We start from the raw sequence: 107251 nt of genomic DNA, 5'->3' as shown, positions 1-107251 counted from the left end.
AGAACGCGCCACTCCTTCACACAAGACGCCCCAGAGTCAGACGGTTTCCTTGCAAACGATGATTAGAAAATGGTGATTGTTCTTCCAAATATACCAAACTGAACGCCAGCACTCCAGAAAACACAGATACTAACATATGTTCAAAGAAATTTCAGTCTGACTGAAATTAGATTTCTCTTAAAAAATATTCTGAAAATGCATGGATTTAATTCTTTATAGTTACGATATATATAAACTGCTGAACAAAAGAAAGTTTATACCCATGTTGATTGCGGCTACAAATGAAACAAGAAAGAAATGGTTTTTTTATGGTGAATGTATTTGATACGGGTATCATAGTTGTTTTTTACATTAAGTGTTTCGGCGAATGTTTTTTTAACATTTTGATAATGTTTGTATTTTGTTAAATCCAAATTTCAAGTGAATATCTTCTTTTGCCAGTCAGTTTACTGATAATCAATATTAATATTATATAAGAAGATTAAATTAGCATTTTAATCTATATAAATATCATAAAAAAGGATTAACAAGCCATACAAGTTCACAAGAATTTCACACATTGCTGAAATACAGCATAAAGTGCTCTTTGTCAGTTTTATTTAAAGGAAATCGTGAAAAAGTCGCATATCCTTGACATTTTGCCACACGGTAACATTACAATGTTTTGAACTCAACACAAGGCTGATGTTTTCAATACCATCCATTTCCCCGGCATTGGAGCCAGCAAATACACCGTCGTAAGCTGCTCTCATGGGGTAGCGCAACCTGACGAGTCGGCCAGTTGTTGGTGATAGCCCTGATGTAGGTGCCGATGAGAGAGCCCTCCTCCCGGTAGACACGCATGTAGCTAGGTGATGGGGATGGGGCTCATTTAATGCTGTATTGTGAAAGATTAATCGACTCGAGTGATGTTTTTTACCAACGCAGAGAAAGTGGGTTTAATTTGCCCTACCATTTTTATGTATCGTTGCTGACAAAAACTGATTTTGAATCTATTTTATACACCACCCTCTCAAGCTTGTCCCCTGTGTACATACACCGTTTGTTCCGGTAAGTAATTTGTATTTTTGTGTACATATAATATAATACTTTTACAGATTAACTCTATGCTTTTATAACTGTATTTTCTATACATTATTAAAGAAACAGTATCTCATAACTCAGTAAAGAGTGGTTCTTTACGATTCTAAAATCTAGATATAATCGTTTTAAACAAACTCAATGTCTGTCTGTTTTCAGCTTAGTAACGTGTTGATAACGTTCACAATGTGGGGGTCAAATCCAATTTTGAAGTGTGTACTTTTTTTTGTCCGACAGTGTATATCATGTTCATGACATTAAATTGAATCATCTTCAGAAACAATGATATTATTCTTGCTGTTGATGACAGGTCTTCGGGAACATATTTGTGAATTGAAAACATGTGTAAATGTTGTTTCACGCCGCAGCCGCGTTATTCCTGCCTATTAATCATATCAGGCATGTATAGCGGGCTAAATCTAATGAGTTTTATGTTCTATCATTGCTATGGAAACCGACAATCCTGGCTTGTTCTGTTTACAGAAACGGTCTGGTATCTAGGAACACAATTTAAATAGTATAATGATCGCATGTAAGTCATCATCGCGTTCATCTCTTCACACAGCTATTAAACACATAAAACAACCTGACACAATCTAACGAAAACAATTCTAGAAAAATGTCAACAAATATGTAAATGTCTTTTAATAAAGTACACAAGATTCTGAACGAAAGGCCTATATATGTTGACTTTATTTTAAGAATTGTTTTTGTTAGATTGTGTCAGGTTGTTGTTTATATATATATATATATATATATATATATATATATATATATATATATATATATATATATATATATATATATATATATATATATATATATATATATGTATAAAAATGAGGTAAATGTTCACTCGGTGTACATGTAATATATAATAAAATAATAAAGTCCACGTAAGTCCATTATCTTCTTTATATCAGTTTCAATCATAATACTTTCGCTGTCTCATGACAGCTCTTCAGTGTAACTTTGGAACAATGTGTAAACTCTCAACGAGACTTTGTCATGAGGAGACGTCTAATGTTAAAGATTAATTGTATTTGAAAACACTTAATCTAAAACAACTCTTGTGTTTTTGCAGACTTCAAGAGAAAGTTGTGTTTAAATTGGTTACGGGTCGACACAATAAGGTTTCTTTAGTTTCTGAATTGTTCAAAATATAAAATAACAAATCTAAAATTTAAAATTAAATTTTGCCTTAGGATCTCTTTGTTATACACAAGTCTACCCTTATATATCTTGACCGGTATGTCGTTACACAGCAGAATACTGGTCAATCTGTAATAATTATTAAGTGTTATAGTTAAACATAATTAAAAACGGAACAAGTGTGGAAGTTAAGATTTATCGTCTCCTCGACAATATTTCAGATTTATCAAAGACGGCACATAAATAAATGCATACACTATAGTAGTGCGTAAGCTTTCAGTTCAACGTTTAGTGTACTTAAAATTAATGAAATATAAGTAATAATTATTTTTTACCGCTTAGAATATATGGCCTTCGGGTCTGGATAAACGAATTCCACTGTCTCGAAGCGAATTATTTTAGTTCAAACAAGTTATATGAATGGTTATGCAAATTGGCATCGGTTTCAACAATTATCAGTTCGAAAAATCCTAAATGAAGATATTTGGAAGGCTACAACATGAGAACTAATTCTAACTTGCATCACCGAGCAACCACTCGTCACGTCACGTCACGCCATACACGACTTAAGGTAAGTCCACGATGTCAGCAGACATGAGTTTTGTACAACTTTGACAATGGCCCCATTTAGTTACCCGTGTCTGTATTTTCAAGAGCAGTCTAGCGATATCACGCTGTGAGTACAAGAAGAAAAAACTAAGATCTGAGAAAACCACAAGGATAGTCACAATAATGGGGCTTTGGGGCATGTGAAGATGGCAAATATCTTTTCGTGTTCTTGCAAAACGCCCCATTCATCTCAAATCCTCTGTATCGTTGGCGACTGAGAACGCCGACAGCTTGGGGGACATTACACCTAGCGGCTCGAGGTTGTACAGACGCTAAACTTATGAACATGGGAGGTCCGCCATTCATGATCGCCACAATATGAAAATATTTTGGCTGTTGACAAAGAGCAGCGGCAGTTACATTCATGCTCAATGGAATTCATTACAAAAGAGTAGCATATTTTCGGTTCATTTTCAACACGCTGAAGGCTTTGCAAACATTTAACGAGAAACCTGGTAAAGACCTTGGGTTGTGACTTAAGTGTTGTTATTACTCCGAATAAAGTGTTTTCCTAATAAAACACCATATTCGTGGTTTGACTGCCTGAAAAGCTCGTCGTGAAAAAAAGGTGTTTTCGAGATTTGCCCGCATCTGTTACCGGATATCGTCTGGTGTCGAGATGTTCGTCTGCTTAGAGTCAGCTCGTGCAAGGCACGTGTGCACGTGGGAGGTCGCAGACATGTTGTAAATCAACAGGTTTCTATGAGGCGTGGATAGCAGTCGCGGGTTGTAAATAGAGTGTGCGGGAGAAGAATAAGGTTGAATGGAAATAGCGTAGTCGGTACAGACAAGGAGCTGCCGTATAGCACCTCACACCAACACCTTGGTACAAGGAGGTTGTACTTGGTGTATAGAACCACACACCGACATACGTCCTCACCTTGGTACAAGGAGGTTGTACTTGGTGTATAGAACCACACACCGACATACGTCCTCACCTGGGTACAAGGAGGTTGTACTTGGTGTATAGAACCACACACCGACATACGTCCTCACCTAGGTACAAGGAGGTTGTACTTGCTGTAAAGAACCAGACACCGACATACGTCCTCACCTAGGTACAAGGAGGTTAGTGTATAGAAGCACACACTGACATACGTCCTCACCTAGGTACAAGGAGGTTAGTGTATAGAAGCACACACCGACATACGTCCTCACCTAGGTACAAGGAGGTTGTACTTGCTGTATAGAACCCCACACCGACATACGTCCTCACCTAGGTACAAGGAGGTTAGTGTATAGAAGCACACACCGACATACGTCCTCACCTAGGTACAAGGAGGTTAGTGTATAGAACTCACACCGACATACGTCCTCACCTGGGTACAAGGAGGTTAGTGTATAGAAGCACACACTGACATACGTCCTCACCTAGGCACAAGGAGGTTAGTGTATAGAAGCACACACTGACATACGTCCTCACCTAGGCACAAGGAGGTTAGTGTATAGAAGCACACACTGACATACGTCCTCACCTAGGTACAAGGAGGTTGTACTTGCTGTATAGAACCCCACACCGACATACGTCCTCACCTAGGCACAAGGAGGTTAGTGTATAGAAGCACACACTGACATACGTCCTGACCTAGGTACAAGGAGGTTAGTGTATAGAAGCACACACTGACATACGTCCTCACCTGGGTACAAGGAGGTTAGTGTATAGAACCACACACCGACATACGTCCTCACCTAGGCACAAGGAGGTTAGTGTATAGAACCACACACCGACATACGTCCTGACCTAGGCACAAGGAGGTTAGTGTATAGAAGCACACACTGACATACGTCCTCACCTGGGTACAAGGAGGTTAGTGTATAGAAGCACACACTGACATACGTCCTCACCTAGGTACAAGGAGGTTAGTGTATAGAAGCACACACTGACATACGTCCTCACCTGGGTACAAGGAGGTTAGTGTATAGAACCACACACCGACATACGTCCTCACCTAGGCACAAGGAGGTTAGTGTATAGAACCACACACCGACATACGTCCTGACCTAGGCACAAGGAGGTTAGTGTATAGAAGCACACACTGACATACGTCCTCACCTGGGTACAAGGAGGTTAGTGTATAGAAGCACACACTGACATACGTCCTCACCTAGGTACAAGGAGGTTAGTGTATAGAACCACACACTGACATACGTCCTCATCTGGGTACAAGGAGGTTAGTGTATAGAACCACACACTGACATACGTCCTCACCTGGGTACAAGGAGGTTAGTGTATAGAACCACACACTGACATACGTCCTCACCTAGGTACAAGGAAGTTAGTGTATAGAAGCACACACTGACATACGTCCTCACCTGGGTACAAGGAGGTTAGTGTATAGAACCACACACCGACATACGTCCTGACCTAGGTACAAGGAGGTTAGTGTATAGAAGCACACACTGACATACGTCCTCACCTAGGTACAAGGAGGTTAGTGTATAGAACCACACACCGACATACGTCCTCACCTGGGTACAAGGAGGTTAGTGTATAGAACCACACACCGACATACGTCCTCATCTGGGTACAAGGAGGTTAGTGTATAGAACCACACACTGACATACGTCCTCACCTGGGTACAAGGAGGTTAGTGTATAGAACCACACACTGACATACGTCCTCACCTAGGTACAAGGAAGTTAGTGTATAGAAGCACACACTGACATACGTCCTCACCTGGGTACAAGGAGGTTAGTGTATAGAACCACACACCGACATACGTCCTCACCTGGGTACAAGGAGGTTAGTGTATAGAAGCACACACCGACATACGTCCTCACCTGGGTACAAGGAGGTTAGTGTATAGAACAACACATCAACATACATCCTCACCTAGGTACAAGGAGGTCAGTGTATAGAACCACACATCAACATACATCCTCACCTAGGTACAAGGAGGTCAGTGTATAGAACAACACATCAACATACATCCTCACCTAGGTACAAGGAGGTCAGTGTATAGAACCACACATCAACATACATCCTCACCTAGGTACAAGTAGGTTAGTGTATAGAACCACACATCACCATACGTCCTGACCTAGGTACAAGGAGGTCAGTGTATAGAACCACACATCAACATGCATCCTCACCTAGGTACAGGAGGTCAGTGTATAGAACCACACACCAACATACGTCCTCACCTTGGTACAAGGAGGTTAGTGTATAGAACCACACACTGACATACGTCCTCACCTTGGTACAAGGAGGTTAATTTTATAGAACCACACATCAACATACATCCTCACCTAGGTACAAGGAGGTTAGTGTATAGGACCACACATCGACATACGACCTCACCTAGGTACAAGGAGGTTAGTCTAGTCCAGACTCGATTATTTTACAGACCGCCGTCAAATAGCTGGAATTTTCCTGAGTGCGGCGTTAAACAACAAACAAACAACTAAAAACAAAAAAACATTGAAGAACATTGTCAGCTGTGTTTATACCCGTGTTTTCATGATGCACGTGCATTTAGAAAATGTCGTCATTTTACACGGAATTCAGCCAACTAAACTTTACAGTTGCAATTGTGTCTGCATTTCTACGATTGTTTTTACATGACTTGGGAACATTAATTCGTGTTCGAATCCAATCCTCGTAAATATATTTTTGTGGGTTCCTGAAGATCAATTCTAACCCGGATGACCTCGGGGTTGACAAATCTGTAGTCTTGAAGGTTCACCGTGTATCATAAACTGGCTAAGAATGTCTTCCGTATGCGACTTTTTGGTGCGCAAAGAAAACTTTAAAACATATTTTTTGGAGAATCATACATATATTTTTCGCACTGTTCGTGACGAGCTCATGATATTTTCCAGACAATATATTTTCCTTAGCGCCAACGATAATGTGAAACTTCCAATTTGAAAGCTCGACATTAAAACTTGCCTTTTGATCTTTAAGAAACATTATTCTGAACATAAAAACATCGGACACTTTGGTTTTTTGAGATTGTGTAAAAACACAATCAGAGGTTAATAAATATGAATGTTAGACGACTTAAACCGCTGACTTCGTGATACTCACGTTTCAAACGAGGGTAGTAAGAGTGCGTCGGTGTGTCCAATGTTGAGATGTTAACACTATAACTGACACCACCAGATCTATTCAATTGGGACAAGATGACACACAATCATTCAGGTCAGACACTGAAACCACCAGATCAAACTCCGTTTGGACAAGATGACACACAATCAGTCAGGTCAGACACTGAAACCACCAGATCCACCTCTTTGGGACAAGATGACACACAATCAGTCAGGTCATACACTAAAACCACACGATCCATCTCACTGGGACAAGATGACACACAATCAGCCATGTCATACACTGAAACCACTAGATCCACCCCGTTGGGACAAAATGACACACAATCAGTCAGGTCAGACACTGAAACAACTAGATCCACTCCGTTGGGACAAGATGACACACAGTCAGTCAGGTCAGACACTGAAACCACCAGATCCACTCCGTTGGGACAAGATGACACACAATCATCCATGTCATACACTGAAACCACCAGATCCACCTCGTTGGGACAAGATGACACAAAATCATCCATGTCATACACTGAAACCACCAGATCCACCCAACTGAGACAAGATGACACATAATCATCCAGGTCATACACTCAAATCGACTAATCCACTCACTGGGACAAAATGACACATAATCAGTCAGGTCAGACACTCAAATCGACTAATCCACCCCGTTGGGACAAGATGACACACAATCAGTCAGGTCACACACTGAAACCACCAGATCCACCCCGTTGGGACATGATGACACACAATCATCCAGGTCATACACTCAAACCGACTAATCCACTCCGTTGGGACAGGATGACACACAATCAGTCAGGTCACACACTGAAACCACCAGATCCACCCCGTTGGGACATGATGACACACAATCATCCAGGTCATACACTCAAACTGACTAATCCACTCCGTTTGGACAAGATGACACACAATCAGTCAGGTCAGACACTGAAACCACTAGATCCACCCCATTGGGACAAGATGACACACAATCAGTCTGATCGCACACTGAAACCGACTAATCCGCTCCGTTGGGACAGGATGACACACAACCAGCCAGGTCATACACTGAAACAACCAGATCCACCCTGTTGGGACATGATGACACACAATCATCCAGGTCATACACTGAAACCACCAGATCCACCTCGTTGGGACAAGATGACACACAATCAGTCAGGTCATACACTCAAACCATACGATCCATCTCACTGGGACAAGATGACACACAATCAGTCAGGTCATACACTCAAACCACCAGATCCACCCAACTGAGACAAGATGACACATAATCATCCAGGTCATACACTCAAACCACCAGATCCACCCAACTGAGACAAGATGACACACAATCAGTCTGATTGCACACTAAAACCGCCAGATCCACTCCGTTAGGACAGGATGACACACAATCAACCAGATCATACACTGAAACCGACTAATCCACTCTGTTTGGACAAGATGACACACAATCAGTCAGTTCAGACACTGAAACCATCAGATTCACTCCGTTGGGACAAGATGACACACAATCATCCATGTCATACACTGAAACGACCAGATCCACCTCGTTGGGACAAGATGACACACAATCATCCATGTCATACACTGAAACCACCAGATCCACCCCACTGAGACAAGATCACACACAATCATCCAGGTCATACACTCAAACCGACTAATCCACTCCGTTGGGACAAGATGACACACAATCAGTCAGGTCAGACACTGAAACAACCAGATCCACTCCGTTGGGACAAGATGACACACAATCAACCAGGTCATACACTCAAACCGACTAATCCACTCTGTTGGGACAAGATGACACACAATCAGTCAGGTCAGACACTGAAACCACCAGATCCACTCCGTTGGGACAAGATGACACACAATGATCTATGTAATACTCTGAAACTACCAGATCCACCTCGTTTGGACAAGATGACACACAATCATCCATGTCATACACTGAAACCACCAGATCCACCCCACTGAGACAAGATGACACATAATCATCCAGGTCATACACTCAAATCGACTAATCAACTCCGTTGGGGCAAAATGACACATAATCAGCCGCGGGTCATACACTCAAACCGACTAATCCACTCCGTTGGGACAGGATGACACACAATCAGTCAGGTCACACACTGAAACCACCAGATCCACCCTGTTGGGACATGATGACACACAATCATCCAGGTCATACACTCAAACCGACTAATCCACTCCATTGGGACAAGATGACACACAATCAGTCAGGTCACACACTGAAATCACCAGATCCACCCCGTTGGGACATGATGACACACAATCATCCAGGTCATACACTGAAACCACCAGATGCACCCAATTGGGACAAGATGACACACAATCAGTCTGATCGCACACTGATACCGCCAGATCCACTCCGTTGGGACAAGATGACACACAACCAGCCAGGTCATACACTGAAACCACCAGATCCACCCCGTTGGGACACGATGACACAGAATCATCCAGGTCATACACTCAAACCGACTAATCCATTCCGTTGGGACAAGATGACACACAATCAGTCAGGTCAGACACTGAAACAACCAGATCCACTCCGTTTGGGACATGATGACACACAATCATCCAGGTCATACACTCAAACCGACTAATCCACTCCGTTGGGACAAGATGACACACAATCAGTCAGGTCAGACACTGATACCACCAGATCCACCCCATTTGGACAAGATGACACACAATCAGTCTGATCGCACACTAAAACCGCCAGATCCACTCCGTTGGGACAAGATGACACACAATCAGCCTGATCGTACACTAAAACCACCAGATCCACCCCGTTTGGACAAGATGACACACAATCAGTCAGGTCATACACTCAAACCACCAGATCCACCCCGTTTGGACAAGATGACACACAATCAGTCAGGTCAGACACTGAAACCACCAGATCCACCCCAGTGGGACAAGATGACACACAATCAGTCAGGTCATACACTGAAACCACCAGATCCACCCCAGTGGGACAAGATGACACACAATCAGCCTGATCACACATTCAAACCACCAGATCCACACCGTCGGGACAAAATGCGCACAATCAACCATGTCATACACTGAAACCTTCAAATACACCCTGCAACCATCTTCCCAAGGCAATGCCCTGCAACCCATGCTTGCCGTAAGAGGCGGGATTGGGTCGTCAGGCTCGCTGTCTTGGTTGGTGCATGTCTTATAAACATTATTACGTCTACGAGTTTATTTTAATAAAATTCCATTAAGAGTTCAAATGGTAGTTACTGTCTTAATCGAACTCCGACTGTGTCATACCAAAAGACGTTGAAAGATGGCACTTGTTATTACCCTGTCTGGCGCTCGGCATTAAGGGGCTAAAACAAGGACTTGTCGGCGCGGAGTCAGAATACTGTGTCTGAGTGGGGTATCCATGTTAAACTGCGGCATGGTATCTCAGTGGGCTAGCACTATGAAAGCAGCATTAGTCCGGACTTGTACAAGCAGCCACACACACACACACACACACACACACACACACACACACACACGTGCATACACACGTCTCTATATGAGTTCAATAATCTTGAAAGCGACGTGAAGATCAGCGGTAGGATTCGTCTTCAGCAACCCATGCTTGCCGTAAAAAGTGACTTTGCTTGTCGTAAGAGGCGACTTACGGGATTGCTGTCTTGGTTGACGCGTGTCATCTTATCCCAATGTGTCATAATGTCAATCGCTGGATTGTCTGGTCCAGACTCCATTATTTACAGACCACCGTCATATAGCTGGAATATTGATGAGTGCGGCGTCATACAACAAACAAAACATTATCTTCCCTCACAACAAATAGTTCGCGTTCAGTGTTGCCAGGGAAGAATGGAGATAATCATAACGTTTTTTTAGTGTTGAGCTCTCCTATCTGTAAATTTGACGGCGCTGAATTCGACATTTGATACATCACGCTGATTTTTAGTTCCATTTTTTTAAATAATTTATCGTCAACTCTACAGCAGAGTTCAAGACTGGAAACACAGTATGTTTATCTTCAAATAGTATCCTTTGTCAATAGACCAGTATGCACGATTCTTATTACCTGTCATTACATAATTGGATACATCCATCACACCACGGTAAACTGATTAGGTCACTTTTGAGGGCGGTGCTCTCATGTGTGGCCACTGGTCAAAGGTTACTGACCCAAGGTCATGCCTAAAGGTCAGTCAGTATTGCAAAGGGGACATAGTCACGTCATGACATTGAGACCCATTGACGTGGGCTACAGACACATAACACTTGGTATAAGGCCATTACTGACCTGTTTTGTTATTCCTTCATGATTTATTCACTACCATCTATGTTACTGACACACTGCGTGTAAACAAGCGCATGGTTAGCTATTCGGAAGTATCGATCGTATGTCTAACATCGTAATTCGTTAGATTTCTTAATCCTTAAATATAATTCCAGTACTTAATAAATACATTCGTTTTCAGTGTGGGCGCGTCAAATGGTTTTCACGATTATTTCTTTTATTGTCCATGTCTGAATTGTTTTATCGCGTATGTGAACACTGAAGGAATTGAATTCAGTATTGAATGCATATGTCCGCTAAAATGGAAGGTTACTGGTCATGTCTCATGTCAGCACCTCCAAGACGGAACAGACACATCATGCCCTTAACAGACCGCTTGACGTTGGCTTAAAGCACTTGAGAGTTGACTGACCTGTTTATCCCTGTTAAGTTCATCATCTGTTGATGCCCTTCTGGCAGTTACTCTCAGTCACAAGTGTTCTAACAAGTATGGCGCGTTGTAATTGGTTTTTTAAATGTATACTACTCAAAAGAAGTTCAAGAACACCCACAATTGGAAGCCTGTGTGCGGCCATGACAGATTTTTTAGCCTCTTTTGAGTAGTATATTATATACTATTCTAGCGCGTTATTAACAAATTCATCTGGTTTGGTTTATGAAATAACTTTCCCTTTTCCCTTTCTGTTTACATCTTCCCGAGGCAAGGGAGTTAACTGACTGTTAAAGTCCAGTTTCCACCCTTGCCGAACTAGGCTGGTATTATGGAGTTACATTTTGACTGGACTGACGAGTCTCTGCATAATGCAATCAAATTCGCGCAATGAAATCGAAATCCGGTTCGTAACTGTGATGCAGATTTCCGTCACTTGGAGGTTTTGCAAAGCATGTGCACCGCTAACTCGTTGTCAACAGATATTTTCTAAATCTCTCCATGTTTCTAATCAAGGTTTTATCACAATATAGATCTTGATTATCGATCAGATCGTGTTGACTGGGCGCCGCCATTTTGTTTGAAGCAAATGTAAGTGGTACGAGAGATGGAATTTGATTGGTCCATAGGAGGGGCACAAAAGGGACATAAGTCGTAATAGGCACTTGTGGCGCTACGATCGAGCCCAGGAATTCCAGCCTAGTTCGGCAAGGGTGGAAACTGGACTTTAAAAGTCAGTTAACTCGGGAAGATGTCCTGTTTAATGTTTAAGTTAGAACTAGTTCCAATCTCATGTGCGTACCCTGCCTGGTGAAAATGGTTTGAGAGTATCTGACAGTTGTTGTATTCCTCATCTCGATATTATCGCTGGGGGCTGGGTTATGGCATCTGGCAGGGTGTTTCTTGGCAGGTCAGCACCATGTTTGTGTCCGTGAGTGTCCACGTTGTCGTACACGTATGCAGCCTGCGCTACTTCGGACTCTCTTCCTTTGTCATACTGTCAAAGTGGCGTTGAACTACAATCATCATAACATATACTACTCAAAACAAGTTAAAGAACAGCCATAATTAGAAGGCTATGTGTTAAAATATCACCAGCCTTGACAGATTAACTATAGTCATATAAAAAAAAATTGTGTGTTCTTTAACTTCTTTTGAGTAGTATATATACTACTGGACAAAAGAAAGTTCACACATACAAATTGGATTTGACAAGAAACATTGCAAACGTTTTCAAAACGTTACAGTCCCCGAACCACTGCCAACATAAGGTCCACAATACAACTGTTATAACCGTATTAAATGCATCACCATCGAATAACCATTTCTTGCAGGGTTTTTCATTTTCACCATAAAGGGTGATGCATACTTTCTTTTGTCCGGTAGTTTAGTTAGACATTGTAATTAGTGTTCTGTGTGAAATCTAAATTTTACTGAGATCTTCCTCGATTGTCAAGGGTTTTATATCTCCAGTCCATTATGATAAATACCCTTGACCCACTCACTGCTTCGTTTCTGATATAACGTTTCCATTCATCGTCGTACTATTTGAATGGGGCTTATGACGAAGCGAAAGGACCAGGAATGCTTGTTATAATGGACAGGAGAGTTACTGCCCTGGGTAATCGAGGATGAACTATGACTTACGCTGTGAAATAACCCTGTCTACATTTCACACTCCTTATACCAAACTGTTGTTAAGTACCTCTAAACAAGGTGGTGAGGTGAAATAACGTTGCGTTCAAGATTATCGCACGTACACTTACTTACACATGTGTGTGTGCGTGCCTGCGTGCGTGTTTGAACAACTCCGAGCCGACCAGTCTTTGCTTTATATCCTTAATACTTAACGCCAGGTAGGGTTATAGCGTTACCATCTATTAACGTTTTTTGGGGCATTACAGTCTGCCTACCCCTGGACAAACGTTGCAAATATTCTCATCCGTACATGTATGACCAGTAACATAGCTGATGCATGTCACGGTAACACAATTGCGTGGATCGATGCTCATGATGTCAATCACTAGACTGTCTGGGCCAGATTCGACTTTTGAAGACCGCCGTCATGTAGCTGGAGCAATGCTGAGTGCGGCGTTAACCAATAATCAAACAAGCAACCAAACATCCATTCTCATCTTTTCTTAATGAACCAATAATACCTGACATGAAATTGTTTTTCAAAACTATCAAAACAAATCCCGTTTGATTCTGAAAGCGAATTTCTCGAAGGGAATCTAACACCTTCTCACACCGTACTTATGATCAATTGGCAGTCAGCTCGTCTAGTCGTCAAGTACATCAGTGTTTGATAATATTCCCAGGCCAAAACACGTGATCACCTGGACTGGGTCTAGACGAGCTCTACGCTACTCCACGTCTGGGTCTAAAAGACATGGCTGAATCTCACACCTGCACTAGTTCGGTTCAACATGGCCTTTAACCGAAAAAGCCCCTGACATCTCAAACAAGTACATTAACAATTGAAACCATAAAATGGCGTGAATACAGACTCGCTTTGGCGATGTGGGTGGTATCCTGAACTATGTTGTGGCTATGTGTCTGGATTGCGGGTGTTACATTCATCTCTAGGCTCCGCCCCTCGCGGAGGAATACATCAATCATTATCGTGTACTATGACGTCACGTCATTCATGGCGGTGTCCTGCCTCGCTCGCGGGGGCCAATGAACAGGGAGGAGAATACGCGGTAGCTCATCAGGAATATCGTACGATCTGATATCCGATGTCGTACGTTACTCTTGTTTTGGTGTGCGAATGACGACTTACTGACCCGTGTCGCCAGGGGATGAAAGGGGGGACAGGTAGCTATGGCTGATGCTACTAACGATGAGACGCGGAGTGATGTCTACCTGAAGTTGCATTCATTTTGCAAAGGCTCAACTTCCCCGTGTCGTTCTTGCATCAACATCGAAATATGTACATGTACGCTTATGAACGTATTGTTCATTAACATTGCAACATCAAATATTTTTCAGTCGACCACAGATAGTTTGTGTTTTTACCACATATACATAATTTAACTTTAACCAATGTAAAAAATATGGGTGAAATAGTGCTCTAGCACTGTAGCTCACCTGGACATGAATTCAAAACCTGCAGAAGTATCCTGATATATTCTGCTCATTCTGCCACGTGCACCTGATATGGCAGGACATATATATTGAGATATATGTAAATAAGGAAATCAAAATCTTAACTTTTCATTTAAAATCCCATGACCTTGAACTTTGTTCGCCTCATGATATGTGCCAATCTTCAACATTGTTGTGTGGCAGACATATTATGATGCGTTGTAACACATTTGGTTCAACAGATTCTCAGAAAAGGTAGAAAAAAAATGTTTTCGAACATCGTCTACCACAGCCAAAGCTCGACGCCAATGAAACATTACGTCGAATTAATGCCATTACTCTCATAAGATTGTATAAAGCTTTAGGGTTTCAAATAGAGATGTTTAATCTCTTGATATAATTAGATTTTGGGCAAAAGAAAGTATACACCCATGTTTGATGGTGACTAAAAATGAAACAAACAAGAAATGAAATGAGCTCTCTTGACATAAAAATGCAATTTGGTCAAGTCATATCATTATGGCAGCTTATGCATTCTGCCCAAACCCTAACACCCAAGAGATGTCTACACCCGAAAAATAAGACAGAACATGGCACGACTCTTAGAAATGACACCGTGTGGATGTCAAAAGGGAGTGAGTGAGTTGGGTTTTACGACGCTTTTAACAGTATTCCAGTTATATCGCGGCGTGTCAGCTTAATGTGGGAGGAAAGCCCGAAGTGATGCAGTGCCATCTAATCGTCATAGTGGACCATTCAAGGGCGACAACTCTTGATTTGATGAAACGAAATGAGGGAGAACCTTGTAGTGAGTGAGTGAGTGAGTGAGTTGGGTTTAACGCCGCTTTTAACAGTATTCCAGTTATATCGCGGCGCGTCAGCTTAATGTGGGAGGAAAGCCCGAAGCGATGCAGGTCTCAGGCGTTTACCACTTCGGTGAAACCCATGAGCACGGGTCTGGTGCTGACAAATCTAGAAACATAATCGGGGCGAACCGGGATTCGAACCCACAAACATAGATTTCTGGCGTGCCCAAGGGACGCAACTCTGCACAGCGAATCGTGGCACCTTAGACGACTGGGCCACCCGTGCCCCCCGGATGTCAAAAGCGTTCATTCAGAAATCTACGTTGGTAATCGACATCCCTGTGGGATAGAGAAGGAATACGTGATAAATACAATATGACACTTCGCACAAGAATTTGGCTCCTGGTCCAGCAAGCCAGACAAATTACCCTCACTGAACCACATTCACTGGAATACTGGTAATTAGACGATGACGTCATTGCAAGTCATTAGCCCCATTCACGGGGTCGTTTGATCAGCCTTATGTCGCTTCTCGCCATTGGATAGCCAACCTTAGGGTGTACGTACACTGAAGATCAACCTCTAACACACAGAAATGTGTAGCCAGTATTGCGGGATCGGGAATGAATAGGACCCGATGGCACTGACCCATAACGGTCGTGGATGCTAGGATGTTGTTTTCGTGCCGCTGTAAATGATACAATTGGTACACTTTCATGTTGCTTTGTGCGTAGTTGTGCTGTGGTTCACTCCCACTTCGAATAGATTGCTGCGTTATGAGGCGATCGCACTGAAGTCGCCGGGACATTAGCTTCGTGACGTCATCTGTTTCCGGTCGTGAAGCCTTTGCGTGGGATCTCGATCACGTCACATTTTGCTAAAAGTTTATATGAATCACATGTTTGCTTCTTATAATGTCGTTTTTCATCAGCGGACTAATTTAACTAATTTGTTTCTAAACAATCACAGACGTTCAGTTCAGTTTTTTTATCAGTTGGCCCAGTCGTCTAAGGCGCCGCAATTCGCTGTACAGAGTTGCGTCCCTTGGGCGCGCCAGAAACCTATGATCGTTTGTTCGAGTCCCGGTTCGCCTCATAATATTCCTAGGTCGTTCAGCACTATACCCGTACTCGCAGGTTTCACCAAAGTGAGAAACGTCTAAAACCTGTTTCACTTGGGGCTTTCCTCCCACATTAAGCTGACACGCCGCGATAAAACTGGAAAACTGTTCAAAGCAGCGTCCGACCCAACTCACTAACTTTTTCCCCATTTAGAAGTGTACTTTTTTTAGTGTTTTCACCTCCGCCCTGCGACCACCATCACCAGTCAGCGGGCAGGCTGCTCATTAGGTTTCACATGTTTCAGGGACATGGCAGTGAAGTTCATTGCATTGTCTGTGGCTGGTCCATCTAACGCAGTAACCTGTTTACCCAGCAGTGAGTGGGTACCCGGTAGGATGAGATGGTAATGTGGCTGTTAACCTTCTAGCGCCTCACAGGCAGCTTGGGTTGTATACTCCCCAGGGAGCTGAGAATGAAAATCGAGTGCTCACTGATCCATTGACCGGGGTAATACTAGTGTAGCACTATGAGCATCCACTCGGTGAATGGAATCTGGCACATTATAAATGCACTTATTATTATTATTGTTTAGGGTTACATGACATTATAACGCCTCATCTCAGCCTAAACACATACAAAACAAATCATCATGTATACACTGTAGATTCCGGGTAGAATTGGTTGTAGAATTAGTTGTATCCATGGGGATCCGGGGCAAGAACTATCTTTAACATACTTCATCCATCGTAACTTCTAAACTTTATAAAAGCTTAAGGCCGGATTGCGACTTTCGAAACTCTTCGTTATGTAACGAACACTCACTCACTCCATATATATTAGCAAAAAAAAACAAAGACAAATAATATACGAGTATTTAGGTGATTATTTATTCATAAATTAATGAGACATCGTATTACGAAGTATTGATCTACGCTATGTTCTAGTTATAGTGTTATAGTGATAGTTCTACGTATAGCATACTTTTTGACAGAAGATTTAAGAATCTACAACAGAAACATGGTTACTCTACTGGTACGACAATCCTTACAACATATTATCATGAACAAACTCTCAAAAATATCCATCAAAAATATTATGCTGAGCAAAACATACATTTTTACAATTGCCTCTTTACGTATAGGGTGGTATTTTTCAAGACGTTCTATATAAAAGTAAACATTTCAATTCATAAACAATATCACATAAACGTTATCACATTTCATATATTAATCCACGTGACCGGAAGTTCGTCCATCTTAGTTGGTCTTCTTCCGCTTTGATTCATCCTTGTCGCGCTCTTTGTGGATGAAGTCCTGGACGTTTGGAAGACCCTTAACTACGCATGCGCTAAGTGCGCTTCGATACAGGTTCATGTCTGTGGCGTCATACCTGTAGCAAAGGTAAAGTCATTTATTAATTTCATATCTTGAGATGAGGATAAGCGTGCTTACGTATTGTTGTTGTTTTCTTTGTAGGACATGGTATACAGTTTCGCTGAATGTATGGCTGGCACATTTTGTGTAAGTTTCAACTGATAGGCGTGTCTTCTTCTTAACGTATATATTTATAAACTGCCGGGCAAAAGTAAGTATAAACCCCATGTTTGATGGTGGCTAAGAATTATTCGATGGTGATGTGTTTTATACGGGTATAATACTTGTGTTTTGGACCTTTCGTTTGCAGTGTTTCGGCGACTGTTTTCATCCCAGTGAAGTTTTGATAACGTTTGTAAATCTCCGATCAAATCCAATATTTAAGTGTATACTTTTTTTGGCGTAGCAGTTATATTGATATTATGTTTACGAGTTTATATTAACAAAAGTCCATTAAGCATTCAAATGGGAGTCCCTGTCTAAATCGATCTCTGACTGCGTCAAACCAAAAGACGTTAAAAGATGGTACTTGTTGTTACCCTGCCTGGCGCTCGGCTTTAAGGAAATAAAACAAGGACTGATCGGCTCGGAGTCTGTATACTGTCTGAGTGGGGTATTAATGTTAAACTGCAGCATAAGACCTGAGTGGGCTAGCACAGTAAAAGCAGCATCAGTCCGGACTAGTACAAGCAGCCAAACACACACACGTGTATGCTCGTCGCTACATAAGTGCAATAATCTTGAACGCGACGTTGAAGCCATTTCACCTCACCTCAATTATTTGATTAATACGTAAACGCGTATATCTCCGGCTATTATGAAAGGAACAAGCATGACAGTTTAGGTGTCCGTTTTCATTCAATCCTGATAAACCTGACCGACAGCAAGTTTAATCGCTGATAAATATCTAAAAAAGGACACTGTTACGTGCTAAAAGGCGCAGATACAAGATTACTGTTCACACGATCCGCGCACCTAATCCTCTGAAAACATGCTGTGTTTTGTTTAAAAATGTATCGAGTGTTTCAGTAACGCGATTTGTATGTATACAATATGCCTGCGTACTTAAGAAAGAAAAAAATTAAAAAGAAACAATCTTCCCAGACAGTAAACAAGCTGTTATTCCCCGGTCTATGGTGCAATACGCACGACACGACCCCTCTCCAAAGAATGTCCCTTTAATCGGACACCTATTTACAACGTCATTCAAACACGATTTTGAATGAAACATGATGAAATCTTATGTGGTATCACGTGATCCTGAGCAATCCACAAATGATGTCCCATCTCAAGGCTTGTCATTTATTGAGAAGAATCGCCACCAAAGGGCGTTCGAGTCACCATCATTCAATAAATCACCCTAATGACAATTTCCGGGGGACAAAAGGCGACCCGTTGCATTGTCCGTGGCCAAACTGACGTGAAGGGGCGGGCAGCTGGGTCACTGGTTTCCACTCTACTGTACCGACGGGAACAGATACCCTTCAGTACAGCGGCGGTGCGTAGCGAAATCGGCAACACCGGAAGCGCTCGTTAAATCTACAACATCACTATCATCATCATCATCATCAGTGGTTAAAGCGTAAGCTCGTGACGTCAAATATCCTAAATTTTGGGGCCGAGTTATACATCTTGCATTCCTGAAACGTTTGTTGTTTAACGCCGCACACAGCAATAGTCCTGCTATATGATGGCGGTCTATAAATAATCGAATTTGGACCAGACAATCCAGTGATTGACATCATGAGCATCGATCTAGGCAACAGGGATGCGATGACATGCATCAACCAAGTCAGCGAGTCCGTATTGTATTGTCCTGTCCTGCCGATTTACATTTCGTAACCATGTGATTAAAACGTTCGCTAGTCACGACGAGAGCCTGGTGTCGAGGGGGTGGATTGTTTCTTGGGTGGAATGATGGTAGGTTGGTGGGTGAAGGCCCCCCCCCCCCCCCCCCCCCCATCCTGCTCTCCAACCCGAATTAGATTTGTTTGTTTGCTATATGACGGCGGTATGTAAATAATCGAGTCTGGATAAGATAATCCAGTGATTGATATCATGAGCATCGATCCACGCAATTGCGAAACGATGACATGCATCACCCGATTCCGTTAGTCGCATCTTACGACAGGCATGGGTTGCTGAAGACCCATTCTAACTCGGATCTCCACTGGTCTCAATCCGAATTATAATAGGTCACAAACAACCTATGCTCGTCCTAAAGTGGATCGGGCGATTATTGACTGGGTGACTTGTGTGTCATCCTACCCCGGCGGCGTGGGACGTTACTCATAATATCAGCCACTGGTTTGTCTGTTCCAGGCTGAAATTACATTCATTTACTTACCACTCATCGGTACTGGCATCGTAGCACTCGACGTTGAAGATGGTGGTGACGCCGTTGAAGCCTCCAATGGAGAAGATCATATCATCAATAACCTGAAACAGAGACACGTTAAGTTAACGTTAATTCGCCCAGCTTTAGATTCCGTTTATAGTCAGGTTTGAGTTCTACAAGGTTCTCCGGGGGCACGGGTGGCCCAGTCGTCTAAGGTACCGCGATTTGCTGTGCAGAGTTGCGTCCCTTGGGCACGCCAGAAACCTATGATTGTGGGTTCGAATCCCGGTTCGCCCCGATTATGTTTCTAGGGTTTCGTCAGCACCATACCCGTGTTCGTGGGTTTCACCGAAATGGTAAACATCTGAGACCTGCATCACTTCGGGCTTTCCTCCCACATTAAGCTGACACGCCACGATATAACTGGAATACTGTTAAAAGCGGCGTTAAAGCCAACTCACTCACTCACTCACTCACTCACTCACTACAAGGTTCTCCCTCATTTCGTTCCATCAAATCAAGAGTTGTCGCCCTTGAATGGTCCACTATGACGATTAGATTGCACTGTCTCATTGACACAGCCAGTTTGCCATTGGACGGAAAATTACATATTTTGACCTATCCTGGAAACAAGTTAAGTAATTTTCAACTTTCATCTGTACATACACACTTTGCTCCCTATCGCAAAGCGGCTGTCGGGTAGCCTCGTCACGCCGGAGGCCCGTGTTCGAATCCCCATATGGCTACAACGTGTGAAGCCAATTTCTGGTGTCCCCCGGTGATATTGCTGGAATATTTCTAAAAGCGGCGTAAAACCATACTCTCCCACTCACTCTCCATCGCTCAAAAACTTTCAAATAGCATTATGGGGGTCTACAAATTGTCCCCGAAAAACTATGAAGTCACTGTGCTCATCATACACGTGTTGGAGTGGAGTGAGTGGAGATGGTTTCACACATTACTCGTTTGGAGAATCGAACCCAAGACTTAGGTGTGGCGAGCGATCGCTCTACCCACTAGGCCACGCCCCCGCCCCGTATAAAGGTACCCTAGGCATCCTTAACAGGAAAACGCCGATAAAGCAGCTAAACTATCCCTCAAAATCCCAGAAATAAGCTTAAACTTACCCATCTCAAAATCAGAAATTAAAAGTGTAAACAAGCAAAAAATCACCAAAAAATGGCATAACCTATATCTAAACTCAAATAGCCAAATCAAAAAAGTGCTCAGCAAACCACTAACCAAACCAAAAATTCTCCATCCATCCAAAAAAATCGACAGAGTAATCACTAAACTCCAAACAGGACACACCAACCTAAATAACCACCTAAAAAAAAATTAAAAAACACACTACAGGTAACTGCCCACACTGCAAACAACCAGAAACCCCAGAACACGCACTCATCCACTGCACACACTACCTAACACATCGAACCGCATTACAAACCACCCTCAATCTAAACAAGGCTCTAACTCTAGAAGCAATACTAAACCCACAAAATAAACTAGAAAACTTCAAGGCCTTAGGCGTATTCTTAATCAAAACGGAACTAATAAAACGCATCTAAAAACACAATAACTCACCAAATCAAAATCACATAAACAAACAAACATCCACCATACCCAGCTCCCTTAGTTCTCCTCCCCAATCCCATCGGCATCTATTCCAAATCTCAAAATTCCCAAATTCTATATAAGCAACCCCTAAAACCCCCCTCTTGGGTTGCACAGACCACCTTCGCCCCTTTCGGAAACACATTAAATGGCCTGGCCGGGCCCGTGTGCGAAATACGCATCAGTCGGAAAGCGCACGTTAAATCTCCAAAGTAAGTAAGTAAGTAAGTACTTAACAGGGGACCGCCTCTGTGGTCCAGTGGTAGAGCGTCCGCCCGGAGAGGGGAAAGTCCGGGGTTTTATCCCCGGCCGCGTCATACCAAAATACGTTAAAAGATGGCACTTGTTGTTACCCTGTCTGGCGCTCGGCATTAAGGGTCAAAAACAAGGAAAGGTCGGCTGGGAGTCAGTATACTGTGTCTGAGTGGGGTATTCATGCTAAACTGCGGCATGGTATCTCAGTGAGCTAGCACTATAATTCGGCATCAGTCCGGACTAGTACAAGCAGGCACACACACGTGCATGCACGTCGCTATATAAGTGCAATCTTGGACGCGACGTGAAACCCAATTTCACCTCACCTCACCCATTAGAGAGCCTAACAGGTTGAAGGTCATCCCTCCTGTCGGTACACGCGTTACCTTGAAACAGCTATCGATCTATTTCCAGTCAAGTCTGTACATTTTAATATGATCAACTGTTTCTTCAGCACACACACACACACACACACACACACACACACACACACACACACACACACATATATATATATGTATATTGTAGAAAAGTCATAATCTTCATACAATATTATCTTTTGTCAAAAACATCAACAAAACATTAATTTCATACTGGACAATTTGATCACAAATCAACCCGTATGAACAGAACAGCAAACTATTCTCAACAGAATTATATTCTCAAACATGGACTGCCGCTTGTTTTTTCGCCAAGTTTCATAACGTTCTTGCCAACAAACACATGTGATGATGCAACCCTCTGGTATTACCCTAAACACAATAGCGTCCCTTTGAAACAACCCGACGAAAACACTTGAAAGTCGAGTTTCAGACACGAGCCACGTGGCACCCATCATCAACCCCGCCCACCAGTGCCGGGTCACGTGGTACGTCTGTCTCTCTTCCCAGGTGCAACCGCTTGGCATGATCAAAACCACAATGGCTCTTTTTATAACAATAGATTGAGAATTTTTGTGGTTGGGTCACACTGACACAAATAGTCGGCGTAATTGTAATGGCTTTCAGGTCCCAGGAATGATGTGATGTTTCTTTATAGATCCAAAAGTACTCCAGACGCTCAAGCTTATTCCATATGGAGTTGATTTGAAAACGCATTCGTCGCACTTAAACACACCTTCTTTAGGTTATCGTATATTTAGCAAAATATAGCAAAATATCAGTTTTTGCCTCCTTGTGTATACTTCAAAGACTCAACTTAAATGCTCGTAACTTAGCACTTTAGTTTTGTTTGCTTTTTAAAGTATACTATACGATTGATTATTTTTTATTACAATTGATCGTAGTCGTAAAGAGCGTCCGCAGCGGAATGTCGTGGTTTCGATCCCCGGCTGCGTCAAAACATCCATGAGACGTTAAAAGATGGTACTTGTTGTTACCCTGCCTTGCGCTGATTATTAATGGGCTAAAAAGGACCGGTCGGCTCGGAGTCAGTATACTGTGTCTGAGTGGGGTATTCATGTTAAACTGTGGCATGTTATCTCAGTGGGCTAGCACTATAAAACTGGCATTAGACCGAACTAGTACAAGCAGAAACACACAATCACACACACACACACACACACACAATCACACACACACACACACACACACACACAATCACACACACACACACACACACACACACACACACACACACACACACACACACACACACACACACGTGCATGCACGTTGCTAGATAAGTGCACTAAACATGGACGCGACGTTAAACCCCATTTCAACATTTTTTAGATTTGGTTTGTGAAGAAACATTCCTCGGCAGTACATTCACAAGGTGGTGTTTTGTTATAATACAAAATATATTCTCTCTTGGTTTGTTGGTTTGTTTTTTAACGCCGCACTTAGCAATATTCCAGCAATATGACGGTGGTCTGTAAATAATCGAGTCTGGACCAAACAATCCACTGATTGACATCATGAGCATCGATCCACGCAATTGGATTGGGATATGATGACATGTATCAACCAAGTCAGCGAGCCTGACTCCCGGTAAGGCAAGCATGGTTTGCTGAAGACCTATTCTACCCCTGATATCTTCACGGGTCATATTCTTTCTAAGTGCACATGAACCCATTGTTCCTGCTAGAATAGGACCGCCTCCGTGGTCTAGTGGTAGAGCGTCCGCCCGGAGAGGGGAAGGTCCGGGGTTCGATCCCCCGCGTCATACCCCAAAACGTTAAAAGATGGTACTTGTTACCCTGTCTGGCGCTCGGCATTAAGGGTCAAAAACAAGGACTGGTCGGGTCGGAGTCAGTATACTGTGTCTGAGTAGGGTATTCATGGTATCTCAGTGCGGCATGGTATTTCAGTGGGCTAGCACTATAAATCGGCATCAGTCCGGACTAGTACAAGCAGCCACACACACACACACGTGTATGCACGTCGCTATGTAAGTGCAATAATCTCGGACGCGACGTTAAAACCAATTTCACCTCACCTCCTGCTAGAATATTTCCTTTATGCATTTAAGGTCTCGAAAGTATATACAGTTGTATCACCATAAACTAAATTCAAAACATAAACTTGAAAGGTAACAGTATATTTTAACAGACTACGAATTAATTTAGAGCTTAAATAATGTCTGGTGCTGTGGATTGACTTGGTTACGTCATAAAAAGAGGACACTTTGACCTGGCTATATTCCAGACTTTTCACAATGGCTTTTTCTGTTCCACGAGTCTAGACAAAATATGTGAAAGAAATTTACCACATAAACATCACGTGTACCGTATATGCATGCTGTCCCAGACTTTGTACAAACAAGATGTTAGTGCAGTTGAATGTATGTCTTACGTTTGTAAATACGGCAATTTCTTTCCATTCAGCCGTTAACCAAGTTCACCTTTCAAGTGCATAACACAGGCGGTGAATTAACCATGCGCGTACAAATATTGAAACGTTACTGATTTTTTGGTAAATTTGAAATGAATTCGCAGCCTATTTTAACAACAAGCAGTCAGATACTACTGCCGATTAACTCGGAGGGTTAATCTTCACACTGCTGTGTCGTAGCGCGTCGCACCTTCACAATACCTTGTTACTTGATTTTACTCCATAATAGTAGTTTATGTACATAGATAAACCTCGTTTAAATACACAGTAGAGCCTCATGTATATATACAGAACCTCGTTAATATGGACAGTGGAACCTCGTTAATATACACAGTGGAACCTCATGTATGTATACAGTAGAACCTCGTTAATATGGACAGTGGAACCTCGTTAATATACACAGTGGAACCTTATGTATATATACAGTAGAACCTCGTTAATATGGACAGTGGAACCTCGTTAATATACGCAGTGGAACCTCGTGTATATATACAGTAGAACCTCGTTAATACGGACAGTGGAAGCTCGTTAATGTACACAGTGAAACCTCGTTAATATACACAGTGGAACCACGTTAATACACACAGTGGAACCTCGTTAATATACACAGTGGAACCTCGTTAATATACACAGTGAAACCTCGTTAATATACACAGAGGAACCTCATTTATGTATACAGTAGAACCTCGTTAATATACGCAGTGGAACCCCGTTAATATACACAGAGGAACCTCATTTATGTATACTGTTGATCCCCATTAATATACACAGTGGAACCTCGTTAATATACACAGTGAAACCTCGTTAATATACACAGTGGAACCTCGTTAATATACACAGTCGAACCTCGTTAATATACACAGTGGAACCTCGTTAATATACACAGTGGAACCTCGGTAATATACACAGTGGAGCCTAATTTATGTATACAGTTGATCCCCATTAATATACACAGTGGAACCCCGTTAATATACACAGAGGAACCTCATTTATGTATACTGTTGATCCCCATTAATATACACAGTGGAACCTCGTTAATATACACAGTGGAACCTCGTTAATATACACAGTGAAACCTCGTTAATATACACAGAGGAACCTCATTTATGTATACAGTAGAACCTCGTTAATATACACAGTGGAACCTCGTTAATATACACAGTGGAACCTCGTTAATATACACAGTGGAACCCCGTTAATATACACAGAGGAACCTCATTTATGTATACAGTTGATCCCCATTAATATACACAGTGGAACCTCGTTAATATACACAGTGGAGCCTCGTGAAAACAAACAGTGGAACCTTATTCATACGTGCTGTACAACCTTGTTAATATACAAAGTGGAATCAAGTTTACATACACAATGAAACCTCGTGGAACAGTGGAACTTCGTTAATATAAACAGTGGAACATCATTTATAAATACTGTGGAACATCGTTAATTTACACAGTGGAAATAGTGGAACTACCATACTGTACAGAACTACCATACTGTATAGAGATTCCATACTGTACAGAGCTACCATACTGTACATAGCTACAGAGCAGCCATACTGTACAGAACTACCATACTGTACAGAGCTGCCATACTGTACAGAGCTGCCATACCGCACAGAGCTACCATACTGTACAGAGCTACCATACTGTACAGAGCTACCATACTGTACAGAATACCATACTGTACAGAGCTGCCATACTGTACAGAGCTACCATACTGTACAGAGCTGCCATACTGTACAGAACTACCATACCATACAGAGCTGCCATACTGTACAGAGCTGCCATACTGTACAGAGCTACCATACTGTACAGAGCTGCCATACTGTACAGAGCTACCATACTGTACAGAGCTGCCATACTGTACAGAGCTGCCATACTGTACAGAACTACCATATCATACAGAGCTACCATACTGTACAGAGCTGCCATACTGTACAGAGCTACCATACTGTACAGAGCTGCCATACTGTACAGAACTACCATACTGTACAGAGCTGCCATACTGAACAGAGCTGCCATACCGCACAGAGCTACCATACTGTACAGAGCTGCCATACTGTACAGAACTACCATACCATACAGAATTACCATTCTGTACAGAGCTGCCATACTGTACAGAGCTGCCATACTGTACAGAACTACCATACCATACAGAATTACCATTCTGTACAGAGCTACCATACTGTACAGAGCTGCCATACTGTACAGAGCTGCCATACTGTTCAGAGCTGCCATACCGCACAGAGCTACATTACTGTACAGAGCCACCATACTGTACAGAGCTACCATACTGTACAGAGCTGCAATACTGTACAGAGCCACCATACTGTACAGAGCTACCATACTGTACAGAGCTACCATACTGTACAGAGCTACCATACTGTACAGAACTACCATACTGTACAGAGCTACCATACTGTACAGAACTACCATACTGTACAGAGCTGCCATACTGTCCAGAGCTGCCATACTGTACAGAGCCACCATACTGTACAGAGCTGCCATACTGTACAGAGCCACCATACCGTACAGAGCTGCCATACTGTACAGAGCCACCATACTGTACAGAGCTGCCATACTGTCCAGAGCTGCCATACTGTACAGAGCCACCATACTGTACAGAGCTGCCATACTGTACAGAGCCACCATACCGTACAGAGCTACCATACTGTACAGAGCCACCATACTGTACAGAGCCACCATACTGTACAGAGCTGCCATACTGTCCAGAGCTGCCATACTGTACAGAGCCACCATACTGTACAGAGCTGCCATACTGTACAGAGCCACCATACCGTACAGAGCTGCCATACTGTACAGAGCCACCATACTGTACAGAGCTGCCATACTGTACAGAGCCAACATACTGTACAGAGCTGCCATACTGTACATAGCTGCCATACTGTACAGAGCTGCCATACTGTACAGAGCCACCATACTGTACAGAGCCACCATACTGTACAGAGCTGCCATACTGTACAGAGCTGCCATACTGTACAGAGCCACCATACTGTACAGAGCTGCCATACTGTACAGAGCCACCATACTGTACAGAGCCACCATACTGTACAGAGCTGCCATACTGTACATAGCTGCCATACTGTACAGAGCTGCCATACTGTACAGAGCCACCATACTGTACAGAGCCACCATACTGTACAGAGCTGCCATACCATACAGAGCCACCATACTGTACATAGCTGCCATACTGTACAGAGCCACCATACTGTACAGAGCTGCTATACTGTACAGAGCCACCATACTGTACAGAGCTGCTTTACCATACAGAGCCACCATACTGTACATAGCTGCTATACTGTACAGAGCCACCATACTGTACAGAGCTGCTATACTGTACAGAGCCACCATACTGTACAGAGCTGCTATACCATACAGAGCCACCATACTGTACATAGCTGCTATACTGTACAGAGCCACCATACTGTACATAGCTGCTTTACTGTACAGAGCCACCATACTGTACATAGCTGCTATACTGTACAGAGCCACCATACTGTACAGAGCTGCTATACTGTACAGAGCCACCATACTGTACAGAGCTGCTATACCATACAGAGCCACCATACTGTACATAGCTGCTATACTGTACAGAGCCACCATACTGTACATAGCTGCTTTACTGTATAGAGCCACCATACTGTACATAGCTGCTATACTGTACAGAGCCACCATACTGTACAGAGCTGCTATACCATACAGAGCCACCATACTGTACATAGCTGCTATACTGTACAGAGCCACCATACTGTACATAGCTGCTTTACTGTACAGAGCCACCATACTGTACAGAGCTGCTATACCATACAGAGCCACCATACTGTACATAGCTGCTATACTGTACAGAGCCACCATACTGTACATAGCTGCTATACTGTACAGAGCCACCATACTGTACAGAGCTGCTATACTGTACAGAGCCACCATACTGTACAGAGCTGCTATACTGTACAGAGCCACCATACTGTACAGAGCTGCCATACCATACAGAGCCACCATACTGTACAGAGCTGCTATACTGTACAGAGCTGCCATACTGTACAGAGCTACCATACTGTACAGAGCTGCCATACTGTACAGAGCTACCATACTGTACAGAGCTGCCATTCTGTACAGAGCCACCATACTGTACAGAGCTGCCATACTGTACAGAGCTACCATACTGTGCAGAGCTGCCATACTGTACAGAGCTGCCATACTGTACAGAACTACCATACTGTACAGAGCTGCCATACTGTACAGAGCCACCATACTGTACAGAGCTACCATACTGTACAGAGCTGCCATACTGTACAGAGCTGCCATACTGTACAGTGCTACCATACTGTACAGAGCTGCCATACTGAACAGAGCAACAGAGCTACCATACTGTACAGAGCTGCCATACTGTACAGAGCCACTATACTGTACAAAGCTGCCATACTGTCCAGAGCTACAGAGCTACCAATCCTCCCAGAGCTACAGAGCTACAAAAGTGTACAGAGCTACCATACTGTACAGAGCTGCCATACCATACAGAGCCACCATACTGTACAGAGCTGCTATACTGTACAGAGCTACGATACTGTACAGAGCTGCCATACTGTACAGAGCTACGATACTGTACAGATACCATACTGTACAGAGATAACATACTGTACAGTTACCATACTGTACAGAGCTACCATACTGTACAGAGCTGCCATACTGTACAGATATACCATACTGTACAGAGATACCATACTGTACAGTTACCATACTGTACAGAGCTACCATACTGTACAGATATACCATACTGTACAGAGCTACCATACTGTACAGAGTTACCATACTGTACAGAGCTACCATACCGCACAGAGTTACCATACCGCACAGAGCTACCATACTGTACAGAGTTTCCATACTGTACAGAGCTACCATACTGTACAGAGCTACCATACTGTACAGAGCTACATAGCTACCATACTGTACAGAGCTACCATACCGCACAGAGTTTCCATACCGCACAGAGCTACCATACTGTACAGAGCTACCATACTGTACAGTGTTACCATACTGTACAGAGCTACCATACCGCACAGAGCTACCATACTGTACAGAGTTTCCATACTGTAGAGAGCTACCATACTGTACAGAGTTACCATACTGTAAAGAGCTACCATACTGTACAGAGCTACATAGCTACCATACTGGACAGAGCTACCATACTGTACAGAGTTTCCATACTGTAGAGAGCTACCATACTGTACAGAGCGACAGAATCCGTATACAGTCTCAGCAGGCATAAAGATGAAATGTCAAAGTGCTTCGGGACTCGAGGGCTAGTGTCAGACTGGATGTTATTCATGAAATGTTTTCATACACTGGTAGCACAATGATCAAAATATATTAATCTGTTTCGTCAATAACGACAATACTCTTCATTGTCGTGAATGCCCTAAGTTACGCGTGTAAAAGTGTGGCTGGTCCCTGACTCGATCCGTTGCTTGTATCTAGTTGTTTGTTGATTTCTTTTGGTTTAACGCTGCAATCAGCAACATTCCAACTATATGACGATAGCCTGATACATAGACATGCATCAACCTTGTCAGCGAGCCTGACCACCCGATCCCGTTCGGCGCCTCTTACGACAAGTATGGGTTGCCGAAGACCACTTCCAGCCCTGATCTTCACAGGGGACTTGTGCCTAGAGTTGTATTGGACTGAGATATTGCATATCACATAATTTAAGCGCATACCTGCGCCAAGAATGTTTCAAACTTGACAAAAACATTATTTAAGTAAAAATAACCCTAACGATATGACACAACTTCCAATATGCAGTGTTTCGTTTCTTTTCACATTTTACTGTCGCTTCTTTATATTCAGATCTCGTATTGCGTTGGGTTTTACGGCGCTTTCAGTAACTGTCCAGCAATATCACTGCGCGGAACAACAGAAATGGACTTCACACATTGTACTCATGTGGGAAATCGAACCCGGGCCATCGGCGTGAAGAGCGAACACTTTAACCACTGGGCTCCCCGACCGCCCTTGTTTGACAAGAAAACAAAACGTGAAGGGTTACATCAAACTGGAAAACGGGAACGACTTAAAAGTACCCTCAGGACCAGTCCATGTTTTGTTTGTTTGTTTGTTTGTTTGCTTGTTTATTTGCTTGTGTGTGTGTGTTTGTGTGTTTGTTGTTTAACGCCGCACTCAGCAGTATTCCAGCTATGACAGCGGTCGGTAAATAATCGAGTATAGACCAGACAGTCCTGTGATTGACATCATCAGCATCGATCTACGTAATTGAAATACGATGATATGCATCAACAAAGTCAGCGAGCCTGACCACCCGATCCCGTTAGTCGCCTCTTTCGACAAGCATAGTCGCCTGTTACGGCAATCTTCGGTTGCTGAAGACCAATTCTACCCCGGATCTTCACGGGTCATGTCGAGTATAATTGTACTAATATGGTTTAACATGCTTGTTCGGATAGAATGTTGTCTGTTCGACAACATAATGTTCGTTATAGATTAAAACAGGGAGGGCGGTGAGGTAGCCCAGTGGTTACACCCTTGACTCATCACGCCGAAAACCGGGTTCTATTCTCCTGTTTGTACTATGTGTGGTGGCTATTTATGATGCCCCCGTTGTGAGATGGCTACGTTATTGCTTGAGGTGGCGTAAGACCCAAACCAATCATTATTCTATTATGAATTTGGAAATTATTAGTTTCTTATTGGTCAATCAGAGGCTATTAAATCACAATAAACCCCCTCTGATTGAAACAGCTGGTTTGACGGCCGCATCACCGCGGAAGCTAATATTCACAAAATAGTACTTGTTTCAGTCATTGTCGGCAGGTGTATTTAAGTAATTATACCTACAATTATAGGTTACAAAATGCAAAGTTGTGATTACTACAATATTCAAATAATGTGTGGCAATACATTTCGTGCAGAAAACAGGATAGAAATCTTCAAACCGCGCTATATTCAACATTTGAAACCTCACGCTGTGCGTTCGGTTCCAAATTATATTTAGCACGGTTAAATCTGCAGGTAACCTACACTACGTTGAAAACACAGTATGTTTATCTCCTAATCAACGGAAAAATGAAATTACGAATCTTAAAACACCGAAACATAAGTCCTTTGATTGTTGGTTCCCTACCTCGATAGCAAAGTTGCTCCTAGGGTTGTACATCTCAGGGATCGTCTGCCAGGTGTTGGTCTGCGGGTTGAACCTCTCGCCTGTATTCATCCGCGTGATGCCGTTGAAACCCCCAAGGGCGTACACGCAGCCCCTGTAGGCGATCACCCCGACGCCGCTCCGTCTGTTGCGCATGGGGGTGATGAGAGTCCACTGATTCGTGATGGGGTCGAAACACTCCGCCGTGTTCAGGCACTCCTGTCCGTTAAACCCTCCGCAGATGTAAATTTTACCTGCACAGATGAAAATAGTGCGTGATATTTCCATTCATTGGAAACGGTTAAGTCTTTGATTGGCATTAAGAAGTTGGCAAAACCTGAAGTTGCTATGGATAATAACTTCTGTATGGCTTGTAATGCATGACGTCACAGAGCTAGTTCTTGCCCATTCACTAGGTGTTTAGATTCTTTGATTGCAGGTAGCTAAACCAACACATTTAGTTTACACGACCTTTATCGTTTACATGTAAATCAAACATACTGACACTGTCCATGTAATATCTCATAATATCTTCTTCATGAGACGCAATATTATTAGACTGCCACTTAATCGGAGCCTACCATCCGGAACACTGGGCTGTCCGCAGGTACCGGTGGCCCAGACGACAGGGGGCCGCAAATCGCTATCCGAGGTGCGTCCGCACGCTAGGCCCCTCTGGGGGGTTCGAAACCTAGGTTCACTTTCATTACAATGCTCGGTCTGACAGCACCAAATCCGTATCCGTGGCTTTTCCCAAAATGGCAAAATATTTTAGACCTCATCTCTTTAAACTTTCCTCACACAAATGGCTGATCCGCCATAACTAAAATACTGTTCAGTGCGGCTCACTCACTCACTCACCCACCCATTCGCTCACTCACTCACTCATCCATTCGCTCGCTCACTCACTCACCTTCCAAAGTGGTGGCGCTGGCGTCGCTCCTCTGGTGGTTCATGGGCTGCACCAGACTCCACTGGTTGTTTTTCTTCAAGTACCTCTCGGCTGTGTTCTGTCGCACGTGACCATCAAATCCCCCCATGGCGTAGATAAACTTGTCAAGAACAGCCACGCTGACATAGCATCTGAGAAAACATGTTGAAGATTACAAAACGCGGGACTCATTCCATTGATCCAACAAAGAACATATTCATGTATGTATAGCCGATAACACAACGACTTCCGCGTCTAGTTCAACAAGTGTCCATGTTATTGCAATCTGATTCATAACTATTGCGTACCCGTGAAGGTCCGGGTTAGAATAGGTCTTCAGCAACCCATGCTTGCCGTAAAACGTGATTATGCTTGTCGCAAAAGGCGACTAAAGGGATCGGGTGGTCAGGCTCGCTGACTTGGTTGAAGCATGTCATCGATCCCAATTGCGTGGATCGATGCTCATGATATTAATCACTGGATTGTCTGGTCCAGACTCGATTATTTACAGACCGCCGTCATATAGCTGGAATATTGCTGAGTGCGGCGTTAAACAACAAACCAACAACAACAACATAACTATTGCGTCAATCCAGCGATGTTGCTGACATAGTCGGGGTTTTTCGTGTGTGCTTTGAGTATTTGGTGGCAGTCGAGCAGAACCAAGATTTTCCCTATGAGTTCCGTCCTTTTGTAGGATAAAGGGATCCGCTGCGTTCTCGGATCAAAATATTCGATATGTTTAGTGTTTGGCGGAGGACGAGCAGGGCCATGTACGGGATATAAGCTGAAGCACCTCGCTATGCACAGGTCCGTACCTTAACAACTGTAGGATCCACTAGACGTTGATTCAAAATCCCGGATCAAAATATTGGACTGAATTATCACTGTCTGTTATGCTCATGGTATTTTGTTTTACCGACCCGGCAAAGTTCTATGACCTGTGCGTCACTATATATTAGGCCGGCTTTCCTCCCACATTAAACTGACACGCCGTGAAATTAAAAATTACTAAATACCAGATCCATTCAAGAGAATGCCAACCCCCTTTTGAAATGCCGGATGCCGGGCCCTGTTAGTGGCAATCTGGAAGCTGCAGTTCTGTATGCTGGATGCCGTGAAATGTTTACTGGTATCTGGTACGCGGATGTCCAGATCTCAAGCATAGTCGTGCATTCTATGTGGAAATCCCAGTCTAATATCTACCTATATCGACCATCTAGTGTACAGTGAAATGATTCAAGAGTAGCTAAATTTTGATAGAAATATGTAACTCCGTTTAAATTCAAAAGGAGCCCCAGTGATATGGGAGTGTCTGAACCTGGAGGAAATCTACCTTGCTTTATTTAGGGTCATATAGCATTACAATAAAACCAAGCTAGGCCGGTTGCATGGAGTGAGTGAGTGAGTGAGTATGGTTTTACGCCGCTTTTAGCAATATTTCAGCAATATCACGGCGGGGGACACCAGAAATGGGCTTCACACATTGTACCCATGTCGGGAATCGAACCCGGGTCTTCGGCGTGACGAGCGAACGCTTTAACCACTAGGCTACCCGACCGCCCCCGGTTGCATGGAAAACAAACGCTTCAAATGAATCCTTAGAATGAAACAATTTTTTATTTTTAAAACTTCCTGTGAAGTGACATTCCTTGTTTTGGAGGTGCGTAAGGGTGTAAGGAAATATAAGTAAACGATGATTGATAGTACATGTTTATAGTACACATTTAGGAACAACCCGTTTATCATCCCCTGATCTGCTATATGCAATGAAAATTGACACCATAAAGTTGGTTGGTTGGTTTGTTGTTTAACGCCGCACTCAGCAATATTTCAGCTAGGCCTATATGACAGCGGGCTGGACCAGACAATCCAGTGATTAATATCATGAGCATCGATCCACGCAATTGGGATCGATGACATGCATAAACCAAGTCAGCGAGCCTGACCACCCGATCCCCGGTTAGTCGCCTTTTACGACAAGCATAGTCACCTTTTACGGCAAGCATAGGTTGCTGAAGACCTATTCTACCCCGGATCTTCACGGGTCCACACCATAAAGACATATGCATGATGATCATTTAAAAAAACTGTCGAAGCATGTGTCTTTTTTGTCTTCAGATTATTTCCGCAATTAGATTATTGTTTTCAGTGGTTGAGTGCAACTGCTCTAACTTGTTTATCCAGAATTTGTTAAGCAATGTGATCTTACTTAAGATTATGCATAGATCCATATTAATCAAATGCAGCTCATGCACATGGATTTCAAACATGCTATATAAGAACGGTAGGTGACGATGTGTAGAAACTCACAGACATTTTCTTAACCGTTCATGTATAGATGTTACAACTGATCACATAAATCGGTCTTTAACATTGGCACTCAGAAATTGTTAGACTCAGGCAAAGAAATCCTAAACTGTTGTTTTAACAGCATATCGAGCAGTGATTGTGGCAAGCGATGTAATATATCTCCTATCGCAACCTTATCGCTAAGCTTTAAAAATACTCTATATCGGTTTATATACACATTTAGGCTGGCAACAGCTAATATACATACGAAGGATATTAATTATCTGCAAACGTTTCCAAAGTAACGCAAACAACCATTTTGTTTTCTCTCTCAAAGGGACACTACTCTATCGGTCTCTTTTATTAGAGATCTTTCGGCCGATAACAAAGTTCGGATAAGTTCGATCCCAAATCAGTCATTATTTTACATTATCTGATATTTAAATCGACAATTTTTATGAAAATTATCTTAACAAGACAGAATATCTATGTCCACCTTGATATGTTTCTATCAAGACAAGTGTGAAGAAACTAGCACGGACTGTTCTCAGTCATAAATGATGCTGTTTTGGTGATACAAACGTGAACAAAACTCTTCGCATGATGACACATATATAACTTCAACAATAGACAAAGGATGATTTGCTTGTGGTTTAACATAGTAGTCAGCAATTATCAAGCTAATATTACACCTGTAAATAAACGGGCTCGTAAACCAGTGATTGATATTATGAGCAACGTCCACGCCGTCGTGGAACGATTACACGCAATCATTTAAGTCACACAGCTTACAATCAAATCCATTTAGTCGCCATGCGTACATGTAGGTTTCTGGGGACCAAACTCGGAATCCCACGTAGGGACAACATAATTTTAGCATCCAAGTATAACAGTATCTAACCTCTTTGCATTCATGGGTGCTGCCTCCGTCCACTGACTGTTGATGGGGTTGAAAACCCTGACGCTGTTGAAGTATTCCATGCCGTCAAAGCCGCCTATGACGTAGATGTGTTGGTCGAGGGCTACGGTGCCGTGGTAGGCGCGAGGACCTGGTCGTATCGGAACATGTATGTATTCAAGTATAAACTACCTCTCATACGATGCTCGGTCAATTCGACACAGGGATTTCCCTGAACTGGACAGAATGTCCGATGCACAGGAACAGTATTATTTAAACATCGGTTCAAACATGCAATATCTGCTAACCAGAATCCACATGTATGTACACAAAAGTAGTCCTCGTCAGTGTGTGTGTGTGTGTGTGCGTGCGTGCGTGCGTGCGTGCGTCTCTGTGTGTGTCTGTCTGTGTCTGTTGTTGAGTGTGTGTGTGTGTGTGTGTGTGTGTGTGTGTGTGTGTGTGTGTGTGTGTGTGTGTGTGTGTGTGTGTGTGTGTGTGTGTGTGTGTTCAAAGTATCTACAAATGTATCCTCAACATACATAGTGTTATGTAGGCACGCAAATTTGTTCCTTTTAAATCTAATAAAGCTCGCATTGTGTGGCGAAAAAGACTTCTAAACCGTACTGAACTCTTTCGAATTCAAGGTCGAAACAAATGAGATATGTATCTTACCGGTGTCAACGTTGTTTGAGACAATCCACCTGTCTGCCCGCGTGTCATACGTTTCCACCATGTTAGTGGGAGACCCCCCACTCCACCCACCAATTACAAACAAGATCTCGTGAGGCACGCGAGGTTTGGCGAGAGGGTTGTTGAGGTCGACCTCCTTGTCTTCATCCATGTCCAGGTCATACAGGAACTTCAGGGTCTCAATGATGATTGGTTTACATGCATCTATTTCCTTGACATAGGGGTGGGACTTCACCTGAAGATGGGCGGGGCAAAGATAAACAGAATACCCTTAGGTACATCCCGGCGAACTCAATTGTTATCGGTCCTTAAGGTGTACAAGGTACAAACTTAAAGGCAAACTGTTAAGGATGACTTAATAAGAACCGTTACCATAATGGTTTAGTTCGTGTTATATTGTCTTCTTTAGAAAGTGTATCACCAGGTTCAGAACGATGTTCGGTAGCATCATCACCGAAACGACATACGCTCTATTGAACTCAACACCACAGTACTACAAAGGCTACAGATGGTTTAACCCTATACCCAACGAAACAGGATATTATGTTATAACCCCCGAGGAAACCATTTGTTCGTCACTCTGTTGAACTCAACACTAAAGACCACAGTACTACAAACGCTACAGATGGTCTAACCCTATACCTAACGAAACAGGATAATTATTATGTTATAACCCCCGAGAAAATCATTTATTCTTCCCAGCAATCGCCCAATCTAATTGATGACATAAAGGAAAAATATCACACATAAGACTCCACTCGCTTAAAACGTATACCTTTAATACTGAAGTATACTTTGAGCAGATTTCTTTCACCGAGCGACAAATATTGTCCTCGTCTTGTAATCTTACTACTCCAAACAGTTAACGACCGCCCAATTCTTGCATATTACTATAGTTAATCTGACACGGCATGTATTTTAGTAGTAGGGTTGGGACGGGTAACTCGGGTACTCGGGTCGGGTGGGTCCTGAGTAAGACTCGGGTACTCACAGGACTACCCGGACCCGAGGTTAGTCACGTGATATATTGTTTAATGACAAAAACTCATTATTGCTCAGTGGTTACACTACAAGTCGCTAATAAGGGTACCCGGGTAGTAAATTTGGACTCGTCCTAGCCCTATGTAGTAGTAATAAGAAAGAATCGTGTGGTTCTCAACTTTTTTAGGAGTACATTTAGTTTGCGACAGACATGACACGTCGTTAATTCTTTGGACATCACCTACAGGATATATCTCTATATGTGTCACCCGATGTTGATGACAGAGGGTCTGACGAGCATGGAATAGTCCCGAGATTACCAAGTCATCATATGAAGGCTGTACTAATCATACTCTTTTTGAGTGTGTTTCTGCTAGAATTGTTACCTAGATGACGATTTACATAAGGAAAATATTTTTGTCTAAATACTAAATAACATTGTACTAAGTATGACTAACTGAACACAGCGCAAACCGGAATACAACTGTTTCGGTAGGCGGTATATCGGGATAGGCGTGGAACACCCTTATTTTCCTGGTCACTATACCATAATAACTCAACCGATCCAAGTCCTGCTTTCTCTATCTGTCGATGAGGTGGAAACACACCCATAGCAACTTCCCATGTTCACGTTAACGATGTGCTACCTACCTTCTCCACGAAGTACTGTGTTGTGAGGAGTCCAAGACGGATTGTTTTCAGTAGCCGTGCAATCTGACATTTGCGTTTTTCGGGATCAAAATCTATCCAGCGAAGGACAGCATCAAAAACGATCTCCTCATTTTTTACATTGAGGTCATCGGATCCCAAAATCTCGCAGACCTCCTCGACGTCCAGCTGAAGGAACTCGTTGCTGTTGGCGTAGACCACGCCGATGTGTTGCAGGAGGTAGCGTAATGCATGCCGTTCTAAGCTGTGACAGAAATACGCCCGGGCAAATGCTCGGATTCCAATAACATTTTCTGCACACATCTCCCTCAGAAGGAAGTCGCAGCAGAGTCTGATGAGGCCGGTGACGTGGAACTGGTCAGCCGCCGGGAGAAGTTGTTCAACGTTGTCTCTGTCAATCTTGATGTCCCTCGTGTAGGCGTACTCGATGATGATGTGCATAATGTCAGAGGACACTCCGGGGATTGTGACTTCCCTCTTGTTTGTGTCAAACATCTGGTTGGTGAAGAGGGCCCGGAAGTAGGGGCTGCAGGCGGACATGATGGCCCTGTGGATGTTGTACGTCGTGTTCTCCACTCTGATCACAGCATCACACAGCTCCCCCTTCTTCCTCAGCTCCGATAACACATTGCAGGCTTGCATACTGAACTTCTTCTGCATCACTGTGCCGTTTGTTGTCTCATCTTCCATGTCCATCTCGCTCATGTTAATCACTGGCGTACAATACGGATTTTTGATCAAGTACGACTGGTGCGGTTTGTCTCTGGAGAACGAATGAAGACCTAGATACGGGGACAATGACGTCGAAGGGCCAATCGTAGCGCGATAAAGCTATGACGTCATAGAACTATCAATGAGAGGAGTCACTGTCGACGATTCGGGTCCATGACGTCATGACATTGTTTTGGGAATGTGTAGTTTTCACAACGCGCCTAATGTTTTGGATAATTCTTTGATGGGATAACTTATCAATAATGTTAATCATTTATGCCTTTATTTGTTCCGAATTTTCATAAAAATGCACACCTATACTCTTATTTGGAAGACATCTTCAGACATTGGGGAGGTCACCGTAAAACCTGCTTTCGCCGTTTTCATTACTTAACCCTAAAAACGATGGTGACAATGATAGGATTCTAGCTTTTGCCTCTGATGACATGCTTAACATGCTTCACCAGGCTCACACAAGATACATGGATGGAGCTGAAATGTGTGCCCATCCTTATACAACCAACTTTACGTTATGTTATATGGTGGCTATAATTACGAAAACATGTTCAAGCAATGTGAAACGCTGATGTCAATATGGTCAATAAGACACCTAACACTTTTTGGAAGGAAATGCTATTCTTAAATCGCTAGTTCTGCCCAAACTTAACCACCTATTCTCATCTATTCCAAATCTACCCCAAACAACAATTGATAAATTTCAAACAAAATGTTCAAATTCTTGTGGGGAAATAAATCGGACAAAAGAAAGATGGTGGAATTGAATGCCCTAGAATAAGACAAGTCATACAACCTCAAAAGATTCCGATGACCCTTTACAACCCATTCTAAATTGTGTTTTGTATTCTTTTTAAATACCCACATAATAAACGGTCAACATGAGAACGAGATCAAAAGCAGGACGCATAAGCCATATATATTATCTACAGTAAACATGTTCTATGAAAATTCACTGATGTCTTGGTGGGTTTTCGTGGACGGTCTAGAAAATAATAATATTCCAGCTGTTGGCATTCTTTCACCAAATGTCTGTTGAACTGATAATATACACGTGGGGAGGGAGTGAGTATGGTTTTACGCCGCTTTTAGCAATATTCCAGCAATATCACGGCGGGGGGGGACACCAGAAATGGGCTTCACACATTGTACCCATGTCGGGAATCGAACCCGAGCGAACGCTTTAACCACTAGGCTACCCGACCGCCCCTACACATGGGGAAGGAAACGGTTGTCTACCTATCATGGTCTACAAAAGGCATTAGATCTATTAATGATTTTATTGATGAAAAGGGAAACTTTCTCTCATTTGTACAACGGAGAAATACAAGCAACTTAATTATCTTACAGTCAGATCCAGTTTATTAGGCAATTCTTTTTTTCAGAAGCTGAAGAAACTTTGTTACCCATATTTACCATTATTTTATACCATTTGTTAAAAACCAGGAAAGGTTATCATACTTCATATTTATATAAAATACTTATGGCCAAACAAATTTCCAAGAATCAACACTTTCAAAAATGGGAATTCCTGTTTTAGAAGTGAAATCTTACACCGTTATCAGTCCGTTTTGCTCCAAGTTAGTACGATGAATTGCATAATAATTCATAATCGGGTATAGTCTATCAAATGTCAATATGATACACGGCAATGAATACCCTGTACCCAACAATATCTGCTGTTTGTTATTTTTATTCCCATAACTTTGATTTGTTTGTTTCTTGTTTAACGCCGCACTCAGCAATATTCCAGCTATCTGACGGCGGTATGTAAATAATCGAGTATAGACCAGATTGAGTGATTGTCATTATAAGCATCGACCCACGCAATTGGGATACGATGACATGCATCAACCACGTCAGCGAGCCTGACCATTTCCACTTTGGCTGGGGAAAAAAGTTTGAAAAGAAACTATCATGTGTAGATCTACAATTTCGTAGAGGAACAGCGCAAACCCGAACTGCCTGTGTTACATAGCATACGTCGCTGTTGCTTGACAAGATATGCGCTACTCAGCTGATGTGAGCAGTTCATTTTTAAGGTATATGATTTCTTTCAATGCGAAGCAGAAAGAGGAATTAAAGCATTTATGAAATTCATAACTACTTGAAACGAGCTTCTAAAGCTCTTTGAATGTCTCCTAACCAGCTGAAAAATGTTGTCCGTCGACGGGGTAAGTATATTTGTTTGCAAATATAACGATCTGTCGATTGCGAGTCACTTGGCGGGACATAGAAGGGAAATAACTCGTAATAGCCACATATGGCGGTCTGGCACTGCGATCGTTAACTCCCTTGCCTGAGACGGTGCGAGGAGCTTTGACTGGTGGCAGCGATAGTATAGAGAGCTCAGTGAACGGGCTATCGCTGTGAGGAGCTTGCTGTCCTCCCCAGTGGGTCAGAGACAGCGTTTCACAAAGCGAACGTGCTCATTCTATTAATCACAAGTTTGTCTTCACGAAATTGTGGTCAGTCTAAAAACAACATTCGCTTACATCCTCGAAATGAGAACATACAATGGAATCCATTTTCGAAGTGGTTGTTGATATTCTGTTATGTTCAAATTCAGATAATCACAAGACTTTGTTGCTGGACATCAATAACTTTCCCACCTGCTGTCATCCATTGGAGCATGTGTGGCATGTTTATGTGAGTTCATTTCACAGAGTGAGTGAGTGAGTTTGGTTTAACGCCTCTTTAAACAGTATTCCAGTTATATCACTGTGTCACCTTTGTAGGAGGAAAGTCCGAGGTCTCACATTTTTATCACTTAGGCAAAACCCATGGTATGGCACGGTGCCAACAAACCTAGAAACATCAGGGGTTATTCTAGTGTGGGCCTTGTGCTTTTAGCCCCTAAATTTGAAAAATTGAAAATTGAAAATTCAATAGGGTATTTTAACATTGTGCTGTATGGGCAAGAGTGGGTTTACCTCTGGAATACTGTGTCAGAAAATACAAAGAGTGAACCCTGAAACATAATTGGGTTAACTGGGATTCGAACCCACAATCGAGTCCAAGGGATGCAACACTGCACAGTGAAATGACGCACCTTAGACCCGTGCCCTCTCATATCACAGTGTGATATAACTGAAATGCTAGTCGAAGCACACTCACTCATACACTGTTACGGGATTACACTGAAAGTCTATAGCCAGTAACTTATAAATATATTCCATGTCTGAACAACTGAAACAAATGTCCCCTTTAGAAAACAATAGATAATTTTATTCACATAAAAACTAGATAACATTTCAGTGATTTTGCATCATATTTGGTTCAAATCACTCATTAACATATTAGAGTTTATTAAATTTATAAAAATTCAACTATAAACATTGTGAAACATAAAAGAAATGTATATCACAAAATATAAAAGATACAGCAACAGATTGTTCATCTGAAATATTATCCCGTCAGTTCGATGAACCAACAATTAACACATACAGGCACATCAACAAACACAAACAAACATTGCAACACATTCATCTTGACCTTGACCTTGATCTGATCAGTTTTGTTGAAATTGACCTATAACAATTTAATAAAATATTGAGAACATAGCAGGATATTTTGGCATTTGATTATTGCTCATTGGTATGAATTAATGATCTGAATACAAGTAGACTCCCATCTAACTGTTGATTCGTTTGTCCATTTCATGTCAATATCTCACCAAGGGTACAGAGACAGGACACAAACACAGGCAACAGGTGACATCCACTCATTGAATGAAGGATAAGAAACATTTGGTAAAATTATGTTACATGTATTAGCTGCTGCCACACAATCATTATAACGACGAAACAAAACAAGTATTATGTTTCTGGTCAAGTATTTTGTGCCATTTTCAACCCCAAATCATCAGGCCTTTTTCCAGATTTTTAACCAAGGGCAGGTAACTCTAACCTGCTTTCCCCAAAAGAGCACACAAACGATGCCTCTTGTGTCTGTGCAGGTTGTGAGTGTGCATAGGAATACGTAGCTTTAAAAATATTTATTAAAATATTAACTCATGGCCTCGTATACATGGGTCATTATTTATTTTTTATTATTTTTTTAGTGTATTCCTGTAGTGTGTGTTTGGGGTGGGTTGGGGCTAATAAGGACTTTGGGGCTTGTAAAGTGCAGTTAAAACACCACTCTTCTCAACATTTATGAATCGTTGCGAAAAGGACATTTCAATGTTGGTCAGGGACAAGATGCATCGTCGTGTCTTTTTTTGGACAAACCAAAAAAACAGAAACATAATGTTATTATTTTGCCCTAATATTAACAAATGAATGTAATTACAGGAGAGGTTGGTACCATTCCTCTCTGGTTCAGCCTTTTTTTTAAAAATAAAGGGAAGTAACTCCTGCGTTACTCAAAAGTTACCATAAACCAGTAAAACTTAAACATTGATTTAATCACATCACCTTAACAGATGCATTGCTATATATGTAAAGGCTATTATATACAGTATGCCATTAAGATAGGTATACACAGCATCCACACATAAGTACTACCGGACTCGTGATTAATCACGTGATATATTATGTAATGACAAAAATTCACAATATCTCCATGGTTACATAAGTCACTAATGTTCGCATGTATTTCTATGTACACATTCCTTTTGACTTGTATATGTCTGAGTAAAGATAAAGCTTCAGTCAACATTAGTGTGTGCATGACCACATCGTATTATGTGCGTATCTAAACAGTTTTTTTGACAGGGCTCCAATAAAGCCATTCCCATTTGGTCATTTTGTACCCAACTCTTGAGGTGAGGTGAGTTGAAATTGGGTTTAACGTCGCGTCCAAGATTATTGCACTTATATAGCGACGTGCATGTCATGTATGTGTTTGTGTGGCTGCTTGTACTAGTCCGGACTGATCCTGATTTATAGTGCTAACCCACTGAGATACCATGCTGCAGTTTAACAGGAATACCCTACTCAGACACAGTATACTGACTCTGAGCTGACCAGTCCTTGTTTTAGCCCCTTAATGCCGAGCGCCAGACAGGGTAACAACAAGTACCATCTTTTCATGTCTTTTGGTATAACGCGGCCGGGGATCGAACCCCGGACCTTCTGCTCTCCGGGCGGACGCTCTACCACTAGACCACGGAGGCGGTCTCCCAACTCTTGAGACCTATTAGGGGTACCTGGATAGGGTCGGGTAATAGGGGGTCAGGTACCTTGGTGGTAAATTTGGACTCGTCCCAACCCTAATGTATGCATCTGTATAGGAGTGAAGTAATATTGGGGATTAATATGGCAAATCAAGTACTAGTACAACACTTCATGCACCATTGGAACATTAGGCTCTGTGCATGACTTGTTCTCGCATTCCAAACAGAATATTCCAAGAAACAGAGTTATTGGTATAAATACTTTCAGGCATACAGGCACAGCAGATTGGACGGAGATATATCCATAAAGTGTATCACAGCATGTGTATTTAAACCAAACTGACAAATATCACAGATGATACTAAGTTGGAATTTGTTAATAAACAGAGAAATTCCTTTTGGACAAGAATCATATAAGTGCAGACAAAATCTGCATTTAAAAGTTAAAACATGATGTGGAAACAAAATATAACAGCATTCTTATGACGTTCTGGAAATATACATCAAATTCACAATGAAGTGAGAACATTAGGATGCAAAACAGGATAGAGCTGTGTTATTTTAACCACATGCTTAACAGATCCATAAATTCACAATTACTGATTAAAATAATAAAGTTAATAAACATTCTGGAAATTTTAATTTCTGTTAGGGAAAAAACCATAAATCAATGTGGGAATAAAAGTAATCCTTGATTGTTTTATTTTTTTTAAAAAACTCTTTTATTTCCCTTTTTCACTATCGCCTCATCTATGATACTTTTAAAATAAAAAATTAATGAAACATTTTTCTGAAACTTTAAGCTTATTTTATTCTAAACAACTAGAAAATTCAATAAACTAAGTGAATAAAACAGGCTTCACTTACAGCTGGTTGCTATTTGACAGCGTTTCTCTGTGACTGAACAACATCTTCATCCCACTAAAGACCCGTGAAGATTCCGGGGTAGAATAGGTCTTCAGCAACCCATGCTTGTCTCCCCGTGAAGATTCTGGGGTAGAATAGGTCTTCAGCAACCCATGCTTGCCGTAAAAGGTGACTAAGCTTGTCGTAAAAGACGACTGACGGGATCGGGTGGTCAGGCTCGCTGACTTGGTTAATGCATGTCATCACTCCCAATTGTGTGGATCGATGCTAATGACATTAATCACTGGATTGTCTGGTCCAGACTCGATTATTTACAGACCGCCGTCATGTAGCTGGAATATTGCTGAGTGCGGCGTAAAACAACAAACCAACCAACCCAATCATCCCACTAAAACTGACAACATTTTCTGTAGTACCATAACTAGTGGAGCAGTGTTCATAAGCAATTAGGTAATATCCTAAATATACCTACTAAAACAAATTAAACTAATTTGCACTACTCTATATACAGCAACTGATGCTGGATTGACTACTGATACTACAATCATATTGCTTCATTACAAGGGTGTATGCTTCATTGCCTCTTGCCTCGCCTCCACATGCCTTGCAACATTGTTCCTTAAACGAAACCTTTTTGCCTCAGTTTGAAAATGGACGCCAACAAAATAAAGAGTGCATCCACTGGGACACAGAATATGCATAAACATGTTTAGAAATGGATGCTTTTATTGAATAATTTGGTACCACTTAGAGTGAGTGAGTGAGTATGGTTTTACGCTGCTTTTAGCAATATTCCAGCAATATCACGGCGGGGGACACCAGAAATGGGCTTCACACATTGTACCCATGTCGGGAATCGAACCCGGGTCTTCGGCGTGACAAGCGAACGCTTTAACCACTAGGCTACCCGACCGCCATTGTACCACTAAGAATTAATATCTGTACATAATAAGAATCACTGACTTGAAGCGAGGAACTATCAATTAACTGTCACACCTGTGTTAATACTGTTCAAATGCTTACAGCATTTATTCTTTCCGAAAAAAAATCCAAGAAGCTAGTTGGTTAGTCTCTAATTCACACTTCTGAAACTATTTCATCCTAATCTAATGTTCTTTGAAAGTATTTGCAGGGACACCTGTCTACAGAGACACAGAAGCATGTTAATATGGATAGAAACTCTTAATATTCAACAAACAAAAACAAACAAAAATTCCTTTCCAACTCTATTAAGATACAAGTAATAAAGAAAATTATTTTCAATACTTTCTTCAAATAAGTAAAAAACAAATTCTCCAAAGTTTTGCCAACATAATTTCTTAAATGATACCAAACCAGACCATGTGTTCTTCTAAATTCTTAAATTCCCATTTTCACAATACCATGGTCGGTTCCATACCTGGACACTGGATTGTAATGTTTTATCTTTGAATCATAAAATAGTCCTTTTCCCATTTGTAATTTTAAACATATAGTAAATGCGGAGTACATACTTTCTCTAGTTAGTTCTGCTTTGAATGACTCACTGACCTTTAAAACTTCCATGTACATAACTAATTCAACCATATTACCAATATTGAATGTAGACTGATTATTATGGTTGAAGTTGGCACTATACACGTCTGCCCATTAGATGATCACCATGGCAACAAAGGGAGACAACCAAGGCAATCAGTGAGTAGCACAGCAACAGTATCACATACCAGCTACAGTGGGACACACTGCAAACTTATAAATGTCCGATAACCCGTAATGGATGAAATGAACTGTGATAATTACAGCCATACTGACTCAAGTTAAAACTATGTTGACTTTGACACAATCTCGATACCGCTAAAACAAAGATCTGGGGACATCCCATTACAGGTCACGTCAAAACTACCTTTCGCAAACTGACAGACCAATGAATTGACAAGAATTTGACATTAGCCAATCAGAAACCTCGAAAGTAGAGGATGCTGATGTCCCTAGTTAACATCTAGTCTCAGAAATGAACACATTTTATACAAAAAAACAGTTGTTAAATTATCTCAATAAAAAATAATAAAAAGCAGCCATGAGACTCTCTTCATTTTCAGAACATGCGGTTATCTAGACTTGCCAACTATTATAGACTTGCAAGGGCTGTATTAGATATATTTGTTGAGGGTCTGTATGACAGACTAATATCCCTGATACAGGGGCACAGGGATGGTGTACCAAACTCAGCAGAGTTTTTCAAAGTACCAGCTGACGGCGCCACTCTCACGTGACGCACATCACTTCGGAAACCCGTCAAATTATCTTCCCAAAATATTCCCCCAACAACTTTTCCATATTATTTCTTCCATAACTGTTAACAAAAGTAATATATTTATATAATTCCACAAGTTAATGCATGAGGAATTCATAACAAGAATCCATCACAATGGACGGAGAGATGAAGTAACTGTTGGTAGACGTGAGTAGTGTTCACTGTAGACTGCATGTAGCAGAGCCCTTCTCTCCAGCCCCCTTGGTGTGACTGACGCTGCCGCTTCTGCCGTTGCTGCTGTTGGAGCTGGGTGACGGAGACGACATCCCCTTGCCTTCACCACCTGCAATTATGGCTTCCAGGTCTGCGATCTACAAGAAAATGTTATTACAGATTGAAAATATGTGACTAATATGATCTCATCAGTACTACACACCCACAATATCCATTCCTAAAGACTAAAGACTAAAGACAAAAATTCTGAATCCCAGCTGGCATACTTTAAAGAACTGACTTCAGTATTTTTAGCGTCTATGGAGGTATAAACATAAAAAAGACAAATGCCCCAAACATTGCTTGGTTAGCTAATCAAATGCCACGGAACCATTTGCAATTTATATTTTGTATTATTTTTGTTATTTCTGTTGTACAAAGAAAATTGTTCAATAATGAAAAGGACTTTTTTTTAAATCCCAGTATATGCAAACTACAATTGCAGTAAGGGAGTGAGCAAGCATTGTTATATGAGCCTCATTCACAACATTGCAGCTTAACCCCACCAGTCAGTAAATAATCGAGTCTGGACCAGACAGTCCAGTGACTTGTGAAGCATGAGAAATGACCCACATTATCTGGGCACCATGACATGCAACCAACCAAGTCTGACCACTTTGGCTGAAACGATACAGCAAGGTCACGATACGATACGTATCATAATACAAAGGTCTCGATACAATACGTATCGCGATATGATATATACATCAAATCGAAAAAGCTAGCTGTTGACACATGTTCGTTGCAGCTACTTGTAGTCGTGAACTTTATTACCACACATTTTGCGATTTTTGACTGACAAAAATGCCGGGGGTCATTAAACAAGAAGTAATGTATTTTAGCAAGTGTATCGTCTTGTATCTATACAGGAAAAAAGGTATCATATCAGGGCATGAAAAGTCACAATGCACCAGTGCACCGATGTATTGTTTCACCTCTACTGACCACCTCACTCTCTATAGGGGGGCACGGGTGGCCCAGGCGTCTAAGGCGCCGCGATTCGCTGTGCAGAGTTGCGTCCCTTGGGCACGCCAGAAACCTATGACTGTGGGTTCGAATCCCGGTTCGCCCCGATTATGTTTCTAGGTTTGTCAGCACCATACCCGTGCTCGTGGGTTTCACCGAAGTGGTAAACGTCTGAGACACACATCACTTCGGGCTTTCCTCCCACATTCAGCTGACACGCTGCGATATAACTGGAATACTGTTAAAAGCGGCGTTTAACCCAACTCACTCAATCACTCACTCTATAGTCGACAATCACGGTACACTCTAACACTGTATCCCCTGGAGTATAAGGTGGAGACTTCAATGTTGTCAATGATTGTACCCCCATTTTAAGACATTTATAATCTCAAACATAACTGTCAAAATAAATAAACTGACCTGAATTGTCCCATCACCAGAAGTCTTAGCTCCTTGTATCAAACTTTGTAGCTGATTCTGAAATGTCAAATTAACATAAGAATTAACACCTTCCACTGGAGTGAGTGAGTGCATGTTGTCTTACATCAAAGTCTGCAGTGTTCCAGCTATGTTATGTCAGTCTGTATGTAATCATGTCTAGGCCAGACAAACTAGGTGTGGATTGAATGAGCAATGATCAGTCTCTTCGGGCGTCACGCAGTCAGCCAGGTCACACAACATACGTCATTGGTTCTTAAAACAAGGATGGGGAAATGTTGTCCCATTCTGCCCCAGAATCGCTGCAAGGAGACACAATAGGGATACTGGGGACCTACTCTGCTCTAGGAGTCACACAGGGAGACGGGCAGACACTGGGGACCTACTCTGCCCCAGAATCCACACAGGGAGACAGGCACAGACACTGGAGACCTACTCTGCCCTAGAATGCACACAGGGAGACAAGAAGACACTGGGGACCTACTCTCCCCAAGAATCCACACAGGGAGACAAGCAGACACTGGGGTCCTACTCACACAGGGAGACAGGCAGACACTGGGGTCCTACTCACACAGGGAAACAAGTAGACACTGGAGACCTACTCTCCCCAAGAATCCACACAGGGAGACAAGAAGACACTGGAGACCTACTCTGCCCTAGAATCCACACAGGGAGACAAGAAGACACTGGAGACCTACTCTGCCCTAGAATCCACACAGGGAGACAAGAAGACACTGGAGACCTACTCTGCCCTAGAATGCACACAGGGAGACAAGAAGACACTGGGGACCTACTCTCCCCAAGAATCCACACAGGGAGACAAGAAGACACTGGAGACCTACTCTGCCCTAGAATCCACACAGGGAGACAAGAAGACACTGGAGACCTACTCTGCCCTAGAATCCACACAGGGAGACAAGAAGACACTGGAGACCTACTCTGCCCTAGAATGCACACAGGGAGACAAGTAGACACTGGAGACCTACTCTCCCCAAGAATCCACACAGGGAGACAAGAAGACACTGGGGACCTACTCTGCCCTAGAATTCACACAGGGAGACAAGAAGACACTGGGGACCTACTCTGCCCTAGAATCCACACAGGGAGACAAGAAGACACTGGGGACCTACTCTCCCCAAGAATCCACACAGGGAGACAGGCAGACACTGGGGTCCTACTCACACAGGGAGACAAGAAGACACTGGGGTCCTACTCACACAGGGAGACAAGAAGACACTGGGGTCCTACTCACACAGGGAGACAAGAAGACACTGGGGACCTACTCTGCTCTAGAATCCACACAGGGAGACAAGCAGACACTGGAGACCTACTCTGCTCTAGAATTCACACAGGGAGACAAGCACAGACACTGGGGACCTACTCTGCCCCAGAATCCACACAAGGAGACTAGAAATGTGTACTGTGGATCAGGGACACCACAGGAAGTTTCTGCAGATGACGGAGGACCCAGAAAATCAGTAGGGTAACAATTAGTTTTAGCCAGGGCTGCAGTAAAACAATTACCAATCAGATATTTTGTCCCCTACTCTTGAGACTTGCAATGGGTACCCGTGTAGGGTCGGGTAATGGAGGGTCAGTTCCCGGGTCGTAAATTTGGACTCGTCCCAGCCCTACTGGAGTGATAGTCACTCCAGCTTGATAACAGTCTAAGTTGTTATCCATCAAGTTGTAGGTTTTCTTTCCTACTCACCAACTTCTAAAATGCCAATCAAACAGTCATAAACATGTTATCCCTCAACATACATACCAGTCTGTTTTCTGCACGCTCAGCGATCTTCTTGTACGTGTTGATCTCATGTGCCGCCTTGTACTTAGCTTCCTCCTGAAAGTGACACAACGTTGTAGACAAACTCCCAGGGCATGGTATATAACCAGGGTATACAACATCAGAAATATACCTGCACTTATCACTGAGAGGCAGGTCAACAACCACATGTTAAGATTCATAAGAGACTCCCTTTAAGATAGTAAATCTTGTTTAATCATCAGTCCATGATATATTATATTATATTCAGCTTTATCTTTAAAGAAATAATCTGCAAAATGTTTGTAAAGGCAAGGTTTATAGTTTTACATCTCTGTAAAAATGTCTAGAGATCACGGCATTGATATTCGACACCTTACAGCCCTCTGACGTATCAGGTCTTTGAAAGGCATTTAGAAGTGATACACATAAGGAAGAGAATATATGGATGTCAACTACTTCATTATGAGTGTTCCTCATAATAAAGAAGTTGACATCCATATATTCTCTTCCCTCTGACGTATTCTTCCATCAACTGACCATATAAGTGTAGTTCCAAGAACATAGATTTCAAGAGCATGTATAGACATTAAAGGGTTCAGACAGATCTTGACCTGTGAAGATTCCGGCGGGTAGAATAGGTCTTCAGCAACCCATGCTTGCCATAAAAGGTGACTATGCTTGTCGTAAAAGGCGACTAACGGGATCGGGTTGTCAGACTCGCTGACTTGGGTGATGCATGTCTTCGATCCCAAATGCGTGGATCGATGCTCATGATATTAATCACTGAATTGTCTGGTCCAGACTCGATTATTTACTGACCGCCGTCATATAGCTGGATTATTGCTGAGTGCGGCGTTAAACAACAAACCAACCAACCAAATCAGACAGGTCTTCAGGTCAGGGACATTTCAAGGGCAAGGGCAAGGTGACACAATTTGTGGCTGGTAACTACTTCGATAAAAACCATCAAGCACGGGGATAGTGCTGCTGACAGAATCGGTGACAGAATTGGGGGCAGGAGTTAAACCCACAACCAGCACATCCTGGCATCTAAGGGATGTAACTCTGTACACCAAATTGTGGTACAATAGACCACCAAGCCACTGATACCCTCAAATTAAGTATTATTGCTAGAGGTTTATATACATTTCAGTGAGTGAGAGATTTCGGTTAAACGGTGTTTTGAACAGTATTTCAGTTCTTTCACAGCGTGTTAGCTTGATGTCAGGGGAAAGCCTGAAGTTATGCAGGTCTTAGACATAAACATCTGGTGCACCCATGAGCACAAGTATGGTGCTAACAAACCTAGAAACATAATCAGGGTGAACTAAAGGTTTTTGACAAATTTATGTTCTCAAGAAGGACAATCAATAAGTTTTACTGCAATGCTTTTACAACCAACCCTTACTCAAGCACCCCAATAAGTTTCATTGATTCTCAGTGTGAACCCTGTTTTCTTCATGTAGTGGATGTCAACATGCATTGGTGGCAAGTCAACAGCTTAATGCTAATCCAATCAGAAACACTAAACTAAGGGTGAGTGAGTGAGTATTGTTTCACGCCGCTTTTAGCAATATTTCAGCAATATCACGGTGGGGGACACCAGAAAAAAGGGGCTGTCAGGAATCGAACCCGGGTCTTCGGCATGACAAGCGAACACTTTAACCACTAGGCTACCCCACCACCCCCTGAACGATGGGGTTTCACCTCTTCCACCTGACCCTACCCAGGAAAATAAACAGGTGAGGTGTGGTGAAATTGGGTTTAACGTCGCGTCCAAGATTATTGCACTTATACAGCGACGTGCATGCACATGTGTTTGTGTGCATGTGGCTGCTTGCTCGGACTGATGCCGATTTAACGTGTTTTGATATGACGTGGCAGGGGATTGAACCCCGGACCTTCCGCTCTCCGGGCGGACGCTCTACAACTAGACCATGGAGGCGATCAGAAAATAAACAGACAGCAGTGTGTGATGCAACGGCTCATTGCTGTGTTCTATGTATCAGTGCAACAGTGAGTGAGTGAGTGAGTTGGGTTTAATGCCGCTTTTAAAAGTATTCTAGTTATATCGCAGCGTGTCAGCTTAATGTGGGAGGAAAGCCCGAAGTGATGCAGGTTTCAGACGTTTACCACTTCGGTGAAACCCACGAGCACGGGTATGGTGCTGACAAACCTAGAAACATAATCAGGGCGAACCGGATTTCAAACCCACAATCATAGGTTTCTGGCGTGCCCAAGGGACGCAACTCTGCACAGCGAATCGCGGCGCCTTAGACGACTGGGCCACCCGTGCCCCCCACCAGTGCAACAGCCAGTGAAGTGTGTTTCATGCTGCAGGACAGGGACAATAGTCTACAGTCAAGACCAACCTTTAGTCCCAGAAATAAAGCTTTCCTACTTACAAATACATACAATTACAAAACAAAAACTAAACTTCCAAATGGAGCCCAGAACAATGCTTAATTTCCTTCACTTCCTACATTCTACACTTGGATTCGTATTTTATAAGATTCTCAAGGGTTTGGGAGGCAGACTACTTACAGTCTGCAAGTACTGAACACAACTGTCAATCTTTGTACACTTTAATCTTGCACACACTGATAATACTGTTAATATTATTGAATCTAGCAACATATGGTTTCTTCCGCAACTCAAAACAGTGGGAAATGTGAGAAACATTCATTTTTAGTAAGGCACAAAAAATTAACTGTTAGTAGCATTTCCAAAAGCCAAATAAAACTAAGTTAAAAAAGAAACATACTTGAGTGTGAAATGACAGATAAGTTCAAACATATCCAAAATTAATCTTTGCCCATGAAATAAAATTGTAAATAAAACCATAGAAAGAGACCTGGCCACATATTAGATATGAAAAGCAACCAAAGTCTTGTTAAATCCAACCCATGCATACTTACTTCACATGTCTGCAGAGTGGCAGAGGAACAGTTTCCATTACAATATAAGACATGGCAGAGCACATGTATTTCCTTAGCATCATTAGAGCATGTCATTGGTCAATGGGACCTAAAGAATATGGACTATAGAATACATATAAATGTTGTGTATTTCCTTGTCTGATAATCAAGACTGGTAACTTGGTACTTGGGAGGGGGGGTGGGGGGGATATTAGGGGGATGGGGGTTGAAAAAAGATTTTGAATATAATTAAGGGATGAGACTGGTCATTTAACATTAGGATGGAATAATTCTTTTACTTTAAAAAGGGGGGTGGGATGGCAACAAAATGATACAGTCCTCAGAGTCCCCATCCCCTCCTAATAAATGACCAGTCCCTTACATAATAAAGGTATATACATAGTGACCTGTCCATAACAATAGTATATACATAGTACAGGGTACAATAGGGCTTCAGTAACCCATGCATACTGTAAAAGGCGACTATGCTAGTCATAAGAGGCGACTAACGGGATCGGGTGGTCAGACTCGCTGACTTTGTTGATGCATGCCATCTTATTCCGATTGCGTGGATCGATGTTCATGATGTCAATCACTGGATTGTCTGGTACAGACTTCATTATTTACAGACTGCCATCATATAGCTGGAATATTTCTATGGGCTGCTTTAAACAACAAACAAACAAACATAGACTGAAGGCAACATATGTATTATTTAGTTTTTTCCCAATTTTGTTCTTTCTACTCTCCTTCACCTGGCACATGCAACTTTGAAATCTGAAAAAAAACTCTGATAAAAAACCTCAGGACCATTCAGGCAAAACCAAGCTATCATTCCTAAATCTAGTTAAAATGTAACACAAAAAGAAAACTCAAAATCTTTGACAATTGACTCTTGTAGCTCACCGTGATTTTTAATAATATGCACAAATAAGAGTGATTATTGTTTAACACTGCATAAGCAATATTGCAGCTATTTGTGGCAAGTCACAGTTAAGTAACAGACATTTCAAGTGCATTTACATGTTATGAAGCAATGATACAAGCAAAAATGGTATTTTCAATATGGCCGCTGTGGCAGCCATATTGAACTTGTCAAAATTATTTTGCTGAACAAAGAAAAAACTTCTGAATTTATAAGCACCATTATTGTGTAATCTGTTATTTGTTAGTTGCTGTATTAAAGGCATGTGAGATAACCGGTCCAGCAGTTAGAAAACAACACTTTTTGCCTGCAGATCTGTTAATCATGGAATATATTAGGGGCCTAACAATGACCACTTTGAATAACTCACCTCTTTGATCTTGTCTTCCTTGCTGACCTGCAACAAACACAGCAAGCACTTAGGGACTGACAAATTGATATTTTTTGGGGAGGAGGGGACCTGAGTTTTTATCGAAAATATAAATTGTCACAGAAAATGCTGGGAAAAAATATTTTTTACTTCAGACTGTCGGAAATATGTATTTTTTTAGGGAAAAAATAAAACTTATAGTAATCCTGATTTATACACATGAGTGAAAGTATGAGTCAGGATAAGACAAAATAATAATTTGATTAATCTTTAAATCTCATTAACATCAGTTACCACTGATATGAAATCTATTCAGGTGATATGTTAAAGAATAACATTTGTGATTAATACAAAGCTTCTGGTCAACATAGGAAATCCTCTTGTGTGTGTGAAAATCAACTCACAGTGACGGTGTTTGCAGCCGTTGCCCCCACCCCGAGGGTGGTCTTCTCTCGGGACATCAGATCCTTGGTAGTGTTCTGGACTGGGGGTGGGGCAGGTTTGGCCACACCCTTCGAGGTCTTTTCAGACTTCTTCGCCACTGCGGCGCCGGCGCCTGTCGTTTCCGACTTGTCGGGTTTCTGCTGCCCCCAGACCTCGATCACCAACGACCTCACCAGCAGGTAGTCCAGCAACTAGAAGGAATAAATGACAAATGTTAGTTACCATTGTAACATGCTAACAAATAGTGCCATGGTACTGTAGTTAACCTTGATAAAAATGATAACTACACAGACATTATGTCTCATGCATCTCGTCATATTGACCGCCTCCATGGTCTGGTGGATAGTGGTCCAGTGGATAGTGGTCTGGAGGATAGTGGTCTGTAGGATAGTGGTCTGGAGGATAGTGTTTCGGTGGATAATGGTCTGGTGGATAGTGGTCCAGTGGATAGTGGTCTGGTGGATAGTGGTCTGGATAGTGGTCTGGTGGGTAGTGGTCCGTTGGATAGTGATCTGGGGGATAGTGGTCCAGTGGATAGTGATCTGGTGGATAGTGGTCTGGTGGATATTGGTCTGGAGGATAGTGGTCTGATGGATAGTGATCTGGTGGATATTGGTCTGGAGGATAGTGGTCCGATGGATAGTGATCTGGTGGATAGTGGTCTGGTGGATAGTGATCTGGTGGATAGTGGTGTGGGAAGTGGTCCGATGGATAGTGATGGTAGTGCTAAGGTGATCGCTTTGTGGAATGGGACCAGCTCAGATTCAGTATACTGTGTCCGAGTAGGGTTTCCATGTAAACTGCGGCATGGTATCTCAATGGGCTAGCACTATATAATCAGTATTAGTATAGAATAGTCCAAGCCGATGCAAACACGCACATCTAAGTAGGTGCAATAAACTTGCACATGACATTAAACCCCATTCAACTCTTGTGATATATGTAAACACAACAACAAAGGAAACACAACAGACTACGTACCTGCTGGGTGACGGGTTTGAATGTAAAGCGCTTCTCGTGGTTGAAGTCCGGGTTGCTGGTGCCCGCGATGGTCTCCGTCTCCACCCAATTCTCATCCAGATAAAACTTGTATCTGCAGTACGACTACACAAACCACACAGTGTCAGTAGCAGGCAACTTCAGTGAACCTGGTGCGTATGATTTGTTTACTGCCTAAGTACAATTGGGTTGGTTGGTTTTACGCTGCACTCAGCAATATTCCAACTATATGATGGCAGTCTGTAAATAATCGAGTCTGGACCAGACAATCCAGTGATTCAGAGCATCGATCCACCCAATTGGGAATGATGACTTGCATCAACCAAGTCAGCAAGTCCGACCACCCGATCCCGTTAGTCGCCTTTAACAACAAGCATAGTCGCAGAGAAAGAAGTGTTTCAGATTTGGGGCAATATCGATATTGAGTTTTCGGTTGATGGAAATTTCATTCCGGGCATTAAATACTCAGTGACACAAAAAATTTGTTTGTTTGTTTGTTGTTTAATGCTGCACTCAGCAATATTCCAACTTAATGACTGCGGTCTGTAAACAAACGATTCTGGACCAGACAATCATGAGCATCAATCTACACAATTGGGATACGATGACATGCATCAACCAAGTCAGCAAGCCTGATCCCATTAGTCACCTCTTCCAACAAGCATAGTCACCTCTTACAACAAGCATAGTCACCTGTTATGGCAAGCATGGGTTTCTGAAAACCTATTCTAACACGGATCTTCAAGGGTAACTTGCAAATTTGAAAACACATTCACATGAGGTAACCCTGGAATGTTACGACATCATGACACAATGGATGAGGTCACCATTGAATGTGATGACATCATACACAATGGATGAGGTCACCCTGGAATGTGATGACATCATGCAAAATGGATGAGGTCACCCTGCAATGTGATGACATCATGACACAATGAATGAGGTCACCCTGGGATGTGACGACATCATGACACAATGGATGAGGTCACCATTGAATGTGATGACATCATACACAATGAATGAGGTCACCCTGGAATGTTACGACATCATGACACAATGGATGAGGTCACCATTGAATGTGATGACATCATACACAATGAATGAGGTCACCCTGGAATGTTACGACATCATGACACAATGGATGAGGTCACCCTGGAATGTGACGACATCATGACACAATGAATGAGGTCACCCTGGAATGTGATGACATCATGACACAATGAATGAGGTCACCCTGGGATTTGACGACATCATGACACAATGAATGAGGTCACCCTGGAATGTGATGACATCATGACACAATGAATGAGGTCACCCTGGGATGTGACGACATCATGACACAATGGATGCGGTCACCCTGGAATGTGATGACATCATGACACAATGAATGAGGTCACCCTGGAATGTGATGACATCATGCCACAATGAATGAGGTCACCCTGGAATGTTACGACATCATGACACAATAGATGAGGTCACCCTGGAATGTGATGACATCATGACACAATGAATGAGGTCACCCTGGAATGTGATGACATCATGCCACAATGAATGAGGTCACCCTGGAATGTGACGACATCATGACACAATGGATGAGGTCACCCTGGAATGTTACGACATCATGACACAATAGATGAGGTCACCCTGGAATGTGATGACATCATGAAACAATGAATGAGGTCACCCTGGAATGTGACGACATCATGACACAATGGATGAGGTCAACCTGGAATGTGATGACATCATGACACAATGAATGAGGTCACCCTGGGATGTGACGACATCATGACACAATGAATGAGGTCACCCTGGGATGTGATGACATCATGACACAATGAATGAGGTAACCCTGGGATGTGATGACATTATGACACAATGGATGAGGTAACCCTGGGATGTGATGACATCATGACACAATGAATGAGGTCACCCTGGAATGTGATGACATCATGACACAATGGATGAGGTCACCCTGGGATGTGACGACATCATGACACAATGAATGAGGTCACTCTGGAATGTGACGACATCATGACACAACGGATGAGGTCACCCTGGGATTTGATGACATCATGACACAATGAATGAGGTCACCCTGGAATGTGACAACATCATGACACAATAAATGAGGTCACCCTGGAATGTGACGACATCATGACACAATTCAATGAGGTCACCCTGGAATGTGATGACATCATGACCCAATGGATGAGGTCACAAGTCCCTGGGGTAACTGAACTAACAACTAAATTGACGTTCTTAGATACTACAAAAAAAACACTTAAAAAACACTCGATTTCTGCATATGAATATATTTAATGGTCAAATATGAAAAAAATCGGGTGTTCTTTAACTTCTTTTAAGTAGTATACATATGAAAGACAAAATTTATGGATAACAATTTCCTTATCATACTGTAATAGCGACATATTGGTTTAGATCCTTACAACCTTGTCAAGCAAGATATATGGATCAAATGTGATTAATTAATGGTGTATCCAAATGGTATGTTTTTCTTAAAATTTGGGATTATGAGTGAGTGAGTGAGTATGGTTTTACGCTGCTTTTAGCAATATTCCAGCAATATCACGACGGGGACACCAGAAATGGGCTTCACTCATTGTACCCATGTCTGTGAGGAATCAAACCCAGGCCTTCGGCATGACGTGCAAACGCTTTAACCACTAGGCTATCTGACCGCCCCATTTGGGATTATGAAAATATAAAAAAAACATTAAAAAAAGTATTCCTTTCAAGTGAAAAGTCCAAATGATTTCTGAGATCCAATCCTATTCAACAATGTTTTTCAACCAATCAGATTGCAGCACACACACCCATTCATTCTACAATTCTGTAACATCTGACAAACCTTGATGAAACGGTTTTGGATCCCACGCCCGGAGATAACCTTCAGCTTGAAATTCAGTGCTCTGGATAGCTGTAACACAACAGTTGGAGATTAAGACATCAGAAACACACAACGCCAAATGTTTTATGTTTCATCACATTTCATTCCTCACAGGGCTCATCGTGTATGCTTTACCTCGATAGTCATGGTAGGTCCGTAACTGCCTTGAGAAATGTACAAAGCAAGCATAGGATACTGGTTCTAACACAGCCAATACAAAAGTGTCACTTTCTAAAAGTTAATCCAATATGGCTGCCAGTTGGCCATATTGAATTTCCATATTCTGTCACTGCTTCAATTATTTTAATTGTTCGAAAGGATACATACCAGATCACCTGGGTCCTCGATGAATTCATCACAGCACTCTGTCCAGTCATCGGAACACGGCAGAATCTCAACATTCAGGTGAGCTACACAGAGATTGGATACAATTTATTACTAATGACCATGATCAATCACCTTGTCAGGTGAGCTACAGCGAGATTGGATACAATATACTCCTGATGACCATAATCAATCATATTATCAGGTGAGCTACAGCGAGATTGGATACAATATACTCCTGATGACCATAATCAATCATATTATCAGGTGAGCTACAGCAGAGATTGGATACAATATACTCCTGATGACCATAATCAATCATATTATCAGGTGAGCTACAGCGAGATTGGATACAATATACTCCTGATGACCATAATCAATCATATTATCAGGTGAGCTACAGCGAGATTGGATACAATATACTCCTGATGACCATAATCAATCATATTATCAGGTGAGCTACAGCAGAGATTGGATACAATATACTCCTGATGACCATAATCAATCATATTATCAGGTGAGCTACAGCGAGATTGGATACAATATACTCCTGATGACCATGATCAATCATCTTGTCAGGTGAGCTACAGTGAGATTGGATATAATATACCCCTGATGACCATGAAGAATTATCTTGTCAGGTGAGCTACAGCAGAGATTGGATACAATTTATTACTAATGACCATGATCAATCACCTTGTCAGGTGAGATACAGCAGAGATTGGATGCAATATACTCCTGATGACCATGAAGAATCATCTTGTCAGGTGAGCTACACAGATCAGTGTTTAGGAGACTCCCTACCTTGTTCCACGCCCTTGTAGTCGGTGACAGCCAGGTTCTCCTGCAACTCTATCATGTAGGCTAGAGACTGTAGGTACACATGCACTGTACCTATCTGAACAGGGGTGGATGACGGCTCCCAGAATGGATCTCTCTCCTGTGAAAAAAGTGACCCAGTCAAAATAAATTTTGGGGAGGCAAGTGGTCAAAATGTAAACATTATTAAAATAGTATGACAATTAACTTCATCATGAGGTTCTTCCTTAGTAACAGTTTCGGACTTTTTCGGACGTCATTTTCTGCCACTTTGCTAAACAAACGGGTTTGAATTAAATGCTTACGCAAGTATGTAATTTTGAACTACCAAAGTTAATAGAAAATTTTTTGTGTTTGTTGAAATGAGGCCCCGATGGACGTCACTGATGAGGTTGTCTTTTGTTATGCTGGAACTTCTATTTTTCGAGTATTGTTTTCAGTGTTGATGTCTGATTTTCACTGATAATTGCTTGCTTTCATATTCAATTTTAAGGTTTTATCATATTTAACCATTCAACTGCAAAACCTCTCTGCCATGGCAGCCATTTTTACAATCCTGTGAGCACTTGCTTGAGATATGTTGCTATAGTAATCCATACAAACTGTCAGCTTCTGTGGTCTTACAGTTTCAGGAACAAGCCAAAGATGCAAAAAATGTTCAAAACATGATAGTTTTTGTGATATTTACAGACCTACAACAACATTATTTACAGATCAAGTTGAAAATTAATACCATAAAACTGTACTTCAAAACTGGGTAACTAGCTGCCGTATTTGCCATAGGAAATGCCCGCTGACCAACTTCAAGGTGAGGGGAGGTGAAATAGGGTATCAATTTTCTAAGTTCCCAGCGCACTTATTATGGGGAATACGGTAGGATAAAAGGGGGATAATCACCCTCTCCACATCCCAGTCCTTGCTGCCCTCCATAAAATTCTGGTACATCTCCTGCATGAGGAACTTTCGGTTGATGAAGTTGTTTCGGTCGAACATCCACTCATTGCCGTTCACCAGGTTCCTCATCTTCACATTCACCTGCAGAGAAATCAGCGATAACATCATGGTCTAACGTGTTGTCAAGAAAATCTCACAGTTGAAGACATTTACAAGTTTTGTTTTGTTTGTTTGTTGTCCTACTGAATAGTAACAGGCTGCTGTCACATCCATGAATGCAAATAATCAGACAAAACAAACAAATACAACATCCATTTTTCAAATATACTTTTATTCAGTCTCACAGATCTGACGTGGATGACGTTACCTCCGTCCGACCGTGTTGCAGGCCCCGGGCTTGTGGTGAGACAAGAGCGATCTCGAACTTGACCTTCTTGTCTAGTTCTTCAGACATGGCGTTTGCCTCATTCACCATGGGCAACAGCTGTATCAGGTCTTCCTGGAGCAATAGGTCCTCTGCAAATACAACAACAGTCTTAGGGAAATATCACCTGGTACATAAATAAAATAGCAGGTGAGATCAAATATCTGGTCCTGAGGATCTAATCTGCCCTGAAATCTACACAAGGGTTCAAATATTTGGTCCTTAGGATCTAATATGCCCTGAAATCGAAACAAGGGTTCAAATATCTGGTCCTGAGGATCTAATCTACCCTGGTTCAAATATCTGGTCCTGAGGATCTAATCTGCCCTGAAATCTACACAAAGGTTCAAATATCTGGTCCTGAGGATCTAATCTGCCCTGAAATCGAAACAAGGGTCCAAATATTTGGTCCTGAGGATCAACTCTGCCCTGAAATCGAAACAAGGGTTCAAACATCTGCTCCTCAGGATCTTATCTGCCCTGAAATCTAAACAAGGGTTCAAATATCTGCTCCTCGGGATCAACTCTGCCCTGAAATCTAAAGTAGGGTTCAAATATCTGGTCCTGAGGATTTAATCTGCCCTGAAATCTAAAAAAGGGTTCAAATACCTGGTCCTGAGGATTTAATCTGCCCTGAAATCTAAACAAGGGTTCAAATATCTGGTCCTGAGGATCTAATCTGCCCTGAAATCTAAACAAGGGTTCAAATATCTGGTCCTGAGGATCTAATCTGCCCTGAAATCGAAACAAGGGTCCAAATATTTGGTCCTGAGAATGAACTCTGCCCTGAAATCTAAACAAGGGTTCAAACACAGCTGCCCCCAACACAGCCGCCCCCCCCCCCCCCCCTCCAACACAGCCGCCCCCCCAACACAGCCGCCCCCACCCCCAACACAGCTGCCCCCAACACAGTCACCCCCAACACAAAGCCGCCCCCCCCCACCCCCCCCTCCAACACAGCCGCCCCCACCCCCATCACAGCTGCCCCCAGCACATCCGCCCACCTTTAGACTTGCCGTCCCCTCCACTGGTGTCCTTGAAGAGACCTGTGTGTTTCATTATCTCCTCTTGGGCAGAGTCATATGTGGGAGCCTCAACCTGGACCCCCTGCTCCTTCTGTTTGGACTCATCATGAGGGTGGTGGAATGCATACAAATGGTTGGATCCAAACAGCACCCTAGGGGAGGACAGGATAGAATGGTATGAAGAAAAGCTTATGACAAAACATCTTTCAATTCTTATTACCATAGGAAGTTTTCATATCATCATCATCACCACCACCACTGGCCCATACAGTTCAAGTTACACTGCAGCCAACATACAGTCTTTGCGTCACACATTTAACACAATTGTTTCTTAACTGCATTGAATGAAAAACAAACGTTGCCGAAGTTATTCAATTCAATCTTATCAACGGACAATAGTTTATTATTTATATTTCTGTGAAGATAAATTTAATGCAGATCTGCATAAGCCTCAAAAACAATAAATAAACAAAAAACAGGATATCCATAGTTATATACTTAATAAATTCTTTCTTCTCCATTTTTTCTTTTGTATTACAATAACTAAAACTCAGATGAGCAATAACAGAACAGCGAGACTCTTGGAAGATAGAAATATGGATTACATTCCACACAGATACAAGAATCCAATATATACTACTCAAAAGAAGTTAAGGATCACCCGATTCTTTCATAATGGTAAACTTAATCTGTCATGACATGAGAGATTAACTTTAGTAATATGAAAGAATCAGGTGATCCTTAACTTCTTTTGAGTAGTATATTTGGTAAAACAGCAAATTTAAGGGAAGAAAGAAAAAGTTCCGTCATTGCCAAGTGGTGTTCAACGACTACTTGCGACAACCGAGCATGGCGTAACTTCAGTTCCACTCACCGGTCATGATGGTGCAAGACACGGCTGTCCTTGATGCTCTCGCCGTTGACGAGGATGCGGGACCCTGATGTTGGGGTGAGTGTCACAATGTTATTCTTGTTCTCGATGGCAGCGTGCTCTTTCTGTATGCTGCAACAATGCCAGTCAACAACATAGCAATGGCGGTAACCAAGCAGGCACCTACAGCCTTCTGCAAGCATGTACCACGTATTCGACGTAATAAGCGCCCCGCCCTAATATTTGCTAATATATTGGCAAGTGAACAATCCCAATTAGCACCCCTTCCGATTGATCAAAGTACACAAGACTTATTTATTCAGGTATATTACGCACTCGTGTGTTATATACACCCTTAATTATGGGCAATTAAATTCTGGAAAAGTATCTCTGTCGTATATAAACAGTCAGGCCGTCAGCATAAACCACGAAATTTATCTTTCAACTCTGTTTTTCCACCAAAATAATATTCTAATAAGAGCCCCCAATATCTAATTTTGAGAGTGCCCTGGGCGCTTGTTACGTCCAATATCTGACAACTCACGACAGATACAAATATATTCTTCCCTTGATATACCGAGCAACATACAACATTTGAATAATACGCAGAATTTCTCTACCCAAATAATCGTCACTACTCACTACAGATAAAATAGACAAATATCAGCATCAGTGCCTTTTACCCTGCATCCACAAATAGGCCTTTAATTTTTTATCAGTTGGTTTACAAAATGTTTGGCCTAAAATTCAATGAAGGTGGTCGAAAAAAAAATTAAAATTGTATGGAAATAAACACATTTAACATGGGAAGATACTGAAAGATCATTGTTTTTAGCTAGAATAAATATTTATATAAGTATTTTTAATCACCATTTCTTAGGAACAGCAGTGACAAATTCTTGTGTCAAAAGTATTTTTTATTTTTGTCAAAATTCAGGGTTTTTTGGTCAGCTGGTCTCGTAAACCAACTACAAAACACAAAAAGCAAGCATCAGAACAATATCTCTGGCATCATATATATCATGTCAGTGGGCTTTATAAATAGGAGGCGGACTTTAAAAACTTGTAAATGGTCTTGGTCTAGGTCATGGCATTTCTGCAAATGGGATATCACTGAGTATGGTTTTACGCTGCTTTTAGCAATATTCCAATATCACAGCGAGGGACACAAGAAATGGGCTTCACACATTGTACCCATGTGGGTAATCGAACCCAGGTCTTTGGCTTGACGAGCGAACCCTTTAACCACTAGGCTACTCCACCACCTGTAATGTGATATCAAGTAGAATAGTCTGTGTGGGACCCCAGTATTTGATGCTTGTTTGAAATGGCTGCTCACATGGTGGCCTGGCCCTATGGCTGACTGTATGGCATCAGGCCCTACTTGGCTTGATTGTTGCTCATAATATCAGTCAGTGGTTTGCCAGGTCCAGATTATTGATAAGACTGTGGCTTCTAACATCACTCACTCACTCAGGTCCAGATTATTGATAAGACTGTGGCTTCTAACATCACTCACTCACTCACTCACACTCACTCACTCACTCACTCACTCAGGTCCAGATTATTGATAAGACTGTGGCTTCTAACATCACTCACTCACTCACTCACTCAGGTCCAGATTATTGATAAGACTGTGGCTTCTAACATCACTCACTCACTCACTCCCTCACTCACTCAGGTCCAGATTATTGATAAGACTGTGACTTCTAACATCACTCACTCACTCACTCAGGTCCAGATTATTGATAAGACTGTGGCTTCTAACATCACTCACTCACTCACTCACTCAGGTCCAGATTATTGATAAGACTGTGGCTTCTAACATCACTCACTCACTCACTCAGGTCCAGATTATTGATAAGACTGTGGCTTCTAACATCACTCACTCACTCACTCACTCAGGTCCAGATTATTGATAAGACTGTGGCTTCTAACATCACTCACTCACTCACTCACTCAGGTCCAGATTATTGATAAGACTGTGGCTTCTAACATCACTCACTCACTCACTCACTCAGGTCCAGATTATTGATAAGACTGTGGCTTCTAACATCACTCACTCACTCACTCACTCAGGTCCAGATTATTGATAAGACTGTGACTTCTAACATCACTCTCACTCACTCACTCAGGTCCAGATTATTGATAAGACTGTGACTTCTAACATCACTCACTCACTCACTCACTCAGGTCCAGATTATTGATAAGACTGTGACTTCTAACATCACTCACTCACTCACTCACTCACTCACTCACTCACTCTGGTCCAGATTATTGATAAGACTGTGGCTTCTAACATCACTCACTCACTCACTCAGGTCCAGATTATTGATAAGACTGTTGCTTCTAACATCACTCACTCACTCAGGTCCAGATTATTGATAAGACTGTGGCTTCTAACATCACTCACTCACTCACACTCACTCACTCACTCAGGTCCAGATTATTGATAAGACTGTGACTTCTAACATCACTCACTCACTCACTCACTCACTCACTCAGGTCCAGATTATTGATAAGACTGTGGCTTCTAACATCACTCACTCACTCACTCACTCAGGTCCAGATTATTGATAAGACTGTGACTTCTAACATCACTCACTCACTCACTCAGGTCCAGATTATTGATAAGACTGTGGCTTCTAACATCACTCACTCACACACTCACTCACTCACTCGTTTCCTCTCAGTCTTTGTCTTACAAAACTGTAACCAAATTGGAATTAAGGATTGTGCCTTTTCTCAGGAAATGTGATCTAATTAAGTCCAAGCTTACCCCAAACCATTGAGTTGTATATCTGGTGGAGGGGAGGCGTTCTTGGTGCCAATCTTGGATTGCCCTGAAGTAAGACCATAGTACATGCTGACAGAACTTATATAAGAGAAATACATTAGTCTATTATAAATGAATATATCATAAATCAGAGTATAAATAGTAAAATAGCGCTTCATATGACTTTGTCCGTGTTGTAGCTTTCAGCCATGCCGTCACGCAACAAGGATACAATGCAGTGACATAGTTTAAAGAACTATGCTACTCTCCCTCAATAAGCGACCTGTCGTAAATGGTACCAAATTCACTTTTTGTATGAAAATTTACGCTGTATATTTGACAATTTGAATTTAATCTGAGATTCTTGAGTTCAACAATCAAATTGGTAATACACTGACTGATCGTATTTCTCAAAAGACTCAATACACGAGAGTTCAGAGCCCAATGAAGACAAAACTATCCCAGCAGACATCCTAAGTGTTGGATAAAAGCCTGAAGATGCGGTTCATCTGTGTGTACCACTATGATGAAGATCACGTTGAGACCCTGAGTGCGATATTGCCATGATCTGGGGGATGATGCTGATAGTTCCATCACAGATATTTACCGTCTTTGACAAAGTGTATGACCATGGCAGTGAGGGCGGGGTCCTCATTCAGGTTCCAGAAGTTGCACACCGTCTTCCGCCTCGCCTGTTTCTGGGTCTCCTCCTCCGCCTGGCCCTGTGGAGGAGATTGATTGATTGATTGATTGATTGATTGATTGATTGATTGATTGATTGATTGATTGATTGATTGGGTGGGTGGGTGAGTGAGTGAGTGAGTGAGTGAGTGAGTGAGTGAGTGAGTGAGTGAGTGAGTGAGTGAGTGAGTGAGTGAGTGAGTGGGTGGCTGGCCGAGTGGGTGAGTGAGTGAGTGAGTGAGTGAGTGGGTGGGTGGGTGAGTGGGTGAGTGAGTGAGTGAGTGAGTGAGTGAGTGAGTGAGTGAGTGAGTGAGTGAGTGAGTGAGTGAGTGAGTGAGTGAGTGAGTGGGTGGGTGGGTGGGTTGGTTGGTGGGTGGTTGATTTAAAATGTGTTATATTGCTCCTTGACATGAGCATGTTCGGCAAGGACCCGTTGTTGAAACATGTGTCCCAGAATAAAAAATTTCAAAGCATTTCAGGAAATAGTTAATAATATTAATCTATTCGACTTTGTGAAAAGTGATAGATGTAATAGATGTATGATATGACAGGTAGGTTCATGAAACTATATATTATTTTGACGGGGCTACGGTGTGGCCGGTACAGCGGCCCCCGGTGTTGAAAGTGTTAACGAGCGGAGTACTTTGAAGTTGGACCCTGTTTCTCTAAGCAATCTCAGTGTTATGAATCATTTACCAAGTTCACAGCTTAAAATAAACTGCAGGCCGTAAGGGTCTGCTGAAATTTAAAACTATCCGCCCGAGAACAAATCTGTCGGCCTCGGGCCTACGGGCCAATGTCTATTTTGAACACTGATTGTGTCAGCCACCGGCTGCCGGTCTGTGTGTCGTGTCTCACCTGGCTGGCGAAGTTGGCTTCCTCCAGTTTTTGAGCCCAAGTCGTCTCACTCTCCTTCATCTGCTCCTCCAGCTCCCTCTTCAGACGTTCCATCTCTGTAACCATGGCAACACACAGGAAGTTCGGTAAGGTTCATCTGTACAAGGTTTCAGTCATGTCGCGACAGTCAGTTCTTTCTTGACACTCCAAAGTGGCGTGGTCTTACCACTTTTAAAACTTATAGCAACCATGAGACAACTATAGGATTCTGGAATACCTAAGGGGGGCAACTCTGCATAGCAAATTGATGCACCTTAGACAACTGTGCCCCATTGTTATAATAAAGGATCTAGGTCCCATTTCACAAAGCTATCATGGCGCTATGATTATCGTAACTCATATACTTTTACATAAACATACGATAGTCGTAGCACTACAATCGCTTTGTGAAATGGGGTCCGGAAAAGTTTACTTCCATGACATGCAAGGTCATACCCTCCTCTCTGTTGAAGCTGGATCCCTCGGTGCCAACAACAGCGGCTCCCCCACCACCCTTCAGCATCTCCATCAGCCGCGCGTTCTCCTCGCGCAACTCCCTGATCAGCTTGTCTGTCGGGCTCTCATTCACCACGGCCTGGGTCTTGATAGCTTTAGCTCGGTCAGCTGAAAGAAAATAATCATCTCTCTTTCAAGAAACTTTAATGGCTTCTGTGCTATTGTCAGATTAGGAACATCAATGAGACCCAGGACTAAAACTGATCATTTCTGTATTGCAACCGACCGCCGTCATAAGGCAGGAGTATTGCTACCATTTTATCTCTTCTTGTTTCAGTGGAAAGTATGTGTCAGTAGCAGAGACAAACTACATATCCTTTCCATGGCAAAAATGAATTGAAACGTAATGATTTTTTTTTTTTTATAAGAATCAATCTGGAATTAAATGTAATGAAATATGAGCTCTCAAAACCAGAACCTTTTCCTCTGAGGAGCGCCAAGACATTTATGAACACTTAGCTGAGTTTACAGATTAATATCTTCAAACATTATACATGTAAATACGACAGAAGTGAGTCCAGTGAAAGCTGTATCTTATCAATTGCAGCCTTCCAATGGCATGATAGGGAAATCATAATGGAAATTACGAACCGACGAAAAACAGTGAAAATTATGTTTAATGCCAGATTGGTTGCTCTTGAGGCATAAAAGTGTTTTGAGGCCTAAATTTTCATTATGTTTAAATAGTTGTTCTCTCAAGAAAACATGCTGGCTGGGGTCAGGATATACTCTCATTATTTTAATAATAGTTTTTGATGTTATTATCTGGACTAATTTAGCTTAGCTTACAAGGCCAAATAGAATTTTACTAGATTCAGGCTTCGGACCAGTGGCCAAGGTCACCAATTGTGTCTGCCAGGTAGCTGAACAGATACCGCTATTTTCAAGCTCCTTGTATCTACACCATTGATCAACGCAAACAAGGGACACAAATCTTACCAAATCTTAAAGTTGAAAGTGTCTCTTCATAGTTGATGTCAGCGGGACTCAAGGCAGCGATCTACAGGAGAAACACACAATACATTAGTCAGTGTCGTAATGCAGATATAGAAGACAAACATACAACCTGCACAAAGACTATCAAGAAAATCCCTCACACCACAGTGACAAATATCGATTTTCTTAAATATTTTCTAAATATGATGATTTACAAGTTTAATTGTATTTCATGTTCTGCTAGGCATCCCTTTAATGGCTAGAGCCAGGCAGGGTAACAAGAAGTACCATCTTTAATATATTCTGATATGATGCAGATGGGGATAGAACCACAGACCTTCCACTGTGCAGGCAAACACTCTATCTACCAGGCCATGAAGGATAACGATATAGACCTACCATGATGGTTTTGCTGTTGCCTCCCAAAGCATTCTGGAGCAATTTCGTCAGAACAGAGTCTCGGAACGGCACTAAAACAGAAATTACATCTCTTATCCTTATATATCAAACCAAGAAATCTTTGGAAATCTCTTCTGCATCAAATGAGTGAGTGAGTGAGTATGGTTTAACGCCGCTTTTAGCAATATTCCAGCAATATCACGGCGGGAGACACCAGAAATGGTGGGTCTCAGACGTTTACCACTTCGGTGAAACCCACAAGCACGGGTATGGTGCCGACGAACCTAGAAACATAATCAGGGCAAACCAGGATTCAAACCCACAATCATAGGTTTCTGGCCAAGGGACGCAACTCTGCACAGCGAATCGCTGTGACCCCCGGTCAAATATGAAACAACACCAATATGTCCACGGAACACGAGAACAAAGACTGACCGACAGTTTTCTTCTTGCCATTGGACAGGTCAGCAAGAGCCTTGATGCAGTTACCAAGTGTACTGAGGGACTGGTTAATGGCCGACCCCTCCTTCAACCGATCCCCTGTAGCTCCAGTGCTCTCTGCTCGCTCGCTGTAGGATCATACACAATACATGATAGGGCTTGGACAAGTCCAAATTTACTACCCGGGTACCCACTCCCCTATTACCCAACCCTACCCGGGTACCCTCTGTAGGTCTCAAGAGGTAGATACAAACTGTCCGATTGGGATAAGTTTGACCATCGCTCTCGTAAAATGTGTTTAGATACAGGTATGAAACGATCTGGTGTATACACTGAAGTTGACTGAAGTTTGATTTTTATTCAAGCGTATATAAATCAGAAGGAATGGGTGTTGTCATCAGGAAGAACTGCTAACATTAGTGCCTTGTAGTTTAAACATAGAGTTTTAGATAAATTTTGTCATTAAACAATATATCACGTGACTAACCACGGGTCCGGGTAGTCCTGTGGGTACCCAGGTCCTACTCAGTACCCACCCGACCCGAGCGTAACCAGAGCTCCAGATAACTTTTTGAGCAATTGAGTTTTTACTCTAGGGTTTCTATTTTAATTGCGTTTTTACATAGGGTAACCAATATTTTTTCACTCATCTATTCATCACTCTATTGGGTCAACATTTTAAGATTTAGAAAAAATGAAATTCTGTTTTAGATGTACATAACCATGATAACTGTTCTAAATATATAGGCTTGACTTGGAAAGTAAAATTCGCTTGTAATTTAATGCATTTGTTTCTGTACGGAAGTTAATTGAAAGTAATTGGGTTTTGAATATTTGGGGGGGGAAGGGGGGTATTTTATGTAAATTCGCCGCTTATCTGTAGCTCTGGTAACACTACATCAAGCACCATGTACACACCTGCCAGCAAGATCGACTAGGTTGATGATGGACGTCTTTGTCATGTTCTGGTTGGCTTCGTTCATCGTCTTCTGCACGAACGTGATCGCCACAATTGTGTGGGCTCGACTTGAATAAAAAGTATCAGTATGATCAAACTCCAGAGTCTAACTTTGCATACAATTATTGATTACACAAACTTGAAAACCGATAATTTCAGTGGAAGTTAACCACTGCTTGAGTGGTCTATATTTACAATAATATATTCAATTCTCAGAGATTTATCTACATCTTCTCAGAGGTCGATATTGCTCAGATCTTAGGCAAATGTCAGTAAAAAATCAATAATTGGAATTAAAAAATTCCCAGTTCATGTTAAAATAGTTACAATAAATACATGTCTTTGTGGAGGTGATTCATAATTCACTGATAACAGGATCAAAAAAGAGAAGAGGCATTGTTGTACTGAATGCAAGCATAAAATACCTATAGACCTATATACTATATACTATATTTAAGAATATAAGAACTTTAAAAAAATAATTGGTTTTTCATCATTTTCAGGACAAGAACATTTGTTACGGAATCCTACATAAATCCCTGATACCTTTCTCAGTAACCATGGTAATTAAAGAAGCATCATACACTGAGATTCACTTCACAACATCCTTGAAGATAATAAAGGGCGTCATATCTTAATAGCTTCATTTCCGGTTTTATAAGAAAACAGATACTAGCAACTCCAACAGTTCTATAAACGAGAATGAATGGAACAGACAGGTATGGCTCCAACCCAAAATCCAATATGAATGTCTTATTTATAGTTCATATGTATGTCTGAATACTTATATCGATCTTGTAGCTATCGATGGACGCAACATATTTAACACTATGTGTTAACTTGCATTCTTTGTATTTGGGACTAAGGCCTTATGTACAATAAACAATATAGACTTTGGTTACGAAAATCTGGACTTGTGGAAGGCAAGAGTGTGCCATTTGCTTCCAGTTTGTGAAACACGTCTAAGCAAACCCATATGAGTCAGTGTGCATTTTCAAATACAAACGCATGTGTGTGATCTACTGTGTACTATGTTTCAGTGCACACCATTGTAAAAAGCGCTGACAGGACAAACAGTAACAACAGGTTCAGTAGCTCACCTGCTAGTGGCGTTCATGTTGGTGGAGGCAACTGTCCTGTTTCTTGTTCCTTCGTTGATCTTGTTGTCAATGGCCATGTAACTGTCCACGGGCCAAGAGGTGAGCGTGTCCACTGAAAGCAGACAATAAAAGGTCAAGATAAAACAGACAATACAAGGTCAAGGTGAAACAAACAATACAAGGTCAAGGTGAAACAGACAAAACAAGGTCAAGGTAAAATAGACAACAAAAAGTCAAAGTGAAACAGACAACACAAGGTCAAGGTGAAACGGACAAAACAAGGTCAAGGTGAAACGGACAAAACAAGGTCAAGGTAAAATAGACAACAAAAAGTCAAGGTGAAACAGACAACACAAGGTCAAGGTGAAACGGATAAAACAAGGTCAAGGTGAAACGGATAAAACAAGGTCAAGGTGAAACAGACAACACAAGGTCAAGGTGAAACAGACAACACAAGGTCAAGGTGAAACAGACAACACAAGGTCATGGTGAAACAGACAACAAAAGGTCAAGGTAAAATAGACAACAAAGGTCAAGGTGAAACAAGACAACACAAGGTCAAGGTGAAACAGACAACACAAATGTAGTCCCATTAATAGTAAATAGACAACTTGTTTGGCACATGACTGGAATTACTGTAGACTGGTTATTGGTCAAAGGTGTTCACTAAATGTCACTCATTGACTCTAGGGTGTTCCTGCATCAGAACATGGTCCCCATCCCTAAGTCCTTGCATGCTATTGTCTGTAAAACTACTGCTAATGATAAGGGCACTTTAGGTGATCCTACTAACTTTTCTAGTCACGTTATTGTAGTTTGGGCCAAGTACTTTAGGTTCAGTAAACATTGCTGCTGTTTGAATGTCTTACCATAGAATCCCTTGGAAGGGTGCTGCCGCACTTTGAGACCCCCCTTCTGTGCAGACTTGAGGTTGAGAAGATCCCTCACTTGCTCATTGTAGATCTCCAGCATACTCAGCTTCACCTGCACCATCACCACCATCATCATCATCATCATCATCATCATCATCATCATCATCCAATCCATCACCATAAGCACCACAACCACCATCACATCATTATTGTTAATATTCTGACTGGGGCGGTTGGTTAGCCTAGTGGTTAAAGCGTTTGCTCATCAAGCCAAAGACCCGGGTTCGATTCCCGACATGGGTACAACGTGTGAAGCCCATTCAACCAACCATTCTTTTAAGAATTCACTTTGAAAAAACATTTATTTACAATTTTTTATTTTTTTCTACCACTGACTACGGTTTTGTATTGAGCCCATAAAACAAGTAAATACACAAAACAGGCCTGAGGGAAAGATCTTATACATGTTATCACCATGACGATGATTCTGCTTTAGTCTTCCAGACTTCACCGCCATCCTGATGCACCACCTTTTTCTCCTTTTTTTTTACAGATTTTGAAAGTGAACAATTTTACTCAGTAGGTCGAAAAAAAATAGTATACAAAATACAATTTTTGTAATCATGTGAATCATCTTACGATTTTATTTTTTGGGTATGTCCTAAAAAAAGTAATCTTTGTCTGGTTTTGTTCCTTATATAGATCATAAATCTAAAATCTGACTGTAATGATGACTTAGTGTTACAAAGGTTTCTGTTTTAGCCACATAAATATCCTTTGGATTATTTTTGGTTGCCGTCGGCGATATAAAAATTACCTTGAATTTCTGAATTTTCAGTTTTTAAGGCTGGTGGATCCGTAAAGGAAGCAAAAAAAATTTAAGGCCCGGTTGAAATGGACTTAAAAATAATAGCAGCTGTGAATACTGAGATAAAACACCTCCAGGGGGATTCAGATCATTAGCTCACCTGGTATTCTTCCCCTTCCTTGGCCGTCATCTTCTTCTCATCGATGCCACGGAACAGGTCTTCGCAGGCAAGGGGGACAATCCCCTTGTTGGTGCCGTAGCCCACCATGGAGTAGGACTTGCCGCTGCCGGTCTGACCATACGCGAAGAGGGAGCAGTTGTAGCCCTTCCAGGCATTGTCCAGCACCCCCTTTCCTAGGTCGTCAAACACAACTTGCTGCGGACACAGACAGACAGACAGACATGTAAACCTGTTGTCTGGTACATTGGAGAGAACTGGACACATAAATCACCTCTCCTAATCAACCATGTTCACTGTGTTTGAAAGTAAGGTCAAAAATAAAATTAAGCCCATCCAAAAATAGGGTCGGTAAACAAGCGGATCCAGGATTTTGAAATAAGGGTGTGTGCACATTATTCTCAAATCACAAAGTGACTTGACCAAACGCAGGTAACATGTCATCTTCCCGAGGCAAGAGAGTTAACTGACTATAAAAGTCCAGTTTACACCCTTGCCGAACTAGGCTGGTATTATGGAGTTACATTTTGGCTGGGCTAACGAGTCTATGCATAGTCCAATCAAAATCGCGCACCGAAATCGAAATCCGGTTCGTAAACTTTCATGCAGAGTTCGGTCGATTGCAGGATTTGCACAGAAAAGAACAAATTCTAGTACTTTTTGGGTGCGGTCCCATCTGAGATTCAAACCCACACCCTCAGAGTAAGCCACTTAATCGCCAGCACAAAAATTCAGTGAGCTAACCCACTCAGACACCGAGGTCACTTTAATCGGAAAGTGTAAACCAAAATAAGACATATCAAGGCCATAGTTCACTTTTTTTGACAAGGGGGGGGGGGGGGAGGGGGGCAAATAAGATTATTCATTTTTTATTCAAGTTAACTTACACAAGGAAGAATGTATTCTGTAAAAAATCTAGGGGGGGGCAAATAAGATTATTCATTTTTTATTCAAGTTAACTTTCACATGGAAAGATGTATTCTGTAAAAAATCTAGGTACATGATTCCACAAATATGTCACCTGTATGAATGGTATGCAAACTAATATTTATAAAAGACTCTTTCAAGAACCCATTCAGTACATTACTCATTAGCCCTGGCCCAAAACGAGCACCACTCTGAAAGCATACATCCTGTGGATGTACAGAGGCCGGCCTACCTGGTCAGCGTACTTGGGGGAGCTGGGCTCCAGGTACCCATCTCCTCGCTCCGTGTAGCCATCGTGGGACCAGTAGGAGAAGTCAAAGGCAAACTTCTTGGGTTTTTCTTTAGTGTTTTCTGGATCTGTGATCTCTGTCTGTTTACCGTTCATCTGTATAATGATACTGGCTTTCCTGGCCGTCTCGCGCGAGTTGTAAACACAGTCAAGGAGAACAGCTACTACGTCATGTCCGTGTATTTGGACAAGATCAAGTTATGTTCTTATATCACAGATGGAAATAAAAATGGCTGTCAGGTATGAGGATTAGTCACATTAAAAAATCAGTCGGTGACAAAAACTTTTGAGTGTCTGTTGACCTTGTTTTCAACAGATCTCAGTACAGTGTTCCCTTGCTATTTCGCTCTTCAATGTAGCGCTAGCTCGGTTACAGCGCCGGTAAAGTATGGCTCCTAAATTTCCTTACATTTATAATAAACTCAAGTTTTCCAAAGACACAATGTATTTTCCCATCTCAAAAAACATTATCAACTGATCACCGCTATCACGTAACACCAGAAATACCAGTCACCAAATCTGAATTGAAGTACATATTACTATCTGACTATAAAAAGGTGTTCATTGTTTATCTGGACTAATGTTTGTAATCTATTTTATTCATTTTATTCAAAATTTCATTCAATAATGTTTACAGTAATTTCAGCGAAAATCGTGTGTGAAGTCATCGGGAGATCGCACAACTCACCGTTATTTACAGCAACCACGGTCAAATTACTGCTGTTGATGCCTTGAAATGGACTTTAGTTGCAAGAGAATGGATACATAAATCATAAATGCCATACTTTGACTTGTTAAAAGTCATATTTGAGGCAGTTTGATTATTAAATGTCAACATAACATTTTCACAATCTAAATACATGTAGCGCGGGAAGTCCCTACGATGAACAGTCAAATTGTATTAATGTATGGGCTTTTATTGGCAAGGTTTACTAGACTGGGGTTATTGACTAGTGCCTAAAGTCAATGCATATATATTATTCTTACATATGACAATCATATATTTAGAATGAAGGAATTCTTCAAAATTGAAAAACAAAAGAACTTGGCGGATTAACTTTTTTTCAATAAATATATGACCAGATGAACATGACGAATGTGTGATGATATTCAGGTGTGCCAGATACCAGTCTGACAGTCCAAGACGGTCTATGTTGCTGACAGTTTTGAAAAGTTATTTTCTGACAACTAATATTCAACAGTACTATTGTTATGTTTACTCTTTTATTATTTAAGTCCCTTAGTCTAGAAAATTCTGGACTGGCAACATTTTATCTGGTCTGGTAACTTAGCAATGTTGCCAGTCCGGTTGACTGATTGATATTTTGGGGAATTTTATACACTGCAAACAGCATGTCACCACTGGCATATGTAAGAGTACCTGTGTTGAAAAACTAGAAAAGAACACATAAAATGTTACGTTGAGGGGAGGTGAAATGGGGTTTAATATGCACCTATGTATTGACATGTGTGTACATTGTGTGCGTCTGCTTGTACTCGTCCGGTCTAATGCCGATTTATATTGCTAGCTCACTGACATACCATGTCGTAGTTTAACATGAATACCCCACTCAGACACAGATATACTGACACCGAGCCGAACAGTCCTTTATAGACCCTTTAAGCCCAGCGCCAGTCAGGGTAACAACAAGTACTATCTTTTAACGTGTGTGTGTGTGTGTGTGTGTGTGTGTGTGTGTGTGTGTGTGTGTGTGTGTGTGTGTGTGTGTGTGTGTGTGTGTGTGTGTGTGTGTGTTTCTGCTTGTACTAGTTCAGTCTAATGTCGATTTATATAGTTCTGAGATCCCATGCCACAGTTTAACACAGATACCCCACACAGACTCAGTATACTGACTCCAAGCTGACCAGGCCTTGTTTTACCCCTGCTCTAAGCTGGGAAATAGCACATACCATTTTTAAATGTCTTTTGGTATGAACGTGCCCAGTGATAAAAAAACCAACCTTCCACTCTCCGGGCAGACACTCAAACCACTAGTCCTGGGGGATTGACATGTTCGGGGCACATAACACTCTGATAACCCTCTGATAACCCTCTGATAACACTCTGATAACCCTCTGATAACCCAGGCCTCATTTATCATCTTGTTACTAGATGCTTCAAAACCAGATAATATTAGCAATCGTGTCTTGAAATTATTAGCGGAGCAGCTGTCAGAACCATTGTGGATTTTATCTAATATGTCCTTATCAAATTCAATCTTTCATGATGTGTGAAAAGGTCCTGCTATCATGGCTATGGTACTAATACATAACATGAACGATGTTCAGGACTGTACAAAGTATAGACCTGTAGCTGTCTCAAGTTGTTTGTCCAAAGTGTGTGTTTAAACATGGCTGAAATCTCTTTTTAGATAAGGGAACAATTACTTCATTGATGTCGTTGATAGGCATTTAGAGGTTGAAAGAATATGAATATATGGCACTTTATAAGGCTAGCAACTTCTTTTATTCTTTGTCACAATGTTTCTGAGGCTCTTCTCGTTCCTTCATCATTGCTCCACGTGATGAAGCAAGAAGTAGTGAGTGAGTGAGTGAGTGAGTGAGTTTGGCTTTACACCGCTTTTACCAATATTCCAGCAATATCCCGGCGGGGGACACCAGAAATGGGCTTCACACATTGTACCCATGTCGGGATTCGAACCCGGGTCTTCGGCGTGACAAGCGAACACATTAACCACTAGGCTACCCATCCCCCCCCAGAAGCAAGAAGTAGCTCTGAAACGCTTTGACAAAGTATAAAGGAAATTGCAATCCATAAAAACTGCCATATATGCAATTACTTCATTGCAATCTGGATTTACACGGGGGATTCCACATCCTATCAACTTACTTATTAATATAACCTTACAGCTAAGGCACTTGAGAGTGGGAAACAGGTTACAGAAGTCAATTTTGATATAAGTACAGCTTACAATCGAGTTTGGCATAAATCAAGAGTATATGGAGTGAGTGAGTGAGTTGGGTTTAAAGCCACTTTTAACAAGTTATATCACGGCGTGTCAGCTTAATGTGGGAGGAAAGCCCTGAAGTGATGCAGGTCTCAGACCTTTACCACTTCGCTGAAACCCACGAGCCTGGGTATGGTGCTGACAAACCTAGAAACATAATCAGGGCGAACCAGGATTCGAACCCACAATCATAGGTTTCTGGCATGCCCAAGGGACGCAACTCTGCACAGCGAATACGGCGCCTTAGACGACTGGGCCACCCATGTCCCCAAAAGTATGTGGAATAATAGGTTGTCTTTTATCATGGTTTGGGAGTTACTACTGCAATAGAGATAGTAAACAGTAATTAATGGTCATAAATCAAATGTTCAACCAGTTTTTGCAGGAGTTCCTTAAGGCTCAGTTTTAGGATCATTATTATTTTTGGTATTGATAAAAGATAAAGTTGATGACGTTCAGTGTAATATGAAACTATTTGCTGACGATACTTCTTTTATGTTCTTTATATGTTATCATTGATGATATTATATCATCAAGTATATATCTAAATGAAGACTTACAAATGATAGCTAACTGGGCCAAAACTTGGAAAGTATAGTTCAACCCCAGTAAAACAGAATCAATTTTATTTTCTTGAAAAAGATTGAATCTGCCTTACCTGACCTTTTAATAAATATCATTAAAATAATATCAGTTCATTCACATAAGCATCTTGGGGTAACGCTTCTGAATGATTGTCAGTGGCATGTCCATATCAAAGATTTTGATTCTAAAGTTAGCCCAATGATTTTTAATTTAGAGTATTGCCTGCAAAAAGTCTTCAATGATGACTGAATAACTCTTGTACCGACCTATATTTTATTAGTGTGATTATATTTGGAATAACTGTACAAAGAATCAAGAATTTATCTTAAAAGAATTACATCTGGATGCACTTCGGTCCATCTGTGGATCCGCTAGAGGCATCAGTCATTCAAAATTATATGATGAAACTGGTCATACATCTTTAAGTAATAGTCAACAATATCATAAAATGTGTCTATTTCACAAAATGTTTATTAGAAAATGCAATCATTTTATCAGACCTAGTTCCACTGAACATATCTCCCACTTCCACATGACACTAGATCATCCACCTCCCACACAATACTCTTTGCTGCACTAAACTATACAAAAAATCATTTTTGCCCTCTGCTATTTTGAACAAGAATCTGTTGGATAACCAATAGCGTTGTAGAGAATCTTTCACAGAATTTATAAACATAAAATATCAATGAAATCAAAATATGTTGCTAAATGTCATCTGCAGAGAGTATTTAAATCATTTGGTAATAGATTTAACCAAATTCTTCACTGTAAATTAAGACTGGGATGTAGCGATTTAAACGAACACAGGTTTAATAGATTTATCCATGATGACCCTACTTGTAGTTGTGGTCATCATAACGAAGACAGTTTTCATTATTTATTGTAACAATGTCTGAATTATTGTGATGTTAGATCAACACGTTGTTTCTTTGTCCAGGGCTTTAATATCAAGACCGCGTTATTTGGAAATACTATTTAATCTACAAGATGATGATAATATTACAATTATTGAATCTGTATTTACCTACATTACCCTCACCAACAGATTCTGCGGCTAACTTAATATATCAGATATATTGTAATTATTGTAATGTATTCTGTAACAAATTTCGGTTACAGGTAAATTTTGCTTATCTTTAGGATTGCTATACTGTTATATTTCTGATCGTTATTTCGTACGGGAGAGGTCTTTATATAGGTTTCTATATGTCTGTTAACCAATCTCAAGTCTTTTTTAAATAAATATTGTTTAAACCATAACCAGATCTGAATGTATCAGTTGTTACAAGAGATACCATTGAACATGTCTGTTCCCCTTCCCAGTCTCAGTCCGGACATCGTCACATTTCATGTTTGACATCAGACATCAGACAATTGTGGACATGTTTTATTTGTCTGTGACTTGTTTCAAATAATGTTATATTTTCAATATATATTGAAAATCAGATTGGTTAACAGGCACGACTATGTGAAGGCCTCTCCAATACAAAAATACTTTGTATAAAAAATATCCTAACTTAAGACCAACACTACTCCAACTCGCAGTCGTCTCGCTGCCCTTGCTTTAATTAGCCTGCATAATCACCAAATGCCAAGTCACGCTGAACACAAGTCAAACGAGTCAAGATTAAAGTCCATAAAACCGTATTCGACGTAATAAACGCCCAGGGCACTCTCAAAATTAGAAATAGGGGGCTCTCAATTGAATATTATTTTGGTGAAAAAAATAGAGTTGAAAGATAAATTACGTGGTTTATGCTGACAGCCAGAAATGTTTATGTACTACAGATATATTTTTCCAGAATTTAATTGCCCATAATTAAGGGTGCATATAACACACAAGTGCGTATTATACACGATTAAATAAGTCTTGTGTACATTGATCAATCGGTGGGGGTCTTAATTGGGATTGTTCACGAGCCAATATCTTAGCAAATTTCGCCAAGGGCGCTTATTACGTCGAATATGGTGTGCAAATTTAGAATCTGCCAAGAAACAATGAGAAAAAAGCCATCCATATGTCAATACTTTCAAAGATGGAGTGTTGTTGCCCCTTAACCATGTTAACATTGTTTAACAGTACACAGTTAATGATGAAGAGTTCAAAATCCTATTCATGTATATCGAAAGGTACATAACTGTCATATTGCCTTTTAAGGGTTTACAAAGTGTTTTGACAGGGTTATAAAATCATTAACATATTCTATTATTTTAATGTTTAAGTCACATGACAGAGATGCATTTCCAAACAATATACTATTAGGACCTTATATTAACCCCTTACAAAAAAGAAACACTTTGATCCTCAGTCAGTAAATAGTTTACATTAAAATGAATAATTTCCCAGATTTGATTGTGTACAAGCAGTCGTGATATAGCTGAAATAATGCTGACATTAACAACATACACTCACTCACTGACATCAGACATTTGTTGCTGTGTAATATGGTCAACAAATTAATTTTTAATTACAGCCAAATCACAAAACCCAAAAGATTTAAAAAGTACTACTTGAAAGGAATTTTATCATATTTTTTTCTCAAGTAATTGATGATTACAAAGTAGTCCATGTACTTCTATATGAAAACAGTATTTACATACACTGCTTATTACAGACATAATTCAAACACACCACACTTCACATTCTCTTTACAAAGGAGCCCCAAACACAAAGTAAACACAGCCCATGGCAATAAACTCCACCACCACAGCTAGGCCTATTGCGAAATGATTTAGGCCTAAATCTACAGGCTAAATGTCATTCGTTGTATAATATCTACACCCATATGAGATTCTGAAAGATGACAATGATTAATAAAAGGAAAATACTACTTATAACATTTAGATTTTTATAAATCACAACATAAAGTACTTATGGTAATTGAAAGACAATGAAATTCAGCAATGTAAACAATGTCAAAACGACGAACTATTGTACCACGCTAATCAATCATAAGGCAAGTGTCAAACAGTTTATTCTAACAAGGGAAACAAACAGCGCATTGATAAATCAGACGCAGGTAAATCGCTAAAATGTTACTCCGTGTTGCTTTCAAAGAACGCCAACAAAAGCCGTACAACAGTAAAGGATATAAAAGGCCTGACCCGCACGGCCACTCGAACGTTCTCCGCCATGTTTCTGTTGACAGGTGCGCGGCTTGTCCGTAAGCTGCCCGCTTTTGTTTCTGTGAGCAAATCCTAATTACCTAGCTGCTTCTGGTTGTCAAATACCTCCTTTCGAAACTGTGGTACACCGAAAACTATATTCCTCTACAGTTGTTGCGACAGTGAGACAGGCTGTCGTGTGAGGCCCAGTGCAGTCAATTGTTTCAGGCTAAATGGTAATGACAACACATGACGGCACAGGATCAACTTCCGTCAACAAAAGGGGGACAAACCTACGGTTACCATGACTTCCGGGCAACAATCCAGTGGGCGTGGCCATCAAATCGCGTGACGATGAAATGGAATTTTTATGGTCATGTTTGTATAACATTTATGGCGAAAGAAGACTAGTTTATAATATTATCTAAAAGAAGACTTAGAAGTCTAATGATATAATAAATAAACACAATTGTTAGTTTGTTTATTGTATTTTATATATACATTTATTTTATTTTTTTTTTTTTTATTTATATTTTAATATAAGTACCGACCCGTGAAGATCCGGTTAGAATTGGTCTTCAGCAACCCATACTTGTAACGGGATCAGGTGGTCAGGCTCGCTGACTTGGTTGATGGATGTCACTGTATCCCAATTGCGCAGATCAATGGATCACAGGATCGTCTGGTCCAGAATCGATTATTTACCGACCGCCATCATTTAGCTGGACTATTGCTGAGTACGGCCTTAAACCACAAACACGCAAACTAATATAAGTTTCATATGATAAATAACACCTTAATTACACTTTAATTAACTATTTTATTCCTTACTGTAAATAAAAATTGTGATAAACTACCCAAAAAAATCATTTCACTACAATATTCTGCGCGAGCGCGTGTAATAAAGAACACCAAAAATCAAATATGAATACAACAAAGAACATAAAGTCATCTGTATCCCCCGTAGGGCTGGGACGGGTAACTCGGGTACTCGGGTCGGGTAGGTCCTGAGTAGGACCCGGGTACCCACAGGACTACCCGGACCCGTGGTTAGTCACGTGACATATTGTGTAATGACAAAAACTCACTTGAGCTCGGTGGTTACACTACAAGTCGCTAATGTTCCCATTTCTTTTTTATGATGCACATATTCTTTTTTACTTGTATATGTTTGAGTAAAGATAAAGCAAACATAGTGAATTTCTAATATATCTACTGTGAATCCTATTATGGCATTGTTTGTTGCCGTGTCACTAGTGTGTTATTTTTTTTAAAATAAGAAAGTAAAACATAATTTTACAATCTGAAAAGGACAAAGACACTTTAACATCCAAAACTGGCTCCCCCAGGAGATATCGCTTGGGTGAGATGAAGCGATATCTACACTGTAGATATCGCTGCAATGAAATTGCATCAAAATGCTTTGCAGACCATTGTGACGTCATTGTTACCATGACGGCACAATCAAATGACATCACTAATGACTCTGCTACTGAAGCTGTAAGCGGTACTTTTTATTAAGACACTGCTTATTACTGTCTACAAACTGAAAAAGTTGAAAGAATGATGTTGGATGATAAATAAAATCTCACCCTCGTGTCTTTTGAGATCAAATATATCATCACTCGTTGATAAAAGTTGAAAAATCCTCGGCAAGCCTTGGAGTTTTCAAGCTTTTATGAACTCGTGTTGATATATTTGATATCAAAAGACACTCTGGTGAGATTCTTTATATAACAGCCTTAGACTGACATTGTACAAAGTTTCATGGAGAAGTACACAGCGGAACTGAGGCAAAAGTATTAAAGTGAGTGAGTTAGGTTTAACGCCGCTTTTAACAGTATTACAGTTACATCGCGGCGTGTCAGCTTAATGTGGGAGGAAAGCCCGAAATGATGAAGGTCTCAGACGTTTACCCTTTCGTGGAAACCCATGAGCACGGGTATGGTGCTGACAAACCTAAAAACATAATCGGGGCGATCCGGGATTCGAACCCACAATCATAGGATTCTGGCATGCCCAAGGGACGCAACTCTGCACAGCGAATCGCGGCGCCTTATCGACTGGGCCACCTGTGCCCCCGCAAAAGTATTAAAGTTGCTTCCATTCAACTCAAACCCAAATTAATAAAATTTATATAGAAACGAATTGGGGAAGTCATGACTAGCAAAAGGCACTTACGGGCTCGAAATTAGAAAACACCAGGTGTGACCATGTGCACAGGTCCTGTTCCAGGTGTGCCTGGGCTATATCACTGGATTATTAATGTGTTAAAATTTGATGGTTCTCAAATTCCTTGACCCATTGAAGAAAAGCATTTTCCCATCTTTTCCAACTGGTTGACCATACTATTTGCACATATTGCACAATATTAATTTTTATCCCTATCACATATTAATCAGGATTTGTACTTTCGAAGAGGCCATATACTGGGATTACCACGCCTTGATTTACATTTAGATAACCTGGTCTCAGGTTCATCTGTACTACCAGTGGTGTCTGCACTATATTTTCGCTTTTCAGGGTTTTTTTTCAGTTTCAATGTTAGTTTCCTTGCTCATCGTCTGCTTTTATTTCTAATAAGGTTATTATTAGAAATTACAGCAGTAGGCTTGAAGAAATAAAAAATAGTGCAGTTTACTTTTTTTACTCTTCCGTTTGGCCATAAGAAATCGTCTGCTAGGTTTTTCACAACAGTCAACACGAATAACCACTTCCGTTAGAAATGCAAGACCTGTTCACAATATTCGCGATATTCCGTCAAACTATGGAAAGAATTTAAGCGAGTGCATTCAAATGAATTTCGAGCAATCTTGAACATCACGTCAAAAGTGTGCAAGATGCAGTCAAGGGAAATCACTGAATAATGCTGACTGATTTTACAACAGGAAGTCGTTTTGCGATAGTGGAACATACAACTAATGGGAAGAACTCGCTCATTTCACAATTTAATTTCTTATTTCCGAGTTCTGGTCCAGAAATGAAACTCACTGCTTTCATTCAGTTCACGGACTAAGCCGAAATTTATAATATGCATGTTATAGAAAAGAAAAATTCGGAGGAATCAGAAATAGCAAAAGGCACATCAACACTATATGGTGAATGTGTGTACCAATTTTTAGTTTCATCAAGATATCTCAAATAGTTTTCGAGTTCTGCTCCGGGACTGAAACCCATTGATTTCATTCAGCTCAGAGAATAAGTCCATTTTTTTTATAGAAAATATATTAAAAATACAGGGCACACTTAAATAGCAAAAGGCATATCTACACCATATGGTGAGTGTGTGTACTTTGGGAAATAAACTTTTATGGTTTCTATATCCCCCGCAAACGTGGTTGGGGCTGGGGAAAATAAACAATTAGTCTATTCCGGATTTGTATCCCGAGTACCTCTTTCCAAACTGAAGTAAAAGAAACTTTTTTTAAATACCAAGACGATCTAACGGCAGAGACCATAATGTTTCACCTTACCCGTGGGTGGTATGTATATTTGGAGATACGTGAATATGTGGTATATAAATGAAGTCAATCACTCCGCAAGACCAAACAATATATACACGCTACACGCGCGAGCGCTCTTGTTAAATACTTCATTATCACTCCAGACAGATTGATTGAGCCGATCGATTATTGACGATTGTTACACTGAACACGTAGCGCTCCACTAAACATGCCAAGCTTACGAACTATTGGATACAAAGCAGCAATTAACGTTCTTTGTGTGACCGAGGGGGTTCCAGGACTGAATAACCCCCAGGCAGGCCTAGATATGTGTATACGCTATATGTACAATACAAATAAAGGCCTCAGAGACTCATTGGGTGTGTATTTAACGCCCATCTCAATCAATAGTGGGGGCATTTGCCCTATATCACAAATGACTCGTACGTTTTAAACATCCATACCATGTCTACCAAAGGTAATGTTGTGAAACCCTCATCCCCTGAACGAAATCTAATATTCAGTATTAATTCCATTGAGATATCAGATTTATGTTTATCTCCCTACGTGATTACAGGTGAGGTGAAATGGGGTTTAACGTCACGTCCAAGATTATTGCACTTATGCAGCGACGTGCATGCACGTGTGTGTGGCTGCTTGTACTAGTCCGGACTGATGCCGATTTATAGTGCTAGCCCACTTAGACACCATGCCGCAGTTTAACATGAATACCCCACTCAGACACAGTATACGGACTGCGAGCCGACCAGTCCTTGTTTTAGCCCCTTAGTGTCGATGGCCAGACAGGGTAACAACAAGTACCATTTTTGAACGTCTTTTGGTATGACGCGGCCGGGCATCGAACCCCGGACCTTCCGCTCTCCGGGCGGACGTTCTACCACTAGACCACGTTATTACAAGTTGTAAAACTACGAGTCTCACAGACGAGGGGAAACTATGTTCTTGCAACGAACTTGCATTCAGAATCGCAACTTAACTTATAAATTCGCATACAAAACCGGTATAGCTCACTCACTCACTATTGCAAAGAATGCATGGAAACCCCTGCCACTGCATGGGTCCGAAATGTAATTTTAAGTTGGTGAATACTTTTTTCAAAGATTTGAGATCTTCAGTCCCTTTACTCGACACGAGGGTAGGTGGGTTGGTGGTAGTGGTTGGCACAGTGATGTCAGGAGCCGCAGATCGAGTTGTGTCCCTTTGCTGAAGAACCCGCAATACACTAGTAACTGGTGTGGTGAAATGGGGTTTAACGTCGCGTCCAAGATTATTGCACTTATATAGCGACGTGCATGCACGTGTGTGTGTGTGTGTGGCTGCTTGTACTAGTCCGGACTGATGCCGATTTATAGTGCTAGCCCACTGAGATACCATGCCGCAGTTTAACATGAATACCCACCTCAGACACAGTATACTGACCCCGAGCCGACCAGTCCTTGTTTTAGCCCCTTAATGCCGAGCGCCAGACAGGGTAACAACAAGTACCATCTTTTAACTTCTTTTGGTATGACGCGGCCGGGGATCGAACCCCGGACCTTCCGCTCACCGGGCGGATGCTCTACCACTAGACCACGGAGGCGGTCCACTAGTAACTGTATTTCTGATAGTTAATCCCATCTCACGTAATCACCCTATGAGGGCGAGTTCAAACACTGGAGGCGAGGAGTTGATCGATTATCTAAATCTATCTGTAGACCTGGCAGCGCGGACTCGGAGTCGGGTTCAAATGTAGTATCGCTTTTCATTTCATAGGGCAGATCGATAGCAATTTGGGTAGGACATTTCTCACTAATTGTTTTATTGTATGAAAGGAGAGTTCCACTATCATAGGTTTCTAGCGTGCCCAAGGGGAGGCAACTACGCATGATTACTTGCCGACAGCGACTTCAAGTTGATATGCAGTCCTTGGTACTGTCGTCGTTGATACTGGATATTCATAACTGATTCTATGAAACAGTTCTCACTACTTACAAATGACGTTGAAATACCATTTATATTACTATCAAAATGTTACAAATGTTATATTTGGGATAACACTTTCTTAGTAAAGTACAGATTCTCGTACTTTTTTGGGTTGAGTTATACTTGAGTGATACTTTCCTAGTACACTTTCTAAGTCCGAACGGGACACGAGAATCTGTACTTTACTAAGAAAGTGTTATCCCAAATATTACATTTGTTACATTTGACCACTTTCTAAATGGCATTGTGTATTCATAGCTTTCGGCTATGGGAGCCGTGCCAATTTACACTTGTCAGAGGGGTACTCAAAGTACGTGATATAGACTACCAGGGCCCACTTGTACAAAGCGATCTTAGCGCTAAGATGATCGTAACTCCCATACTTTAGCATAGGCTTACAATAGTCTTAGCACTAAGATCGTTTTGTGCAAGTGGGCCCAGTTGTCGGACTTTCATTTTTGTGGAAGCCTCCGTTGCTGAGTTGGTTAGATCGCTGACTTTGTGTGCTGGCGATTAGGTGCTTCACTCTGGCAAGTGTGGGTTCGAATCCCGCACGGGACTCAACCCAAAAAAGTACGAGAATCTGTACTTTACTAAGAAAGAGTTATCCCTAATATAGCATTTGTTACATTTGACCACTTTCTAAATGGCATTGTGTATTCATATCAAAATTTTGATATTGTTTTCGATATTACGACATTAATGCTTTCACTGGCAGGCTAATGAAGTGACATAGGCTTTATCGGGTTGGTCATCTTGAGTATTCACGCATGGACAGGCAGACCCCCGGGTGTCATGACGTGTCGGGCGAAGTGGGACATATCTCCGAAGCGTCGTAAAATCCCCCACTGTATTCTAAATATATGAGGTCTGAAGTGTCAAAAGCGTTATCGTATTCTAGACCAGATGAGGTACACGAAAGGTCTGCCGTGATCCACATCGCTGTACTAACTGCTCAAGGTAGCAACGATTATTTACTGACCTAGAATCAAGTTTATTGTCAATTAAGTTAATTAAGTACACAATGTCTGAATATAATTCATTTAAGGTATTAATGAATCACCTGATAAAGGAGTAAGCATATACTCCGAACGTGTTCCTCATAATAAAGAAGTTGACATCCATATATTCTCTTCCTTATGTGAATCACTTCTAAATGCCTTTCAAAGATATACTTCATTTAATTTTTATTCTGGTTTAATTCACCAATCCCTATCGATATCAAATTGTTTTCAATATAAAACTACCCAAGGGCCAGGACACTTGGGATCACTCAATCTCAGTAAGGGACTGGTCATTAATTACATGTGGATGGTGGGTATCAGAGGTTTTGGATGCACTAATGACCTGAAAATGTCTCACCCCTAATGCTTGTTATATTTTTGGTCAACCCTCCCCATGTCCCTGAACATCTTTCATGAACCCCCTGAAGAGATAAAATGCAAAACCACTTTATATTTTATACTAAAATTTACCCGACCTACTCCTACCCATAATAAATAACCAGTCCCTAACTTCAGATGTTTTACTCTAATACCATATATACCCCTCTACGAAAGAAATCTGAGGATTCCTCAATAGAAGTTCGCATCAGGTGAAGATTCGGCTTCATATCTTTACCGCCTTGATTCAGAACTTCCATTTTGTACAACAGAAAACCCACAGAACAAATAGCTCTTGTTTGGGGGTAGATGTCATTGCACCTAGGAACGATAGGGCCTATAAAACATCTTCAATTATATAATATCACGGGCATATTTATCTACATTCATCTTAGTCCAGTTTCCACCCTTGCCGAACAAGGCTGGAACTATGGTGTTATATTTTGTCTGGACTATTGAGTCTGTGCATACTCCAATCAAAATCACGTACGAAATCGACATCCGGTTCGTAAGTTGGCGTCAGCAGATATTTTCCAAATATTTTCATGTTTTTAATCAAGGTGCTCACATGAATTGATGCAATTCGCAAGAAAGATCCGTTTTTTTACAATAGAGATTTTAATTATCTATCAGATCGTCTTGACTGGACGCCGCCATTTTGTTTGAATAAATGTGAGTGATTTTAGAGGCGGAATCTGATTGGTCAATATGAGGGATGTAGACGGGACATACATGTAACTCGTAATTGCCACTGGTGGCGCTACGATCGCGCACAGAAATTCCTGCCTTGTTCGGAAAGGTTGTAAAGTGGACGAATATAGTCAGTTAACTCCCTTACCTGGGGACTATGATTTACATTCAGAACAGGTCAAGTTTTTTGTTTTCAAGGTACAGAAATATAATATATTTGTTTGTTTGTTTGTTGTTTAACGCACTCAGCAATATTACAGCTGTATGACAACCGGACAATCCAGTGATGGACATCATGTGCATCGATCCACACAATTGGAATACGATGACATGGATCAACCAAGTCAGCAAGCCTGACCATCCGATCCTGTTAGTCACCTAATTACGACAAGCAAAGTCGCCTTTTATGACAAGAATGTGTTGCTGAAGACTTATTTTACCCCGGATCTTCATGGGTCCAGAAATCATACAAGCTGGTCTGAACATGCTGAAAGCTTACTCGGACCGGTAACTAAGAAGCCAGGACTCTGATTGGCTGATTAAAAGGTTCACTGACACAAAACCTACTATTAAGGTCGGACCAGAGATGTCCTCAGATCTTCATGCATACAGGTATAACATCGGAGTTAACTATCTCATCTTAACGAGACTGGGGATCACTGGTCCAGCTAACATACATGTGGTTAGGCAATGATTTGAAATATGGAAATATTGCATGAACAACAATGAGTTTCACATTTGTAAGTTTGATATTTATTTACACAATAATTTATTTCAATTTACATTAATCATTCATTAACATATCTTATACATGCAAGACAAGTCATCCAAAGAATTCAATCTGAGCAATATATTGACAGAGATAAGGCCCAGATTGAACTCAAGCCAAGACAGGCATTGACAGCACAACTACCAACTTCCTTGGAAGACTTGCCAAGTTACGTCTAGAGAGGGGCACATTCGTCACATCAAATTCTTGGTTTCATGAATGTATACCTGAGACAAATGTATAGTTTTCACAACCTCACACATGCACACAATCCCGTTCAGCCCAACATAGGGATAATGTATCCACCCTGCTCAGCTCCTCATAATCAAGGGCAACTGTAACACAAAAACATTTATCTTTTAACTGACCTGGACACAGGGCACAAACTGCAGAAAATCATTTAAGACTTTCTTTCTTTCATTTGTTTGTTTGTTGTTTAACGCCGCACTCAACAATATTACAGCTATATGGCGTCAGCTTGTAAATAATCAAGTCTGGACCAGACAATCCAGTGATTGACATCATGAGCATCTACCCACACAATTGGAATACAATGACATGCATCAACCAAGTCAGCGATCCCATTAGCCCCTGCTTTGCCTTTTACGGCAAGAATTGGTTGCTGAAGACCTATTCTACCCCGGATCTTCATGGGTCTCATTCTTGTTTCCTGGGATAGACGACCATTTCCACATGCAAATCTTCCATTTCTATATAGTATCTACCCTGTACACAAAGTAACAGTACTGTGTTCAATAATTCAATTCAACATGAATAATATCCGATGGACAAAATTTCACCGAAGTCACAAACAGTTCTAAAAGTTATTGAGGTTTAGGTGAGTGACTAGATGGCAGTAACCCCCCCAATACTTGTCATCTTCATGTTTGTTTAACACCACAAGACAATATCTTGTCATAAGTCACAGATGCAACTTCCAAACCAACGAAAGAAACTAACATTTTTAATCCACTAATCTTTATAATGATAACAAATAGCAAAACACTTGAAAATGGCATATAGTCCTTATGATATCTTAACTATTAGGCAGTTTGGCAAGGACTACAGGACTAGTGCCAATTTCTGACCCTGCAAACACCACTCAAGGATCTAACAGTACCTGATACATAAATATAATTACATATTCTGTGCACTTCCAGACCAAACACTGACTTCACAACCATAAAACTTTTTAGTTCACTAGTCATATCAATGATAACATATAGCAAAATCCTTAATAATGGCAAACGTCTACTTTTCCTTATGATACTTTAACTATTGGGCATTGTGGCAAGGATTACAGGACTTGTGCCAATTTCTAACACTGCTTCATCACCAGGATGTTCCACCAGATCACACTGGACCCACATGTCAACACACTGCCGTCTAGAAGTTCCGATATGATCACAGACACACATGACAATATCACGATGATCAGGCACACACTTATGTTGTCCTCAGCTTGTATCTGATGACGGGGTTCTTGGGTGTGTGGATCATTGTGGAGAAGTCCACCTCGGGGAAGTAGCCATCCACGAGGTCAAGTTCATATTTGCGTAAAACGGTGGATAGGATTGTCTTGATCTGGACATAGGCGAAGGATTCTCCGATACATCGGTGCCGGCCGGCACCAAAGGGAATATAGGCAAACTTCTCACTGTTAGCCACATCTGGGTCCAGGAATCTGTCAACATGGCATTAGTCCATTAATACCTAGAGTAGTATGAGTGATTTATCTAGGATTCCAAACTATGTTTCCTTGGCAGGCAAAATTGAAAAAATCCTAAATTCCAGGAAAGATATCGTCTCTCACGTCCTGCTTAGTCAATAATGACAAAAAAGGGGCGTGTCTTTTGACATGGAGGTCACGGAGGTCTTGTTGGGTAAGAAGAGTTACTGAAGATACTGCCAGGTCATCATTCATTACCAGTTATGACTTCCTTAGTGAGAGCAATGTGCTATAATGTAATCCAGGAGAAGTTAAAAATATAATTATTTTGTTTAAAATTGAGATTTTTTAAAAGTTCATATTTTCCAAAATTCAGATGTATTTTACCATTGCATCTAATGAAATAATGCGACACCAAGAATTGAAGCCTTTCCTCTATACTTTGGTCTGTAATCAATGAAAAGTCACCTCACAAAACCATAACATTAGGTACAAACATAACAGCATCAATTGGGAATGTGTAATCCAATTTGGGATTTTTTTCTGACATGTGCTGCAGACTCATGGCCGAATATCAGCCTCAAATCAGGTGCAGATAAATCCTTGTCCTTTGTATCAGGTCAAATGATTGAGTGTGGTTTTATGCCCTTGTAACATTAATTATTAATGGTTAACGGCACCACAACTATATACCATATACTTTGTGCACACAACGTGACAAGCGAACGACTCGACTAATGGCTGCATAAACAGGGTTTATCTCCTAAACCTTTGTTTGTATGTCCAGGTGAGCAGTAACATATATATGATAATGTTAATAGGAAATTGTTTGGGTACGATATTCAGCAAACGTCAAGATATGAACAAACCCTCCTGACGTACCTATCTGGGTCATAGGCGGCAAAGTCTGTCCAGGTATCGGGGAGCTTGTGGTTGGTCGTCGGGGAGACACAGATCTGGTGGCCCGGTGGTATTGTATAACCAAGGATGTTCTGAAACAATGAAGAATATCAGAAACAGGTCCAAGCAAGCCTTCACCTTACAGTATTCCCAATTATTGCACTAATATACAACACATATCACTGATATATAGATTCCGATTCAGAGACACAAAGAAGAGGTGAGGTGAAATGAGGTTTTCCGTCAAGTCCTTGTTTTAGCCCCATACAGCTGAGCACCAGGCAGGGTAACAATTAGTAAAATGTTTTAAAGTCTTTTGGTATGGGATCCAATCCCCGACCTTTCGCTCTCCGGGCAGACGCTCTACCACTAGACCACGGAGGCGGTCCACAAAGATGAACAAAGATGAACAAAGATGAACCTTGGCTTATATATTTGCAGTCCTCGGGACCTAAAAAAAGGTCCCAGGTGTTAAAGAAAGAATCTGTAAACCTTAACATGCTTAAAGGGGAAGTGTACACGCAAAAATCACTTTCTTTCTTTTTCTAAACAAAACGCAATTTTAGAATTAGTTAGTATCTGTGTTTGAAAATATACACTCATTTTTTTCACAGTGAAAGTAGGAAGCTCACAATAGTGTTAAAATGATATGCCGTTATGAGGCCTTCGTTTTACGAGCGAAATAGGCCTGAGTTATCCCCCTTAGATTATGACGTAATTGGTGCCAATTCAACTGGGTCCCTGTCTATTCTCAACGCAAAAGATATCAAGGACCAGTTTGCGGTAAAACAACATGGTCTACGACAAACTCCGGCGCAGTGGTGACTCAGCATCACACAATTCTGGCTGGCATCTGAGACGCTAGAATCACAAAACTGTACCTACACCACGTGAAGCGGCTCTAACAAAGCATGATGACGTCATAATGTTTATCAATTGGCACCAATGACGTCATATTGCAAGGGGCATAAGCCATGGTGTTTTTGTTATGGAAATAGAACACTTGGTAAATGTGAAAAATATAAATCGTTTTAATGCAAAAAATATGTTAATTAAATATGATGTTTTTATATTTTTGTCTATGACACTTCTTTGTTAACACTTTTAATGTGGAAAAAGTACAAGAAAAATTGGTTCATTTCCGTGTGAACTTGCCCTTTAAGAATACGATAGATGAGAATTTCTTGTTTAAATTGAAACATAGTGATTCCGTATCCTGAGTGAAGGAAATCTGACATGGATTGTCTGAACACTGATTGCATTTTCATCAAAATTGAAATACCAGATAAATCTTAAGTATGTGTCAGTCTAATTTGTTTCGATCATCCAAAGCACCCACACAGAAGGTGATATTGCCATAATAACCCAATACACTTTTAATGCTGGCTTGCATATTTGGTGTTCAATGGGGCTCGCAGTGGTTGTTATTTGTGTCCATTGTTTTTAATATGCACACAGGACGTAATGTCTTGCATCCCACAAACACTTACTCACATATGTGAAAATAATGAAAACAAGTTCAAGCAAACCTTGCATGAAACATTAACATAAATGAAACATTATCCAACATGACGAATCTTTCAGATTTCTGTATACATGTCCTGTCTCATATATATATATATGAAATATACACAGGCCTCAAAGTTGCAACTAATTCGGTCACCATAGTGATTGAAATTGCCGCTTGGCGACCAATATTTTTATATCAGTCGCCACTTGGCTACTTAGTAATATTAGGTCACCAGCTTGATTTGTTTAACTGCATAGTACAGAAATACAATGCATTAATAAACACTGATCAACTGAACTAAAATTACATTTTAAGAAATATAAAAATTAACATTGGAATATGTAAGATAAAATTTAATCAATAATCTTGTCAAGTATTTACAACAACGTAAATAACAAAAAAGCTTGTAGGAATCGGTGTTGCTGCAGTTAGGGAGATTACATATACTTTAACAGTAGTATGCATTACTGACTATGATCTTGAAGTTTGGCTCCTTAATTTTTCACCTGACTTCTTGAATTTCACATGGGTGGAAGTCAATAGCTCCTTAGGAAAAAAATACACTTTGAGGCCTGATATATGTATTTTTGTGTACGGTCTCGAAAGCTTTGTGTAACCCAGTACAAAATAATAAAATAGAACCACATTTATATTTCAATCTAGTCCAAATTGGCTAACAGATAACTGGATAAATTCTAACTGATTATCATATCTATTTTTGGATTATGGATCTTAACCCAAAATATAACAAGAGTGAGTGAGTTTGGTTTTTCGCCGCCTTTAGCAATATTCCAGCAATATCATGGCAGGGACACCAGAAATGGGCTTCACACATTGTGCCCATGTCAGGAATTGAACCAAGGTCTTCGGCATGACGAGTAAACTCTTTAACCACAAGCCCCTCAATATATATAAACAAGACAAAGTTTATTCTCTGGAAACAAGCATGACAGCCCCACAAACACAGCCTGTTTCTCTATTCCCTGCAAATGGTGATGTGGGAGGGGGATAATCAACGTATTTGTATCTACTCGTTCCAACCTGCGGTGATTTGCACATCCTCATCATGGTCATAATGGGTGGTCGGAGTCGGAGCGTTTCCTTCAGACATCGGTCCATCAGCTGCAGGTCCTTCGTGTCTTCGTAAGTCAGGGGAGGTAAATCATCACCACATACCTTCTTCTGCTCCTCATAAACTCGATTCTGAAAGACCAAACCTTATCAGGTGAACCATCCATGCCTGCCAAGGGCTCATATAATACATATTTTTTATTACAAATATTTGATATTCACAATTCGGGATCACAAATGGGTAATAATCTCTTTATCATATAATTCTATTCTTAACATAATCGATGTTTAAGATATAATATCGTTCAATGAAGTAATTATTTAAAATGCCAAAATTCAAATTAGAACTTTTTACCGACATTTACTGCAGACTTAGGGCCTAACATGATACATCCCTGAGTAGGCTGAAATGATCATGAAACTACTGTTGGTCGGTTGGTTGGTTTGTTGTTTAACGCCGCACTCAGCAATATTCCAGCTATATGACAGCGGTCTGTAAATAATCGAGTCTGGACCAGACAATCCAGTGATTGATATCATGAGCATCGATCCACGCAATTGGGATCGATGACATGCATCAAGCAAGTCAGCGAGCCTGACCACCCGATCCCGTTAGTCGCCTTTTACGACAAGCATGGGTTGCTGAAGACCTATTCTACCCCGGAATCTTCACGGGTCTCGTGAGACTGCTGCCTTAGATATGACATCCAATACAGACACTCTCCTCCTCACCTGCAGTTGTTTGTCTTTAGCTAGAAAGAAGCTGAGCCAGGCGGTGGTGGTGGAGGACGTGTGCTGCCCGGCCAGAAGAAGCCCGATGCACATCCCAGCAACCTCGTCATCCGTCGGATAGCTGCCGTCTCTACACACAGACAATGGTCAAACTAGTCATACATTGTACATAGGCACTGTTCATAGACCGATTGGTACCGCATTCATACCAACCCAAAACAACTCAGTGACTGACACTTTTTTTCTAATATTCTATTCTATTCAGTTTTAACATAAGTAAGAGACCAAGAATGATCATTTGCAACACTAATAGAAAGTACTTTATGATTCAGTCTTCTGAAGGGACATACAAATACTTTCAGAACATGAACTCAATATCAGGGGTTGCATAAACAGAGTTACCTCCCTTACACCCTAATACTATTCAAAGAAATCGTAGCAGTGAGTGAGTATGGTTTTATGCCGCTTTTAGCAATATTCCAGCAATATCACAGAGGGGGACACCAGAAATGCGTTGCAACCATGGTCAGCCGACACATGTCCCAAAAAGGAGGCAAACGTGTGACTGTGTCCCAATGTGACTGAGAGAGTGTGGGATGCTGGGAGTTGGGCCTGATGATGTCATGAAGCAATCAAACACGTAGTTTACAGCTAGGCAAGTCTCATGAACTGGAGTGAATGAGTGAGCATGGTTTCACGCCGCGGTTAGCAATATTCCAGAAATATCACGGCAGGGGACACCAGAAATGAACTTGACACATTGTTTCTATGTGTAGAATCAAACACGGGTCTTAGGACAACAAAGGTTTTAGCCACTAGGCTACCCCACCGCCACCTTTTGCACTGAGATGAGACAGGCCTTACGTTTCAGATAACACGACCCATCGATCACATTGTGAAGATGATAAGTACATTATGATCACAGTCATAATACAACAGAGCAGGAGGCAAACAACAGATACTGGTGACCAGAATCCCCAAATAGGTGAGCAGCAAATATTCGGGGCCTATACTGCCTTGGAAATCCCATTCAAGTCCAGACATGTTATACCTTTGAAGTGTCTGACCTCTGTGAGCCTGATTAGAGTCCTGATGTTGCCTTACTTGTTTACGATTGGCAATCTAAAGGCAGAAGAGGTTTATTGCATTGCAGATGCGGGATGCACTAAGAAACCTACGAACCTTGAGAACTGTCAGCGACATACCAACGCAAGAACATCAAACCGTGCATGTCAGTTCAGGAGCAGTGTTACCTATTTATCACAACTGCTGTTATTGTACATGCTTGGGTGAGCAGTGTTTCTGCTCATAATCATAAAAATATTTAACCCGGTTACCAAGTACAAAGACTCTGTCATAGAGTGTAGCACTCAATTACACCAGAGCTCCAGATAAGCTTTTGGTGTTGTGGGTATTTTACCCATGCATTTAAAATCATTGGGTATCAGTAATTCTATCTGCGTATTCAAATTTCTGTTACCCACTAGTTTTTACAGACGTGGGTATTTAAGTTAAATATTTAAAAAAACTATTCATCTAGTCCCTTCAAACTGGTGTCGTGTGGGTTCGAGAGCTTTATAGGACAGTCCGACTCAAAAATACCACGATACTTCCACAAGAAAGTGTGATGGCAAATGATCATGATGTAACTGTCATCGTGGAGTTTGGCAAGGTTGACGGAATGCCCGTTTATAAATTCAAAATAAAGTTGCTGATTTGCTAATCGAATACGCAGGGTTACTTCACAATATTTTGATGATACGCACAAGTTTTATTTTTGTAGCGTATCTGTAATGTTCGTTGCGTATTTGATATGCTTGGATTATATTTTACTGCGTATTTCTGCATTTCTGATGCGTATTTCACGCAGATACGCAGCTTATCTGGAGCTCTGCCTGATGTTGCCTTACTTGTATGGGGAGTCAATGAGAGTCTGCAGCATGTCGTCGTGCGTCTCTTCGGACTGGCGCCGGGCCTGGATCACCTTGTAGAACATCTTCTTCACCTCCATGTGTGCTCGGTCCCGTTTCCTAAAAGCAGAACTTACAATCAACGACATCTTTCTTCAACAACTGGAACATTAGGAACAATGTAACAAGCATGTTACAGGGTGACTTTGTCCTACGTGAAACCAAACTCACATGAGAGTGTAGCCCCCTGTACAAGGGTATAAAGTTTCAATATACTCCTCATGTAAAATGCACAACACATTATTTAATACTTAAGAACCAGTCTACATAAGATGGGATTCATCACAGTTGTTGTCTTATTCGTTATCAGCATGGGCAAAAGGGCACAAGTCTGTACCTGAAACTGGGGAATGGCAACCATCCAGGGAGAAGCCAGGCGAGATGCGAGAACCCTCCGTCCAGGTCCCAGTACAGCTGGGCCACCTTCTCATCCAGGATAGACCGGATCTCCTCACCTGGAACAGTCATCATCATCATCATCATCATCACATCCACCTTCATCACCATCATCACAAGCCAAAGTGCCCCATGAAGATCCGGGGTAAATAAGTCTTCAGCAACCCATACTTGCCGTAAAAGGCGATTATGCTTGTCGTAAGAGGCGACTAACGGGATCGGGTGGTCAAACTCGCTGACTTGGTTGATGCATGACATTGATCCCAATTGCATGGATCGATTCCATGCAAAAATGATGAACATTAAGAATCGGGACTGTGTCATATCGTTTTTGTTTTGTTTGTTTGTTGTTTATCGCCGCACTCAGCAATATTCTAGCTATTTGACAGCAGTCTCTAAATAATCAAGTCTGGTCCAGACAATCCAGTGATTGACAACATGGGCATTGATTTTTTAAAAATCCCAAACTATCAAAAGGCACCAGTTCACCACTAGATCTATCTATGTGCCAAGTTTGGTAAAGAAATATGGTACGGTTTTCAAGATCTGCTCCGGAAACGAGGACTACTGCCATTTTCAGTCTAAATCAAAGTCCTTGCCATGGACACTCGTAAAATAACTTTTTTAAAAATCCCAAACTATCAAAAGGCACCAGTTCACCACTAGACCTATCTATGTGCCAAGTATGGTGAAGAAATATGGTACGGTTTTCAAGATCTGCTCCGGAAACGAGGACTACTGCCATTTTCAGTCTAAATCAAAGTCGTTGCCATGGAAACTCGAAAAATAACTTTTTTAAAAATCCCAAACTATCAAAAGGCACCAGTTCACCACTAGATCTATCTATGTGCCAAGTTTGGTGAAGAAATATGGTACGGTTTTCAAGATCTGCTCCGGAAACGAAGTGTGACAGCCGGCCGGACGGCACCCATTCCTATATCCCCCTTCCACTTCGTGGCGGGGGATAATAATCACTAGGTTCTGTAACGATTCACTGATACCTACGACATCATCAATACTAAGGTACAGATGATACTTCAATCACTAGTTTGTGAGATCGTGATGTGCTATAAATAGAACAGGAACTGATAAGAGCGACCTCCTGTAATGGCAGAAGTACTACAGTGCAACTTGTAAGCATGGTGGAACATAGGACGTGGCGGTAGAGGACGGGCCCAGTAACTATTACATTTAATAACCATCCCTTCATTTTAAACTGTTTTGTTTATGTGTTTTTTAACTTTTTGAGTTCAGGTTTTTGAGATAATAAATAAATGTATGAAGCAAGAGGTTTAAGAGTTGTATTTCAGCGATTTCATCATTTCTTACTAATTGTCACGGTGTATCACAATACCAGTGGTATCATCAGTCCGTATCAAGATACACATCGTATCGCAAGATACCAGGCAAAACTCAGTTCTAATAACCACCTGATCCTCTTTTGTAGACCTTACAAGCATGGAGGCCTGGGTATGGGAGACTTCGATGCAACCTGATCAGTGATATTCAAACACTTACCATGGAGGCACCTGCTTGCAGTCAATATGATCAACTCGGACAGAGCCATGAAAAAATCTGCAACATTAATAGTCAGCATGGGTCATCACTGTTCATTATCTTATTTACCTAATTTCAGAGGTATTTTAACACTGATTTTTAACATTGCATTCAGCAATAATGTTAAACAAAGCATAACAGCCACTTCCTCTATTTTGGTTTTGTTTCTTGTTTAACGCCGCATTCAGCAATATTACAGCTATATGAGAGCGGACTGTAAACAATCAAGTCTGGACCGGCCAATCCAGTGATTGACATCATGAGCATCTATCCACACAATCGGGATACAATGACATGCATCAACTAAGTCAGCAAACCTGACCATCTGATCCCGTTAGTCGCCTTTTACGACATGCATAGTTGCCTTTCACAGCATGCATGGGTTGCTGAAGACCTATTCTACCCCGGAACTTCACGGGTCAGGTTTTAACTGAAACAGCATGAATTGGAAAATGCTTAATTCCAACTGAAATTTTTACTGACATTTACTGCAGCCATGGGGGCAAATATCGGCCCATGACTTCCACTAGTGTGCAAACGGCCATTACAAGAATCTTTGTATATTTTTGTGAATGAGAGAATGTCATTTTATCAAACTTGAAAAATGTTTACAACTGACTTCCTGTTATCCAGATGAATTTATGTTTGTTTGATCAGTCTGATGGGATTGTTTTACTGAATATTTGAGTGAGTGAGTATGTTTTAACTCCGCTTTTAACAGTATTCCAGTAACATGGAAGGAAAGCTCGAAGTGATGCCGGTCTCAGATGGCTACCACTTTAGTGAAATCACAAGCATGCGTATGGTGCTGACAAACCTAGAAACATAAGCAGGGCGAACCAGGGTTTGATCCCACAATCATTAGTAAGGTTTCCGGTGTGCCCAAAGGACACAACTCTGCATAACAAATTGCTGCATCGCTGACGACTGGGCCACCCGTGACCCCCACTGCTTCAAAACAAATCTTTACAATGGCATTAGGAACTTAACGTTTTCTTTCTGCCATACATTTTTGTAAGAAAAGCAATATTTTCCCCTTTTTGTAAGCCTGAGGCAAAGCATTTTCTCCAATATTTTCTATAATCCAAGCAATCCCCTCCTCGCCATGTTCCAAAGTCAAAACTTACCACGCTCGCCCTTGTCTCCCCATCTCTCAAAATACTTGATCGTCTCTTCTTCAATCATGGGAATGTGTTCCCTGAACCTTGCAATATTCAGTCCAGTCTTAAACATTTTCTTCTGTTCCAGAAACCTCTGACAACAGAAAGTACCAATAAACTTTCATACAGGCATACAAAGAACTGATGAGCTGATAGATAGCATTGGATTGGGTGGTCAGAGTCGAACTTAATTGATTGCATGTCTGACAGTGTCAGGTATTGCTCAAAATTGAATCTCAATCACTGGTTAGCTGGTCCAGACTTGATTATTTACCATATTTACAGGCTTTAATTACGTAGATTGAAGTAAACAGAAATTTCTGATAAAATAAAAAATATCTGAAGAACTTACAGCATTAGAACAATCATAGGCAACACCTTTCCCAAACACTGGCGTTGTCAGTCGACTGTAAACTTCCTCGGCATTGAGGTTTTCATTGCGGCTGTTGAAGAACAGTGCTGACGACTCGGAGCCGATGAGGTATGTGAAGGTCTTTCCCACCATGGTGAAGCTAAACACAGGCCCATACTGAAACATCACATCAACAACCATTACTCCTGCTATTATAACATTTGACAACATAACTCCATAAAAACCACAATTAATCGATGATAGATCCTGCAGCTTTTTGTGTTTGTCTCCACTCAGCAATATTCCAGCTATACGACGATTCTGGACCAGACAATATTGTGAGCAACAACCCATGCCGTCAACCAAGTCACCGAGCCTAACCACCCAATCCATTTGGTTGCCTCTGATGGTCAGCATATATTGCTGAGGACCAATTCTAACCAAGAATACCCACTGTAACAAACCCTTTTGGGGATTCTGAGTCAGAATTGGTCCCCAGCACTGTATGCGTTTAATAAATGGGGGTCAGGTGGGCAGACTCGATCATGTGACTTGGCTGACCGAGTTTCATCTCGCCCCGATGACGTGTATCATTGCTCAAGCTTTCAGTCACACATTTGTCTGATCAAGACCTGATCATTACAGGCTGCTGTGCTAAAGCTGGAATATTGCGGACTGCAGACTTATGCAACATTCACTCATCCATAAGAGATTCCCCTTGGCATATTGTCCAACATAATTGGGCAAACAAGAGACAAAACTTGCCTGCTGTCATTAATCGTGTCAATGGCTTGTGAGGTTTGTTTTTCACTCAAATATCAAGTTAAAACATATTAAAGGATTGAAGTGAGTTTTTTTAAGTATTTTTAGGGGCCGCTAGAAATAGGCTTCAAACTTTGTACCTTGTGAGGAATTGAATCTGCCAAAGCGCAGGGAAATGGGTAGAGGAATCTATGACCAAAGAACTTACTTGTTTGTAGGCTGCTACAAGAAACTCTATAGGACTTTGTCCGAAGCTGATGGCTTGACCCAGGAATGGTATTACTGAAGGTATATGTGGTGGTAGGTTCTCCTGAAACCATAACATGCAGGAATGTTATCAGACTATGACAAGGAACCATTCAATCATGTCACATCATGTATTGTACTTTTCATGGTAATCTTAACAAATGTTAATGTTTCTGAAGAAGCAAGTTATTAATTTATCATCCATATTGATAAATTTGTACTGATACAGTATTGGTATTAATGGGTTATAGCGAAAACGGCACCTCAGCAAAACGTCACCGGGCGAAAACGGCACCTCGACTCCAGCGAAAACGGCACTTTTTTTTTCTTACCTTGGTCAAATAAATGATATTAAACTTACATTGTAACTTGCAAACGCCAATAATTGTGAGATGTTAAAACAAGTTTACATTAGAAATTAGCCTCTCCTCCAACTATAGGATGGAGATGGAGATCTCTCCCTGACCCAAGTACTCTCACAATGTTCGGTTGTACATGGACCAATATTGTGAAGAGAATGATGATGATGATGTTGACGATGGACATGCCACAAAACTGTATATATGAACATATTTACTTATCTGTGGAAAAAACGGGAAATACAATGTAAATACATCACATACATCAAATTACATGTAAATACATCAAATACCATGTAATTAAACCCTAAATATTACTACAAAAATCGTTGTTATCGTTCTTAAAAATAGAGGTGCCGTTTTCGCCCAACACATAGTAGCCGTTTTCGCCAAATGCGGTGCCGTTTTCGCCAGAGAAATCGGTGACGTTTTAGCCTGCACCCGGTTTGAATGATGACATTTGCCAATATTTGGTATAGTTTACAGCAAAATATGTCACATGTGCTCATACCAATCTATATTTTGAAAAGGTTTACATTCACTGATTAAGATATACTTGCTGGGACTGTTTATTTGCACTGTCTCCCTTTTGGTGTGTGAAACGTGAACTCTGAAGCCTACGACACGAATGATACATCGCCAGAATGGGGACACTTCTTGCTTACTAAAACTATTAGAGATGACACTGATCGGCCACTACTATTGAGATCGAAAGCGACGACTTGATTTTTTTCAAATGCTCTACATTACCTGTTTCTTTTCGATTAAAGCTCTCATTGCCATAACAGCACTCAGTACGACCGTGGTTGTCACCAGAGCGGTCGTCGCCGCGTTGAGTTCCATCATGTGTTCTATGACACTGCCAACGATCGATACTGTGTCCTCGGTCGCCATCGTTGTAATATCTCAGCTGTCTTGAGGCTGTCTGCCTCTATGTATTGACAGATAGTCGGATGAGATGTCACATCAACAGAAAGGTTCTTTACCCAGCATGTTGGGAACAGGCGAGTGCCTGACAACACCGGACCCGGATACGCTTCCGACAAAGTAGTCCTCTATTGGTGGATGTGTTCATTTCAAACTCGACATCAAACTTTATATAAAATATTTCACGATATAGAAATAACATTGTTTTCTCTGATACAAATGATATTTGAGTACATGTCTATTCAATAATGACATTTCTGTTTCGTAATTTTTAGAACTTTACTTTCTAAAATTACTACGCTTCTAGCAGACGATCCGTAAACACTGACAACTATTTTGATTGGTCAATAGTTCTCTCCTCATTTCGGATTGAAACTATCACCAGAGTTTGTTATCAGATCAGCTGATTTCTCATAGGCTCGACGAAGCACGTAGACTTAGCAATAAGTTGACTTTATATTTTAAAATATTGAGATTCTGATCATGGTAAACATAACCTCCATTATTAATCACCAAACGTTATGTTATAGCCTATATATATAATACTGTGTTTGTACACGGCATGGACACTTAATACATATTTAGGGTCCATGTACACGGTCAATATACCGACATATCAATGTTGTACCACGAATGATCAACTATAATTTAGGCCCGTGTTTAGACCTACGCTTAAATAGTCTCTGGAAATATATGAATTTGATAGAAACAAACAAGTCCATTTAAAATGGACCCCCAGCGAGATAGGAGATTGGAAAAGCAAGACTTGATTCATTAAGAGCCATATATAGCGTCATGTAGTGAGGCTGGGCGGAAGGGATAATATCAATACTAGTTCAGGGACTGTAGCCTGTGTTATATATGCAGTGGATTATAAAATGTACATATAATCTCCTTGATAATATCTAGTTCATTTTCTATATAATATCGCAGGACTTCGCATCAAAGATAGTGATTAGGTCACTGGGTTAGTGTGCATGCAGGTCGTTCTGGCGTGACCAGTAATGAGATGTCTTCAAATCTTTGTTTTGCCGTAGCGAGAACTAAGATTTTAATGAGACTGATTATTCCCTCTGCAACAAAAGTTCCAGATACTCTTCCGCCTCGCAATAAATATTAATGGCCGGTTCCTTGTGACATACTGATCTATATGCCTACCTCAAATTTACTGTGAGGGAAAACTATTTGTTTAACCGCCAAAAATGGGATTGTGTGTGTTTACACAAATGTGAAATATACACGAATGGGAAAATATATATTTGTCAAATTAAATGATACCTGCATTTATCATTTACTTGATAGGTTTCTCGGCAGATAAAGCCAACGAATAAAAAGGCTTTCTCTTAACATCAGGATCCACATGCAGAGCTTTCCACGGTATCAGGATCAACATCCAGAGCCTTCCCCGGCATCAGATTCCACTAGAGCTTTCCCTGGCATCAGGATCCACACCCAGAGCTTTCCCTTGCCATCAGGATCCACATGCAGAGCTTACCATTTTATCAGGATCTACATCCATAGCTTTCCCTTTTATCAGGATCTACATCCAGAGCTTTCTCTTGCCATCAGATTCAACATCCAGAGCTTTCCCCGGCATCCGGATCCACATCCAGAGCTTACCTCGGCATCAGGTTCCACACCCTGAGCTTTCCTTTGCCATCAGGATCCACATCCAGATCGAGCTTTCCCCGGCATCAGGATCAACATCCAGAGCTTCCCCCGGCATCAGGAGCCACACCCCGAGCTTTCCTTTGCCATCAGGATCCACATCAAGAGCTTTCCCTGGCATCAGGATCCACATCCAGAGCTTACCCTTTTATCATGATCCACATCCAGAGCTTTCCCCAGCATCAGGATCCACAACCAGAGCTTACCCTTTTATCAGGATCCACACCCCGAGCTTTCCTTTGCCATCAGGATCTACATCCAGAGCTTTCCCCGGCATCAGGTTTCACACCCAGAGCTTTCCTCTGCCATCAGGATCCACATCCAGAGCTTTCCCTCGCCATCAGGATCCACATCCAGAGCTTTCCCATGTCATCAGGATCGACATCCAGAGCTTTCCCCGGCATCAGGTTTCACATCCCGAGCTTTCCTTTGCCTTCAGGATCGACATCCAGAGCTTTCCCCGGCATCAGGTTTTACACCCCGAGCTTTTCTTTTGCCATCAGGATCCACATCCAGAGCCTTCCCCTGCCACCAGGATCGACATCCAGAGCTTTCCCCGGCATCAGGTTTCAAACCCCGAGCTTTCCTTTGCCATCAGGATCCACATCCAGAGCTTTCCCTCGCCATCAGGATCCACATCCAGAGCTTTCCCATGCCATCAGGATCTAATCCAGAGCTTTCCCTTGCCTTCAGGATCCACACCTAGAGCTTTCCTTTGCCTTCAGGATCGACATCCAGAGTTTCCCCGGCATCAGGTTTCAAACCCCGAGCTTTCCTTTGCCATCAGAATCCACATCCAGAGCTTTCCCTCGCCATCGGGATCCACATCCAGAGCTTTCCCATGCCATCAGGATCGACATCCAGAGCTTTCCCCGGCATCAGGATCCACATCCGGAGCTTTCCCTCGCCATCAGGATCAACATCCAGAGCTTTCCCCGGCATCAGGATCCACATCCATAGCTTTCTCCTGCCTTCAGGATCCACATCCACAGCTTTCCTTTGCCTTCAGGATCCACACCCAGGGCTTTCCTTTGCCTTCAGGGTCCACATCCAGAGCTTTCCCTTGCCTTCAGGAACCACATCCAGAGCTTTCCCTTGCCTTCAGGATCCACACCCAAGGCTTTCCGTTGCCTTCAGGGTCCACATCCAGAGCTTTCCCCGGCATCAGGATCCACATCCAGAGCTTTCCCCGGCATCAGGATCCACATCCAGAGCTTTCTCCTGCCTTCAGGATCCACATCCACAGCTTTACCTTGCCTTCAGGATCCACACCCAGGGCTTTCCTTCGCCTTCAGGGTCCACATCCAGAGCTTTCCCTTGCCTTCAGG

At 41.5% G+C, this 107251-nt stretch overlaps 3 protein-coding genes across 4 annotated transcripts; all 3 read right to left on the bottom strand.

Moving 5' to 3' along the window:
- Positions 1–17458: 17458 nt before the first annotated feature.
- On the bottom strand, positions 17459–39431 carry LOC124131074 (kelch-like protein 10). The gene is made up of 7 exons (XM_046494163.2): positions 38630–39431; positions 36980–37232; positions 36311–36458; positions 33100–33269; positions 32169–32440; positions 20314–20405; positions 17459–17982 (listed from the first exon to the last, which is right to left on the bottom strand). The coding sequence occupies exons 1-7, from the start codon at positions 39350–39352 to the stop codon at positions 17850–17852; spliced, it is 1791 nt and encodes a 596-aa protein (XP_046350119.1). The 5' UTR covers positions 39353–39431; the 3' UTR covers positions 17459–17849.
- A 6183-nt stretch (positions 39432–45614) lies between these two features.
- On the bottom strand, positions 45615–82927 carry LOC124131073 (kinesin-like protein KIF28P). Of its 2 annotated transcripts, XM_046494161.2 has the most exons (27): positions 82366–82927; positions 75659–75853; positions 74482–74697; positions 73511–73625; positions 72642–72753; positions 71502–71609; positions 70578–70711; positions 70143–70213; positions 69747–69807; positions 68748–68915; positions 68274–68368; positions 67342–67456; positions 66738–66801; positions 63962–64090; positions 63067–63239; positions 62006–62154; positions 61642–61779; positions 60730–60865; positions 59929–60011; positions 59563–59631; positions 56676–56798; positions 55655–55885; positions 55251–55277; positions 53956–53964; positions 51038–51112; positions 49252–49308; positions 45615–47963 (listed from the first exon to the last, which is right to left on the bottom strand). In XM_046494161.2, the coding sequence occupies exons 1-27, from the start codon at positions 82405–82407 to the stop codon at positions 47811–47813; spliced, it is 3048 nt and encodes a 1015-aa protein (XP_046350117.2). In that variant the 5' UTR covers positions 82408–82927; the 3' UTR covers positions 45615–47810. The 2 variants fall into 2 exon arrangements, with proteins under 2 accessions (XP_046350117.2, XP_046350118.2); XM_046494162.2 differs by lacking the exon at positions 53956–53964 and having other exon boundaries at positions 82366–82926.
- Positions 82928–91178: 8251 nt separating this feature from the next.
- LOC124131072 (lanosterol 14-alpha demethylase-like) lies at positions 91179–104372 on the bottom strand. Its single transcript, XM_048390194.1, has 11 exons — positions 104079–104372; positions 102932–103033; positions 101962–102138; positions 101577–101703; positions 100411–100467; positions 98834–98951; positions 98437–98556; positions 96527–96656; positions 95765–95926; positions 93196–93305; positions 91179–92328 (listed from the first exon to the last, which is right to left on the bottom strand). The coding sequence occupies exons 1-11, from the start codon at positions 104220–104222 to the stop codon at positions 92091–92093; spliced, it is 1485 nt and encodes a 494-aa protein (XP_048246151.1). The 5' UTR covers positions 104223–104372; the 3' UTR covers positions 91179–92090.
- Between the last annotated feature and the right edge of the window lie 2879 nt (positions 104373–107251).

This window comes from Haliotis rufescens, unplaced genomic scaffold (genome assembly GCF_023055435.1).
Source record: "Haliotis rufescens isolate VD_foot unplaced genomic scaffold, xgHalRufe1.0.p SCAF_10, whole genome shotgun sequence".
Lineage (NCBI taxonomy): Eukaryota > Metazoa > Mollusca > Gastropoda > Lepetellida > Haliotidae > Haliotis > Haliotis rufescens.
This window is presented reverse-complemented; position numbering and strand designations above follow the sequence as displayed.

What these genes read in the sequence shown, in the direction of transcription:
- LOC124131074 (XM_046494163.2), bottom strand. Translation starts at nt 39,352, where the DNA reads ATGAGCGAGATGGACATGGAAGATGAGACAACAAACGGCACAGTGATG. An exon ending in GGAGCAACTTTGCTATCGAG is followed by an intron (nt 20,406 to 32,168) that starts GTAGGGAACCAA and finishes TCTCTGTTTCAG; the next exon opens with GTTATTGATGATATGATCTT. An exon ending in GATGCCAGTACCGATGAGTG is followed by an intron (nt 17,983 to 20,313) that starts GTAAGTAAATGA and finishes CCTTTGCTACAG; the next exon opens with GTATGACGCCACAGACATGA.
- LOC124131073 (XM_046494161.2), bottom strand. Translation starts at nt 82,407, where the DNA reads ATGGCGGAGAACGTTCGAGTGGCCGTGCGGGTCAGGCCTTTT. An exon ending in AAGCCAACTTCGCCAGCCAG is followed by an intron (nt 67,457 to 68,273) that starts GTGAGACACGAC and finishes TCTCCTCCACAG; the next exon opens with GGCCAGGCGGAGGAGGAGAC. An exon ending in CTGGTGATGGGACAATTCAG is followed by an intron (nt 47,964 to 49,251) that starts GTCAGTTTATTT and finishes ATTTTCTTGTAG; the next exon opens with ATCGCAGACCTGGAAGCCAT.
- LOC124131072 (XM_048390194.1), bottom strand. Translation starts at nt 104,222, where the DNA reads ATGGCGACCGAGGACACAGTATCGATCGTTGGCAGTGTCATAGAACAC. An exon ending in CTTTAATCGAAAAGAAACAG is followed by an intron (nt 103,034 to 104,078) that starts GTAATGTAGAGC and finishes TTATGGTTTCAG; the next exon opens with GAGAACCTACCACCACATAT. An exon ending in GCCGCCTATGACCCAGATAG is followed by an intron (nt 92,329 to 93,195) that starts GTACGTCAGGAG and finishes CCATGTTGACAG; the next exon opens with ATTCCTGGACCCAGATGTGG.